We start from the raw sequence: 105,017 nt of genomic DNA, 5'->3' as shown, positions 1-105,017 counted from the left end.
AAATATCACTTAGTCTCACAGTGCCTCTAGGCATGAGAACTAGAGAAATCTGTAGCTGTTCAGTCATGAAGCTGGACTCTCAGGACCAGAAGAGCTAATGGTGGGTCTCAGCTCATAAAGGCCAGGGGTTTGGTGGGGGTCAGGCCTGGAGAATAGATGACTCTGACTAGTGTTAAAGGGCTGACATATTTGGAGTCTGAAGTCCAGGTGTGATGGGGACAGCATTAAAAACAATTTACCGACTTCAAGTCCAGTTTAGATGGCTGTGTGAAAGCTTCCTCTTTCTTTTGCTCTTTGTTGCCCCTGGGCCCCTAGCTATAAAGACAGGATCTTATGTAGGCCAGGGAGGCCTCAAAGTTTATATGTATCTGAGGATGGCCTTGATTTGACTCAGGAGTTTTAAGACCCCTGGCACCCTGTATGCTCTCCTGGCATGCTGAGGCTGTTAGTAACTTTCATACATGGAGTGGGTGACACACATGTATAAGAGTGGCAGGTATGTTGAGAGAAAGTTATTCAGGTTCCAAGTGGTTGTGGAAATATGAACATTCAATAGCATTTTACCTGGGGCCCCAAATACACCTGCAAGCTAGGAAAGTGTTTCTGTGCTGTCTGTGCCTAAAGGATTTACCAGTCTATGGAATGAACTGTTGAGTAAAGCAAAATGCAAAATTATTTTTTTATATTTCCAGTTGTGAACCTAGCCTTTTAACAACTGAGTTATCTTTCCAGCCTCGAAGTTATCTCTTGATGTTTCAAAACTTGATTTTAAAGCCTCAGTTTTCAACTTGTTCTATCCTGAAGCAGAAAATGTGAGCTGTATTTGTAAGTGTCTCCTCTGAACTGCCATGGATTTCTCTCCTCAAAAACCCTGCAGACTGACAAGACAGAAATGCCTGGGTTGGGTGGATACCTCACAGAGCACCCCAGGTAAACAGAACAGTAAGCTGAGCAGACCTCTTGCCTCTCAGCTCCACTTTCTATTGGAGTGGAGAAAAAGAGGCTCCCATAGAGCCCAACCTCACTGGTCAATCAAAGCACTCCTGACCTACCAGCATCTTTCCTCATCTCTTTCCTCCAAACTACTCATGAGAAAAGATATTTTCCTTCAACACTGGATGTCAACTTAGTACAACTAGATTATAAACACTCCTAAAATTAGTTCCTCATGGGGTAGTACAGGCAGCCAATCAAGATCTCTCATTATACCTTCCTCAAAGTCAATGTGGAAGTGTTATCTTTTGTGTCCAAAAATTATATTTACAATACGTAAGTCATACAAACCTAAACCACAGTTCATTTGGTGCCTTACAAAAACATCATAAGAGAACCAACTATAGTCTTATAGTTTAAATAGGCTCATACATTTTAGTTAGAGAAAGTGTCTTTCTAAGTCATGCAAAAAGCAAAGTAAATACAAATTACCCTTTCCTGCTGTAGCTACAATGGCTGTGCTCTGAGTGGCCACATTTTAATAAGTGCCTCTGTCACTCTCAGGTAAAAGTATGACAGAATGACCATCCAGCCACATAGGAACAAGAGTGTGATGCCAGAGATGAATGGACACAGAGGGGACCACTTCTATCTCCTGTCTCCTATGCCTGCTACTTGGTCATACCAGTTATGAAATTCTACAAGAGACTTCAACCAACTCACATTCTTTGAGAGGTATCAAGGCTATACTCTGAGGTTTCCGTCACCACAAAATCCCAATCCTGTTCTGTCTATCCCAATAGATGTCCTGAAGTATATAAGAATTCTATTCATCAACTTAAAGCCAACTTTCTGTAGCAGATAGTTCTGGTGATGAGAAAATGCAAAGGCACTCAATGAGTAAGTGATTACCTGGGCACTGGACTCAATCTTATCTCCTTTTTTTCCAACATCAAGGTCAGCAAACGCAGGGGGGATTATATCTAATAGCCAGAAACAGCCAGGAGCAGCCTGCTCTAAAAGCATTGTCTCCACCAGCCCTGAGCCAAGAGGTAATGGCTCGGAGAGGAAGATGGTTCTAAGAATAACAGAGGGTGAGTCCTGGGCCAGGGCTGGGGATGGAGACACTGTTCCAGCCATGGAATGTAAACATCTACTGGAATGGAAGATACACTAAGACGCTTAGGCTCCAACTGGTGTTAGGTGGGGAATCCAGTTCCACAGAGGATTGGAAGACAGGATGAGAAGTTAAGTCCCTGCTAGAAGACAGGCATAAATCACTGAACTTCCAGGTGACAACTGAGATGCCGAGACGTGAGCTACAGTCAGGGGTCTTTCACCAGCTATTTCTCTGCTCCAGACCAGGGACACTGTATTCATCTCCTCCTATACCCGCCTTACTGTGATTTCTAACATTCCCATAGACACAAGATTGTTTCCATATTGCTCTCCATGGGACAATACAGACTATTCTAAGCCCTGTGAGGCTTTGCTGCCCAACACCACCCATGTCACCACACGTGGCTGAGACGTGAGTAAAGCATTCTCTTCAGATGAAAGAGAAAATCTTCTTTAACTTACATCTAAGTGAATCTTCCCAGTACAGAGGAATCTACATTTCATTTTTCTAGAACCATGTGTTTCTCTAAAAGTTTCATCACTTAATATTTAATTCATTATCATCATCCCACTTAGCATTATTGATGACTTACACTTAGCTTTCCAGACCCAGTATCAATCAATATTGACCCTGTCTCTTAGAGAAGCAATAAAATAGCTAGCTGTGGTGACAGAGCAGCATCAAGATAATGAAGAGGGAAAAGCAGAAAAGACAGTGGGTAAGTAATGAATTTTAAAAATCAATTAGAGCATCAATGTCATGCTCATTTTATCACAAAAACCCTGAGTCAGAAACAATGGTGGATCAGAAAAGGACACTGGACTTATTGGCACTGTTGGTAGTGTCAATTAAATGAGATTCCTCTGCTGACTGACTAAGTGTACAAGAGTAGATCACTGTTAGGGATTTGTGCACATATTTATTTACTCCAGTAAGAGATGACTAAGTGATTATTTGTAACAGTAGCTGCTCGTGGATCGGCAGGATTAATATAGTTAAAATGGCCATCTTGCCAAAAACAATCTACAGATTCAATGCAATCCCCATCAAAATCCCAACTCAGTTCTTCTTACAGTTAGAAAAAGCAATTCTCAAATTCATCTGGAATAACAAAAAACCCAGGATAGCTAAAACTATTCTCCACAGTAAAAGAGCTTCTGGGGGAATCAATATCCCAGACCTCAAGCAATACTACAGAGCAATAGTGTTAAAAACTGCATGGAATTGGCACAGCAACAGACAAGTGGACCAATGGAATAGAATTGAAGACCCAGAAATGAATCCACACACCTATGGTCACTTGATCTTCGACAAAGGAGCTGAAAACATCCAGTGGAAAAAAAGATAGCCTGTTCAACAAATGGTGCTGGTTCAACTGGAGGTCAGCATGCAGAAGATTTCGAATTGATCCATTCTTATCTCCTTGTATTAAGCTCAACTCCAAGTGGATCAAGGACCTCCACGTAAAACCAGACACACTGAAACTAATAGAAAAGAAACTGGGGAAAACCCTTGAGTACATGGGCACAGGGGGAAAGTTCCTGAACAGAACACCAATAGCTTATGCTTTAAGATCAAGAATTGACAAATGGGACCTCATAAAATTACAAAGTTTCTGTAAGGCAAAAGACACTTTCAAAAGGACAAAATGGCAATCAACAAACTGGGAAAAGATCTTCACCAATCCTACATCCAATAAAGGGCTAATATCCAATATATACAAAGAACTCAAGAAGTTAGACCCCAGGGAACCAAATAACCCTATTAAAAATGGGGTGCAGATCTACACAAAGAATTTTCACCTGAAGAAATTCGGATGGCTGAGAAGCACCTTAAGAAATGCTCAACATCATTAGTCATTAGGGAAATGCAAATCAAAACAACCCTGAGATTTCACCTCACACCAGTCAGAATGGCTAAAGTTAAAAACTCAGGAGACAGCAGGTGTTGGCAAGGATGTGGAGAAAGGGGAACACTCCTCCACTGCTGGTGGAATTGCAAGATGGTACAACCACTCTGGAAATCAGTCTGGCGGTTCCTCAGAAAACTGAACGTGACACTTCCAGAGGACCATGCTATACCACTCCTGGGCATATACCCAGAGGATTCCCCGGCTTGCAATAAGGACACATGCTCCACTATGTTCATAGCAGACTTATTTATAATAGCCAGAAGCTGGAAAGAACCCATATGTCCCTCAATGAAGGAATAGATACAGAAAATGTGGTATATTTACACAATGGAATACTACTCAGCAATTAAAAACAATGAATTCATGAAATTTGTAGGCAAATGGTTGGAACTGGAATATCCTAAGTGAGGTAACCCAATCACAAAAGAATATACATGGAATGCAATCACTGATAAGTGGATATTAACTAGCCCAGAAGCTCTGAATACTCAAGACACAATTAGCATAGCAAATGACTCCCATGAAGTAGTAAGGAGAGGGCCCTGATTCTAGAAAGGCTTGATCTAGCATTGTAGGGGAGTAGCAGGGCAGAGAAAAAGGAGGGAGGTGATTGGAGTATGGGTGTAGAGAAGGCTTATGGGACATATGGGGAGGGGGGAACTGGGAAAGGGGAAAGTGTTTGAAATGTAAATAAAGAATTTAGAAAATAATAATAAAAAAAAAAGACAAAAAAGTGGGGTACAGAGCTAAACAAAATTCTCAACCGAGGAATCTCAAATGGCTGAGAAGCACTTAATGAAATGTTCAACATCCTTAGTCATCAGGGAAATACAAATAAAAACAACCCAGAGATTTCACCTCATACCAGTCAGAATAGCTAAGATCAAAAACTCAGGTGACAACAGATGCTAGTGAGGATTTGGAGAAAGGGAACACTCCTCCATTGCGTGTGGGATTGCAAGCTGGTGCAGTCACTCTGGAAATCAGTCTGGCAATCCCTCAGAAAATTGGAAATAGTTCTACCTGAGGATCCAGCTATACTACTTCTGGGCATATACCCAAAAAATAATGCTCCAACACATAACAAGCACACTTATATATCTCTGAAAGGAGTTAATGTGGATGCTAATAATCTCATGCTAGGTACTCTTTGTCAGCTAGCAAAACTTACTTTAATCATGATTATTTATAATAGATTTTAAAACCTCTTAAAAACATGCACGATTATCTTTCCATCTTTGTTCTTTGTACCTGAACTTGTCACTATGGCAACATGGATGCTAAGCCATCAGAAAGGATCCAGTAGTCACATTGTACGATTAAAACAAGAACCTCTATGGCCAGGGCCCTCTTGGCGGTGTGATCTACAGTTTTATCGGACAAATACAGGACAGGCTAGCAGTAGAAGGATCTAACATCTAGACTGATGATATAGGATGTCATCTCCTCTTTTCAAGTCTGTTTCCTTTTTTCTTTTATAGGTTTCTCTCTTGATTTTCATTGTAACTACAAAAATATACCACATAATAAATCAAATTGAGTGCTTGTTCGGTACAAAAACTGAAACTGCCCCCTTTTAATCCTCATCTAAAACGTCAAAAACCAATGACACCACAGAATGACACTTGTAAGGCCCCTGGGGGAGCTCAGCAGGCACAAGACCCAATGTGAGTCTGTCACAGATGCTGACATTTGTGATAAGAACTGAGCCTCGCTCAGGTTAGCAAGCCTAAACCCATCTCAAAGCCAGTAAGAACATTCCAAAGTATATCAGGAACGAAATTTTAAACACTAAAAATTACCTCAATATTAATTCACAGAATCAATATTAAGAGTTACATCTTGTTTGAATTATGTAGTAATTACATAATTAGGGAGTGATATCTTCTTTGGTTTCTCAATATTTTGGGGGGGTAGGGTTGTTTTGTTCTGTTTGTTGGTCTGGGTTTTTTGTTGTTGTTATTGTTGTTACTGTAGAAGTATCTTCACTATGCAGCCCAGTCTGGCATGGAAGTAAAAAAATGTCCCTGCCTCAGCCTTCCAAGTACTAGGATTAAAGGCATGTACTTCCAAGTCCAGCCCATATTTGTTAAAATAGTTTTGGGGAATCTTTTTTAAAACACCACATTAAAAATCGGAAGAAGGATGGGGGGAAGAAAGGCAAACAACGGATACCAATCTTAAAGCACATGTAGACGCAAAAACAGCTTCTAGTGGAAGAAAACAGGCTATGGGCAGAAGGAACAGGTGCTAGACGCTTGACACCTCACTTTCTTGCTCTGTGTTCCTCCTGCCAGTCCTGTGGCAAGCATCGATGACTCATAGTTTGCCACTGGTAAGAAGTAGGCACTGGCTCCATTATTTGAGAGTTGTCCCACTTTCTTAGACAGGGGAACTAAAGCTCAAAATGACACAACTACCTACTACCACACTCAATGCTGTTGCAAATTGAAAACTATTTCGTTGTTTTGTTTTGTTTTGTTTTGTTTTGTTTTGCTTTGCTTTGCTTTGCTTTGCTTTGCTTTGCTTTGCTTTGCTTTGCTTTGCTTTGCTTTGCTTTGCTTTGCTTTGCTTTGCTTTGCTTTGCTTTGTTTTGTTTTGCTTTGCTTTGTTTTCGAGTCAGAGTCTCATATACCTCTGATTTCCCTGGAACTCACCACGTAGATCAATCTGTCCTTGAACTCACAGCGTTCCATCTGCCTCTGCCTCCTGAGTGCTGAATCCTTTTATTCCATAACTTTTGGCATTTTTTTTTCAGAATAAAAGAGCAAATAACAGCTGGGCAGTGGTGGCACACACCTTTAATCCCAGCCCTCAGGGGGCAGAGGCAGGCAGATGTATTTGAGCTCAAGGCCAACCTACCTGGTGTACAGAGTGAGTTCCAGATACCCAGGACTACACAGAGAAACTCTGTCTTGGCTTGGGGTGAAATTAACACATGTGCTAGACAAGTAATGAATTTTCCAAAGGCTTGCTTGACACTTGAACCATTTACACAGCTGAGGAATTGCTGTATGCACACTTGTCTCTCCAGCCCTGTTGGAAAGACTAACCACTGCTCCCCAGATGGGTTAACAGACAGCAGAGCTGAAGCCCTGCTTTATAACTCAGGGTTTAATGACAAGCAGAGAGGTACCCAAACATTCATTGTGCGGCTTAACAGTACCCGTAAGTACAATCACACCATCACTCTCTTACACAGAGAGGTCATGTTTTATAGGACTTTCAGGTCCATGTCTCACTGACCCTCATGCCTGCAAACATGGAAAACGATGGTTAATGTACAAAGTACACATAGGGCAAATCACTTCACAGTGACACCTAGAGAAGAACTGCCCAATACACCAGTGCTCCCTAGCAGGGTCGTCCACACGTTATAGTCTAAGGAGCCTGAAGCTCACAGTGCCACCCATCTCCTGTTAATACAAAGACAACAGAGATCAGTTAAATCAAAGAAAACAGCAACCCTGAGCAGGTCTTATGAACACTCTAGAGTTGGACTTTGTTATGATTAAGCAATGAAACTTTAACAGAGGAGGAAGTACAGCCTGAGGTTTTAAGGTGAGTTACCATCTCCTGGTAACTGTGAACCCAACATATGGCTTTAGGCTGAGCCACCCACGACAGCTTTGATTACATAACTGACCTTCACATTCCCACGCATGTCCCATGTTCTTGATGAAACAATAAATTGCCCAAATAAATGGAAGGGTAAGAGGAATAAATTAAACTTACTCAACCAAAAGTCATTATCAACATTCACATAGAAACCATGATAATTTAATCCTACTTAATGCAGGGTTGATGCAGACCTGAAGGTGAGGCAGGCACTGTCTGGGGCTTCCACACACACCCAGGGGAGGTAGCATGCCCCTCATAGCACACGGCTGCAACGAAAACATGAAATTGTTACCACTGCCTAGGGAAGGATACCTCCTCAGGAAGAGCTCCTTAGAAGTGCTGCTAAGACTGTCTTCTGTCAGACAGAGCATCTGCCTGTCTGAAATGCTATGAGAGTGTTTCTTTACCTCTGACTTTGTTTTCTAACCCCAAGAACTAGGCTAGGATTTCTAACAGGTAAGGAACTTGCATTTCTACGAGGCACCTGATAGATTTGAGGGTCCCGGGAGCGCCCTGTCTTCCGCATGAGAAACACAAAGCTACAGTTTGTTGATACAAACCTTTCTGTCAATATCTTCATAAAGCCTTTCCATTTCCTTTTCCTATTATTAAAAAAAATATATATGGTCATCAAGTATCTGCAAGAAAGGTGACATACTTAGCCTCCCCCTTCTTTTCTCCCCTCCTCAGTTAGCGCAAATTCTTCCTCATCAAAAATACCACAGGCTTTCATGCTAAGTCCTGATCCGGCTCCAAGCAGGACGCCCTGTTTCTCCTGATTCCTCCTCCCTTTTCTCTTTCTGAACACATTTGGTGTTCAGCTAGTTAAATGTTTATGGGGTTTGAGTGTGAAATGTCTCCACAGGCTCATGTTCTGAAGGCGTGCTCCCCAGCAGGTGCAGCTGCCTAGAGAGGCCATGGTAGCTTTAGCAGATTAGACGTAGACGGAACTGGACCATTTGAGAAGGGTCTTGGAAGGTTATGCACTCCCCTGGTTCCAGTTTTGTCTCTTCCTCCTGATATCCCATGTGCTCCCACCACCAGGAACTATGCTATGCCTTCGTGGCCATAATGGGCGGAGAGTCTCCGAAAGGATCCACCAACATCTTCCTTCCATATGTTGTTCTACTAGCATGTGGTCATGGCCACAAGAAGGTAATAGCCTCCTATTCTGTTGCACTTTGGTTTGTTTTTGCTTAATCAACCTCTGAGAACTTCCACCCTTCCATACATCCAGATCCACCCACAGTTTTCACTGTCAACTGCTCTCCCTCTCACTCTATGGTAGAATTACAAATTAGCCAACTCCCACGGGTGAATGTCACATGTCACTACCACTTATTATCAATTAGTATACTTGTGGGCAATTCCTAGTTATCATTTTGATGGTTGGGAAAGATGGTTGGGAAAGATTTAATTCTAATAAAAAGCAAAATTCCACTTCTGAAAGGCTGCACCAAAGGGCTGAAGAGTTGTCTCTGGGTTTAAGAGTGCTTGCTGCTCTTGTAAACGACCGGAATTTGGTTCCCAGCACCCATGTTTGGATACTCACAACTGTGTGCAATTCCAGCTCTAGAAGATCTAATGGTCTCTTCTGCTCTTTGTGAGCACTGTATTCATGTGTACAAACCCATATACAGATACGCACATATACTCAACTTAACTTTTAAAACATAATCTTTAAGAGACTGTACCAATTCATAAGCCAACCTAAGAAGTACTACAGCTTTTCTGTATCTATATTTACATAAATATTGTCAGCTATCTGCAAGGACACTCTATAAGAAATTGTTAATTAAATTTATTAAACGCTGGGCATTATCGACCTGAGTTAAGTGGCAAACACCACATTGCTTATTCTCTATTCCTTAAATAGGACTGAGACATGGGGATTAGAACTTAGGGAGCTGTCATTTCAGTGAGTTTTTCCATCTGCCTTCTATTATTGGGCTATAACTGTATTCAAGACACTAGGAGCTCTTTCAAATTAAGAAACATTGACTTGCATTGCAAGTATTTTCTTCTTTGCTTTGGTTGACTTTTAATCTCACTAATATTTTTCAAAGACAAAAGCCTGGTTTTCCATTTAGAAAACTGTTATGTCTTTGGGGGTGACCTGATTCTAGCACTCTGTGCCTTGAACTGGCCCCGTGCTGCTTTTCTGGTTGCTCAAAGTTTACTAGGTGTCTGCCAAGTTCTCCATCAGATTCGAGATCAGTTCTGTGTGCCTAGGAATGGGAGGAATGCTAAAGATAAGAAGGGCACAAATGGAAACCCAGGCTTAGGTACACAGATAACTCTAGTAAGGACTGGACTGACCAGGTGGCAGGGGAAGAGTAGATGGCTGGACAGCCATGGAGAAGACACACAGGGAATCTAGAGAGCTGAGAAAAGAAGGCAGACTCTTCAGTGAGCTATGGAGGGTATGAGGGCTGGACTGGCAGAGGATAACCTTCATAGGGGAACCTAGAGAACTGAGAAAGAAGGCAGCATCTGCAGGGACAGACAGCTTGTGCCACCTACCAGGAGCAAGAAGTTACAAAGTCTTGGGAAGGAAAAAAAAATATCTCATCACCTAAAATGTAAAGTCAGTTCCTCCTGTGCCCTCTCTCAGAGGTGTGTGTGTGTGTGTGTGTGTGTGTGTGTGTGTGTGTTGTAATGTATGCATGTTTGTGTGGGTAAGTACAGGCATGTATACTTGCATAGGTGCTCATGCATGTAAATACAGGGTCAATAGGTCAACGTGAGGTGTCTTCCTGAATTTCTCTCAACCTTATTTTCTAAGACAGGATCTCACCAAACTGGGGCTCATCAGGGAGCCTCAGGACTCTGCCTGGCTCCACCCCTCACCTCACACACTCACTACACTCGCTGAGGACAGGTGCACACTACCATCCTCTGTGTGTGTGTGGGGGGGGGGGTGCTGGGGTTCTAAACTCAAGCCTTTGTGCTTTCAGAGAAGGCACTTTACGTCATCCACCTGCCCCTGAAGCTTTTATATAGGATCTCCAGGGTAGGGAAAACTTTAAAAAAATAATTTAAACGATTGACAACCCAATGTCAGGAAACCCTTGGAGTCCCATGAAATTTGTCATTCCAAGTAGAAGGCTTCTCTATGGCACCCTACAGAGCTGGCTTGCAGACCCCACTGGAGAGGTGTGGGAAATGCAGGCTATCTATACTGAGTCCTAATCATGTTGTCTGGGCATACACTGACCAATCAGACTTTTCTTCTATATTCTGAAAAGGAAATTCATGTTTCCAAAATCTTTACATCTGGTTTCACAAAATGTAGGTAGTATAGATTTGTAAAGCATTGCTTCTCTACAAATCATTTACAACTAGTGGTACCACACAGATCAGACCATTAGGAACTGAAGTACAGGGCTAGTGAGGTGGTGCAGCTGTTAGAGCTGCCTCCACCAACCTGAAGGTCTGAGTTCTATCCCCAGGTTCTACACAGTGGGAGGAGAAAACTGACTCATGCATTCTGTTCCAGGACCAACACATGTACATCATAGTACCCGCACAACAAATAAGGAAATAGAAGCAGAAATAAATGGAATTTTTAAAGCTGGAGAATATTCCTTTAAAAAATCACCTTCAATGAAGACAAGTTGGAGGTGTGAAAGGACAAAGCACACATTTCATTTTCACTTCACAGAAGGGCTTCTCCCATTCGTTAATGTTACTAACTTTCTACTTTGATGATAGGGACAGAATTGAATATAGTTGTTGTCAGGGCTGTTGTGACTGCCCACACTACACCTATTTCCAGGGTCCTCAGGAGGAAGAACTCTCACACGGACGCATGGCTCTATTTTTTTTTAATTTTTATTTTACACATTTATAAAACAAAATGAACACACTTGTCCACAACTCCTGGGCCTAAGGAGAGTCTCAATCCTAACAAATTCATCTGAAAAGCTCCTTCGGGCTGAGGCTGTCAAGGGTTTAGCGCTGATCCTCGGAACTGGAGGAGTCAGAGAAGAGGGAGTCTGCTTCCAGGACGGACTGTGTGGTGGATGATACTGTCTTAGGAATAGATTGTGTGCAGAGCATGAATGTAAGTGATGTCGCTGGATTCGGTGCTTAAAAACTATCAAGACAGCAAAGTTTATATGTTTTTACCACCAAAAAAAATTAGACAGTCTGTGATCAAATATCAGAAATATATTTTTAGATACTGCTCGTACTAACAATGTCTCTTACAGCTTCACAGGGCAACTTGCATTTTATTTTTTTATTATATATTTAAATTTGAATGGCTCTGTCACAAGTAACTCAAAGTGTTTAAAGAACTCTGGAAGACATGTAAAATGACAAAACCATTTCGGCTGTTTAGGGATGTCACAGTCCATATTCACAGTGGCCAGCCAGCACTAACATGTCTGAGAAACTTAATACGGTCAGTCTCAAATGCCCTAAAAATAGACTTACCAATGAATGTAAATTACTCACTAAGAGTGGGCATACAGCACAGTGGCCTGCTGGCCAGGAAACCCAGTGGGGTGTGGCTTCTCTCGGGGCCAGTGCTTGCTGTGCTAATGCACACAAATGCTGGATCACTCAGGACCTCCCAAGACATGGTTTGGAAGATTTTAGGGTCAAACAATTTCAAATTCATGGTGTGTTTCACACCAGTAGAGAGATAAAGAGCACAGCAGAGATGCCTGTGCAGGGCGAGCCAGAAAGCAAGGAGAGGGCACAGAGTTGGAAGAACCAAACACTCTCAGACAGAACACCAGGCAATTGGTTCTCCCCTGTCTGTGAGAAATGGACTGGGAAAACTGACAGCAAATATCTATTGAGAAGAAAACCAGTAACTGGCTTGGCTCACTGCTGGAAATACTCAGACTTTGGTGTGGTTCAAATCCAAGTTGAAATCCGAAGTCCCATCCATTGACTTCAGACAGAAATGTTAACAAGTTGTTTTCCATTGAATTTTTCCTCTTTTTCATTTTTTTACATCTATGTTAAAGAGCTGGACCCGCACTAGTGTGTGCCCGTGGGGCACTCAGTACTCAGAGTGTCCCAGCATGTTCCCCCTGCCCTGCCCTGCCCTGCCCTGCCCTGCCCTGCCCTGCCCTGCCCTGCCCTGTCCTGATCTGCTCTGACTTGCCCACATAACCTTCCTAGTGCTTGTCAACAGAAGGAAGATACCTGCTCTCTGCCACCTTACACTCCATATCTTAGCCCTTGGCCCCTTCCCTTAAGATGGGGTTCTAATAGCTGCAGCTATTCCTGCAATGCCGTTCTCATTGAGAGGGAGATTTTGAATCATTCTATAAAATTAAATCTGTCATAGGCTAGTACCAGTGATAGGGCAGACTTGGTGCAAATATCCTGTAAAAAGAAGTTTGAAATGCACGTGCATCCCTGCCATGAACCCATGAGCATCATCTCCTCTCTTCCCATGACCCCTGTGAGGACAAGTAGCCCTTTCAGCCTCTAACCCTTGGTCCTCTGAGGCAATCTCCTTCATCATTATTCCTGTTCCCAGAACAGCCCTAACTCATGACACCGGAAAAAATAAAATTAACCCTTGTTCTTCATTAGAAAGTGCTCTCCATTCCATTAGACATACCCAGTCCTTTCACTAAAAACCACCCCTAAACCCAAGCCCTTCAGGCGTGTACACAGAAGAAGGATGATCTCTGTGAGGGTGTCATTTTCTCTGACTCCCAAGATTCCCAAGCTCCTCTAGTGTGCCTATAAAAACCTAACAAATGTCCTGTGGTTCCTTTGCCTTCTTTCAAAGGCCACTTGCCAAACTAGGGGGAAAAAAAAGAAGGAAAAAACAGGCACCCTTTCCATCATCTTTGAAGCCCATGTTTGTTGCAACTGTGGAGAGCACCCCTGGTCAACCTGGCCAAATGTCTGAAACATTGAAGAACACCTGGAGATAGAATGTTGAAAAGAAACCAGGACAATCCATTCCTTAGTGACATAATCACGATTGCATATGTAAAGTATATTTTGTTTTCCCAGTGTGTACATATTATGTAGACTCGTCACCACCTGGACTCAAGAGACCCCGGAACACCTGCCTCCCCAGATGACGTTTCCAAGACACCTGGACAGGAAGAACAAGCAGAAAGCTACAGCCCTGTGTCCCACACCAATTGGAGCTACCATTTACAGGTAGACACACACAGCCTGACCTCCCAGACAGTGGCTGTGGACACAGCACTTGCTGGTAAGTGTGGATGGCTGCCTCATTACAGAAAACTACCATCACAGAGGTTGCTGTAGGTTACCACCCCAACCTGCCTATACACTAAAACCTGTTGGAGGAAAGCTTACACCATTGTGATGGGAAGTAAAGTGAAATAATGGTTAAGACAGGTACAGAGGTGATTAGAATCACTCCTATGCCTTCGCGAAATACACTGTGCTTCCACTCAGATACACATTTGTGATCTGGGACCAGCCTGTGTTCCCAGATCCTTGACCATCAACCATGAGCTCTGCCCAGCCTATCACAAAAAGATGGGTTGGAACACTATCAAAATTAAAATGAAATTTACTCACCATGCCGCTTTCCAGGCCAGGGCTGCTATCACCTATCTCATCAATTTCTTTAACAATTTCAGCTGGTGCCTGGGGAGAAAATGCATGGTCAAGCTGAGCCATGGTCGGTGCCAAACTCTGTTGTGAACCGTTGTGCCAGAGCAGTTCTACAGACAGAACTGGAAGCAGGGAGCGCAGCTTTTCCAAATACTGGATTGCTTGCTCCATTTTTACCAGTAGTTCCACCAAGGAAATGGAGAAATCTTTAGAGAGAGGCTCTGTAACATCTTTTCATGTAAATAGGAAGACCAGGAGATGGGTAATGCCATACCTGTAATCCCAGAGTTTAAGAGGGCGGGGCAGGAAAATCATGCATTTGAGTACAGTCAGGGCTTTGGAGAAAGTTCAAGGCCAGCCTGGACTACATAGCAAGTCCCTGTCTCAGAAATAAATAAATATCCAGGTAGATGGCCCAGTGGGTAAATAAACATTTCCTGCATAAGTCTGAAGACCGGAGTCTAGATCCCCATAACCCATGTAAAAACTAGACCCCAATGTACATGTCTATACTCCAATGTACTCCTATTGTGAGTCAGGAAACAGAGGTAGGAGACTCCCCCATCAGTTCCTGAGTCAACTAGCCTGGGGTACAGAAGGGATGCTCTGTGAACAATGGGAAAGATGACAACTGACTCCCAAAGTCGTTCATAACTCTGCACTCATGCTGTGGAAAGCACACACCCTCATGTGTAAATACAAATATGTCAACAAGTATTTGTAATTGATTGATTCATTAATTTAAAATGCTATGGGGCCTCTGGTTAGCAAATAGTAGTTCCTTCTTAATTCTTGGTGTACTCACAGGACACCAGCCAAAGGGCTGTTCCCCATTCTGTAGGTACCCTCTGTACCCTGGTTGCTCTCAGCCCCTGGAGAAATCCTTCCCAGGTCTTAGGGATGTGTGAGAAAGAGGAAGTGAGCCAACTAAATCAGCGTCCAGTACTCTCTCCCCTCCCCACTCTCATCTGAGCAGTTCTGTGGTGAGCTACTTGCATTTCAGTGCCCATCTGCTGAGACAGGCTAACTTGACAGCAGCAAGCCACAGGTGTGTACCACATGACCTCAGAGGGGCTAACCAGAGCCCGCTCCTTCATCACATCTCCCAAGACACCCAACAGGAAAGATCCTCTCTACTGCCCTGATCCCAAAGGACACTGGGCCAAGGCAAGGGGGTGGGGCTGCACCAACTGGCAGGGGAAGGTGAGACACACAGCACGCCTGAACTAAAAAACGGTGAAGAACTGACAACAGGCAAAGAGCTACCCTGAGCAAAGAAACCTGCTGCCAGCTGTCCTAGGCCATGTTAGAGTAGAGGTGCGTGACTGTACAGACAGGGCTAATCGCCAATGTCCCAATCTCATTACTTCACCATCAATCAGACTAGGGTGGCATCGATGCTACATTCCTATAGTCTTATAGACACGAAACCCTAATCCTATGTGCAAGGACTGTGCAAACTACATAAAAACAGATTTTTCAAAACTCTTCAAAGAGAATCTGATGTGACAGCCAATGCTATGTCGCTCATTCATCCAATAAATAGAGAAAGGACACCCACTGCTTTGAATCCCACTCTGTTAGAGATGTCAGAGATCGTGAATGCAAACAAATACATCCTCAAGAAGCTGAAGTCATCTGGAGAAATGAACACTCGTTAAACGGTCAGCACTTGAATATGTAGAGCTACAAATGTCAGGGATGTGATGGCTCCCTGATGTGGAGAAGAGCACGTGAGTGCAGATAAACACTCATGACCTGAAGTGACACTCCCAATCTCTGAGCCATCCTTTATCTTGTTATTTGTTTACAAACTAAGTTGCAACTAGTTTTCAAGGACCAGTCATAAACTTCAGGGGAGCCAGACCCCAGAAGTGAACCTGACTGACCATCGGGGCTCAGACGGCTCTGCCTGTCTATGAGGGGGATCAGATACAGACTAAAGACTAGAAAGGTCTTTCACAGGCCCCTCGGGAAATGTGTCTCTACTGAAATGAGGCAGCCTCTGACCTCCTCAACAGCACTCTCTCCTCATACATGACATAGAAGTAAGGCAGCCCCCTGAGCTAGCATGCCTGAGACCAAAGTCAGCATGCAGAGGAAGGCAGGAGGGGTGATGGGAGAATGGGAATAGTCATCACACTTGACGAGCTGAACCTGCTGCCTCTAGAACCTTCCATATCACCGAGACCTCTGCATGTATCACAGGTGCTCTGTGACAGATACATGCTCCATGCTTCATCTGCTCTGTGCAGTTTCCATCCTTTGCAGACAGTGTGCCTGGATGCAGAAGCTAATTGTGTTTTTAATCTATCCATTAAAGCAAATACCCACAAGGCCTTCCTTGGCTTCCTCTGAGCCACCCTCAATACCTAGAGACCCCAAAGCTCTAAGGCTCATTACTCCACACAAGTCTACTAATTAGGCAATCCATAGAGGGCAGGCGCCTGTGCTGACCTCCTGATGAGACCATCATCTCAGCTTAGCCAGCGACTTGTTCTTGATTCTATGGGGAGAAACTCGATAAGCCCAGGAGGTACAGTCAGAATATGCTGTGTCAGTATCAAAGCAAAGACTCAACTTTTTGCTGTGACTCTGAACTCCAGAGGCGTCAGCACCATGGCTTGAGTGCTTGTCCCTCCCCACCTTCCTAACGGGCAGTCACCCTCATAGCAGTAGTGGGAGGTGCTGAGTGTCCCAGCACAAGCTGCTGTTGTGTGGAAGCAGTTTGACCATCTCACCATGTGATGGCATAGTAGGAAGTCACCTACTAAATGAGGAGCTAACAAGTCTCTGCTCATTACAAATGGCCTAGGCCCAGAGATGCAGATCAGATATCAGATTCAGTCCCTCGCAGTTTCCATCAGTCCACCCTCTCCAGGTCTCACCTGGAGGACTGATCACCTAGGAATGGCACAAATTCCTGTCTATTTAAATAGAACCATGTGCAGATTAAATTTAAAACCATTTCTGCACAGAGGGAAGCAAAGGGTCATGTCTTGGGCAAACCTGAGCCTGCAACTATGGAAACCTGTCTATCCTTTAAACAAATATAATAGTATCCATGAAAGAAGTCATTACTTATCACTTGAGAGCTGTGTTGGCTAATTTTATATCAACTTGACACAGACTAGAGTTATCTGAAAGAAAGGAACCTCAATTGAGAAAATGTGTAGCTGTAGGGCATTTTCCTAATGAGTGATTGATGGGAGAGGGTCCAGCTCATTGTGGGTGATGCCCCGCCCCCCTGGGCTGGTAGTCCTGGGTTCTGTAAGAAAGCAGGCTGAGCAAGCCACAGGGAGCAAGCCAGTAAGCAGCACCCCTCCATCATCTCTGCATCAACTCTTGTCAGGTTCCAGCCCTGTGTGAGCTCCTGTCCTGACTTCCTTCAGTGATGGACTACAATGTGGAAGTGTAGAAGGCCAAATAAACCCTTTCCTCCCCAAGTTGATTTGGCCATAATGTTTCATCACAGCAATAGAAAAGTTCATTAAGACAACATCTTTAGATGAGACAACATTTCAACCTTGGTGTTTATAAGTGAGTGCCAAAGCATTCATCTCCTGGGTGCAGATAAAATGTGACTGCCTCCTCACTATCCACCATCACACTTCCCAGCCAAGATTGTTTGATTAAATTGGTTCTTGTTGCCACTCACTGCCTCACAACACTGAGAAAAATAATTAATGCAGACAACTACCAAGGAGCCAAGCTATGGCTGTGGTAAATGCGACCATGGGGGGGGGTCATAGTTTTCTGCAACTGATTTGTGGGAGGAATAAGGAAGAACTGAAGAAGCTACATGCTAGAGACGCCATAGAATGCAGTAAGCACAGCTTAGTGGAACACTCTAGTAGGAGTTTGGAAAAACAAAACTCCAAGAGAACTCAGCCAATGGAAACCTTGCTAATGAGGTTTTAAAGTGGATCAAAGACCCTATGGGCAATAGGACTAAAAGCCACTCACATTATTTCCTGGCACATCATCTGGCTAGTATGACTGTGTGTTAAAATTTTGAGTATGAGCTGGATGGTCGTAGTGTACACCTTTAATACCAGCACTTGGGGGATCCACACAGGCAGATCTCTGAGTTTGAGGCCAGCTTTGTCTACAGAGTGAGTTCTAGGACAACCAAAGTTATACTCACACATGCGCATGCACATACACAAACACACACACACACACAAAGGAAAAAGGAAAAAAACTCTTGTCTTGAAAAACAAATTGAGTGTGGCTGAATTCAAAAATAATAAACTAAGATATTTGGTGATCTCAAACCAGGAGAACATCCAGGCTATGGCAAGGTTACTGCTCGATGCTCTGAGCACTGTAGTAAAAGAGCAGGAAGCTATGAAAATGCATAGCTTGGAAGGGGGAGGGGAGGAAAGAAGAGAGGAGGGAGGAAAAAGCAACAGGAGTTAGACTGGTGCCATCATGAGCCCCAGATGGCAGGGCTACATTTTCTCTTGCAGAGGACCTGAGTTGGATCCCAGGACCCTAGTTAGGTGGTTAACATCTGCCTGTAACTGCAGCTCCAGGGAGTTCCAGCATCTCTCCCACTGTGAGCACACACACCTAAAGTTAAAACAAATAAATCTAAAAATGAGTTTCTGAGTTGAAAGCTGGGATATAATATGAACTCTATAAAGTATGCTAATAGATTAAGAATATCCAGAAATCAACTGTACATATGTTTGTTGGCAGAAGCCAAGTGACAGAAGTTGCAGGACCAAAAAAAAAGAGGGCTGCATGATAAAAAATATATAGATCTAGTCATAAAGGTTTATCTATATATGAGGACACAACCTAAAAAAGGGATTTTTATAAAGGCAAGACATAAGAACATTGTAGAAATCTGAGTCCAAATGCACAATCAGAGGCCAGTGGGAGGGTGCAGTGGGTGACGGTGCTTGCCACCAAGCATGATGGCCTAAGTTCAGTCCCCAGGACTGGAATAGAAAACAAATAGACTCCTACAAGCTGTCCTCTGATTTACCCACACACTGTGGCACATAGACTCCCATACACATACACACAAACTAAATAAATAAGGTAAAATGTGGAATAAGGGGTCAGGTTTGGTCACATATGCCTTCCATTCCAGCAGAAGCAGGAAGATCTCTCTGAGTAGCAGGCCAGCAAGGACTACAAGAGAGACCTTGTCTAAAATGTTTTAAATACACAATGAACTTGAACACAGAGGACTGACAGTCAGCCTCTATAGTCATATAGAGTTGCCTGTCCCTCTGCCTGCAGCCAATCAGCTGCCCTCCTCCTTGGCCTCGGTGCAGATTTAAGTGTCCCAAAAATGACAGAAAAGTACCGGGTTCTGGAGGAAGTTTCTAGACTCTGGACAAAGAAAAGACAAGAATTCAGTGGCCCTGGGGACCAAGGTGTTTTCATTATCAGAGAGAGAGAGAGAGAGAGAGAGAGAGAGAGAGAGGAGGGGGAGGAGAAGAGAAGAGAGAGGGGAGGGGGAGGAAAAGAGAAGAAAGAGAAGAGAGAGAAAAGAGAGAGGGGAGGGAGAGAGAGAGGAGGGGGAGAAGAAGAGAAGAGAGAGAGGAGGGGGAGGAAAAGAGAAGAAAGAGAAGAGAGAGAAAAGAGAGAGGGGAGGGAGGGAGGGAGAGAGAGAGAGAAAGAGAGAGAGAGAGAGAGAGAGAGAGAGAGAGAGAGAGAGAGAGAGAGAGAGAGAGATCAGGTGTATACTGCTTCCTAGCAGGCAAAGAGGAACCCATGCCCTTTACCAATCCAGATAGAGAACCCAGGGTGGAGGGAGCTAGTCTGTCTGTGTGTCCTGCGTGTCCCTCTGCCTGACTGCACTTTCTGTCTACTGACTACATCACACAGGGTTTCTTGTGCCCATTTCAGCTGCGTGTCACAAACACTGGAAGAATAAGGTCATGGTGCTGGTGGTGATGGTGGTGGAGTGCGCAGAGTCAACTGAACCAGTGTGGTCTGCAGGAAACAAGCTTCCCACACCCGCTCTCTCCAACACTCCGCCTGGACAACAAGCCCTGATGCCCCGCCTCTTCCTTCAGTTCCCCAGGTTACTCAGGTAAGCACAGATGAAGGTCAGCTCACCAGCTCACCCTTAGGAGGTCTCCTTGCCACACCTGCTCACTGCTGCAAAGCCAGCACTCACATTGTCACCTAACCACTAGAAAGTCTGGGTTCGCTGCAGCACCCCCACTCCTTCCCAGAAGAGAGAAGAACCAGTAGATAACCCTGCTTCCAAGCGTCTCTTACCATGGTCTGATGCTGTTCACGGAGGGTACCGGCAGAGGCCACCTCCGTCACCTGCCTGACTCTTCTTTCTCCAAAGTAGTTCATTCCAGAAGAAACCCTGAGCTACCACCTGGCCCATTCCTTCCTCTCAGACTACACTATACTACAGTAAGAAAAACCACACCACAGTGTCAAACACAATGGACATCAAATGCACAGTTAACTGAAGGGCACATATCCACTGTATATAAATTACAGTGAGGTTGGCCAGGCATGGCAGTAGACGCCTTCATTCCCAGCACTTGGGAGGCAGAGGTAGATGGATCTCTGTGAGTTCACAGCCATCTGGTCTACATAACCAATTCCAAGCTAGCCAGAGCTACACAGTGAAACCCTGTATCAAAAAAGAAATAAAAATGGCATAAATAGTAAAATTCATGCTGGAAATATTGATTTATAACACAGAACACACAAAATAATGCATCAGTAACAAGGACCAACATCACATAAAAGTGATTATAGAGAGAGCAATAATTTTCTTTGTTACAATGACACTCTAAAAAGCACAGAAATATTTACATTGTTAGAGGTTTTAAGAAAAATGGCTTTCTGTCCAACATCCTAGTGAGATTGCAGTGACTGACACTGCTCTCTGAGCTTGATTCTGACACCCAAGGATGACAAGAAGGCAGACAATGAGCCGATAGATCAGTGGAGGAGCAAGGCCTAAAAATAGTCCAAAGGCAAAGCTGAGGACAAGTTCGGCCACTTCTTCACCTTGTGTGGAAGTCCCCAGCTCTAGTCTTGCCACCCAGCTGCAGTCTCTGAGAGACTAAAGATTTGGGGTTCCCTGGCCTGCACAGCCCTTCAGAAGAAGCTTCCTGGAAATGCACTTTTAAAGCTGGTTTCAGAGCACAGAGCCCAAGTAATTTACACCAGGAACACAAGGGACAGAAGCCCCAGATGCTGGTGAAATTATATGAATAGTTCAAGTGACTGTACGTTTGTAAATAAATAAATAATGAATAAGACTGTTGAATAAAAAGGAGAGAGAAAAACAAGCCTGCTCATTTTTTGTCATGTCAAAGAGAAGAGTAAATAACATCACTGTGACTTGGAAACTGCAGCCAGACACACAGGGAAAAGACTGATCGATACCCGAGAAAGGGAAGCTGATAAATGGCTGGAATGTGCTAAAACCGTGCTATAGGAAAGGAATCGCAGAGCAAGAAGCAAAGTTCAAGTGCTGGGTTACCCAAAGAGGGGTGGGAGGACTCAGTGGTTTCCTGGGCGGTGCCCCTGATTCCAAGAGCTCTACACCTGTCTGGCTCAGAGCAGTGTAAGTGGGACCCACATGCTAACACCCACCTTTCCCAGATTATAAATTTTCTCCACCAAGGCTAACAGCTGGAGGTGGTGTTTACAGCCTTGTGGTGGGCAGGAGAAGGAGGCGAGCCCAGGTGTGGGCGATTGAAATAAACAGGGTGGGGGTGGGGGGTGAGGGGAGGAGCGGCGCTCTGATGGAGCAAGTGAGGCTCTTATGGAGCCAGTGAGGCCAGAGCTCACCAGCCAGCGCACAGCCTTTTCATGCCCACTCCTCCCTGCTCCTGCCAGCTCCCTGAAGGTCGCACCTGCAGCCCACCTGGCTCCCTTTCACACTGGTTTTCCCCCTGTCCAGTCACCAGCTTAGAGGCCCCGATGTCACCCTCCCTTCCCTTCTCCGTGCTCCCCTCCTCTTCCCTGAGACTATCTTGAGACTCTCTATTCATTGCCCCTCCTGCAGAGGAGACAGGAACTAGATGGTAGCAGACCTAGGGCACTACACCAGGTACCCAATGTGTGGCCCTTCCTTGGTCATCCTCACAAGTCACCTCCATTAGTAGATAACCCTTCTCCCACAGATAAATCTGAAGGATTGTGTGCATGCCAGGAACCTTGATAGGCACTGGGATATCAATCTTGAGCAAAGCAGATGGCTACCCCTACTCTGTGGCATCCACAACTTAGACAGGGGCAGAGACACTAACAGGTGACAGTTGTCCATGGCCCTTTCAACACAAGCGCTTGAGGAGGGAAGAACAGATGAAAAAAAGTGTCTGACATGGAGACTCGAAGGATGGGTAAGTAGCTAACTGGTCAGACATGGAACCTTCTAGAGGCCAGGGAGAACTTGGGGGGTGAGGCTGAAGTAGGAATAGGAGAAGTCGAGGATGACACAACTGAGTCAAAATGGTCCCAGCCCTTGCTACCCACCTGATCAACTGGCACTTCCACCTTCACCTCCGGGTCCTCCTTGACTTCCAGTGCTTCTTGGGTCTCCTTAGCAGGAGTCTGTGCTTTATATACATCGCCTTCTGAGGGAAAGTAACAGACGATCCTTTCAAACCAATAGAGAAACTGATCCCCAATTTATATTTTCTGACCCAAATCAAAGTTTCAATTCAGCAGCTCCTGAGCTTCTTATACCATCAGACAGAAGTCAAGATGGGATAAGTCCCCAACTCCAAATGCCCCCTGCCACACCTATCTGCCCTCTCTGTCCCCCTCTGTGTCTTTGCTTCTGTAGAGGCCTCAGCTCAGTGGGCCCAATTGTTGCAGCTCCCACAAAGGTATCAGATCTTGAAACTTGAGCATCTCTATGTCCAGAGGCTTCCCAAACCACCCAGTCTCTCACCTGCTTCCTGCCTATAGAGCAATGTGGGAGGGACATCTCCTACCTGTTTCCTGTCTGTAGAACAGTGTGGGAGGGTCTTCTCCCACCTGCTTTCGTTGGTAGAGCTGTGTAGGAGGGACATTCCCACACTTCTCACCTGCTTCCTGTCTGCGTCATAACCAAACACTAAGAAGTCCATCCCCTCACCCCCCACCCCATCTGTCAGACTGGAAATGGAGACATACCTCAGGAAGGGCCTCATTAGACCTAAGCACCCCAAAGGGTGCAGCAGAGAGGACAGTACAGCAATAAGAATAAAAGTAGGCGTGATGAGAGCTATCGTAATTATTTCGTTTTACAGTGAGATCTGGATCCCTCTTCTAAAGGTACACAGGAACAAGCTAAATGGCGTCTATGCTCAAGCTTCCTTCAAAAGATGGGCTCAGTTGACACAGCAAGAGTATCTATGGTCCTCATGTGGATGTAAATGTGGAATTTATTTTATATATGACATTTTTAAGGCTTCCTAATTAAACTCCCATTGCCCTCAGCTTTGGAATGTTACTGATCTTGTCAGCAGCCTACTGTTTCTCCTCAAGCTGAGATTATCAAGCTTGATAATCAAGTAATTCTAAAAAGAGAGGTTACAAAATAAGCTTTGTCTAAAGTGCATACCATACATATACACTCTATGCATATATATATACCACATACACCATAAATATATACACTATAATATACATACATGCCATTCATATACACACTATATATACATGTATACATACATACATACAGTGTACCTCATACATATACATACTACACACACATAGATCACACACATCAAACATATATACATACATATACCATGCACACCATACATATAAAAACAATACACGTTTACTATATACATCATACATATATACACAATACGCATTGGATACCACAAACCCCTCACATATACACACTATATATACACCATACATATACACACACACACACGCATACACCTTACATGCCATACATATGTATATACCACCTATCCCATACACATACACACATATACACTACACACAACAAACATATGCACACTATACACACATATATATCACACGTGAAACATATACACACAATACACACATGTACAACATACACAACATGCATCTCGCATATGCACATACAGAGAAGACACTTTTTGTAGCCTGCAGGAGATGAAATATCCCATTACCTGCACCACTTGGAATGAAAGGTTGTGTGTCCATCTGCTTTTTCTCTTTGGCATAATAAACAGAATCCTGACTTTTAGGTGGTACACTCTCATTTTGAAGAGGTTCTTTTACTTTGAACTCCACCTAATATGCAGATTAAGAACAAAAGGTGTCAGGAGTAGAGGCCATGTAGACTCCTTGGTCCTTAAGGTAGACAAGGACAACAAACCCAGGAACCCGAGAAGCCTCTCTGGGTCTCACCACTCTCCTCCATTCCCCTTCTGAAGGAGACAAACAAATAGTTTTGCCTCCTTCCCAAGTCCACAGCTGGAGGTCATTTGGCTTCCAAGCTTAGGGTGGGCTTGGATACTGCACCAGAGGTGACACAAAATGGACTCCTCCAGTCTTTTGAGGACATACTTTGAAGCCTACCAAAAGCTACTGCTCAGAAGCACTCCAAATCTGTACCAGTAAACACTGTATACACAAAACAAGGCTCAAATATTAACCCTGCCACAGCACAGTAAGGGAAACCTGAAATTTTTTTTACAACTTTTATACTATCTGTAAACAATAACAATAAAATGCATAGTCATCACAAAATTAAAGGTTCTTAATACCCCACCAATCTTTGTGCTACAAATAATTTCTTCTCCTTTTTCTTTTCCTCCCTCCCCCATCCCCCGTCTTAATTCGAGTATTTGGAAGCAAATTCAGCCAAATACATAAATGTTCACCTCACCTAAGAGACAAAGTTAAATGCCCCTGATGGTTTTAAAGGATGTTGCAGTAATCCAGAGTTGTGTTGTAAGTACAGAAAGCCAGATCTCATTTTAGTAGCAGCATTTCAACATGCTGCAGTGTACCCCATTTAAAACTGATAGTACGTGTGTCTAAAGCTCTGTACTGTTCTTGTGAAAAGCTCGCTGAGTGCCCAATAATCTCTGCTTTATAGTATAAAAACATTTTAAAGGACAAATATTTCAAATTTAAAGGATGATCTATGCCCAATCCCCGGTGTGCTGATCTGACTGCCTAAGCTCTGAGAGCAGAATGCAGTGCCATCTCTGTGTGTCTCCCTAGGATCCAAGCTCCAAAGAAAACTCCACTGAAGTGGAAATTTCTAGTTTCTTTGGTGACTCAGTTGTCATGGGTTGTTTTTCTGGAAAGTCTCTTATAGAAGGATGTTTTTGCCAAAGCAGACACATGGGAAGGTGCTTTGCTAAGAACAAATACATAGGGTTTTTCTGGGAGCTACCTGGAAAAGGGGCATGTGATGTTTTGCTAGAGCAGACACTTGAGAGAACATGTGATATTTGGAAAGGGTATAAATATAACTCAACAGACAGTGGAGGATTGGTTCGCCTTGCCACACTGTGCTGGTCTTCCTTGGGCTTTACTGATACTGGCCTTCACTGATGATGCTGTGGCATTGGTACACCTTGCCTTCTTTGCTGATCAGCATTTGTCCTGACTTCATAGAGAGAGAGAGACACACACACCAAAGAACTGCTGGTGGTATTCTAGAAGCTTCTAGCTGCTTCTGAAGATCTGGGCCAATTGGCAGAGCCTCATGATTTCTTCTGGATAGAACTGCTATTTCTGATTCCTGAATAGTGTTTGAGTGGATGGAATGGATTCATGAAAACTAAAGTGCTGCTATCCTGACAATGAAGATTAGAGTAGGCTCAAAGAACTGTTTCTAAACAGGTCCACATCCTCCTTTGCCCTATTAACCTTTCCTTTCCACTACCTCTTGTGGATAGTGGACTAGAAGGGATGTTAAAGTGTTTAAAATCCTTATTAAAGTACATAGAAAAATCTAAGCCAACACACTATCCTCCTCCTCTCTCTCACATGGATAGGTCTAGCTCTTCCCAGTTCCCTAGAAGTTATTTGCCGCCCCAGGTTCTCAGAAGACCAGGAAACAACAGAATCAATAACAGTGGTCATTCTCCTTTCAGAACTTACTCTTTTCTTTGTTTGTGTGTATTTATCATTGCTCCCAAACCTCCTAAAAGGCAAAAGATAGACAGTTAGTACATTCAAGCTCAGTTCAGATGCCCCTTGTCTTTATAAACTCCAGGAGCATCCTTGACTGAGAAAGGAGACCTGCTCTCTACCAAAGACCTAGCCAATGAGAGCCGCCATCTCCTGGCTTGGGAGAAAAGGACATCATCTTTGAAAATCAGATAGCCACTGGTTTACTAGGATAGAGTAGTACCTGGTCTAGTGTGTCACAAGAACAGCTTCTGTTAATGCTAGAGGAAGCCTGACATTTTAATGGTTTGGATGCTTTCCAAAGCATTGATTATGCACATAGCACATATGCACATTGATTATGCACATAGCTATCACTTGCTTGTGCAGCTTTCACCATTACCTAGTGAAGCAAAAACTGGATGAATACTCTGCAAGGAACCAAGACCTAAGAGATGCAAGTCCACCCCATACCTCAGAGCTGATTAGTGGCATAACTGAGATCCAAAGCTGTCTGTCCCCTAAACACCACCAGACACCCTGGTCTGAGTGACCATTTTACATGTTTCTATTACCCCCCTCCCTATGTCATGGGCACTGGAGGCCTGCACCAGCAGCTCACACATACACACACACACACACACACACACACATCAGTGGGTTATGCCTTTCCAACACTGTTCTCAGAGAACCACTGACCTGGCCTGGCTGTGTCCACAGTGTAGACTCTGGAATATCAAAGACTGTGCAGTCCATCATTCCATGACTGATTTTAGAAATGCAAGGCTCAAAATGTCTATCTATATACATACATATGTAAACACATATAGAGAGAGAATGTGCAAGTATAAATAGATAAATAAATAATTGATTTTTTGGTATAGAATAGAGTTTATTCAGAGCATAGGGAGGGGAGTTAAGAGGGTAGTAGAGGCAGAGAAAGGCAGAGAGAGAGTAGAGTAGAGGCTGGCCATGGCCATGAGCATATGGAGAGAAAGGGGGAAGGGAAGGGAATGGGGAGGGGGAGAGCAAGAGAGAAGCAAGAGAGCTAGAGAGCAAGAACAAAAAATTGATTGATAGATTGAAAGATGGCAGATAATACAAGATAGACAGACAGACAGACAGACAGACAGACATCACATCAAGTTTCAGTTACTACTGAAAAGTAACCAGTATCTGAACTTAATATATTTTAGAAAGAACATAGAAAAAGAGGTAAATGTCAACAACACTCAAAATAAAAAGGCACAGAGGCCAGGAAGATGGATCAGTGGGTAAAGGCACTTGACACTGAGTCTGACAACCTGAATTAGATCCCCAGGACACACAATGAAGAAGGAGAGAACCAACACCCACAAGTTATCCACTGATCTCCCCATGTATAACATGGCATTTGCCCCCTAGGTAGATCAATATATGAATAGGGAGAGGGAAAGACGGAGGGAGGGAGGGACGGAGGGAGGAAGGGAGGGAAGGAGGGACAGGCAGACAGATGGACAGGCAAACAGACAGACAGACAAACAGACAGTTTTTTTTTTATTTAAAAGAAAGGTACAAGTTATACTCACTGCTGGACCTCACTGGGGACCCGTGAGGACCGCCAGTAAGGAATGGATTTGAAAGTCTCCAGTCCTGCAGCAACATAAAAATGATTGTCTTGCAAATTCTTTGAATCATCCAAAAGATGTCCATCCATCGTAAACAACCTGTGAACAAAGAAGAGAGAATGGTGTGGGTTTGGGGACATGGGAGTATAGGATGCAGGGGTACTGCTTCACCTTTAATAAGAACCAGCATGTAAAATACCTGAGAAACTACACTCCCCAGCAAGCATACAGAACACGGCAGGAAGCCTTTGGGAGCTATTCTTCCTGGACTGAATGCTTTCTGCTTAGGGCTTTTTAATTAAAGTGTATCTTTCATTATGCACAAATCCTCAGAGGATTTCAAGAACATGATCAGTTCTTAGTTGGTATTCAATTAATTTTAAACTAGTAGCAGCTAAAATTAATACAAATTGGCTTACATTGTTGTAACAATACTTTGGAAAGAAATCAGCATTTGTTAGCAAATAATGGGCCTTTTTATCATGACCAAATGACTACACTCGGTACTCTTTGGCAACTCATCACTGTCTGGTTAATTTAAGGAAAGACTCAATTCATTCGATTATCGGTCTATTACACATAAGACAATAAGGAAGTACAACATAAATGGAGATGACTACTCCTCAAAGTCAAGGGTCCGAGCAACCTATGAAGTGCTCAGTCTGCTGTCTCCTGATAACATAGCTCCCAGTCCATTGTACTACTGGGAGGTGATGGGGACTTTAAGAGGTTGAGCTGGCATAAAGAAGCTTGGCTAATGGAATCAGGCCCTTGATGGAAGTAGGACCCTAGCCCCTCCTCTGCTGCTTCATGAGGCTAACAGCTTCCTTAGATGTGTACTTCCACCATGATGCAGTGTACCTCACCACAGAGCAAACGCAGTGGGCAAGACAACTCTTAGGTGAAATCAATGAACTGCAGCAAACCCTTTCCCATAGAGAGGTGATTATCTCGGGTGTTTCTGTCATGGCAATAGAGAGTTGAACATATCTCAGCTCTCTGTTTCAAGAGGAGGAAGATGTAATTCAACCACGAGTTTCACAAAACAAAACAATCCATTTGTCTTGAAGAGTGGTAGCAGGCGGTAACCCATCATGTAGCAATGAGTGAAGCATTCTGGAGTAGCCAGACAGACCTATACAGAAGCCCAAAGCCCAGGTGTCTACCTATCACTAAGGTCAAAATGCCAACAAGACACAACAAGACATGTAACCGAAGAGCAGTTTACTTAAAGAGCTTGCATTCTGGGAGGGGATTCCATCATTAACTTATACAAAGGACTGAAGATTTTCAAGGAGTAGAGAATAGGCTGTGGGCAAGCTAAGACAGAAAGAAATGGCCCACTCCATCTGCACAAGTCTAGAAGAGTGAAAGGAAGGTGACTGTGGAACCCTTGAAGCAGATAGGACCCCAAACTAGCCTTCTCTCCAGGGTAAACTCGATCCCTGGGTGGCCAGCTGACGCTCAAGTTAACTCTTAAGTCTGACTTAAGGCCTGGGAATTTCATACTGGGCATTTCACTTCTATCCAGTGCAGGATGCTGTTGGTACTGTTCCTGGGGCCTCTCCTGAGAGCCACCTTTCTTGGCTCAACTCGAGAAGAAAACACAGGAGAGCACAGTGGAGGAGAACACAGTGGAGAACCACAGGGCCAGAACAGGTTCTGTGACACGACAGAGGCTTTTGGCGGGAAACTCAAGCCTAGGAGTCTGCTCTTGTCCTGCCATGGCCTTGCAACAGTACAGGTTCATCCAGATATTGCTGAAACAGGTATATAGGGGTTAGACAGGGAAGAGAGAGGCCTCTGCAGTGAAGACGGAGGGGCCACTTCTCCAGGTGTTTAAGAGGGCATAATGAAACATCCCTGACCTAACAAGGCCCAGAAGAGGCAGCACAGCCCAATACCACAGCAAGGAAAAGGCTTGATTAAGAAGTGACGAGCGCAGGAAACCCAGAGCAAGCTTGGAAGGAAGGCCATGGGCCCCTGGCAGAGGTGGTATTGCACAGGCTAAGACCAGAGAAACAGCTTTGTGGTAGTGATGTTCACTGCTGAGACCTGAGAAGAGGGTTCACCCAAAGCCATCTTCAGTCTTGTGGAGCAGACAGCAGAGTGGAAAAGAAGATGTCGTCCCACCTGAACCAGAAGTGTTGGAGTGGCCAGGCAATGTGATGGGGAGAGATTGCCAATGGTCAACAGATGGAGAAAAACAAAGAGGAGGAGACCAGATTTGAAATAGAGCGTGAGAACGGAATTGTGAGGTGGGTGATAGAAGGGATACAGGGGCAAACCTCTCTGTGTGGAAGACTCGGGAACTTTCTTCAAGGAAAATATGGGAATAAATAAGATATATAAGAAAAGCTAAGACATGGGGGTGAGGAGACTTACTGATATCCAGATTAAAAGTATTTTAAAGCCGGGCAGTGGTGGCATACACCTGTAATCCCAGCACTTGGGAGGCAGAGGCCGGCGGATTTCTGAGTTCGAGGCCAACCTAGTCTACAGAGTGAGTTCCAGGACAGCCAGGGCTACACAGGGTTCACAGGCTCTGAACCCTGTTTCAGAGGGGAAAAAAAGCATTTTGAAACTCAGTAAAATAAGACAGGAATGGAGGAAATGTATGACAATAAAAGACTAAATTTCAGAATTAAAGAGGGAAGCTTGGGGTTGAAGGAATAGAGAGATGCTCAAGCGAGAGAGGAGAACGCTCACCTCAGCATGGTGCCGACTGTGCGCCCTGCACAGAATGAGTGTTCAATACACAGAGCAGCTCAATTAGTTCTGGAGTAAGAATTTCGCAAATGAAAACTACATGAGCAAGTAAGGTCGTGTAACTAAATAACGTAGCTTATATCACAAAATACCAGCTCAGCATGAGGCACGGCAGTGGGAAGCATCCTTCATACATTATTGCTAATGAAGCTTACTAATTGGGGGATAGAGAGTCTGGGAAGATGGCTCAGTTGGTAACGTGTTTGCCTTGCAAACATGAGGACCTGAGGTCAGTCCTCAGGGCCACGGGAGAAAGCCAGGCATGACTATGCAGTTATAATTCCTGTGGTGGAGACGTAGAGATAGGCAGAGACGGGAGGATCCCAGAGGTATGATGGACAGGCAGCCCTGCTTACTTAGGGCTGGTGAAAGACCCTACCTAAGAAAACAAAGTGATAGGTCCCAAGAATAAAACCTGAGGGGGTCCTTTGGCTTACACCCACATGCACACACACACACACACACACACACACACACACATACACACACACACACACACAGAGAGAGAGAGAGAGAGAGAGAGAGAGAGAGAGAGAGAGAGAGAGGAAGAGAGAGAATGATAAATATCTCTAGATGTCTCCAATCTTTTGCTTTAACAATAAACAACCAATTCAACTACTTTCCCAAAATGAACTCCATAGGGACTCAGACTCTTGGTGATGAAGTCAGGACCCACCTAGTTCATTCCCATGGCCCCCTTCAGCCTGTCCTCCGAGCCCATCTCCAATCCTTTGTGGGTCCACTGACCCATACAACTTCTTTCTAGCAGGTACACACAGCTACCACACTAGGCTGGGACTCAAGTAGGAGATCTTCATCCTCCTTCCTGCCTCCATTCCAGTATCTCCAGACTTACCCCTAGTCCTGCTGCAGCCTGCCTGTAGGAGCCACTATTCCAAGTCTACCTCCATTCCCTAGTCCTTTCCCATCTCCCCTCTCAGTCTTTCCTTCTAGCCCATCTCCATTTCTTTGTGACTCTCCTGCCCCAGTGTACAGAACAGCTCTCTGCCAGAACCCCATACCCACCACACTTGGCTGGGACCCCACAGCCACCATAATTGGCTACAATCCAGATTGGGCAACACAAAAAAAAGGAACATCTACATAGCAAAGGTGAGATTGGATAGATACACCAAGAATTCCCTCAAAGGTCATAATTCCGGATGCCTAGATCCCAGCCCCAAAACACAACCATGAACAAACATGAACATGGACAATATGGCTCCTACACTGACAGCTGAGGTCCTTCAGCTCATACCAATCCAGACTTTACCAACCACCACCACTGCTCCTCTGCTAGCACATCCAGCATGCCACAAACTGGATGAAGAACTTAGGTTGACTTTTACAAATAGCTAACATCTCCACTTTCCAAGTGAGGAATGGGGTATCAAAAAGTGGGTGTTCTGGGGCTGAAGAGATGGCTCAGAGGTTAGGAGCACTGACTGCTCTTCCAGAGGTCCTGAGTTCAATTCCCAGCAACCACATGGTAGCTCACAACCATCTGTAATGGGATCTGATGCCCTCTTCTAGTGTGACTGAAGAGAGCAAAAGTGTACTCGTGCATAAAATAAAAAAAAAAAAGTGGGTGGTGTTCCTATGGTCACAAAGTTCAGATGGTAGAAAACAGATTTGACCCTAAAGCCCTGGTTAGAGGCTGTGGTGCTGAGCTGACTCCTTTAAACTCTTTAGCCCTGTATAAGTGGAACTTCCTCATTCATCATCAGTGTCTTGTCTTGAAGACTGAATCCTCAAATGGTCCCCCAACTTCTGCAGACTACCACCAACTACAGCACCTCCTCTAGCTACTACTCACCTAAGAAGAGGTTGTGGGAAGCAAGGTTCCTAGCTATTGTCGTTGGTGTCGTTGTTGTTGTTGATGTTGTTGTTGTATGTACAATGAAGAGCGCATGTGTGCTATGGGGCAAGTGTGAAGGCAGAGGAGAACTTTGTGGGGTCAGATCTCTCCTTCCACTCTCACAAGGGATTCAGGGATCAAACTCAGATCATCAAGCATGTATGACAAGCACTCTGACCACTGAGCCATCTTACCTGGGGCCCTTCCTTGTGATGCCAGGCCTTCTGAGCAGCTCAATGTTTGTTGAAGAGACTGATTAATGAAACCAGCTTAAAATAAAGGAAAAACACCCAGTTCTCCCCCTCTAATCCCTAGCTCCCACATGAGAGCACCTTACTTTCGAACTCCTCCTAGAGGGAAGACTTTTTCTCCGATCATGGCCAGCACGCTATTCCAATCTGACAGGCTGAATTTGGGTATAATAATTTTTATAGGAGGGATAAATAATCTTCCATTTGTGAAAACACTGTAAGGGCAAGAAGAAAAAGTATCATTACTGCCTTAAAAATTGAGGGTAACACCATTTCAAAAAAACAGATGTACTTACAGAAATATAAAAACATTGTGATATACGGATTAACCCTTAGCAGTACACAGAGTCCTACAGAACAATCTTCATGTCCATTGGCACAACAATGATTTTCAGATACTACTGTTCTGTTTTGCACTGCATTGGGATGGGGTCTCATATAGCCCAGACTGGTCTCAAGCTCACTGTGCAGCCAAGAATGACCTTGAACCTCGGGCCCTCCTGTCTTCACCTCCAAGCACTGATATTACAGGCATATGTCACCACTTCTGGCTTATAAATCACTAGGGATGGAGCCTAGGGCTTCCTGCATGTGAGGCCACATGGTTAACAACTGAGTTCTGTGCACAGCTTGGAAAGCATCTTTTTATATAGCTAAAGGTGCCAAAATGAATGTGACATAATTATACTTCCCCAAAATACATTTCCTATGGTGGGTAAATTAGAAAAAAATCATATCAAGATAGAAAATGAAAAAGAGATTATGTGCACAAGATGCAGTCATGTCCCTTGTTATAGGGCATAGACAGACACCCGATAGAGATGCTGTATGATCCTCTGAACAGTCGGCAAAACACCTGGCCTCACTCCCAGTCTTCAGCAATAAGATTCCAATGAGCTTCATTTATGATTGCTGTGGGGAGAGGGGTACTGAGAAGCTCTTCAAAGCTCAACCAATGTTCCTATTTCATTTGCTTTATCCAGCAATCACCACTCCTTGGGAATAGTTTCAAAATCTCATAATTTGCCCTAAAATAAGATATCACATAGACCAAGTGTGGTGGTATACTCTTGTAATTCCAGCACAGGGGAAGCTGAGGCAGGGAGATCCTAGATTTTAGGCTAACCTGGACCACATAGAACCTGTTTTGTTTTTTTGTTTCATTTTTTAAAAAAAAGATGTAATGTACAAGGTTTATTTCTTTTAGCCTATTCTTTAACAGTGTGTGAGCTCAACTTTACAACTCAGAGTTCGAAACTTCTGGGAGTTTCTTTAGGTTATTTGCTGTTGCTGTTTTTTATTGGGTTTTTTTTTCTCTTTAGCTTATTTGTTTGCTTGTTAGGGGAGGTTTTTTTTTTTTTCTTAAACATGAATAACTTTTAGACTATGATAAAGCAACCCAAACACTTTCACTCAAGAACCAATTCAAGTTGCAAGCTGAGTTGAATTGGAAAGTTCTCAATACTAAAGTCAAAGCCATGGTCTCTAGAGCTGATTCAAGAACGATATAACTCCATCTCTCACCACCCATCCCTGCTGGACAGCGAGCTCTTCAGTACAAGTCTCTTGGTCTTCTCTGACCTGGCACATATAGCAAATTCCCCAGCAAAGTACAGGGCCCAGATGAAGCACAGAAGGACAACTGAAATTCCTGCTCCCTTTGGGTCTCAGCTTCCCCACTTCCAAAACTGGAAAACTAGTACATCCTGAAGAATTCACAACAGCAGAGGATAAGCCAGCCACACATGGATCCCCTTTGTGGAAGCTCTGCTATTGTCCCAGAGCTTTAATTGGTGTAATTAAAAGGGGAGAGGGGCCCTCAGTGAACAAAGCCAGGCTGAGCGAATGTGAGAGCCAAGGTCAGGTCCCTGGTGTCTGCATGAAAGCTGAGAAGACATAGCAGCTTGTATGTAACTGTTTGTAACCGCAACACTTGGGAAGAGGAGACGGGGATAAGAATCAGCATGCTCGGGCTGGGTGGTGGCGCACGCCTTTAATCCCAGCACTTGGGAGGCAGAGGCAGGCAGATTTCTGAGTTCAAGGCCAGCCTGGTCTACAGAGTGAGTTCCAGGATATCCAGGGCTACACAGAGAAACCCTGTCTCAAAAACAAAACAAAACAAAAAAACAAGAATCAGCGTGCTCAAAGCTCAGTGAGTGACCCTGCTTCCATGTGCCTAAGGAAGATACCCAACCAGTGCCAGTCTCATCATATGTGAACATGTATGAACATACCAAACATACAAAAAAAGGTAGGAAAAGAAGGACTAGGAAGATGGTTTCTGTCACCAAGTGCTTGGCTTGGAAGCAGCAGAATCTCAGTTTGGACCCCAGAACATACATATACATATACACATACACATACACATACACATGTGTGTATGTGTATATGTGTATATACATATATATATATATGAAAGGGATGAGCTAGCCATGATGACTAGCACTGCGGAAAAGGAAAGGAAGAGTCCCAGGCTAGCCTACTTGGCAAGTTCCATGCTCGAGAGAGACTATCTCACGAACAAAGGAGGATGACATCTGAAAGACAACAGAAGCTGTCCTTTGTCCTCCACATGTAGGTGCACGTCCATGCACATGCATACACACACACAGTAGGACACATAGTACCAAGAACTCAAGAGACACTCATAAATGAACTGACTGATTGATAGGTCAAACCCAACTCAGGAGGACTCCAAGTGGCTTCCAAACACAGGACTAACCCCCGGGCCTCGCTTCAAGCCCCAGGCATGATGAAACTCCTGTGATCCCCTTTATTGTGCTTCCCAAGATGAAAAAGCACACAACCTCACACTTGAAAGGAATTGGGCAGAGAAAAATCAGAGGTTAGTCTAGTCAGGTGACCACTGTGTAGTCCCCAAGCCTATCACAAGAGTCATTTACAAATCTCATTTACACAATATGACAAATACTGTAGACTAGTGGTGGTTTGGGACTCCAACCATCTTTTATCTTGACCAGCAGTTATCCTCACTTCTTCTACCACAAATACAGTCTCAAAAAACCCTGTGATGTGGTGCAGGCAAAGGGGAGCTGTTCTCTGTCCTCCTCCTCTACAGGAACAGATAGATTTTATTCTGTGACCAACAGCAAAGACCACTTTGTTCTCACTCTGACATGTGCAACTTCTAAGTGTTTCCCAAACACTTCTGCCAAAATCTCTCCAAGACCAAGTCATCAAAGTTGTCCAGTTGTGTAAACCACCACCACCATTCCTGGAGTGGAGATGCACATTGACCAAGCAACTCAGCTCACATGGGATTCCACATGCTTCCACTCTGTCTTAGTTGTGGTTTTACTGCTGGGAACAGACACTGTGACCAAGGCAATGCTTATAAGGACAACATTGAGACTGGCTTACAGGTTCAGAGGTTCAGTCCATTATCATCAAGGTAGGAGCATGGCAGCACCCAGGCAGTCATGGCATAGGAAGAGCTGAAAGATCAACATTTTCTTCTGAAGGCAACCAGAAGCAGACTGACTTCCAGGGAGCTAGAATAAGGGTCTTAAAGACCACACCCACAATGACACACTTCTTGCAACAAGGCCACACCTCCTAATTAGTGCCACTCCCTGGTCAAAGCATATTCAAACCATCAAATACTCATTGCATACAGTGATGTTAAACTTCAGATCCATGCCTCACAACTAAAAATTGAAGGACTGCTGGGATGGGCAGAGCATCCAGGTGGGTCTTTCAGCCTGAAGCTCTACCAAGAGCCTTGGGCAGCTAGCAATGGGCCAGGCAGATGGCTGCCCTGAGAGCTTGCAGCAGACATGATGCTGACAGTCAGCTTCTACTCACAATCAGGAACATGGTCTTAACTGCCACTTTTGTCCCTGCCTTACTCTGCTCACCAACAGACCAAATATCTGTGTGCTATCCCCCAGTTCTAATGACCTCACCTCCTTGGCCTAAAACACTCTCCTATGGGGAATAAAGAGTCCCTGGGAAACCACTCAAAGGATTTAGAAACTTTTTGGCCAGCTTACTCCTAAGAAACTTTTTTTTACTTCTCCACATAACGTCAACTGAGAGTGATGGCCCACCACAGAGCAGCAGAGGTGGGAGATGTCCTTACAGAGTGGTGATCTCAAAGACCAGGAAGAGGTCCCATGACTCTGAACCTCAACCTTCAACTTCAACATAAAAGACTTTACACTTCTATGATCACAACTGTCTATGTGGTGTCCCTGTGTCCCACCAAGGAGTTCCAAGCTTTCTTTCTACAAAACAAAAGTCATACTCCACAAGTCATGCCTGCCACATTCATTCCATTGCAAGGAAAGGTCAGAGTCCTTCCTATCCTGGATGGCTGACACAGAATCCCTAACTTTCGCACACATAGTTCTCCAAGTCAACATGTTCGGCTTTTCTGTGATGGAAGAACACTGCATTTAGATGGTTATTTGGGTCCATCTAGTGGAACTTCACAGCACTCCAATCAAGAAGTGAAATACATCTTCTGCAAGAATTACTGATATACTGGGCCATGACCCCAAAGCTGTAGCTACAGAAATGTGCATCTTCATCAACCACGACTCACAAGCAAGTTATGTTTCCTAAAGGTGTGATGTGATCTACAAAGATGGTGTCTGCGAAACTTAGAACCATGGAACTTCTATTGTTTTAGAGAAGCCTGGATACTTTTCGAGTATTTTAGGGACGGGGGTTGGATTTGGTATTTTCAAGACAGGGTTTCTCTGTATAGCTCTGGCTATCCTGGAATTCACTCTGTAGACCAGGCTGGCCTCGAATTCAGAAATCTGCCTGCCTCTGCCTCCCAGAGTGCTGGGATTACAGGTGTGTACCACCACCACACAGCCTTTTCGAGTATTTTTAAATTGTATTTAGTGTATATGCATGTGTGTGTGCATGCACATATGTGTGCACCTGAACCTGTATATACATGTGTCCGCTTGCACATGCCACAGAATTTGTGTGGAGATCAGAAAGCAACATGCAGGAGTCAATTCTCTCCTTCCACCATATGAGTTCAAAGGATTGGATGGAAGTTATCAAGTTCAGTAGCAAGCTCTCACCCACTGAAGCCTTGCCCCAAAACGTTTTTTAATTTATTTTGCATTTGTACACGCGCATATGAATGTGTTAGCATAAAAACAATGTGGAGATCAGGGAACAACCTCTCAGAAGTCAATTCTTTCCTGGCACCTTTTAGTACGCAGGAGTTGAACTCAGGTTGTCAGACCTGTGGTCAAGTGTCTCTATCCACTGAACTATCTTGCCAGGCTCTTAGTGTTTGTGTTTTAAACAAACTGTGTACTTAATCTTTCTCTGCACATTTCTGCTCCCAGAAAGGCTCCCAGTGCTGAGATCCTGGTTGTCTGGTGGCTTGTGCCTTTCAAAGGGCACTATGGGAACCCCTGGCCTGTGCTTCCAAATGACCCCTTCTAGAAACTGAAAGTGAGGGACTTACAGTCTTTGAGACTTTGAAGATAGGATAGAGTAGCAAAGCTTGTCTAGCTCTGTGTTTTCACCTCAGGGAAGCTACTGCAGATGACTGGACAGCATCCTCAGAGAAGGCTACTTGAGGGCTGACCACAGAGAAGGTGGCATGTAGTCAGAGAGACAGGGGATGAGAGGAAGCAGAAGAGGATGTGGGGAATGAGCGGAGAACAGGTAGCCCAGCTGGAGAGCACTGCCCCAAAGAAGACAAGGCATGCTGCAGTTTTGCAGTCGCGACACTGAACTCACTTTATGTATCGGGATGTCCTGCTCTGTGTTTGCCACCTGGAAGGCACGTTGATATCACAATGTACCACCGGCTTGATCTGCAAAACAAAACCACAGGGTTCAGAATTCAGTTCAGATGCACAAACGCTAGTCAGTACCAACAGGAAGGACAACCCCCCAAACCACCAAGGTTGTAGACCACCAAGGACCGGTCCCCAGGGTCTCAGAGAGGTGGGTGTGTACCAGGGGTCCAACATCATTCCATTAGGAGCCATTAGATGCCGTGTGGGAGTGATGGAGGCTGAAGGTCATGTACTCCAAGTGCTGGGGAACTGGAGGAAGACACCAAAGTGTCAGGGGAAAGGGTTACATAGTTGAGGCAGGTACGTGGCTCATCCTAGGGACAGACCCAATGATGCACCCAATAAATGCATACTGGTAGCCAAGGTGTCCCCATGATCTGCGGGACAAATTACAGGATGAGAAGTGGCAAAGATGGCTTCCATTTTCAGACTACAGAGTGGCGTATGGTCACCAGGTGGGACATTACCCAAGCCTGCAGAGCTCCATCCTAAGAATGAACATGCAGAGGCAAGTGGAGGACCTTCTCAAGACTTCACCTCGGGATGTTCAAATAGGAAGCAATTTTGGGGGCCCTAACACAAGGAAAAAATGCTCTCTTCTTCCAGTCCTCTGGCCAGGAGTATGCAGAGAAGCAAAGGAGAGGATGTGGGGAGTCGAAGCTGCCTCTGTGCTGGGCAGCAGACTGGCCAGAGACCCCGTGGACCACTCCATGCTATCATGAGTTGCCAGAATCACTGGTCTGATCCTCAGTCCACCGTGTGAACAGCGTAGAGCCCTTCCTCACATCTCACCCCCTGCCCCTGTGCCCTCTCACCTGGGTCACACCTTCTGCCTCTCTTGCCACCTCACAACTGTTCTGTGGCCTGGTACAAGCCTTCCACCTCCTTCACTTGGCAATAGGGTCAATCCTGCCTGAGTCCCACTTCCCTGTACCTGCTACCATTGGCCAGCATCCAGCATGGTAGGCCCATCTATAGTGTAAGGCCTCTAACATTGCACCTCCCTGAAACACCTCACAAGGCTGCAGGCTTGGCAAGAGCATAATCCAGGCTCTCCTCTTCCTCATACTTACTATCCTCCAAAGTTCAAAGTTATCTCTAGGGTGACACTGAGGGACCATCCCTCATGAACACCTCATGAAGCCTGGTGGACTTCCTGTGTCACACTACACACTGCATGAGGTGCTGTCTCTGCAGGACTGTCCTGTGTACCTCATACCTCACACCTCACACAGTACCACATGGTTTCTTTTCCACTCCTTAATCTGCTAAGCCCCCTACTTCTCGGGCTGCTAAACCCTCCACTTTCGGATCTACATCTACCTAGAGGCACCAAAGAACTTTGGTCTGGCCAACACCCCCTCCCACACTTTCTATATGGGTCTTGAGACCGGGCTGGAGGCTTTGCCTCTACTAAAACCTTCAATCTACCAGTTCCCAAGCCCCTCTTTGCTCTGCCTGTCCAGCAAGGGAACTCATTGGCTTGCCACACCCTCACATGTCTCCCTCCCAAACTGTCCCCACCTCAGCACTAGACAGCACAGTCTGCTAAATCAGAAGCTTGTGTGAACATCTCAAGAGGAATAAAAAGCCACTAATAAATTTACTTCAAACAGTGACAGACAGACTTGGAAGTAAGGGACAGCCCATCACACAACACAGATGCAGGAATGTACTGACCCTGAACACTGAGAACCGCATTTAGAAGAAGGGTAGAAGTGTGGCATGCTGGGCCTGGAAGAGCACACAGGCTTTGACATCTACTGTACCCACTGGCTACCACTGGCCAGAACAGAGACATGATCAGGAGGAAGAAATGGGACAAATCTCACAGAGTCACAGGTAAGAAAATCGCAAGCTGAGAGTTGGATGACCCCGTTCTCAGCTCCAGCAGGCAGAGCTGAGGAACCTCTCCAATTAGCAGTTCACTAATTCTTACAGTGGAGATGACAGACCTTACAGAACTCTTATAATTGAGTGTTTTATAAAAGGCATTATGTAGAAATGTATTACCTATTGTAATAATTACTTCAGATTAACATGTGAGTCCCTAATACACACAGGGGAGGAGAGGTGAATCCATTTAGACATCTCAGTCTCATTTTTGTCCTAGGAGAATTACTGACCACCCCCACACATGTCCAATCTATACCTCATCACAGATGACAACTGCAGGATCCATGGTGCAACGTTGAAGGTGAGGGGCGTTTGACCTCTTCCCATGCCTGGCTCCTCCTGCTAAACCGCCAGCGCCTCTGTCAGCTCTCAAAGCCTATCTGGGCTTCTGGACCCTTGTCCCACAGCCATTCCTAGCTACTCTGTTCACATCTAGCTCTCCCTAACTCATCTCCTGCTGCCCCAACCTTGTGTGTATGTGTGTGTGTGTGTGTGTGTGTGTGTGTACATGCACATGTGTTCTGCTCAAGTATACAGGTGTGTATGTGCATACATGTGGAAGCAGGTCAACCTCAGGTGTCATCCCCAGGACTACTACCTATCGTTGGATTTTTAAGGTAGGGTTCTCTTGCTGGGACCTGGAACTCATCAACCTGAGTCATAGACTGCCTAGTCAGCATCATGTGCCCCGGTCCTGCTCTTCTCCCCAGGCCATCATATCTGCCCTTTGACTTTGTAGCCCCCCCCCCAATGAAAAACACACAAACAGAAAGCACAGAAGACACCCCATCCTGGAAGCTGGGGCATGTCACAGGATATCCCTCTGCCCATACATCTTCACTTCTAAGTGTTCATGGCAATGAGTCATTGGTCTGGTTCAAGATCTCTGGCTGGATCCTCATCTAGACTCCTCCCAATCATCCTGTTGTTGCTCTGTGTCATGGAGATCCTGCAGCTTTAGATCAGCAAGACTGGCCCTTTCACACATCCCAACTGTTTGTAGGTGATATAGGTCATCTCAGAGCCCTGGATCTGAGCCTGGGTAGCAGCTGAGCTGGTCAGCCCACTGGCTCTCCTTTTGGCTCACTAAGGTGAGCTCTCCAACACTGATCATGCTAGGCTACCAATGCCAGCATGACCAGGAGGGTAGGTTAGCTAGCTCTCCTGCTCTCATGCCCTCACCACCACACCCATGCCTCCAGAGCCAGCTATACCCTGCTACCCAGTCCAGGTATGGGGCCCCACTCTCCCAAGGGCATCAGTGCTCCGAGTGCTGCAGCCAGTGAAGGCCAGGGTCAGCTCATTGCTCTCATGACCCTAGGACCAGCTCTCCCAACTGCCACAGGTGGTGATGGGCAAGTGAGAGGAGGCATCACCCTGTACCCACACCACCTCCATAGAGATGAGTGGCAGGGCTGGCTCTCCAACACTGCTCAGGGCTGGTTCACCTGATCCCCTGTGAGACCACAAGAGTTGGCTCTATTGTACTGTCCAGACAAGGCTCGGGGCCTGCTAGCGGAGGGGTAGGGCTAATTCTCCTGAGCTCACAACCCTGTAGGCAACTTTCCCAATCGTCAGGGTGGTGGGGGTCAGGGAGCATCATCTCTGTACCCATGCCATCCCATGGCAGACAAGTGACTGGCTCAGCTCACCCACACCCCTACCATCAGAGCCAGCTCCACTGTGCTGCCTGGGCAAAGCAGAGGGCCTGCTCTCTTTAGAGCTACCAGCAATGACAAATGGAGCCAGCTTTCCAGAGCTCTGCAACCAGTGGGGGGCAGGGCCAGCTATGCATAACCCCTGGCATCCAGGTGGTCCCCAGAGGCCACCCAGACCAGGGACATCCCCATGTTGTCTAGTGGTAATATAAGTCACAGATATCGACACCAACCCCTGCCACTGGGTAGCCACAGAGCCAGATATGGCCCTCAGTGACAGCTCTAGCTATGACCTCATCATGGCCCTGGGTGGCAGGGCTGCTCACTCACAACAGGCTACTCCTCTCTACCCCTGAGTATCTAGTTCCATCTCTCTTCATAATGCTCAATCTGCTCCACTTCTCCTTCCCATCTGTCCTCCACATACTCGCAGTGTGGTGGCTCCTGCTGTAGGCTGGCCATATAACTGACTGGCCCCTGGGTGACCTCCTCCATCCATGCTGTATAGTATGTCAGTAAGCAGGTGTCTATGGCCTGCCTGTGCCATGCACTGGAGGCTAGGTCTGTGGGTGGCATGGCAATATACAGACCTATATCTGTCTCCCTCCTCCTGCACTGTGCTGAATGGATTGGATTGGATTGGATTGGATTGGATTGGATTGGATTGGATTGGATTGGATTGGATTGGATTGGATTTGGTTTGATTTGATTTGATAGGATTTGATTTTTACAAGTCCTACACATAAAACACCATTGGCCACCAAGCCAGGCATCAAGCAAGATAAACAAAGGATTATCATCTGCTCTGCCCCTGATTGATATAAGACCATCACCACCAATAAGGCATCTCTTTGCCCATTGCCAAGGGATGTTGTTTGTTTCTTAAGACAGAATCTCACTCTGTAGCCCTGGCTGACTTGGAACTCTCAGATATCCACCTGCCTCTATTTCTAGGGTCTGGGGTTTGAGGTATGTGCCATCAGACCCACTGAGCCCCAAAAACTCAGAGACGCTGTCAGCAGTCACCAAGCCAGCACAGAGGTAGATTCCTGGGTAAGAGATAGTATATTCTTCATGGAAAGAAAAGGGGTATAAAAGAGGTTCTCCCAAAGAGACACCTCCTTATTCAGCAGGGGGGGGGGAATGTAAATTAGAACAGATATAACAAAAGAGGAAACAGGAAATGGGAAAACCAGTACAGCCAAATGGCGGTTCATGAAAAACTTAAAAGAGTTGATAAAAACTGTTCCCAAAGTGGCCTAATTCAGTTCGTCTTATTAGTCTCACTTACTTCCTTCAACTTTCTCATCTTTGAAGGTTTTCTAGGAACTATATGAATATAGCTGCAAAAAAGAAAAAGAAATCATAGTTAGAAAGACAATATTCATGCTGACCCATGTACCCTCCACCCAATGGAGCCAATATCAGTAATGAGGCAGACAACCCCCAAGTCAGAAATGAATCCACCATAGCATTCGATGGCATCATGATGTGGGACACCTCCAGTTGTGTTAACTGGCCTCGCCCTGTGGAACTCTTTCCAATGATATGACCCTTCCTTCATATGAATGTATTCCTTAGAATGTATTTCTAAGTTAATGTATAACTTAGAAATAATGTTCTAAGGATGGAGCGATGTCTTGGTGGTTAAGAGCACTGACAGTCCTCCCAGAGGAACCAGGTTCAGTTTTCAGCACGCACATGGTAGCTCACAACCATCTGTAACTCCAGTTCCACAGGATCCAAGAACTCTATTCTGGTCTTTGCAGGCACCTGGCATGCACATGGTACACAGATAAAATGCAGGCAAAACACGCATATACATTTTTTAAAGAGTAAATAAATTCCTTTTTAATATTTTAAAGAAAAGTAATTACCTAATTCATTAGCCTTCTGATTTTCTAGTGAAGGGAATAAAGCTTAGTTGGTTGGGTGGGTGGTTAGCTGGTTGGTTGGTTTGGTTTTCGATTATTTTGAGAGAGTCTTGACTCTGTAGTTCAGGATGTGCTAGAACTTGTCACATCCATAGCACTGGCCCCCAAGGACTGGGATTGCCAGCACACATGCACTGCAGCCATCTCTACTCATCAAGGAGCAGGGAGCAAGCTCAGAGCAGGAAACAAGACTGTCCTGCTGAGAGGACATCCTCACATACCAGCCTCCCTTAAATGCAGCCCTGAAGCCAGAAACCTGTCTCTGGTCCTAACATGTGACTGTTGAAGGTAATCATTTCAAACAGGTCACTAAAGGAGCAGGATCCTGGGCTCCTTAATGTTCCTGTCTTAGTTAGGGTTACCATTGCTGTGATGAAACACCATGACAAAAAAAGAAAAATGAAGTTGAGAAAGGGCTGATTTCCCTCATAGTTTCATATAGCATTCATCATCAAAAGCAGTGAGGGCAGGAACTCAAGCAGAGCAGGAACCTTGAGGCAGGTACTGATGCAGAGGCCACAGAGGGGTGCTGCTTACTGGCTTGCTCAGTCTGCTTTCTTGTAGAACCCAGGACCAACAGTCCAGGGATGGTACCATCCACAATGGGCTGAACCCTCCACCCTCAGTCACTAAGAAAAGGCCCTACAAGTTTGCCTGCAGCCTGATTTCACAGAGGAAGCATTTTTCTCAGTTGAGGCTCCCTCCTCTCTGATGACTCTAGTTTGTGTCAAGTAGACATAAAACTAGCCAGCACAATCGACCCCTTGTCAACTTGACACACAAACACATCCCTTTGTAATTAGGGATTCTTTCTCATTTATCTGTAAGTTAATATTAATATCACAACGTAAGACATAAAGAACTTTAAAAGTCCCACAGTCTTTACAACTTCAATCACATTAAAAGTTCAATCTCTTTAAAATATTCAATGTATTTAAAAAAACAAAATATGTCTTAAAAATTCAGTCTCTCAAATTGTGGGCTCCTGTAAAACTCAAAATTAAGCTCAACACTTTCTTGCTTCAAGAGGGAAGAACAAGGGCACAGTCACAATCAGATCAAAGCAAACCAAACTTCAACAGTGTAAATTGGTCACTCAGTGACCAATGTCTAGGATTCACTCTTGGTCTTCTGACTCCTCCAAAGGGCCTGGGTCACATCTCAGGCTCTGTCCTCTGTAATACCCACAGCCTGTCTTTTAGGCTCAGGCGGGCTCCAGTCCACCACAGCTGCTGCTGTTCTTGGCAATCATCTGATGATAGCATTTCTAAAACTGTTGGGGTCTAAACAGCATCAATCATCCCAATAAAGCAAAGATTTTACTTCAGTGCTTCTGGTCTAAGCAAAACCACCAATTCTCAATTCAAAATAGCAAGCATTCCCTTTCAAGTCTTTAAGAGACTCTCAAACGTCCCTCTGGAATGTCACAGGGCAGGCCTCCATCATCTGCACTGCTCTCAACGTTATCTTCCAAGCTCCCACAGAACAGTTCATCAAGCTTTGTATATTCAATGCCTTTTCTTGCCCCAAGTTCCAAAATCCTCCCACAGTCCTTCCAAAAACACATGGTGTGGTCTGCCCCAGCAATACCCTATGATCCCGTTACCAGTCTATGTTAGTCTAAGTCAGTCTCTGAAATGAGAACCCCGCACTCATTCGCAGGGCTTCAGAGATGTTCTCATTTTCCCAGAACTGTTAACCCTTAGGACTTTCATAGTGCCTATGTTCCCACAGAATAAAGTACATTTTAAATGGTAATACAGAGTAGCTGAAGATTCATATCTTAAGTCTCCTTTGTTTTAAATAATAAAACATGCTATGCATTTTTATTGTTGCCAATCTTTATAGTTTTAACCACATGAAGAGAGGGATTAACTTAGAGTTGAAAGAAAAAGAAATATGTGTTTCCCACAGAGTCAGGTCACAAAGCCTGACCCCTACAGGCAAGGCAGAGAAAAGATGGATCTCCACAAGGAAGCAATTGGGGAACCACAGATATAGTCACCAACCGAATGGTATATCCTTGTCTAGGGTGGCTAGGACCTCAGTCCTTCTGGTGGCTATTGTAATTTATATTTATCTTATGTGTACACATGAGTGCTTGTATGCATGTATATATGTGTGCCACATGCATGTCCTGTGTCCTCAGAGACCAGAATTGAAATTATAGGTAGTTGTGAGCCACCATTTAAGTTCTGGAAAATGAACCAGCATCCTCTGCAAAAGCAAGTATTCTTAACCTCTCAACCAGCTCTCTCTTGGCATGGTGATCTACACCTTTAATCCCAGGATTCAGGAAGCAGAGGCAGGCAGATCTCTTATGAGTTCAAGGCCAGCCTGGTCTACAAAGCGAGTTCCCGGACAGCTAGCTGTTACACAGAGAAACTCTGACTCAAAAAAACCTAATTAATTAATTATACTTAAATAATCAAAAATGTAATTAATTTAGTTAATTTAATTTTAATCGAATCAAATAGTTTGATTAATTTTTAAAAGAAAAAAAAGGTAAAGGTCATACTCCCCTCTTTGAAACTTGTGTGGACCAGGCAACGCTCAGCCTGTGGCTCTTCCCATCCTAAGATTCTGCCCTCACTGCATCCATCCACAGGCCTGTCAATCAACCTTCCTAAGAGTCTCATACACTCCATTTTTCCAAGGTAGTGTTGTTAGTCAGTTCTAAGATCTTTGTGGAAGTTTGAATATGCTGGGCCCAGGGAGGTGTGGCCTTGCTGAAGGAAGTGCGTCACTCTGGGGGTGGGCTTTGAGACCCTAGCTACCTGGAAGTCAGTCTTCCTCTGGCTGCCTTCTGAATAAGATGTAGAACTCTCAGCTCCTCCAGCTCCATACCTGCTAGGACACTGCCATGCTTCCTGCCATGACGATAATGGACTGAATCTCTGAACCTGTAACCAAGCCCCAGTTAAATGTTCTCCTTTATATAAGAGTTGCCCTGGTCATGGTGTCTGTTCACAGCAATGGAAACCCTAACTAAGATAATCCTGGTTTTCATACTTTCTCATAAACAGTAGCCCCCCTAAAGGAGACAACCAATTAATTACCATTATATTTTCCAACAATGCAAAAATTATAATTCAAAAAATTAAGGCACAAAAACACAAAGTGCTATGTGTTCTTCAGTGTTACAGTCCCAAGAACACACGGACCAGAGAAAGCATAGTCCCTCAAGATCCGGCAAGCCGGGGGGTGGAGTTCGAGAAGCCTGCTGGGGCTGGGTGGTCACTGAGAATGCCCTTGGGGTTTCCAGAGGGAGAGGAAGACGTAAAGTGATCCTGGGCACAGGCACTTTGAAGGAGGACATTGTCTTAGCCCCTCTGTGCTGCTCTAAGGTGGACTCTCACCAGCCTTATTTACTTACGAGAACACGAACTCTGAGCGCAGACCTTGTTTGCCCCAAGTTCCTCAGGAGGGGATGCCTGGATTCAGTCCCACTCAGAGGGGGCCTGACCTTAACTGCATCTCTCCCATCTCTTGCCAAGGCCTCACACCCTCTCCTCACCACCACCACCCCCAGACGTTGGCACGAATGACAAGACTGGAGAGAAGGATGGATGCTGTGAAAGCCCCAGAAGATTTGATGTAAACAGCGTATTCAGGACTGTATCTCTTTGCAAGCTGCTCTGTGAAAACAGACCTTTCATCCACGGGGAGAAACTCCAGGACAGCTAGAATTACTTACAGTTGTTTGCTAGTCACACAATTCGAATCTTGCTCTCTGGGGAATATTAATTTTAACTGCTCGGTGGCTCAGCAGTTACAGAACCTAATGCACCTTACCCGTGCCAGTGGAGAAGCGTTTCTTGTTTTATTCAGCAGACAGGAGCCCAATTTCACATGTCATTAACTAAGAGGTGAAGAAAATGACGCCCAGATGCTTCTCTGTGTTGAACTCACCCGCAAATACCATGCATCTGTGTCACAGTCATGAAAGTGCCTGGATAGTGCAAAAGCATCTGTACCCCCTTGCCACCCCGTTGGATTCTCTGAAGCCCGCGTTCTGTGTGTGGCCTAGAGACAATGGCTCCTGCTGCCAGGCCCCAAGTGGGGTTTGCTGGCCCCTGAGACAGGGTGAGCCTTGCTGTGTGCAGAGGGCTAGGTGGGGTGTTACTGCTGCATTGGCCTGAGTAGGAAGAGATCTCAGAGACTACACTTACTCCAGCTTCTTGAAGCGCTCCCGGCCCGCAGCGACGTACTTGCCACCGGCCTGCAGCGAGTCCAGTCCGAGCACCGGGTGGCCGAAGGTGGGCGTGTAGAGCCGTCGCACACCGAAGGGCACCTCCACCTGCTCGGTCAGCTGCTCCAGCAGGGCCTCGAAGTTGGCTACGCGACGCCGGGAGAACACAAACTTGCGACCCACATAGAACTGGTCCCCGTTGCGGTACACCAAGATGGTCTTAGCCGGTGTGGTGTCCACCAGCGCATAGGGCCCGCGCGTGCCCATGGCCACTGCTCGCTCGCCTCGGGACACGCAGAACTGTGCAAGGAGGCGCCCAGCACACCCACGGGCTCCCTCGGGCTGCGGGCCACAGGCGGGACTGGGCTGCCTGGCTAATGGGCCCTGAGCCTGCAGCACACGCTGACGTCCAGGGGCGATTGTGACTGGGCGGGCAGGAGACGGGTGGCAGAGTCAGGCAGGACAGGGGTGACTGACCAAGGACATGAAGGATGCAGACAGGGTTTAGAATGCAGACAGAGAAATAGGTTGGGAGCAGCAGCAAAGTCGGAGAGGGGAGTTGCCTGAACCGGAGAACCCCCACAAGTGAGGACATAGATCGTGGAAGGGGTGTGAAACAGAGAACCAGGGCTGGGAGGGTTCGCGAAGAGCTCAGTCAGGTGAGGGGCCACAAAGAAAGCCTGGTGAGGTGGTGCTTGCCACTAATTCCAGTACTGGGGAGGCAGAGGCAGGATCTCTGAGAGTTCGAGGCCAGAATGGTCTATAAAGGGAGTTCCAGACCAACCAGGAGTGCATAGTAGGAACGAGAAAGACAGAGAGACAGACAGATAGACAGACAGACAGACAGACAGACAGACAGAGACAGAGAGACAGAGAAAGACAGAGACAGAGACAGAGAGAAACAGACAGAGGCAGAGACAGAGAGAGACAAAGAGAGAGACAGACAGAGACAGAGAGACAGAGACAGAGAGAGAGAGAGAGAGAGAAAGAGAAGCAAATACCAGACAGGTGTAGTGATAGAGCAGCTCAGGGAAGAGGAGAAAGGGATATGGAGGTTAGGAGGGGCCGGGCCTCGGGTACCCCTCCTGACCCAGCATGCTACTGCCTCCCACTATAGGGAAAGGGAGCAGGGCCACCTGACCACCAACACTGGGGCTTGCTGGAAGCGAGCGTATCACCTTCTGAGCCTCTGTGTCTTCCCTTCATCCCACATTGGGATAAGACTCCAGCTCAGCACCACGTACAGCTATGTAAGGAACTGTTTGCTATGGCCACGAGTACCCAGCACTTCGGTAAAGTCATCCCAATTCAGGATAAAGACAAGCCAATTGTTTCTTGAATGGATAATTCCAGACATACTTCCCCCAAAAGTTTGAATTGCTTAAACAAGACCTCAAAGCCTTAGGTTAAGTATTTATTATCTGTTGACTCTTCAAATGGTGCAGAAAACTGATACTATCCACATTTTGAAGTATGTTTCCAAAAAAGTGCTTCTTCGGGAGGCTATCCCACCATTTACAGCCATGGCCAATTTTTAAGATACCAACCAGGTGGCAACAGGGAGACCAAAACCAGTTTGTGGGGTGATCGTTTTATTGGAACCACCAGGTGTTCAGAACACTGACGACAGTGGGTGTGTGCTACAGTGGATGAGCTCCTTAAAGATTCGCCCTGAAGCCCGCCTTGAGGGAGAACCTCAGCATGGGCTTCTCACGGAGCGGCCGCAGTAAGCAGATGGAACTAGGGAAGCCCTTGAGCCGAAGGCGGCTCACACCGCCGTCGGGGGCAATGGTAATCCTGGCATGAGTGATGACATCCTGAAGCTCCAGGGTCAGGCTGTCCAACAAGTGATTTTGGTTGGGAATTAGCTGAGGAAGGAAAGGCAGATGCAAGGTCCTTGTGGGAGGGTTTCGTGGGCCTCCCCCAGGGCAGTCAGTCAGACGTGGTCTTAGGGGGCTTTAAGAAATGCTTCTCAGGAATAATCTGGCCTAACGGAAATCAGCTAGCGGGGAAAGGAAAGGGTACCCACATGGCAATGACATGCATGAAATTCGAGTGTATTTCTAGCAAGCAGATGAATTAATCAAGTGGAAGAGGAGGTGAGCTGCTGTCTTCATGGTTACATAGACCCTCACCCCACCACAGTGACCACTTGGCTGATCCAAGACACTCAACACATATGAGGGTATACATGGGCACAGAATGATAACTGTTGTGTGTGCCAGGCACCCTTCTAATAAGTTAAATAGACTATATAGAAACACGTGTCTGTGTATGTATCCTTAGCACATTCTTAGTGTGATGGATTTTTGTTTTGTGTTAGCGAAATTTGATTGTAAGGCATGCAGAAGCCACAGAGTCCACTGCCTCCTGTGCAAAGCACAGCTGTGGCTTTTTACAGTATGTGAATTTTACTATTTGACTGAGCTTATGGGAAAGTGGATCTCAAGAGCTATAATCCCAGCTCCTCGAGAGGTAGAGGCAGGAGGATTACAAGTTCAAGGCTGGCCTGTGAAACTCATCAAGACCCTGTCTCTAAAAGTAAAAAAGAGGGCTAGGAGTGGAGCTCAGTGGTAGGGAGATGTGCAGGGGTGGAGCTAAGTGATAGGTGTGTAGGGGTAGAGCTCATTGGTAGGGAGATGCGCAGGGGAGGAGCTCATTGGTAGGGAGATGCGCAGGGGAGGAGCTCATTGGTAGGGAGATGCGCAGGGGAGGAGCTCATTGGTAGGGAGATGCGCAGGGGTGAAGCTCATTGGTAGGGAGATGCGCAGGGGAGGAGCTCATTGGTAGAAAGATGCGCAGGGGAGGAGCTCATTGGTAGGGAGATGCGCAGGGGTGAAGCTCATTGGTAGGGAGATGCGCAGGGGAGGAGCTCATTGGTAGAAAGATGCGCAGGGGAGGAGCTCATTGGTAGGGAGATGTGCAGGGGTGGGGCTCATTGGGTAGGGAGATGCCCACGGGAAGAGCTCATTGGTAGGGAGATGCGCACGGGAGGAGCTCATTGGTAGGGAGATGCGCACGGGAGGAGCTCATTGGTAGGGAGATGCGCAGGGGAGGAGCTCATTGGTAGGGAGATGTGCAGGGGTAGAGCCCATTGGTAGGGAGATGTACAGGGGTGGAGCTCATTGGTAGGGAGATGCGCAGGGGAGGAGCTCATTGGTAGGGAGATGCGCAGGGGTGGAGCTCATTGGTAGGGAGATGTGCAGGGGTGGAGCTCATTGGTAGGGAGATGCGCAGGGGAGGAGCTCATTGGTAGGGAGATTTGCAGGGGAGGAGCTCATAGGTAGGGAGCTACGCAGGGGAGGAGCTCATTGGTAGGGAGATGCACAGGGGAGGAGCTCATTGGTAGGGAGATACGCAGGGGTGGAGCTCATTGGTAGGGATATGAGCAGGGGTGGAGCTCATTGGTAGAGAGATGCACAGGGGTGGAGCTCATTTGGTAGGGAGATGCGCAGGGGAGGAGCTCATTGGTAGGGAGATGCGCAGGGGTGGAGCTCATTGGTAGGGAGATGCGCAGGGGAGGAGCTCATTGGTAGGGAGATGTGCAGGGGAAGAGCTCATTGGTAGGGAGATGCACAGGGGTGGGGCTCATTGGTAGGGAGATGCACAGGGGAAGAGCTCATTGGTAGGGAGATGCGCAGGGGAAGAGCTCATTGGTAGGGAGATGCGCAGGGGAAGAGCTCATTGGTAGGGAGATGCGCAGGGGAGGAGCTCATTGGTAGGGAGATGCGCAGGGGAGAAGCTCATTGGTAGGGAGATGCGCAGGGGTGGAGCTCATTGGTAGGGAGATGTACAGGGGTGGAGCTCATTGGTAGGGAGATGCGCAGGGGAAGAGCTCATTGGTAGGGAGATTTGCAGGGGTGGAGCTCATTGGTAGGGAGATGCGCAGGGGAGGAGCTCATTGGTAGGGAGATGCGAAGGGGTGGAGCTCATTGGTAGGGAGATTTGCAGGGGTGGAGCTCATTGGTAGGAAGATGCGCAGGGGTGGAGCTCATTGGTAGGTAGGGAGGTGTGTAGGGGTAGAGCTCAGTGGTAGGGAGATGCATAACATGTCCAAATCCCAGGCTCCTCCACAGACTGAGGGTCAGTCCTCAAACTGCACCCCACAAACCTTGGTGACTGGAAGCAATGACTTCCACTTATGGGCAGGAAGATTCCACTTCTGCCTGATCATGTCTTCCTCTTCCAGTGTGGTCAGGATGCACCCATCCACTTTGCAGCTGTCAGGAGAATTGCCTGTTGGAGGAAATTGAAACGTGGACACTGTTTCCCTCAGCACACCTCAGTATCTCAGGATATGAGTAATTCAATCAGATCAAACCCCAGACATGGGCTGGCAAGATAGCTCAGTGGTAGAACACTTGCCTGGTGTGGATGAGGCCCTAGCTAGGTTCAAGTCCCAGAACCGCAAAACAGGAACAGCAACTAAAATCAAGAACAAGCCAGAATTCTTTCTAAAGAAAAAAGTATAGTGCAGGAGAAAGGAAGGAATGGGGTGGGGCTTAGATTGCCGTGTGGAGCACAGGAATGTGTGCAGTTCAGATGAATGAGAAGCAGCCAGACATGCGTTAGCTGGAAGTACTCATACTTTGAAAGTTGGACTACTTGATAAGCATCAAAACCACAAAGGAAATCTCTTACTTATTGCTACATAGTATCTGAAGTCATAATGGACCTGGGCACAATGCCATTTTGTAATGTGACAATAAAAAGAAATTCTGGAGCTAGAGAGGTGGCCCCGCAGTTAAGAGTGCTTCATGCTCTTCCATAGCAACTAAATGAAGCTTCCAGAACATACATCACATGGCTCACAACTGCCTTTAGCTCCAGATCGAGGGGATGTGACCCCCATTTAGCCCCCACGGTTACCTGCACAGTCACACCTCCTATGCATAATAAAATAAAATAAAATAAAAATGTTTAAGATATATTGAGTACATTCTCACTATCTTCAGACACACTAGAAGAGGGCAGTGCTTAACTGGTGAGCCATCTCTCCAACCCAAAAAATAAATAAATTTTTAATGTGAGGAAAAAGACAAAGAAGCTACACTAGTGGGTGCTGAGCCCAAATCAAACACTCTGTGCCTCAAGATTGCTAAGGTGTGTCTCTAGGTGAAAAGAATACAGCTTTGAGTCTCTCTTCTCTCTGGAACTTCATTCTATCGTGTGCAAGGGTCCGAGACCCCAGGAGAAGGGTCACATGCTCCTTTGGGGAGCATCTAAGATGGAGATTCTGAACCCTGGCAGAAACCCCTCACTACCTGCACTTGTGGTTCATCTCTTGGGAGAGGAGCCTTGCGTGTGGGTCCTTTGTGAACCCTGAATGCAAAGCTGCCCTATCTGTCTCTGATATGTGAATATGCGTGTTCACTAAACTATGTCTCCTTGATCCAACTGAATATAACTTATTGTATTATTGATACCAAGGATACTGTCATGTTCCCTCCTTCTTGAGTCCTACAAGAGATCCCAAGGGTCCGGCAGCTTATATTCATGATTTATTTGGAGCACAAGTTACTAGGATTTACTGCTGTTGCCTTTGATTAAACACACACACACACACACACACACCACAGGTTATCCTATTACTACTGCCATCAGCCTCTCTGCTTTTCTCACAAGGTCTTTGTACCTTCCAAGGGGAACCTTCCTCACATCAACCTGTAATCACATGTGGGTCATGGCTTGTCTGTCTCTAGCTCACAGCTGGAAAGTCAGGACAAGCTCTGCCCTAGAGCTGCAGCCTTCTTCCTTTCATAGCTTTCTAACAAAATGACCCTCAGAGCCATGCAGGCAATGAGGGCCTCTCAAGAGATAACAGATTAAAGGGACCCTCCTCAAAGCCACACAACTGAATGGGAACTCCCGCCGACTCCCACAGCACCCGTTACCTGTCCAGGGATCCTGCTGCCCGCCATGCGAAGAGCTTACCTTTAAAGAACTTCGTATCAATTTCAATTTGAGTGATGACTCCAGGATGTGCCAATCGGAACACTGCCCACTCACAACCCGGGACCGGGAGAAGGCCGTTCTCACTACCCTGGAATTCAATAAATCAAAAGCCAACTTGGACTTGAGAAAGCCAATCTAAGCACTGGCAGGAGAAGCTCACATATCATATCGAGTTTACTGCAAACAAGCCATATATGGTGGCATGGTGTGCATCTGTAACCTCAGCACTTAGGAAAAAGAAACAGGAGGGTCGAGTTCAAGGCCAGCCTGTTTAACTGTTAACCAATCAACACACATTTACACACACACATATATGCATGCATACACTCACACACACACATGCTATAATTCGTGTGAATTGTCCCCTTGCCTCTTTAACAGTTATATCACCTCTTAAGTTCATTGTACTCAGCAAATTTTTATAAGTTTCTGATACAATTTCTATATCAATGTCAAGTTCAACAAGACTGTTTCAAGCACAGAGATGCTGATCTACTTCAGCCTGTCAGTTCTCTAAATTCTTTGACCGTCCAAGTCAAGTCAGCATCTATCATCATGGCCATTGGCCTCCAAACTTTGCTTCTCAAGGAGAGATTCATTTGTATCTGGAAGGACTAGGTGATTGAAAATCAGACCCCAGAGAGAGGAGTGGCTATAAGTATTTAATGAGATTTGCAAATGGAATGGGGTTTGGGTTTGGTTTGGTGCCGGTTTCATTAAACTGTTGAATTGGCTCTAACACCCTCTACAGTGTTTGGTGAGTCACAGCTTCACCAAAGCCATCTCACCCTAGGGCACAAGGACCTTAAAAGGGCATCTAATCCAGCCCTTCCAACAAAACTTACTCATCTCTTTTTTGGATCATTAACCTTTAAATTTTGAGGGGCTCAGCTGATAAGAGGCACTGAGTTAATACCCTAGATCCACATAGTAGAGGGAAGAAACCAAGGCTGACAATTAACTAATTAAGATAATTTAGATTCTTTTCTTTCTCTTTTTTTTATTTTTTTTATCTTTATTTAATGTATTTAATGTTCTGCTGCACATACACCTGCCTGCCTGAAGAGGGCATCATATCCCCCTTATAGATGGTTGCAAGCTACCATGTGGTTGCTGGGAATTGAACTCATGACCTCTGGAAGAGCAGCCTGTGCTCTTAACCACTGAGCCTTCTTGCCAGCTCTGATTCTTTTCTCTCTTTAGTAAATAAATAGCGTATTCAAAAAATTTGACTAGAGCAGCCAACAAGGAGGGTTTAGTCTTCTGGTAGAATTTAGTTTAATACTGTACCAGATAGACTAATGGAAACACAAAAGGAAATTTGAAAAAATGCAGAGAATAATTCAGGTCTGTGGGTCTTTGGTTTGGTTTGGTTTCAGGGATGCTATTGGCTTGTGTTTTGAGGCATGGTGTCATGTAGCACAGGCTAGCCTTTAGCTCCCTATGGCTTCCCTGGTTTCATCCCTGTTGCTAGGACGTTCTGACAGAGAGCAGCCCAAGGAAGACAGGGCTTATCAACTCTGACGATTCCCTGTCAGCAGCAGTACCTCAGGAAGTCAAGTCAGGAGCACAAGCAGCTGGCCACATCACGTCAATATCACACCGCCAGTTTGATCAGATGGCCTCTCCTCTAATTCAGCCCAGGGCCCTAAACCAAGGAATGGTGCTATGCACATGATCTGGATCCTACATCAATTAACGGTCAAAGCATTCTCTCCCTCAGACATGCTCAGAGGCCAGACTCTTCTAGATAATTCCTAAGGTTCTCTTATCAAGTGATTTCTAGGTTGTGTCAAGTTAACAGTTAAAACGTATGCATGAAGTAACGGAGGATGGCTTCGAACTCCTGATCCTCCTGCCTCTGTCTCCCCAGGGAGCCAAGACGCCCAGCTCAAGCAGATCTCTCATGAAGTGCACTTCTCTATGATGTAACGTGAAAGAAGCATTTTTTAAATGTTTTCTATAAAAAAACACTACAGATGTTGCTGGTCTTACTTCTAACACCGGGGGTCTGTCCAATCTTCTCGCAGTTTCCCAACCATCTGCTATGGACTTGGGCTCACCAACACCTACAGGAAATAGTTGGGGTTAATGGACTGACCTTTGATTTAATTTGAATATGGGTATGGATGGGTTTGCTGTCATTAAATTTCACATCCCACAATCCCAAGTATCACTACATAAACTAATTTTAGTAGAGTTGGTATTTCTATGAATTCACAGCACAAGACTGACTGATTTAATTAATTTTTCCCTTATAGCAGCTATTTGGGCTGAAATTAAGAAGGACTGTAACTTTTTTTTTTTTTTGATATTCAAGGACAGGGTTTTTCTGTGTAACAGGCCTGGCTATTCTGGATCTTGCTCTGCAGACCAGGCTGGCCTCCAACTCACAGAAATCCACCTGCTGCTGCCTCCCAAGTGCTGGGATTAAAGGCATGCACCACTACTGCCCAACAGGGCCATGACCCTTGCTGACCCACTCCATATCACAAAGGCATTGAGTTACCCTCATTCTCTGAAAAAGCCCCACCCCCACCCGGCCTGGGGCATCATTCTGGTCACGCCCAGCTTGCAATGCTGGAGTCCACACTTCTACATGAAGTCTGGCTCCTGGGATTCCCACTCACCTATCATATTATTTGGATGTCCAAAGTGTGCATTACTAAATCCTACACAGACGCCCCCAAACGCAATGGCCACCAGGTCTACAGGTTCCGTGGAATCCAAGGCAGCCCAGTCCCTCTGTCCAGTACCGTACACTCGAAGGCGTGCAACACCACCATCTGCGAAGGGAAAGTGCCTGTGTTACTGTTGGAAAAGCTGCTATTGCTGTGTCATGGGCCCTGGGGGCATGTCGGCCTTCCCCCATCTCCTTTCCCTCTAGGCATACAGCACAGCAAGCCCACTGCCTGGGCCCCTGCCATGTACACACTCCAGACTCCTGCAGCACACACTGCCCTGTACCTGAGTGAATTTCTCAGGTCTCCCACACTACTTGTCATTCTTGGCCCCCAAGTATCATGGTTCCAAAAATACCTTCACTTTGCCTTCAGCACCCCTCTTCTACCCATTCCCTAGTCCCTGTCTCTCTAACTCACCAGGCTACCGTTAGCATGTCTCCCCTGTTCCTTCACTCCATAGCTCTAATCGTAGCCTGACTTTACTTGTTTGGTTTTCGTTTCTGTAATTCTCTGCTAATGCTGATGCCGCAGACATAGGAATATAAAATCCCTCCAGGGCAGTCAAGTTACAGGCTGTGTCATATCTGTGCAGTTTCCTGCACGTGGTAGAGCACCAGCTTCCTTATGAAACTGCTCCAGTAAAGTCAACTTAAAACTGTCTGTCCATAGTGTGTTTAGGGGCAGGAGAGGTAGTTCAGCACTTAGGAGCACTCAATCTTATAGCAGAAGACAGGAGTCCAGGACTCAGCACCCACCCTGTGTGGGTCAAGCCCACTTGTAACTCGAGCGCCAGGGGCTCCAACACCCTCTTCTGGCCCCCATAGGCACTTGCATACATGTGTGCACACACGAGTGGGGCACTATTTCAAACATGTTTGGTGTCAGAAGCAGATACTGGTGGCCCTAAGCATCCCATGGTGCTGCTCTGAATTGCATGTGACACAGAAGATGATCCTCAGAAAAGCTGCTCACTGATGAGCATCTCTGTCTGTCACAAGGCAAGTATAGATGCAAACGGCTGCCCAGATCTACTCAGAACCCCTGATCCTCACAGGCAAGCCTCCTCCTCGGTCAGGATATGGCTTTCCAGGAGGCAGAAGCCGAGCAGTTTTTGCAAAGCTATTCATGTCATTTAACTAAATGCAGAATCTGAGCCCTATGTCTTTAAACACTGAAAAAAGAATTGGTGCCTGGCATAGTGGCACAGGCCTTCAGTGTCAGCTCTCCAGAGGCAGAGTAATGAGAGCAACTCAAGGCCTTTGTGATATGAAGTGGGTCAGCAAGGGTCATGGTCCTGTTGGACAGTAGTGGTGCATGCCTTGGGACAAGCCTGGTCTACCAGAGTAAGTTCCAGGACAGCCAGGGCTACACAGAGAAACCCTGTCTTGACCACCACCAAAAAAAGAAAAGAAAAAGAATGTAAAATTGAGTGCTCTAAAAATACTCTGATAGTGAGTAGATATCTTTGTTTTCAATCTATAAAACCAGACTTCGCTGGCATAAAATCTTAGAACAGGTGCGAACAATCAAGAGGGAGTTAAGAGGGAGACACCGCTGCTCTGGTACCCAGGCACAGTGCTCCATTTCAGCACTAAGATATTTATCTCTCAGGTATAAAGCCAAATGTATCCCTTAAGGGTAAGGTTTTTCTTTATGGAGTTAATATATCCAGTCACACCTTCAAAATGATGAAGGAATCTCAAAAATGCCCTCTATCCTCTACCACTCAGTGACAGCATCCTAGTAGACAACAGTACCTGTCCCTTCTAAAACTGTATCTCAGGTAGAGTCATCACAGAACCGCAGGGATTCAGCAAAGAGACAGGAGAAATCTCGCAGAAGGTGTCCACCCCTCACCTTCAACCAGGGCAGAAGACAATAGCCAACATAGCCAGGTACTCTCTGGATCCAGTCCAGCAAGGCAAGGCTTGCCCTGGGAAATGTCTGAGGTATTCTTTCAGCTCTTAAGCTTCAAGAAAGTTGGGTTGAACACATGAAGTTACATTTGCCATACCAAAAACTAGAAATTTCTTAGGGCTGGTAAAATAGTTCAGCAGGTAAAGTTGCCAGCTGTCAAGCAAAAGGGGGACCAGAGTTCAATCCCTGGAACCCCCATGATAGAGAAAAGTAATTCAAGCTGTCTTCTGGCCACCACACTCATGCCAGACACATGCATGCACATACAGCACACCTAATATAAAGTATATGTTTTAAATGGCAACTTCTTATGGCTTTACCTAAATACTTCAGCTGTTTTTCCAGTTGTCTTCATTGCTTCATACAAGCAAAGACCATGTCAACTGACTGACAGTACACATTCCCTGAACCTCCACTCTAAGCCTGTGTAGGGTGGTAAGGTATCCATGTGCTGACCACTGACAGTCACCAGCCCTGCCTTCATGACAACTACTGTCACATTAGCACTGCCCCACATGACTTCTGGACACACTCAGTCCCTTTGTCAAAGTAGATGCCCCCCAGAGTTTGCAGAACTACCAAATAAAGAAAGTCCTCCCTCTCCAGCCTCTGCCCACTGCCCACTTCCTCTGTTTTCAGAATGGGTGGTATTAGCAAACTGATACTTAAAACACCTGTCAGGTCTTGGCCATAAGGGTATCTTCCTCCACACCATGACCTGGAAGTAAATTTGGTTATAACCACTTCATTTTTGATAAAAAAAAAAATTTTCAAGAACAGACAATGTAAAAATCCTCTTCAATAAAGAGAGCTGGAAACACTCGATATCCACATGTAGAAAAATGAGGGCAGTGATGACACACACCTTTGATCCCAGCACTTGGAAAACAAGAGGGAGGCAGATCTCTGTGAGTTCAAGGCCTGGTCTACAAAATAAATCCTGGACAGCCATAACTCTTGTACAGAGAGATCCTACCTTACTGAAAGGAAAAAGAGAAGAAACATAAATTTATCTCTATATCTCTCATCTTGAACAAAAACCAAATCTAAGTGGATAAAAGACATCAATAGAAGACTTAAAACTGTTAGAAAATATTTCACAACATGGAGATAGGGATAAATTTCTAAAAAGAACTCCATTAGTAAAAAAATTAACCTAGACCTGATGGAATCACATGAAATTAAAAAGCTGCTGCTCCCCAAAAGACACCCTCGCCAGCATGCCAACATGATCTATATATAGATGTGGGGACACATCAACTGTACATCAGATGAGAGATAAATGTCTAGAATATACAAAGAAAAATGAACAAATAAAACCAAAGCAATGGGCTGAACTAAATAACTTCCTGAAGAAGAAACACAAATGGCCAATATTTGATGTGTTCCTCATCCTCATTCTTGCATTCAGAGGAATGCAAATTAAGACTGCGTTGAGACTCCATCTTACAGGTGAGATTCTCTATCATCAAGAAAACAAATCACTGCAAAGACAGCTTTCAAAAGAAAACACATCTACGACCAGTAAACACACAACAAGTTACCATAGATAGTCACCAAGGAAATGGAAATCAAAACAACAGCAAAACATCATCTCACACCCACCATGTAACAAGACACTGGGAGGGAACTGAAGAATCCAAACACCTTATAAATGGCTGCCATTTTGGAAATTTCTCAAATCCTCAAGCACAGAGTTATTACATGATCCAGAAATGTTAATCTTAATCCCACTAAAATCAGGGACTAGATAAGGCTGCCCACTCTCTCCCTACCTATTCAATATAGTAATCAAAGTCCTAGTGAGAGCAATTAGACAACAAAAGGAGGTCAAAGGGATACAAAGTGGAAAGGAAGAAGTCAAAATATCACTATTTGCAGATGATATGCTAGTATACTTAAGTGACCCCAAAAATTCCACCAGAGAACTCCTAAACCTGATTAAAAAAAAACTTCAGCAAAGTGGCTGGATATAAAATAAACCCAAACAAATCAATGGCCTTCCTCTACTCAAAGGATAAACAAGTTGAGAAAGAAATTAGGGAAGCAACACCCTTCACAATAGTCACAGATAATATAAAATACCTTGGTGTGACTCTACCTAAGCAAGTGAAAGATCTGTATGACAAGAACTTCAAATCTCTGAAGAAAGAAATCGAAGATCTCAGAAACTGTAAAGATCTCCCATGCTCATGGATTGGCAGGATTAATATTGTAAAACATGGCCATCTGCCAAAAGCAATCTACAGATTCAATGCACTCCCCATCAAAATTCCAAATCAATTCTTCATAGAGTTAGAAAATGCAATTTGCAAATTTATCTGGAATAACAAAAAACCCAGGATAGCTAAAACTATTCTCAACAGTAAAAGAACTTCTGGGGGAATTACCATCCCTGACCTCAAGCTATATTATAGAGCAATCATGATAAAAACTGCATGGTATTGGTGTAGTGGCAGGCAGGTAGATCAATGGAATAGAATTGAAAACACAGAAATGAACTCACACACCTGTGGTCACTTGACCTTAACAAAAGAGCTAAAATCAACCAGTGGAATAAAGACAGCATTTTCAACAAATGGTGCTGGTTCAACTGGCAGTCAACATGTAGAAGAATGCAAATCAATCCATTCTTATCTCATTGTACAAAGCTTAAGTCCAAGTGGATCAAGGACCTCCACATAAAGCCAGAGACACTGAAACTAATAGAAAAGAAACAGGGTAAGAGTCTTGAGCACATAGGCACAGGGGAGAAATTTTCCTGAACAGAACACCAATGGCTTCTGCTCTAAGATCAAGAATTGACAAATGGGACCTCATAAAATTGCAAAGCTGTAAACTGGGAAAAGATCTTTACCAACCCTACATCCAATAGAGGGCTAATGTCCAATATATACAAAGAACTCAAGAAGTTAGACTCCAGAGAACCAAATAACCCTTTTAAAAAAGGGTACAGAGCTAAACAAAGATTCTCAACTGAGGAATATAGAATGGCTGAGAAGCACCTAAAGAAATGTTCAACATCCTTAGTCATCAGGGAAATGCAAATCAAAACAACCCTGAGATTTCACCTCACACCAGTCAGAATAGCTAACATCAAAAACTCAGGTGACAGAAGATGATGGCGAGGATGTGGAGAAAGGAACACTCTTCCACTGCTGATGGGATTGCAAGGTGGTACAACCACTCTGGAAATCAGTTTGGCAGTTCCTCAGAAAATTGCACATAGTACTTCCTGAGGACTCAGCTATACCTCCTGGGCATATACCTAGAAGATGCTCCAACATGTAATAAGGTCACATGTTCCACTATGTTCACAGCAACCTTATTTATAATAGCCAGAAGCTGGAAAAAATCCAGATGTCCCTCAAGAGAGAAATGGATACAGAAAACGTGGTACATTTATACAATGGAGTATACTCAGCTATTAAAAACAATGAATTCATGAAATTCTTAAGCAAATGGATGGAACTAAAAATATCATCTGAGTGAGGTAATCCAATCACAAAATAACACACATGGTATACACTCACTGATAAGTGGGTATTATCCCAGAAGCTCAGAATACCCAAGATATAATTCACAGACCACATGAAGCTCAAGAAGAAGGAAGACCAAAGTGTGAATCCTTTTGTCCTTCTTAGAAGGGGAAACAAAATACCCATGGGAGGAGATACAGAGACAAAGTTTGGAGCAGAATGTGAAGGAAAAGCCATCCAGAGACTGCCCAACCTGAGGATCCATCCCATATATAGTTACTAAATCCAGACACTATTGTGGATGCCAACAAGTGCTTGCTGACAGGAGTCTGATATAACTCTCTCCTGAGGGGCTCTGCCAGCACCTGACAAATACAGAAGTGGATGCTCTCAGCCAACCATTGGACTGAGCACAGGGTCCCCAATGGAGGAGCTAGAGAAAGGACCCAAGGAGCTGAAGGGGTTTGCAATAGGAGGACCAGCAATGTGAACCAACCAGTACCCACAGAGTTCTCAGAGACTAAACCATCAACCAAAGAGTACACAGAGTACACATGGAGGAACCCATGGATGGCCCTTGTCAGACATCAGTGAGAGGAGTGGCCCTTGGTCCTGTGAAGGCTTGATGCCCCAATATAGGGGAATGCCAGGACAAGGAAGCGGGAGTGGGTGGGTTGGTGAGCAGGGGGGAGGGGTAATTGGATAGGGGATTTTTGAAGGGAAAACGAGGAAAGAAGCTAACATTTGAAATGTAAATAAAGAAAATATCTAATAAAAAACATTTTCTTTAAAAAAAATCAATCTTAGTTATAAGCTAATGACAGATATATCCACACAGAGAGAGAAACAAGTATGTATAAGCTGGTGCTGGAGAGATAACTCAGTGGTCCCGAACACTGGCTACTCGTCCAGGGGACCTAAATTTGACTCTCACCAATCACATAGTGGCTCACAACCATCTGTAACTCCAGTTCTAGATCTGATGCCTTTGTCTGGCCTCCATAGGCAAACAAGACATACAAGTAGGCAAAACACTCTTATATATAAAATTAAATATTCTTAAATTCTTATTATAAGTGAACATAATAGTATAATTCATTATACCCAACAGGTAAAAATAAATACCAGTGAATGAACAGATATATAAATGGCTCTAACCAAACAATAGAATGTCATTTACCCATACATGGCACAACCAGGATGATTCTTGAAAGCATCGTGCTAAAGGAAGCCAGAGGCAAAAGGCCAATAAGACATGGCTCTGTTCCTTTGATGTGTAAAGTAGTCAAATCTCTGAAAACAGAGTATATTGATGGCCTGGGCTAGGGGAGGTGAAGGGCAGTCTCTAGAGCAACAGAACCTGGACCCTGGTATGTACTAGCCGAGTTCTGCCACTGGGCTGCAGGTGCAGCCTCAAGGCACTGCACTTCTTTCAGAGTTAATGCCCTAACATTAACAATGTTGCCTTTATCTGTACCTATGCCTTAGTCATACATATCAAATGGGCGAGTCCTATGCTATTGTAATATATTACACTAAAGCTCCTACATAAGAAAAAATAAAATAGGAACTGGAGAGATGGGCTAGGGAGTGGTTAGAGCGCTTGCTGCTCTTTGAGAGGACCACAGGTCAGTTCCCAGCACTCACATGGAAGTTCACAACTGCCTGTACCTCCAGCCCCAAGAGACCTGACCCCTTCTCTTCTGAACTCAACAAGCACCTGTACTCATACATACACATACATGCTCAGATACACACACATAGACAGAAAAGAATTAAAGTAGAATCATGTGTATACTACCTCCACTCTTAGCATACTTTTGAAATGAAAGTCAGTAGGTACCTGAAGTAGTCTGAAGTAGTTGAGAGAGCTGGCCCTGAGGGCATGAGAGAAAGAGAGCTATCCCTGCTCCCTCACTGACTGAAGCATTCAGGGGAGAGGGCCCTGTGCCTTGCCCAAGAAGAACAGTAGAGCTGGCCCTGGAGACAAGGGTGTGGATAGCCCCAGAGGATGTGAGAGCAAGAGAGCCCATCCCTGTTACACTGTGTAGCCCGCTCAGAGTGGTGCTGGAGAGCTTGCCCTGGTTTTCCAGACAAGAGAGAGCTGTCACCCTGACCAGCTCAGCTACCACCCAACCCCAGATCCAAGGCTCTGAGTTGGCCCAACCCCAAATCTCTATCATCTACAAACAGTTGGAACATGTAGAAGGGCCCGTCCTGCTGATGCAAAGCTGCAGCATCTCCATGATACAGGGAAACAAGATAACCAGGAGGCGGCCATGGAGGAGCCAATATTGAGGGTATCAGAGAAGCCAGAGATCTTGAACCAGGCCAATGACTCATTGCAATGAACATTTGTAAGCGAAGATGCGTGGACAGAGGAACATACTGTGGGACACAGTGTGACACGCTACAGCTCCCACGATGAGATGTGTCTATGCTTTGGTTTTGGTTGTCTTTTTTTTTAAGGGGTTGCAAGGTTGAAGGGCAGATATGAGGGGATGGGGAGATGAGCAGGACTGGGGTGCATGATGTGAAAGTCACAAAGAATTAATTAAAAGGATCTTTTTTATTCCCCCCACAAAAAATGGGGGGGAAAGTCAGTAGGAGACTTGGAATCCCAGCACAGCTCAGTTTCAACACATATTAAATTGACACTTTTTTTCCCTTGGTTTTCCAGACAAGGTTTCTCTGTAGCTCTGGCTGTATGAGAACTCACTCTATAGACCATTCTCTATAGGCCTCAAACTCAGAAGTCTGCCTATTTCTGCCCCCTCAACGGTGGGATTAAATGCACCAGCCACCACCACCTAGATTGTACCTAAATTGATACATTTTCATTAGCTACCCATTGGTGAGTAGAGTATCCCTTTCTTAAAGCACATGAGAAATCATAATCCTAAAATACTCCAAACTCAAGCTGCCAGGGAAAGGTGGTTTATTTTGTATTTCATGTAAATGTGACGATGTAAGATGCAAAGTCCCGCACAGCTGTTGAAGGTCCCTGTCACACGTACCTGGGAAGATGTTGAGTCTTATATGAGTCCATCTTTGCTGGGAATTAACAAAAAAATAGTTGTGGCTGGAGTCAGGGTCCCCTGGCTTAAGCTCTGACATGGGAACCAGGTAATCCCAGGAGTGCGATTTCAGCTAGTAATAAATACAGAAATGTCAGCACTGGCTTTTGAGAACGGCACCCTCTTATCCTGTGCAAGCATTAAGGAAGGAGATTGCAATGGTTTTCAGAATGACACAATTCAGGCACAATGATACAATCTAATAATAGACAAAGTAAACTTCCCTTTGGGAATTTTCCCCCTATACTAATAACATAGGTGATGAAGCTTGTATGTAAACTTACAAGCTTTCAAATGATTCTTAAAAGAAACTAGCACAGTAACGTGGACATTCAGCTAAAACCCAGGGCTTCAAGGCCCAAGGAGACAGTTGGCTGAAAGCTAGCTTCTCAGAAAGCATTCTCTGTTCCCAATCAGCCATAGATCGACACATTTGCAACCGCACAAACTAATTACCAGACAAACTTAATACAAGAAGAAGGTGCCACTCCCCACTGTTTATCTTAAGTTCATGAGACACAAAGTTACTTCATCAAGTCACTGTGGGAGGTAAACGGGAAGGGTTCTGACTGAGTAGGGCCAGCAGCAGTGTACAGCCACAGGGGCCACCCAATGACCCTTCAAGGGTGCTTCCCCTACACAGGGGGTGAGGACCCACTGAGAAAACCTCTGTGCTGTCACACTGTGTAGATACAAGAGATAGAGCATGCCAGGTGGTGCATCCCGCCTCACATACCCAGGCCTGCAGCAGTCTCTTTGCAGTCCTGGCACAAAGAAGCAGTGTCTTACCTCAGTAACGGCTTCAAATTCCTCAGGTGTTGCTGCAGCTCCCATCTTAACTCCCCTGGGTGTGATGTTTGTCATTGTATCTGAAGGCAAAACAGTCACTCAGGATCAGGGTTTAGAAGCAGAGAACAAACTCTCTCTCAGGAGGTGTGTGGCAATTGTCATCTATACAACAGCCAATGACATCTTGCTTTAGTCACAGAATTACTGATTAGACTTTAGCATGCCAAGGGGGCCCCTCACTGTGTAATTTGCTAACTTCTTAGAGGGCAGCAGACTACATTGATACCACATTTGCTCATCATTGCAAAGTAGGCCAAATTCCACAGATGGATCATTCCGGGTTCAAAGCATCCGAAGGTTAGTTCCACAAGCTCTTCCTCCCTGAGTATCTGTCTCAGGCTCAGAGTTCACCAGCTCAGACACAGCAGCAGCCACAGTCAAAGCAGTTCTGACTTGTCTCCCACATGTCACTCGCTGTCTCAAGTGTGGAGTCTCATCTCTTAGACCATCATTAACTTCCCCAGGAGCCTAACCATCTAAGCATAATAGGGCCAGCTCACCTGTGCAGAGCCTGTCATGGTACTGTGCACACAGCACTTTGTCAGTATCAATGTGCACGCAAATTTATACTCCCTAAAAATGTGTGTGTACTCGTATGACCATGTAGTAACTAATTCAAATGTCAACAACAGATGATGCAAATAAATTATGAAACCTGAATGATTTACAATATCCAGTGTTCCCAGGGGTATAAAGGGTCCCTGCTTAAGAACCCTGGAGCTGCTTTACAATGGTGACCCCTAGGTAGCCAGAGGTGGCCTGGAGCCCCAGAGCTGACACACTGTGGAGCTGCCTAGGTAGGGAAGTGGGCTGGAGCTTCTAGCCTGTAGTTACCTTAGCTCTGGTTCCTCTGAGGTACAGTCCACTGAAACCACCTTCCCCAGAAACGAGCTCAGCAAATGCCCCCAACACAGAGAGAGAGCACAAGGATGCACCTCTGAGATGCGAGCATTGTGGGGATGGTGGCCACTCTCTTGGGCCAGCAGACATTGCTAAGCTGAACGCCACCTCAGGACAGCCCACCAGAACCCTAGTTCTAAGACTCCATTGCAGCCCGGCAACCTCAGAGCATTGGCACATTTGCTTCTTAGAGAAAGATGAGCATCAGGCTGGGTCAGAGGAGCCTCCCATCCCACAGTCCTCTCAGAGGTCAGTGGCTCCCACATACCTTCACTCAAGTTTGCAGCTTGAATTGACATGCGAGGAGCATAGTTTCCTGAGAAGTAAGAAATGTCCACGTCGATACCACGGATAATGCCCTGTATTCCCAGTTGGATGACACACCAGTCATGACCTGTACAACAGGACCACAAAAATACCCATAATGTGCAGTAAAGGACAAGAGTGCCCGTGAGGTCCCACAGAGAGAACAAGAGCACCTGTGAGGTCCCATGGGGGATGACCAGAGCACCTACGGGGGCTCATGGGGATGACAGGAACAGCAATGAGGGCCCGTAGGGGATGAGGAGAGCATCCTTGACATCCCATGGGAGATGAGACCACCCATGAAGACCCACTGGGGGATGACAGCAGCTATGACACCCCATCTTCCACCATGGAAGCACAAGTTCAGGTTAATTATCATAATGTGACCACCAAGGACCACCATGACCCACAGGGTCCTCAAGTCTAATTTAAAATAAAAAAAGGATTCAGAGAAACCAACTCAATTTCCAAGCCTCTCCTTTCCCATTACTGTGCTAGGCAAATCACGGATCTCTGTAAGGTCCGTTTCTCTAACTCTAAGCCAGGGAAGACATTCGCTTCTGAAAGCTTCAGAGTGGCCATTGTAGTGTAGAATTCTGCCAACCCGGTTCTTCTACAAATATATTCTCTATTTTCCTACAGCCTCCATTCCAGCTAGGCCCCTGTATGCCTACTGTGATGGTTTATGTGTGCTTGGCCCAGGGGTGGCACTATTAGGAGGTATGGCCCTGATGGAGTAGGTATGTCCCTGTGCGTGTGGGCTTTAAGACCCTCATCCTAGCTGCCTGGAAGCCAGTATTCTGCTAGCAACCTTCAGGTGAAGATGTAGAACTCTCAGCTCCTCCTGCACCATGCCTGCCTGGATGTTGCTATGTTCGTGCCTTGTTGATAATGGACTGATCCTCTGAACCTCTAAGCCAGCCCCAATTAAAAGTTGTCCTTGTAAGAGTTGTCTTGGTCATGGAATCTGTTCACCGTGGTAAAACCCTAACTAAAACAGCTGCCTGCCTACCAAGCCTTCAAGACACTGGCTTCATAGCAAAACCTATCACCACCACTACTCCAGAGTCTCACATACTCCAGGCTCAAACTAGCAAGTTTTACACCTATTGAGGTCATCCAAGGATTACCTTGAGCTCCTGATCTTCCTGCCTCCACCTCCAGGACTGGGATTATAGGTGTGCCCCACCACACATGATTTATATGGTGCTAAGGATCAAACCCAAGGCTTCCTGAATGCTAGGTCTGGTGGTTTGAGTGGAAAGTGTCTCCTATAGGCTCATGCATTTGAAGACTTGGTTCCCAATTAGCAGTGATGTTTGGAGAGACATAAGAGGTTGGACCTTGCTAGGGGAATATGTCCCTGGAAACAGGCTTTGAGGGTTTGAAGCTACTTCCAGTTTCCCTCTCTGCTTTGTGTGTGCTGTTACAGATGTGGCCTTTCCTGCTCCTGCCACCTGCTGCCTCTTGCTGACATGCCTTCCCACCATGACAGACTCTAGCCCCCTGAAACTAAGCACAAAATTAACTTTTTTCTGTGAGTTTCCTTGGTCATATTATTTTATGATAGCAATTTCAAAATGACTGATACACTAGACAAGCTCTCTACCAACTGGGCCTCAGCCCAAGCAGCCACCAAGTGCAGTGCAGGACAGAACCCCCTCCTTACCTGGAATTCGTTTACGCCTGGTCTCCCATCCGTCCACCCATTTCCCAAACTCAGTGTATTCATTTTCCTTAAAACTCGGACTGCTGCTCTAAGAAGATGGACAAGGATGTTAGCATTCATGAAGAGCTTAGGTTGCCAGCTTGTCAGGCTATGTCCCAAACAGATACACTGAGAAGGCAAAGGAGGACTCACCGGGACTGTCTGCCCACCTTCATGCCCATATTTACCACCAGACCAGAGGGTGTCTCCACATTTTGTATCATCTGCAAACAGAACTCTTCTTGTCTCTGAACCTCGGTCCACAGAATGAACCACTACCAGCAACGAGAGAGACCACACGCAGGCCCCACGAATGCTGCCTGTCTGCTGTGCATAGGTGGGCACTGAGTAAAATGGAACACTTTAAAGGCCATGAAAGGGATCATGGGACAGGTCACCAGGCCCAGGTCATGGGAGAGGCCGCTGGAAGCTTGGAGTCAGGATAGACAGTGGTGGCCTTGTGTTGTAGGTACTGTGCCACCATGGTGGGAAAGCAAGGACTCCTGGTGACAATGATGCCAGCTCAGACTCTTAGAATGAACCATCCTCGAAAACCAGGATGACTACACAGCCTCAGAGGAGTATGGTGACGTCGAAATGATACGTGGACAACCTCTCACAGAGCATTCCATGAGCTCTCAGCCAAGGGCCTGTGGGGCAGGCCCACCCCCTGTATACCTCCATTTCCTTCATTGGTCAAAGGCAGGTGGTATTAGTGCTGTCTTCCAACAAAGGCCGCCACTGAAACATGCCAGGCTGTATAAGAAGTCCCCATGTTTACTTAGAGTTGGAAGCCGACAACGGTTTTGCTTTTATTACGGATCATCCTCAATCTAATCATCTAAAATATTCCAAAGTCCTCACACTCCAGGTTGGGTGACAGGAAGGAAAAGGACTCTGTGGAAAGGGTGACAATCACATATTTGAATAAAGAAGCTAAGCTGGCCCTGGGGCTCCTTCACAGCCCAGAGCCTGCTTTGCCGTTAAGGACACGTAGTTAAATGTGATCCACTCAAATGCACATGGACAGAGAGAGGGGACAGTGACAGCCACTCAGCAGTGAAGAAGGCAGCCTGAGTCTGCAAGGAGCATGGTGGATGCTCAGTCAGTGAAGAGAACATGGTTCCAGAATGCCAGGTACTTAAGACGTGAGAACATTAGGAACTACAAAGCATATTATATATATACTTACAGATACAATTACTCTAAAGTATAAGATACATGAACTGGATGTTTATGTCCCCAGATTCTGATTCCTGTGTCCAAGCCCCCTGCCCATGAACTGATGCAACTATATGGGGCCTTGGGAGTGGTTTGGACACAAAGGTAGAACATTTTATAGTTTAGATGTTAAACACTCCAAAAGGCCCAGGTATCAAACAAAGGCTTAATCCTCAGTTTTGCACATTATGAGGTGGTGTCTAAAGCGAGGTCCTTCTGGAGGCCATAGTGGGGATGCTAAAGCCCAGGCCCTTCCTCTTTTGTCCCTTGGTTGCCTTCAGATGAGCAGGCCTCCACCTCACACTCAGATCATGATGTTCTGTGCCGCCACAGGCACAAAGCAACAGGGCAAGAAGCCATGGGTGAGAACTCTGAAATCATAGGGCAGAAATCACCTTCCCTCTTTCAAAGCTGACTCCTCCTCCCCGATTCTCTGCCTACCCTCGGGGTTGGAAGCTGACTGGCCGAATCCCTCATGGTGGAGCTGGGTCCCATAAGAAGAAGTGAGCATCCTTCCTCTGCCCTGCACATAAGGACACAGGGAAGTGACTGCCAGCCTTGATCTTAGATGTCCAGACTCCAAGCTGTAGGAGCGTGTGTTTGCTGTGTATGTCTTTTGTGTGTGGTGCTCTGACACCAAACACTGACAAAAACTACGGCTGGGTAGCGTCCATTCTGCCAAGGGGAGGGTAAGGAGTGGGCTATGGCCAATAAGAGAAAGGCCTTAGCTTGACGACTTGCCCCCCTCCCTCCTCACTCTCTCCCCTCTTTCTCTCCCCCCCCTATTTCCCTCCCTCCCTCCAAAAGGAGAAAAACCCACCAAGCATGATAGGGCACACCTATATCCTCAGCCCTCAAGAGGCTGAGGTAGGTGGACTGCCACAGACTTAAATCTATTTTTTTTCTTTTTTTTTGGTTTTATTCGAGACAGGGTTTCTCTGTGTAGCCCTGGCTGTCCTGGAACTCGCTCTGTAGACCAGGCTGGCCTCGAACTCAGAAATCCACCTGTCTCTGCCTCCCAAGTGCTGGGATTAAAGGCGTGCGCCACCACCGCCCGGCAGCACAGACTTAAATCTAACCTAGGCTATATAAAATCAATTACCAGCCTGAGCTACAAGGGAGATTTTCTGATTTAAAGTTAATTAATTAATTAATTAATTAATTAATAATGGTAATAATAACAATAATGATAATAATTAAGGGAAATGCAAAACCCATGCCTAATGTTTTAAATGTGACTAGAAATGCTCCTGTGTGTTGGTGCGAGGTATTCTATGCATGCTCACGGACACACTAAAATGTAAAATAGAAGAAATAAGGGTCTGTTCTCACCCTCCTACCTGAGTCCACTGCTTGGGCTTCTCAGTGTGGCATATGGCCTTCAGGCCCTGGGAGCTCCTAACGCCTGCATGAGCCCAGCCATTCTCAAGGATGCTCCTGGAGTGTGTGTCTGGAAGAGCCGCACACTCTCCCCCAACTCCCTGGTGCCTTCATTCTATGCTCATCTTATTTCATCCTCTACTGAGTAAAAAATTAAGTGCCTTCAGAGTTATGTGAGAAACTTGCTCTGAGCTCATCCAGGTTCTGCTCTGATAGAGCAGCAATCTCTAGGGCCTCTAACCGAGGCTGATGGCCAATGCAGTCACACTCACGGACCTAGTCCTGGGTTTCCCTCCCCACACCCAAGAGCCCTCATGCCTACATGGGTGATGACACAGTAGGGCTGTCTCAGTATTTATCTACTTTGGGGGCTGCCTGTGTGTATGTGAGAGAGACAGAGTATGTGTCTATACACACAGGCTTACATGTGTAAAGACCAGAGATAGACATTCATGTCTTCTTTACCCATCTCCTCCTATTTTTTAGCACAGGTTCTCTTATGCAACCTGGAGCTCACCAATTAAATTACAGTGGCTGGTCAGCCCCGGTGGCCTAATGGATAAGGCATTGGCCTCCTAAGCCAGGGATTGTGGGTTCGAGTCCCACCCGGGGTAGTGAGGTTGTATTTAATCATTTGAAATGTAAATAAATATATCAATAAATTTAAAAAAAAATTACAGTGGCTGGCCAACAAGTCACAAGGACACTCCTCTCTCCATGTTTCCGGTGCTGGGATTACAGGTGCAGCACCCCTGTGACTGGTTTCTTTGTGCACTCTGGGGATCCAAACTCTGCAAATACCTTATCCTCCACTGAGCCACCTCCCCAGCCCCCCCAGTTTAATTTTTATTTTTATTATTATTGGTGTGTTGTGTGAATGCGGTAGAGGTGTGCCGCGGCATGTGTGCAGAGTCAGGAAACAGCTCTCAGGCATCAGTTCTCTGGTTCTATTGTGGGTTGCAGGTTTCGAACGCAGCTCCTCAGGCCTGTGAAGCAAGTCAGCCCACTCACCTGCTTTTTAACTAAGAGTGTCCTACCCATTGTGATCAGGCAGAGGTTCCCAAATTTCAAGATGTGTCTGTCTTCTTCCCACCCCGGGGTCTGGAATCCACATGAATCAAAGGGCACTCGCAGGAGAGTTTTTTCTCCTCTGGCATCCTGGCCCCTCCCTTCCTCTCCCGGCTCCACTAGACAGACCCTGCGTGCTCCCTGGGACCTGGTGCAGATATCCTTCCTGCCTGGTACACGACTCAAGCTTCTGTCCCAGGCAGGCCGGTCAGTGGGAGTCAGTCTACACGACTGCAGAGCTTCGGCTAAGTCAATCATCCGCCACATAGAACGCCTGGAGCCATACCTTTATGAGATTTTCTGCAGGACCAAAAAAGTCATCCGTCGCAAACAAAACCTGAACAAAGAAAAAGGAATGAAGATGAAATTACCATAAATTAAAACACCCTCTAGTGGCACATTAGAGGATGCAGCTTAAAAAAAAAAAAAAAAAAAAAAAAAAAAAAGCGTGTGGAATTGCCTAAGGGAAGAGGCAATGGGTTTCCCTGCAGTGCTTTGTAAAGCATCTGGGTCTCAAGCCTGCTGCATCCTGAAATCATTTCTTCCCATCCTTTCCTTCTGAATCCCTTTTATAGTCTGGACAGAAATGCTAATATCTCACACCCAGAGTGTAAATAAACCAGCTTCTTTCTTTCTGGCTCATGACTCTTATAAAGCTCTTGGAGAATTTTGCACAAGCTTATTCTGATCATATTCCCTCCCTCTCTCTACTCTTCCCAGATCCATCCTCCTTACCTACCCACCAAACCTGTGTGCCCTTTTTCAGCCTTGAATTTCTTTTATAAAAAGATTAATGGGTGGAGCTGGGAGTTAGGGCATGGCTTGGTAGTTAAGAGCAAGGGAGAACAAGCATGAGGACCTGAGTTTAGATCCCCTGCACATAAGCAAAGCCAGGCTGACCACACACATACACCTGCCTCCCCAGCGCTGGAAGCAGACAGGAGGATCCCTGGGGTCCCCGGCCACCAGCCTAGCAAAAGAAAAAACAGCAAGCTCTAGGTCCAATAAGAGATCGGTTTCAAGGAAAATGAAGCAGAGAAAGCTAAAGGGAGAAATCCAATTTCCTCCTCTGGCCTCTGTGCACACTGGAGGGCACACACTGTTGCACACAGACTCATGTCCATACATACATACAACACACGTGAAACAGACACATGTCCATACATACATACAACACACATAAACACAGACACATGTCCATACATACTACAACACACATAAACACAGACACATGTCCACACATACAAACACACATAAACACAGACACATGTCCATACATACATACAACACACATGAAACAGACACATGTCCATACATACATACAACACACGTGAAACAGACACATGTCCATACATACATACAACACACGTGAAACAGACACATGTCCATACATACATACAACACACATAAACACAGACACATGTCCATACATACAAATACACATAAAAGAGAGAAAGAGAAAAGAGAGAGAGAGAGAAAGAAAGAAAGGAAGGAAGGAAGGAAGGAAGGAAGGAAGGAAGGAAGGAAGGAAGGAAGGAAGGAAGGAGAGAAGAGAGAGGGAAAGAAAAAGGGGAGGGAGGGTCAGACAGAGGGAGGGAGGGGGAGGGAGGGAGGGAAGGAGGGAGAGAGGGAGGGAGGGAAGAAAACAATGCTCACTGGGTCACACCTCAGCTTTGAGGCCACAATTCTCCCTACAAATGGCTCCAGGAAGGTGGTGCTGTAGCACAGTGTCCTGGTGACGTCCCCACTAAAGCAGCCCACTCCTGAGTGAGGTCAAGAGCTGCTCCCTTGCCCACCAGTGAAGCACTTTCTCCCTGAGTAAAACAAGCAGTGGACCACTGGGTGAAAATGAAGCAGCTCGCTGGGCACCTGCTCTGCTCCGTCTGCACCGTAAGTGCAATGGGAAGAGCTTCCTCCCTCTCCTACTGCCCTCCCTACCCTGCTGTAGCGGACTACATCCCCCAAAGTCCTCCCTGACATCATGGACAAACCACTCCCCCCCCAGGACTACATCCTCCGAAGTCCTCCCTGACATCATAGACAAACCATCACACACCCCACATTGCTTCTTGTCAGGATTTTTTATCATAGCAATTTGAAAAGTAACTAATAAAAAACATCAATACACAGAAGTAAGGCTGCTGCTATGACAATCCTGACCTTGTGGTTCACAGGCCTTTAGAACCTGTTTGTAGTAGGAATGTGGGACTTTGGAAACTGTGTTCCACTCTAAAATTAAGAACACCACAGAGGAACAGTGAACTTTGCACAAGTGCAAAGCAAAAATATTAAAAAAAAAAAAAAAGTAGGGGGACGGAGGAAATGACTCGGTGAGTAAGAGCCCTCACTACGGACATAAAGGCTTGGTTCAAACCCTCAGCAATGTAAAAAGCCAGGTGTGACCCATGTGGGCCTGCAACCCAGTGCAGGGGGATGTGAAGAGGCAGGAGGGTTTCTGTGACTCACTGGCTGCCAGAATATCTGCCAATGGCAAAATGGCAATCTCTAGGTTCAGTGGGAGATCCTGTCTCAAAGGACTAAGGTGGAATGTGACAAGACACCTGGCACCATCCTCTGGCCTCTGTATATGTACATTATCAACACACATGCATGCAAGCACATGTGTTATATACACACAACACACATGCACACATACATTATATCTATATGTATGTGCACATGTGCACATACATGTACGCGTGCATGCACACACATGTACATACATACACACGCTCACACACATGCACATATCCATATCACACATATAAGCACTTCTGCCTTCGCCCAGAATTGCCGGAGATTCAGTTCATCTCTTCAGAATTCTGGCAGTGCTGGGCCTTCTCCACAGCTGCTTACTTCAGCCTGATAATAACTCTGGGTCACAGTAACCTGAGTGGGTCCCTCAGTGTTTGAACCTAACATTGACTTCCTGCGCTTGAGAGCCCTGCTTACCTTTCCTCCCACGCACTCAGAGGCCAAATCAATCAGCTGGGTAAAGTCCAGAAATCTGGTCAGTTTTCCCTCCTTTGGAGTATCAGCCATGCTTCCTAGAGTTGAGAAGGGCAGGACCAATCAGAAAGCTTCAAGAGTGGGAAGGTCTCAGAAACCATGCCTGGAGGCCCTCAGAGGTGAGGCAGTGAAGGGCTGGACTGGTCTTCACCTTGGCGAGAGTTAAGCAACCAAAACAGACAGGAAGTCAGAGATAAGTAAGAATAAACACCACTTAACATGCAGATTCCGATCAAGGCCACACAAGGCCCTGTTGTGTCTTCATTACTGTCATGGTCACCTTTCAACTGCTGTGAAGAGACACTAAGACCAAAGTAACTCCTGTAAAATAAAATGCTTGATTAGGGCTTCTTTACGGTTTCAGAGGTTCTGTCCATGATCATGATGCGGGGCATGGCAGCGTGCAGGCAGGCATGGAGCTGGAGAAACCGGTGAGAACCCACATCCAGGTCCACAGGCAGCAGGGGGAGAAATGTAGTGCACCTGGCTTGGGCTTTGGAAATCTCAAACCTACCCACAGTGACATGCTTCCTTCAACAAGGCCACACCTACTCCTAAAAGGCCACACCTCCTAATCCTTCTCAAGCAGTGCAGCTCCCTGATGAGTCAGCAGTCAGACACAGGAGCCTATGGGTCAGAGTGGGGGGAGGGGAAGGGGGAGGGGGGAAGGGGGAAGGGGCCTATGGGTCAGAGTGGGGGGAGGGGAAGGGGGAGGGGGGGAAGGGGGAAGGGGCCTATGGGTCAGAGTGGGGGGAGGGGAAGGGGGAGGGGGGAAGGGGGAAGGGGCCTATGGGTCAGAGTGGGGGGAGGGGAAGGGGGAGGGGGGAAGGGGGAAGGGGCCTATGGGTCAGAGTGGGGGGAGGGGAAGGGGGAGGGGGGAGGGGGAAGGGGCCTATGGGTCAGAGTGGGGGGAGGGGAAGGGGGAGGGGGGAAGGGGGGAAGGGGCCTATGGGTCAGAGTGGGGGGAGGGGAAGGGGGAGGGGGGGAAGGGGGAAGGGGCCTATGGGTCAGAGTGGGGGGAGGGGAAGGGGGAGGGGGGAAGGGGGAAGGGGCCTATGGGTCAGAGTGGGGGGAGGGGAAGGGGGAGGGGGGAAGGGGGAAGGGGCCTATGGGTCAGAGTGGGGGGAGGGGAAGGGGGAGGGGGGAAGGGGGAAGGGGCCTATGGGTCAGAGTGGGGGGAGGGGAAGGGGGAGGGGGGAAGGGGGAAGGGGCCTATGGGTCAGAGTGGGGGGAGGGGAAGGGAGAAGGGGGAGGGGAGGGGAAAGGAGAAGGGGAGCATTCTTATCCAAACCACCACAATTACCTAAAAGAGAAACATTAATTTTAAAAAAGAACAGCTTGGGGTTGGAGGGTACTGACTGCTCTTCCAGAGGTCCTGAGTTCAATTCCCAGCAACCACATGGTGGCTCACAACTATCTGTAATGGGATCTGATGCCCTCTTCTGGTGTGACAGAGTGTACTCATTTACATAAAATAAATAAATCTGAAAAAAAAAAAGATTAGCTTGCTTTTAATTGCCTTTGAGGGCATCCTAATAATACCCTAGAGCAGCCAGGCAGCAGATGCAGTGTGAGGCATGTCTACTGTGGGAGGCCTGCACAGTTGGGCAGATCCTGCCTCAGCCAGAGGCCAGGCCACAGGCCTGGAGGACTCATGTCACCAGGAAAGCAAGGAGCCTAACTCATCTCTTATTTTGAAGTTGAGAAATCATGGTAAAATGGAGAGAGGGTCCAAAGGCACCCAAGGGCCTCCATAGCCCTAAACTAATGGGTGGCCTTTGTAATCCGGCTTTTCTACTCCTGGTAAGGACAGAGAAAACTATATAAAAAATTAACACAGTGACTTTGTACCACTGCAGCAACAATGTAACACCTGACAGAAACAGTTTAAGATTTGGTTTGGCTCCAGGTTTCACTCAGACCAAGGCACAGGAACACATGACCAAAGTTTATGTCATGATGGCTCAAGACGCACAAAACTGTGACAGGACGTAGGAGTAACAATCCCCTGAGGCTCCTCCTCCAGTACCCTCCTGCCTCTAGCTGGGCCCCATACCCCAAAGTCTCCAGAACCTCACAAAGTCACACCATAGCTGGGGACCAAGTGGCCAAAGTATGAGGCTTGGAGGGGCCCTTCACCTTCAAACCACACCTAAGGCCTTGGTATGAAATCAGTCACAGAAGTGCATTAAATGGGTGAGCGGCCAACCCTGCCTCAAAGTTACAAAAACAACTGATATCAAGCAGCACTTTTTCCAGTGAAACGTACATATTTAAGAAAAAGGCACTTCCTGGAGTCTACATTGGAAAGCTGGAGAGATGACTCTGTTATTAACGTACTTACTGTGCATGCAGGAGGGCCTGAGTTCAATTCCTAGAGCCCAAGGTTGGAAAGAGAGAGGGGGAGAAAGAAAGAGAGAGAGAGAGAGAGAGAGAGAGAGAGAATGGTACATGAAGATTGACACCCAAGGTAGGCATACATACACACACATATATACATACACACACACACACACACACACACATATACACACACACATGTGCTCAGAATCTGCAGTCAGAGAGAAAGCAGGACTAACCAGTGAGCGAGCACCTCGCCTGAGAAGGCCGTTCCTATGATCTTCCAAGGCTCGCTCTTTCCTCGCTCTGCATGCAGAGCAACTCATCTATCCCCAAGAGTGTCTGTCAGGTGAGGTCCTATCCCCCTTGTTCCCTGGCAACCCTACCCAGGCTTGGGGCTTATGATCAGCCACATCCACCCATCTCCATGCCACCGCTCTCCTAAGCTCAAAATATCTTCCCCTTATCTGCAATCCAGAGCCTGTGCATCCTAAACCACCCAACACCAACCCTGGGCTTTCTCATCCGGATCAGTTCAGTGCCATGCTGTCCTCCCAGTGACGTCAGCAGAACCCAAAATGCCTCCATCCTCTTTCTCGTCCCTTAAGTCAAATCCAGCCTGAGGAAGAAGTGAGGAAGCTTGAGGTGGACCTGCAAAGTGGATCCTGACTCTGGGGGGTGCGGGGAGCAGTGAGGTGGGAACTTAACCTAGAACTGCCTCCAACATAAGAGGGAAGGAAATAAGAAATGAGCAGGAGTGGGTGAGACTTATCAACCATGGGCGGATACAGATGGAAGATGTGTGGATGGTTCATGTAGAGAGACTTATTGGGGTGCCATGCCACCTGGCAGGAACTTGACATCGACCAATAGGAAGTTCCTCTCCCAGACTTTGAGCAGGAACTCCTGTGTTAGCCATAATCCCCTCCACCTAAGATGGAGCACTCAGATCAAGGCTCAAAGTTTAATGGGGGTCTCCAAATATATAGGCAGGATGGGGGGACCCTCCCCAAAGGCTGGAAACTGGTCTGCAGAGTCAGTCCTTGCTCAGCAGGTGCCTGGTGCCTCTCAGGAAACTGCAGGTCCTTGAAGAACCTTGGTCTGAGCCCTCCACCCTAGGTACATGGCACCCCAATTCGACTCTCTATGGGTCCATACTGCAGTGTGTTTCCCCACTTTTGTGGGTGCTAGAATGCTCTCAGATACACCCAAAGTTGTACAGATTGTTACATCACACAGAGACATGGAGAGAGACAGAGAAGCCAGGGTCACATATCTGCCCTGGTGATGTTCTCCACCCATGGGTGTGGTGCCTCAAGCCATTATCCCTAGCGGTCAAGAGACGGAGGTAGAAAGATGGCTGCAAGATCAAGCACAGCTTAGGCTATGTAGGTCCAATGCTCACCTAGGCTGCAACATGACATCCTAAAGACAAACAACTACCACCAGAAATAGAGAAACCGTCCAGCAAGCGTTACTGAGCAAAGCACTGCCCTGCACTCTGCAGATAGTACCCTCAGCACACCATACCCTTCCCAGCCCTGTGTGTGTGCACATACATGTGTGCATTTGTGTTTATGTGCAGGTATGTGCAAGTGTATGTGTGCATACACAGAAAAAAAAACACCCCAAAAGCCACTGCAGAAATTCTCAAAGCTATAATAGAAATATGTTTTAAAGGGGCAGAAGTAAATTAAACAGAGGGAGGGATTTCGCCTCTCCGAGAGTTGCCGTCTGCCCGCTTACTCCAGCCTACGTGCTTCACTAGAGATGAGAAGCTATAAAGAGACCCTTATGGTCACTTCTGGGAAATACTCAACTCTCCATCATTCCCCTGGCAACGCTCCATTTGCAGCAGAAGTCCTGCTACGTGTGCATGGTTAAAATGTGTCACGTGGAGAAAAACAACGCACAGGAGGAGCTAGGATGGTGCTGTTAGTAGAATGCTCACCTGAGGCTCACAAAGCCCCGGGTTTGATCCCAGCACCATATAAACCAAGCAGACCCCTGCTATCCCAGCAGAGGCAGGAGGATCAGTAGTTAGGACTATCCTCTACTACATAGTATCCTTTAAAGTGTAATCCTATGCCCAAAAAAAAAAAAAAAAAAAAAAAAAAAAAAAAAAAGGAGAAGAAAAAAAACTAACAGGCCTTTGTAAAAATTCACCAATGGCTCCCTGTGTGGGTAAGTTTCAAAAGAATGTTCAACTCCAGAAGCAAGTCGCCAGTCACAGCAGTGGGGGCAAGTGGTAAGAAGGGCAAAACTTATCTTTCCCCTGCGGTCACTCACACTGTCTTCACTGCTCTGTCTTTAAGCCAAAATACCCATTAGACAGAGGAGGCCTCCTGGATTAGGTACCCAGCATGATGTCACATGTCCCAGTGGGAACCAGATGACTCACGTAGCATTGAAATTCAAATCCAGCATCATTTAAATTCAGCTTCTTCACTGTATTAATGTCACATGTCTAGAACACACAGGTGACTGGTAACTACTGTTCTGGGTATCAAGGTAAGTCTGCACACCACAGAGGTTTCTACCACAAGCATAGGTGTTTATCATTTCCATGTGTGTTGTAGGAGAGCAACCATTATAATGGTTCCCTGTCATTAATGACCTCAGCAAGTATCAGACTTTACTAATGGATTTTTGAAGCCTTTAAAAGCCTTTCCAACACCAGACACCCTTTACCAAGCCAAGGATGGGGCGGCACATCCCAGACATGAGCAGAAAGTGAACTTGAGTCTGAGGTAGCAGAGGTGAACGCTGGGGACCTGTTTATGTTTCCACAGTCAAGCATCATTAGATGCTTTTTAGCTGAGGAAAAACAGCCAGATGTGCACTGACTGGTCACTGGCCAGGGAGGGGAACCTGGACTAGATGTAGTCAGAAGTTTCAGAATTCTATAGGAATTCAGGCAAGAAATGCTTGGGGCTGGAGTTGATAGAGGACTTGGCAGTGTGTGCATGAAGCCCTGGGTTTGGACAACAGCACCTCCAAAAAGGAACGGTGGTGCATGACTGCAGTCCTAACACTTGACATAAAAACTTCATGATTATCCTTGGTTACATAGTAAGTATGAAGCCAGCCTGGGCTACATATGATCCTGGAAAGGGGGGGTAAAGGAAGTGGTGGGGGGGGGAGTCTTGGCAAAGGGTACCCTGCTCACAGGATTTAGGAGCTAAGTGAAGAGGGGGCAGTGAAGTATCCTTCAGCTGGTGACTCTGCAGGGACTGCTGGGAAGGAGGAGAGGTGAGAGCCATTGTGCTTATCAGAAAGGAGGTGTCCTACACTGAGAGGCGTGGGTGAACGCATCCAGAGAGATGGTTGCAAACATAAGACCAGACCCAAGATCTGGCAACCCTGGTCTATTCAGAGGGAAAAGGAGGGTTCCCAGGAGACACGACCTGATCCCTGAGCTCTGAATGCCCAGACTAAAGGTGGGCTCACAAGGAAAGGCCATGACGGATTTCCACAAAAAAAGAGGAGGAGAAAGAGGAAGAAGTTGTCCCAGGCCACACCATGAGAGGCATTTATACAATTTCTAGAGTAAGATGGCAGCTTGAAACAGGTTAAGAAATGACACTCACACCACAGCTCATGCCAGAAGCTGGGGACGTGCACTGTGGCAATTTTCCCAGATAATACAAGGAACAAGCCAGCATGCCTGCCACACTTTGGTGTCAGGGCGATCCCTCTTTGCAGCCCCACGTGAGTGGGTTCCGTCTGGGATGACTGAGAAGCTGTGTGTCTGTGTTTATGATGCGCTTTGAATATTTTCAAGTTTATCTGTTGGCGCAAATGAATCCTTTATCAGCTTGTGCTTCCTGGTGCTCTGGCAGATGGTAGCTGTTAACGTGGGTAAGGTGTACAGTCACTCTTTGCTGGCACTTATATTCAAAATGGAGTCGCCCAGGTTAACGCTATTGCTCATTAAATGGCGTCTCTGTAGGCGAGGCTCAACCTGATATTCTATATAATACAGAGTAAGCCACAGCAGTCCCTGCCTGTCCTCAACACCCCAGGCTGGCATCAGGGTGAGGTGAACTTGTGTGTCACCTGACGCTGTTGGATTCCCCACCTGATGTGTCTCTTCAGATCACCTCTGGGTTTTTTAAACCTCAGATCCCAAGCTCCCCTCACACACACACACACACACACACACACACAGAATCCACGGGGTAGCCCACTCATGCAAATGTGGCCTGAGTGTTACAGGGACATCATCTGCTTTTCTATTGTGTTTGGTGCTCACAGGACAGAACTGGTGTCTGGTATTCTAAACCTGTCAAAATCCCAAGGCTGGGGAGGCCCCAGGCCCTGGAGGAAAGCTGTAGTTCTTTCACTAATAATTAAGATGTGTCCATCAAATTGCCTTCATTCTGTCTACAGATCAACACTTTGGCCAAAGAAACTTCTTCTGCAGCGAGTGATGGTTAGTGCAGGCTCATAACTGGTCTGAGACAAGTGACTACTGAGCGCACAGCCATAAATGCCACCACCTCTGAGGCTCAGGGTACATCATGAAAGAGGAAGGACGAATTTAAGAACCAGAGAAAGGGGGGATATGGGGCTGCTTCTGGCGTAGCCCTTGCACTTACGAACTCACAGCAGCTGAGTAGGAATGGGATTATCGATGTTCTGCCGTGGAATGGGGGGACTGTGAGACCCCATCCTTCTTCTTCGGGGTTCTATTAGGTAGTTAATCGGTTCTGGGGTGGTAAGAGACATTTTCTTCGGTTGTGTATTAGTCACTGGTACCGTGGCCATGCTCTGTAAATAAACACTAACAAAATTCCCTGGAAACACACACACATACACACACACACACACACTCACACACACACACACACACACACACACGGTAAGGCTGATTGGTGGGCATTGGGATTGATTGGTGGGCTGAGAATCAATATCCTTCCCCATCTCGGTCATTGTACAGGTAGGAAAACTGAAGCCCGAAAAGGTGAGATGCCCACTGCATGCTTTCTCAGGTGGCAGAACCTGGTGTCTTACACCAGAGAACAAGGGCAGCTGCTGAGGTGCTGGTGTTAGACTGCCACGAATGTCCCTGGCCTGGGGGAACTCAAGGCATCGTCTGAAAAGCATTTGCCAGGAGTCCTCTCCCGGCCAGACCACCAGGTGGCGCTGCTCGCCGCAGCATTCCTGGATCTTCCAGGGACCCTGAGCTCAAGGTGAACCCAGTCTTCTGAGCCCTGGGGATTGATTCATCCGGCTCTCTATGAGAATGAAGAATGCAGTCTACCTTGAATCTTGCATGTGCCTATTCATTTTTTTTTCTTTCAAAGAGTAACGTGTTACCCAGAACTAGAAGAGAAAATGCACCATAGAGTTGTGAGCCCCCTTCACCCAAACCATGGCCACAGATGGCATGTTATTGCCACCAAATAAAGGCGGCACATGCCTTTAATCCCAGCACTCAAGAGGCAGAGGCAGGCAGATCTCTGAGTTCAAAGCCAGCCTGGTCTAAAAGAGAGTTCTAGGACAGCCAGGGCTACACAGAGAAACCCTGTCTTGGGGTGGGGGGAGGTATAGGTGTTATTACATTACAGATGGATCTTTAAGACTTTTTACATTTATGTTTCATTTTCTTTTACCTCTGTCTATATAGAATGCTAAAAGGAAAATAAACAAAAAATATTTAAAAGACACTGGGATTTTTAAAAATCACCCTCAAAAAATTAACACTCACTCAGACTTCCCAAGCAAGGAAAATTGTTGCCAAAATAAAGATCTGCAAACAAGAAGAGCTTCAAGATGCAGGGAAAGTTTCCAAGCCTTGTCAGCTCCCCAGCCAAGTAGTCCTATCTTCCATGTTTGTCTTAGGAGCACTGAAGACCTTCTGGGCCTGGACCCCACCCACTGAGGGCTGGGCTGTCCAAGGCTTTCCCTGAGGCCCTGATGAATAGAGAAGAAATACAGCCAGAAGTAGGAGCCTGGGGCCAGGGCCTTGGGGAAGGGCTGGCCTCAGACCCTGAGAACCCAACTCTTCTAATTGTACAGGGCTATGATGTCAGTCCCAAGGCCTCTGGCCACTGTGTTCTCTCTGTAATGTTCTAGAGATAAACCATGTTTCCCCAGGTCACCCACCCATGTCCCAAGGAGGAATTAGTCGTGTTATAATGGTTGACAGAGGAGAGGGAGTCATATTCCTCAGTGTAGTCACTGATTTTCCCTTGCTCAAGAAGATAATGCATACACATTCACACACACTCACACACACATACACACACTTACACAGAGGCATACATACATAATTGTGTATTCACACACATACACATACATGCACAAACACATTCTCACGCACATACACACACATACACATGCTCACTCAAACATATACACATACAAATACACATTCACACAAAGACACACACTCATACACATATACATGGACACACACACATTTTTACACATACACAAGCTCACTCACACACATTCTCACACAGACACATATTCACAGAGAGATACACACTCATACACATGTACATGCACACACACACATATTCACAGAGAGAGATACACACTCATACACATGTACATGCACACACACACATTTTTACACATACACATGCTCACTCACACACATTCTCACACACACATATTCACAGAGAGATACACACTCATACACATGTACATACACACACACATTTTCACACATACACATACTCACATACACACTCTTTCAGACATACACACACACATATACATGTTCTCCCACATTCATACACACATATACACACTCACATGTACATATTCACACACATACATGCACATACAAATACTCATGTCAACAATCTTAATTAAATGCATTAGCCATTTTTAAATCATGAAAACAGGAGGGAGACTTGTGGAGAAGTTGTTCAGTGAGAAGGAGGAGACAAGGAAGGAGACTGTGGGAAGGAATATAACCAAAGAATAACTAGGGGCTCAGCTAAGTTCTGAGAGGGAGGGTGAGACATCTGTAGTTCCTCTAGCCCTTCCAGATTCCCACCCTCCTCCCTTCTCCCTCTTGCAGGAAAGCCCAAATGGCAGTCTCCCGTGACCCTCCATGACATCTGTTTAAATACCATGCTGCTACTAAAACTGGGCAGCAGCCAACCCTAAGCCCAGCGGCATGCTGAAGTTGGTCCTGGTTGCTGCCCACGTACACTTGATGACAGCCATCCAGAGGAAGGTACAGGCCAGTGACTACGGTAGTTCCTCTGCTGAGGGAAATGTCACAGGCAGAGCATGCTACACGTGAGTCTGGGAAGCTGGGGAGGGACTGTCCCCACAAGGAGAGGAGGCGATCCTGGCCTTAGAGTCAGCCCACGTTAAAAAAGACATCCTGTTACTCTTAGGTTCTAGAGAAGCTTTGCCAGAAGAATGAGCTTTGGGGTGATCTGAAGAAGAGCATTACTCACTTGAGACAAAGCTTGAGAGACCTGAGACAGAGTCCAAGGAGCCACAGGCAACAGAGGAGAGTCCTGGCCATAGGCCAGCAGGGCTGCATAGGTGTGATCGTGTGCATCTGGGACCCCAACACTCAGCAGGCTCAGGCAAGAGCATCGTGAGTTCAAGGCCAGTCTGCACTACATAGTGAGTGATTGATTGCCTCTGCTGTATCTCTGAATTCATTACAACCCTGCATTCACCTAGACCCCAAGGTTATACAACCTCCTAAAATAGTATGGTCAGCTGGACAAGGATTCAGATTCAGGACTGCATAGGGGTGTGAGAGGGCGGGGTATTTCTGTTCAAACCATAGCATTAGGCTTGCTTCACTCTGTGCTTAGTGTTGAGGTGGTGGTGGTGGTGGTGGTGATGGTGGTGGTGGTGGTGATGGTGGTAATGGTGGTGATGATGGTGGTAGTGGTGGTGGTGGTGGTGGTGGTGGTGGTGGTGGTGGTGGTGGTGGTTTGCCTTGACTGACTGGGAACTTACTTTGGAGATAGGCTGGCCGTGAGCTCACAGAAATCTGCCTGCCTCTGCCCCCTGAGTGCTGGAATTAAAGGTGTGTACCACCAGGCCTGGCCCATGTTTAGATGTTTTAAAGACAAAAGTCATATGACTTGAACTCCAATAGAACAAAGAACAGAACCAGAATATGAAGCCTCAGTCCTTCTCAGCTGGGCCCTAGAACTCCATACTGATAATATTACCTAGGGCTAAACTCTGGTATTCTTAAGAGCCCGGACTTCATTCTCCCTCCTCCCACCTCATCCCCTTGGCAACACCAACATCAGATATAATGAATTATTCAACACGATAAACAGATCTCCAGCCTCACCCAAGAGTCCAGATCCCAGGGTTCAGGATTGAACTTGTCAGTCCCCACAGTCCGGTGCTTTGAACTGTTAACACCAGCAACATTAGAACTTAGAGAGGACAGAGAGAATCTTCCTTTGTGATGTCACAAGACCTATAGGAAACAGAGCTGGCTGAGGGAACAGCTTGTCCCTGGAGAGACAAGGACTAATGGCTGGAGCAGGCCTGCTCCCTTCTGCATATATAATCCTTCTGATCCCAGGGCCTTAAGCCAACCCCACCCTACTCTTCTGCTGGCTGGAACCCTCAGCATCCCGCCCAGCTGTGGCCTTGAATTCGAGTTGTATCTCTTCAAAGCATCTGTTTATTTATTCAGCAATACAGAGAGACCCTGCAATGGTCTCTGACATCGTAGAAAGCACAAGGGCTGTTGAGGGAATTTGTTATAAACCAAGGACCCAATGCTCAAACAAATGCCTGTGTACACAAAAGTTACTGCAATGTGAAGAACTGCAGGGACCTTTGAAAAGAGCTTGCATCCATGTAATGTTCTGTGTTGCTCCACAGCCCAGCTCAGTGCACCCCACCACCACCCAGAGCCCCACCCAGAGAGGAAGGTACCTGGTGGCTGCTCAGAGACACAGCAGACAGGTGGAACGCCCTGGGAGCAGATGCCTCCCCCAATCCCCACTCCCTGCAGCTGAGAAACCCAGACCCCGAGGCACAAGAACTTCTGAAGTCTCAAGAGCCCGCTGTGTCCCAGAACATTCCATCCCACACCGCTCAATTCCTTCCTTGACTCCCTTTCCAGGGGTCACCCTGCCCTTTCCCGCCTATGCACCAAACCTATATTTGTCAAGGTTCCTTAGTGGAACAGAGCCAATGAAATTAATGTAAATTAAATTAGATCGGCTGGCACAATATGGTCTGGCTAGTTCAACAATGGCTGTCTCACACCAGAGAGGCTGAGAATCTCGTAATTACTCAGTTCATGGTAGGGACTCAGCAGTCCCTACCTGGCATCAACAGCCTGGAGAGTTCCTGGAAAGTTGGATGCCAGAAGAAGTTGGTTCAGCTCTCAGTGACAACAACAGCAGCAGCAGCGCCACCACCACCACCAAAAAAGGGCAGATGAATTTACCAATAGGAGTGAAGGCTGAGCCAGGGGGGAACTAGGCCTTCCTTTCTCCAAGTCCTTATCTGGGCAGCTATCAGCAGGTGCTTCCCACACTTAGCGTAGGTTTGCCCACAACAATTAAAGAAAAACAATCCCCCCCACAGACTTGTGGGGGGGTGGGGGGGGCATTCTGTTGTAAAACATTCCTTCAGTGAAAATCACTACCCCCGCCCCCGGGTGATTGTAGACTGTCAAGTTGTCATCGAAAGCAAAAGCATCCCTATTCCCATTTGAAGAGACAAAAGCTCATATGAAAGTCTGGCCCACTGTCCCTGTGGAACCTGCGAGCACAGCCCATTCCTCCCGCACTCAGTTCTTCCAATGGCCCGAAGGCTCCATGTGCTTCTCCTCGGTCTCCCTTCCCATGAAGAACACAAGCCACAGCATCGAGCTATAATAAACTATCTAATGTGACTTTATTCTCAGGATAACTGTTCTAGGGCCTCCCCCGCCCCAACCCTGCACCGTGTTAGCTAGCTTCACGTTGCTGTGGCCAAATATTGGGATCAACAAGAGAGAGCTTCAGATGTGAGTTCTTCATGGGGGAAGACACAGTAGAGCGGAGCAGAGAGAGCATGCCTGTACCTTTTCCCTTTCATTCCATTTAGGACCTCATCCCAAGAGACGGTGTCCCCCACATTCAGGATGGGTCTCCCCCTTGGTTAGCCCTCCCCGGCAATGCCTTCACAAACATACTCATAAGGTTCTTTTTATTTTTGTCTGTGTTGACCACTGCACCCAGCGAGCAGCTAGCTTCACAAAGCCGGAGCTCTGGCATGCAGAAAGCCACAGAAGAATGCTCAGCGCTACACAAGGCCACCAGGGCTCCACAGTGCACAGCAGAGCTGGTCCTACCAGCCATGTGCATTCAGTTGATGGGTTCGTAGACACGACAGCAGCTGCTGGCTGGAGACCACACTTTGGAACAGATTCTAGAAGCCACTTATGGGGTACCCACTGGGCATTTAAAATTGATTATCTATCTAAAATTAAACACAGTTCAATTACAGTTAAAGTTAATCCAAGTCCTCTGTCTGCTGAGCTGAGTCCCGTGTTAGTGACCACATGTAGCCAATAGCCATGTGCTCAACCGCAGTTTCCATCCTCCTCCATCTGTAGGGAGGAAAGGAGAAAACAGTAGGTGAAGTGGTGGTCCCAGAGGAGTGACCCCAGATGGACAGGCTGCTCCTGGAGCCCCGTAACATACACTCTCAGTTCCATCCCATCAAGATACAAGAATGTCTGGAGGCAGACTACAGCAGCCGAGGAGCAGTCAAGGTGTCCCTCCATGCCATGATGTCCCACATGCCAGGTTCAGCTGCCCGCATGGGGAAAACAGGAATCCTTGGGTAGGCTCTACCCAATAGCTGTACAGCCCTGTCTGGAGGATGTGACCCTCTCTCATAGGTGGGTCCAGTGCTGGCAAAGCTCTACTTTTCAAATGAACAACCTGCCACCTGCCCCACTGTGAAGGAACCTGCTAGAAGACGATTCTCTTCTGGCAGAATGCAGACTTCATTGTCCCTAGAGAGAGCGTGGACTCAGTGCTTAGGCAATATCCACCACCATCTTCTGGGGCTCGTGTGAGAAGCTAGGGACATCCTGGATCCTGTTCCTATGGCTAAGCAATTCTGGGAACCTCCTCTTCCTCTGATTGTCTTATTAGCCTTCCATTCTGCCTGTGTTACCTACCTCATCCAGCCTGACTGAAATGCAAAGCCAAGGAAAGCAGGCAGACCCTAAGAGGACCCAGTGCTGTATAGCATTTCCTGGGAAGATGGGAACAAAAGTCTGGTACTAATGACAGACAAAAGAAACAGCTTCACTCAAGTCTTAGGATCCAGTGAGTTTATTGGGGTTATTTACAGAGCATGAATGAAGGGCTCCTCACAGGAACACAGGGGACTCAAATGCAGTTACATCACTAGACGCTTACCCCAGCGTGGAAACGACCTATGGGAGCTGCCTTCCTGGACACCGCTGTATGACTTGGAGACAGCTCCATCCAGTGGCAAAGTCTCCAGTCCCCAGGAGTTATTCCTGCTTGGTGTGTGTTGGGGGTGGGGTGGGTGATTCTAAATCCTGCAAGCTTCAGGAGCGTCCTGAGAATTGTGAGTGGGTTTTGTTTCTTTTTCTTTTTCAGTTTTTTTGAGGCATTTTCTCTGTGTAGCCTTGGCTGTCCTGGAACTCACTCTGTAGACCAGGCTGGCCTCCAACTCAGAAATCCACCTGCCTCTGCTTCCCAAGTGCTGGGATTAAAGGCGTGCACCACCACTGCCCCACTTTTTTTTTCAATTTCAATTTATGTGTACAAGTGTTTTGCCTGGATTATATAAATATACTATACACACACACACACACACACACACACACACACACATGCACACACACATGTACATAAAGAATAAAGGAAGGAAGGAAAGGTTTGGGAGTGATGTTACACAGTAAAAGCTCATCTATACATGACTATTGGGTGTATAGATGCCACCATCCCTCTCGGGACTTTCCTTCCAAAGCAGAAACTGGATAGAAAGTGCGTGCTTTTCCAGGACCCCTGTCTCCAGAGCACAGATGCATTGAAGGTTGATGGGTTTTTTTCTTTTTTCTTTTTCTTTTTTTCCAGACTTGTGTGGTGCACAATCTGTGCATCAAACATGGCCCTGACCCCAGGTACCCAGACACACAGGTTTGCCTGCAGGCTCTGTGTGGGAAGGCAGTGATGCACAGGCACATCAGTAAGCCAGCTTCCATGGCAACAGCCTCAGCAGCCTGGCAACAGCATCCGGAGCCACAGCAGCCGAGGGACCCACACAGATCCATGTGCAATGTGATTCATGGGTTTTGTTTCTTCCAAAGTGGTGCTTCTGGTTGTTCCTGAGGCTTCCCAACAATTTATTTCTGTGCGAATTTACCAAGCTGATTTTTCTACTTACAGCTTAAGTAGCGTTCGCTTTGGACTAGATCTATTGAAGTGAGTTTGGTTGAACCTGTTAACTAGATCAGTGGTTAGTTGTCTGCTTGTGTTTTTAATGTGACACTAGCTAGAATTCTCTGAGATCTCAATTGAGGAGTTACCCCTATTACATTTGCACATAGGCAAGTCTGTGGGGTATTTTTTCTTTTGTTCATTAATTAATTAATTTTTACACTCCATATTTTATTCCCCCATATACCCTCTGATTGTTCCACATCCCATACCTCCTCCCCAACCCCCTGTCTCCATATGGATGTCCCCACTCCACCACCCCCACCTCACCCCCACCCCTGACCTCTAAACTCCCTGGGGCCTCCAGACTCTTGAAGGTTAGGTGCATCATCTCTGAATGAACACAGACCCTGCAGTCCTCTACTGTATGTGTGTTGGGAGCCTCCTATCAGCTGGTGTATGCTGCCTGTTTGGTGGTCCAGTGTTTCAGAGATCTCGGGGGACCAGATCAAATGAGATTGCTGGTCCTCCTCAGGGCGGCCCTTCCTTCAGGTATTTTCTTGATGTGGAAGGGATGGTGCCGCCCCAGAGCAGGTGGTCTTGCATTATGTAAGGAAGCAGGCTGAGCAAGCCACGGGGGCAATCCAGGAAGCAGCATCCCTCCATGGCTTCGGTTCCGGCCTCCAGGTTCTTCTTTGAGCCCTGACCTCCCTTCATGATGAACTGTGACCTATAAGCCAAATAAACCCTTTCTTCCTCAAGCTGATTCCTGTGGTGGTGTTATCACCGCAACACAGAAGGAAACTAGGAGAGTGTGGGGCTGGGCTCCCTCCTGGGCACAGTCCCCTGTGGGCACACAAAAGAATTTGCTAACAGGGTTCCCAGACAGCCTTAGGTCACTGTGTGACGTGTAGGCAGAAAGGACAGTGACTGCCCAAGCCTGGAGAGGCTGGAACAGTCAGGCGAATGGCTGCCCAGGAAAGAACTGATGGAGCTTAACCTGACAGAGCACAAATACCCTACATCCATCTCCCCCAGGATTTCAGCCTGGGTCGATGTTTGCACTGGAACTTCAAGGTGCTGGCCATGGAATCTAGACATGCCACACCCGTCTACCTTCAGCCATGACCAGTGCTTTCCTAACTAGCTTTAAGTTTGCTCTGCCTAAATGGTCACTAGGCTAGAGTTCTCCTTCCCATGGCTCTGCAACTCTTTGTTTGCCTCTCCCTCCTTTTCTCCCTGTCGCTCTTCCTTTCTATTGCACACATGCACAAAAGAGAAAGAGAGACAGGCAGGCAGGCAAGCAAGCAGGCAGGCCAACCGATCGACCGACCGACCGACCGACAGACCGACTGACAGACGAACAGACCGACAGACTGACAGACCGACAGACCAGAGAATATTTGCTAGTGCCCCAGCACTCCTCCAGCTCTGCAAACCTCTCTGGCTTTCTCCATCTTTCCCACTGGGTGGCAGTGTGGCACCGTGGATTGACACCCCTGACCCACGGCCCGAGGCTGTCTCTTTGCTCGTCTCTCTCAGCCTGTGCTCCTCAGAGGATTCTAAAGAGGACACCCACGCCAGCTTTCCGGTCACGCCTCACTGCGGCACCTAATGAATCTCAGCTCTCGCCGGAGCCGCCGCGGCCCTGCTGCGCAGCCAGCCCCGCCCCCACCCGCCCCCGGACTGAACCGAGGTTCCCTCCTGAACCTCGGGAAGGGAATTCAGGACAGAGGTCTGGCTCCGTGCCCAGGTGTCTGTACCCAACCTGATCTGCTTCAAAACAGTCACCGTAATGTAAACGTCCGTTACTGGGTACAAATAATGGCTAGAACGCCGTTGCTATGTTTTATATTAGCACAAATTTGCCTAAATGGAGCTTAACGGAGGAAATACAAGGCACCTGGTACTTCTAATCTCCCATAAGGTAGGAGGCAGTGTGCAGAGCAGAGCTCTGGTCCTCCTTCCGTTCCAGTTAGATATTTATGCCGCTTCAAGCCTAGAGACATAAGAAAAAGCTAGTAAGACATCCTAGAGCAATGGTTCTCAGCCTCCCTACTGCTGCAGCCCTTTGATACAGTTCCTCGTGTTGTGGTGACTTCCAATCATAAAAACTATTTTGTTGTGCCTTCATAATTGTAATTTTGCTACTGTTATGAATTATAATGTAAAACATGATGTACACCCCCTCAGGGGTCGCGACCCACAGGTTGAGAACCATTGGCCTAGATGCTGCTGCATATCCATTGCAAGACAAGACTGCACTGTCACCACTGCCTCTCAATGGGCACTCCACATGTCCATGGTGTTAAGTATTCAGTACTCAGTCACCTCCACCTGCACTGTCCTGTGGAGTCCTCACAAGGCCCTCAAATGAGGAATCCAGGACCTAAAGAGTTCAAGTAACTCAAGTTCCTACCATGTGTATGTAAATGTCTCATCCCTGCTTGGGGTGAGGCTGGGCCATTTGCTGTAAACACGCAGCTGCTTGCTCAAGTTGACTTCAAGAGGACAAGGCGTTCGTGTTGGAGAAGGGAAGGGTAGGGGGGAGGGAGATCCCACTGCACAGGAAGATAAAGAGTCTCCAGGCAGCCCCCCCCCCAGCACTGAGAATGAGGCTAGAGGGCTTCCCTGGTGACTCTCCGTGGTTCTGTGGCAGCACTCTTGCTTTGAGGACTCCAAGGCTCACCCTCACCTCCAGGATAGGTGGACATGAGACAAGGGAGAGAGTTCATGGGCAGCAGATGCCACAGATGATCAGGGAGATGTAGACACCTCCTTAGCACTCTCTAGAGTCATCTGGGTCAGAAGACATCCCCAGCCGTGAGCAGAGCAGGCTCGCACACTGTGGATGCTTAACTAAACTTGGTTCAAGTCTCTTTCCCATTTGACTGGCAAGAAGTTACTCGGCACGTTGAAGGCAGCACAGCCATTAGACGGCCAACTCTGCCCCTAAGAGGGAAGATGGAGAAGGATGTTTTACTCCCCACTGACAGCCGAGAGGCAGACTTATAAGGGATGAGGCTAGACCATCCATGAATGCTGGAACCCTTCCCCTGAGCTCCTATCTTACCGCTTCTTCTTCGTAGCGCCCTCCCTCTCTCGCCTCTCCCACAGAAAGCTACCAGGCTTGAATGAAGAGTTGTCCATCAAAATCATAACTGTGGAGTTCAACTTCCTGGTTTCTCCTTCAGATGATGTCCACCATGTCCACATGATGAGGAGCCTGGTACGCTGTGCAAACAGCTCACTGGGAGAAGCCCAGGGCGTCCCCAAGGCCCAGTCTAGGATGTCAACCCTCAGAGAAGCCAAAACAGGGCAGGGCCACCACGCATAGAACAGGGTAGATTCAGAGACGGGGGGGGGGGGGGGGTGTTCCTCCCTTCCTACCAATATATAATCAAAATGTGCACACCCATTCTCAGAGGTGCTCACACAAGCTGCACTCCACCCAGCCTATCTTTGTCTTTTCTGAAGGGCACTCCAATGACAGAACATGGCGGAGTAGGGAGCCGTGCTTCCTTTGGGAAAATGGATACAGGCTCAGCTATGCCAGACCAAGACTGAAATCTCTGAGGATGTGCCTACAGCGTCGTCCATCACCCAGGCATGCACGGCGGCTCTGAAAGAATGGAGCTGTGATGCTGAACAGCCAGGTCCACCAGAGCCAGAACGTGCGTGGAAGAAATGCCAAGTTAACAAACCCACAGGCCAACAGAACTGGTGGGGGGTGGCACTGAAGGGGAGGGCCACCAGGGAGAAAGGCAGGCCTCTCCAGGTCAAAAGCTAGACAGAAGCAGCAGCAGCCCGGTGACCTCCTGTCACAGGAGGCCAGCCGGAGCTCAGATAAGCATCTCTGTGCACCTTTTGCTTTATTCTGCTTTCTCGCTTACAAAGACAAGAAGCTCCTCTCCCAAACAAACCAGGAACCTCTCAGCTCATATGTTATGAGAATTTTCTCCCTGTTGTGAAAGGGGAAGCTGGGAAATATCTAAGCCCTGTCCCCCACCCCCAGCCCCCCATCCCCATCTAAGATCCCAATGGCAAAGTTCTGCGCCCCCCAAGCTCACTCTGGGGGAACTAATGAATTTAATGGGCAAAGGGTTATGTGCAAAAGTGTAGGTGACACCAGGCAGTGGTGGCACATGCCTTTAATCTCGGCATTCTGGGAGGCAGAGGCAGACAGATTTCTGAGTTCGAGGCCAGCCTGGTCTACAGAGTGAGTTCCAGGACAGCCAGGGCTATATAGAGAAACCCTGTCTCAAAAAAAACCAAATCCAAAAAACAAAACAACAACAACAAAAAAGAGTGTAGTTGACCTAAAACAGCCAAACTGGACGGTGTGTACCCAAGATGGATGATGGAGCCCCCTTTTCCTAGTCCTTCCTCAGACCATACAGTCTAACTCTTCCCAGAGACCCTAAGATATTTGCAGTTAGGACAGAATTGCATATAAATGGCCAGACAGGAGCCGCTGGATACTCAGGCCATTGGCCAGTCTACTGTGATGTGCTTTTGCAGTCAGACACTAGATTTATGAAGATTTAGTTCTTCTACTTAGAAGACAACGCTGCATATAACATCACAGTGCCCAGAGAAGCTTTCAAAGAAGTTTCAAAAAACGTATGTCAATAACTCTTCAACAGAATCAACTAACCTGGGCTCGTAGGGGCTCGTAGGTGGCTCACAGAGTCTGAGCCACCAACCAGGGAGCATGCATGGGTCTGAGCTAGGCCTTCTGCACAGATGTTACAGTTATATAGTTGGTCTTCTGATGGAACTCCTAACAGTGGGAGGAGGGGATGTCTCTAACCCTTCTCCCTGCTTCTGGGATGCTCTCCTCCTGCTGGGTTGCCTTGTCCAGCCTTAATAGAAAAGGAGGTTTCTATTAAGCTAGCTTTACTGCAACCTGATATGCCATGAGTGTTTGATATCCTTGGGAGACCTGCCCTTTTCTGAAGAGAAAGGAGGAATAGATGGGGTGGGAAGGAGAAGGGAGGTGACAGGAAGGGACTGGGAGGAGAGGAGTGACAGGAAAGTGAAGTGGGGATGTAACAGATGATAGATGGATGGGTAGATAGATAGATAGATGATAGATAGATGATAGATAGATAGATGATAGATAGATAGATAGATAGATAGATAGATAATAGAAACTATGATAGTCTGAGGTGCCCCCTTCCAAGCCACCATGTCAGCCTTCTCAGCATCATGGATGCCGACAGGAAACACAAGACTCCTGGAAACAAAGGACTTCATTGTTCACAGCCACACTCTGTCTCTATGGGACTCAAGTAAACCAGCACTCACAGCAGCTAACCCACAGGGGGTGACTCTAGGGGCCTGGATCCACTGTAATGAGCAACAACACACCTACACTTTCCTCTAGAGGCAGGTACCTCCTTTGAGATGCTACAGCAGGAACACGTTCACCGGCTCCCGGCATCACTCCATCTTTCTTCTGCACCTGTAAGGCGAGATACAAGGGAGACAAACTTCATCTTCCAAGTTAGCTCGCTATTCAAACATCTTTCATGGAGCGGTCAAAGCCCGTATAAGGCCCTGGGTTCAACATTTGGGAAGTTCCCCCACCCCCACCTGCCCACACACGCCAATAGAAGAAAATTATCCAGCCTGGCTGTGGCGGTGTACGGTTTTAATCCCGGCACTCGAAAGACAGAGGCAGGGGGGTCTCTGAGAGTTGGAGGGCAGCCTGGGTCTACAGAGCAAGTTCCAGGACAGCCAGGGCTACACCAGGAAATCCTGTCTTGAGAAATCCTTTCATGAAAAAAAAAAAAAAACAGAGAGACAGAGAGAGAGGAAAAGGAGAAGGAGGAGAAGGAGGAGGAAGAGGAGGAAAAAATTATACAGAGTATAGAGCAGCAAGAACCTCCCTAGAAGATGCACAGAAAGACCAGCTGCCCTAGGAGGCCGTCACCATAATTCACTCTTCGTCATCCCAAGTTGGGTTGCATGTGATTATATATTTTCTTTGGGAAGTAGGGTTCTTTTTTTTTTTAACTAAATATTCTGACATATAAAAGGGGAGAAAGTGAAGATTATTACTCACGCTCCCCAGAGCTCCAGTCCATAGTGTTTCCATAGGTGGGCTGGAGCCTATTATAAACACAACACTACAAAGACGGAAGGCTGCGGCCTTGTCAGGATGGGTGTGGCTTTGGTCTCCAGGGCTCCCCTCCAGCCCCCGCCCGACTGCTCTGATCACTGGACTGCAGTGTTAAGCTGTGCCTTAGAGGGATCTGCACCTGGCAAAGACTGGTGGCCTCTGCTCCCCATCGGCCGGCGAGAAACCGAGGCTCTCTGCTCTATAGCCTCAGAGGACCGGAACCCTACCAAATCACGGTGTGCCCCGCCTCTCACTGGGACAGACCAGCTGAGCCTCACATGACTCCCTGGCCTACAGACACCTCGTGGTAATAAGTATTCTGGGTCACGGTATTTCAGAGTGATTCGCTTTATCCACATCAATAGATAACATAGCTAATGAAGGAGATAGAACAAAAAAACACCACACACTCCATAGCAGAAAACAGAGGGTTTATTTGTTTTCCTGAAATGTGGATTTGAAGCAGAGCCACAGTATTCCTACCTGGATAATAGTGAAAGGAAACTATGTGATAGCATTGCCTATAGAAGCATGGGTCACCACCTGGGCGCTTTTTGTGTAGTTAATAGGGTGGGTGGCAACTCCTGCTCCTATAGCCACTGTTTATTGGATGCTGCAACATTTACTATGTTATGTGGCTGGACCAAAATAAGAGCTTCACAGCATCCTTCCGAGTGGTTAACCATAATGAACGTCTGACAAAGGTGATAATACGCCACCTCTTCAGAACAGCACCCGGAAACAAGGTTTCTCCTCTCCTATGGTTCAAACGGCCTTGCAACTGCCAATGACGCTCCTCACTTCCAGGCAAAAAGGAAGCGGCAGACATGGTGCCCGGTGTTCAGGGGTAGCTTGTGGCCCCTGGCGTCTATAAAAGGTGGGATTCAGATAGGCGTCTCCCCTGTCGGCACTCACAAGTTCTCTTTGTCAAACTCGCACATGAAGTACATGGTAATGTGGCAGGCCACATCGTTCCAGCCACCCGAGGCCACCATCTCCACACAGTCCTCCTCATCATAGGCGTTGTTGGGCTCTCCGCTGCGCCACTTGTTGAAGGTCTGCATGGGGGAGCGGTCCGAGTACACGAAAGCACCTTCTCTCTCCAGGTCATTGATGCCGATGAAGACACGGGCCAGGCCGGCCTGTGCCAGGTATGAAGCCATCAGGCCATTGGCTGCCTCGTCTTTGGGCATGCTCAGTGTGCCTCCTCGGCCTTGGCAGGACAGCTGGGCATCTGCGTACCGCTTCTCCTCCTTCACCAGCAGGTAGATCTTGCTCTCAGTCTCGCGCACACCAGCAACAGCTGCAGGGGAGGGCAGTGCTGAAAGGCCAGCACTTGCATTTCTATAAACAAACTCAACGCACTCCACCACACCACAGCCACGGGCACAGCAGCGCATGGAAGCCGCTGCTGTCCGGCTTCGGGGGACAAGGGGGGGGGACGGAGTAGGGGCGGGAAAGGCCTCAATCCAACGTACCATTTTTTATGAATTTTAGCTCAGTTGTCAGTTGAGTGACCTGGTTGTCCATCTCCCCAATAGCCTTCCTCAGCTGACTGCACTCACATGGAATACCTGAGAGGAACAATCTGTTATGCACGAGACTGGTTTTGGTTGTATACACACACACACACACACACACACACACACCAGATGCATATTATACTGAAAGAAGGATCAGGAGATGAGTGTACCAACCTTTAGGGCAGGTATACGTGAGCCTACCACACAAAGTATGATGCCTTACAGATAAATTACAACCCTGAGAAGGTGTGTCTGTGTTTGGGTTTTTTGCCTGCATTATGTCTGTGCACTACATGTGTGTACAGTGACCCAGAGGCCAAAAGAGGGCATCTGATCCCCCCTGGAACTGGAGTTACAAAGTGCTGGGGCAGCTAGAAATTGAAGTTGGGTACTCTGGGAAAGCAGCCAGTGCTCTTAATCTCTGAACCATCACCCCAGCCCCACACTTTATGTTTTTAAAGTATAAACTTATTAGATTTTAAGTTTCTGGTCCTTTATGTCATACCAGGTTCTCCACTGGGACCAGGGGGTCCGATGTCACCAGAATCTCCTTTTTCACCTAGAGGCAAAAAGAAAAATTAAAGTTAGCATGGTGGGGTGGGAGGTGGGAGCTGAGGATGTGGCTCATTGTACATTCATACAGCATGTCTGAGGTGCTGGGTTCAATCCCCATTGCTCCCTATCCCCATGCTCTGTAGACAACTCTTCTGGCTGTTTATAAATATGGACATTTGCATTTTGTGGGATTTGGGGGAGCAGCCAATGACATACTAGAAGTCAACTCTGACTCCTCCCCTCGGGAGTGTTTTACAGGCAAAACTGTGTGGTCGATTAACACCATGAGCAGATGAAAGTCGGCCAGCTCTGTGTCTCTCAGTACAAGAGGAAAATCTAGATTAACATAAAATGGGAGGTGGGGTAAGCTTGTGGATAGCCAGAGCCAGGAAGTTCTCTTTAACAAACTCACACACTGATAATCCCAGGATGTAACCCAAGTTCTTCTGGATCCACTCCAGATAGTGTAGTATACCAGAAGGGCCTAAACACCAGGACTCCTGCCTAACCTCCTGGTAGGTAGGTGAAGCCTCTCTTAACCCTTGCCATCAATCTCAAAACACACACACACACACACACACACACACACCCATATCAGTCATTTAGAACCCCTAACATATAGAACTGTCTCTGTGAAGGACTCTACATCTTCAGATTCACAGTCCATCTGCATAAGGAAGGAAGTATTTAGGCAGCCCCTGCCCACCTCACTCCTCTGTGTTCTGTCAGGGTCCTGAAGACCATCAGAATCTCAGCCTGACCAGGACCCAAGAGGACAGCTCTACCCAGAGACAAAGCCCAATCAAATAATCAAAGTCAAATAAAAGTGTTCCCGGTCTCCATATGAGACTTGGAGATGTGCCCAGCACACATGCTGTGTAGAAAAGAATACGTATTCTTCAGTCTTCCCCTTGCTCATTACAGCACTGTCCACAGCAGCCAATGGGAACAGATGGCCTGAAAGTCCACAGCCTGAGAGACTGTAGCTCAGGAACACAGTCTTCTGAGCAAATCACCCACCATCTTCATCATACCAGTTGTGCCTACTTGCAAGATGCTATCAGATCATATCTGATGGGGGAACAGGGAGGGTCATTGGACCTTGCCAGTCATTTACATGTCGTTCTTCCCTGACTTCGTGTGACCGTGGAGTCTTGGGATCTCGGGATCACCAGAGAAAGTAGGCTAGAAAAGGTTAACTTTCAATAGAAGGGGGAGAAACCATCATTGTGACTCTATTGTCACTGTTTTGGGGTTCCCCACAGTTCTGCGAATAACCCCTATTCTTTTTTTTCTTTTTTCTTTTTTTTATTCGATATATTTTTTATTTACATTTCAAATGATTTCCCCTTTTCTAGACCCCCACTCCCCGAAAGTCCCATCAGCCCCCTTCCCTCGCCCTGTTTTCCCACCCACCCCTTCCCACTTCCCTGTTCTGGTTTTGTCTTATACTGCTTCACTGAGTCTTTCCAGAACAAGGGGCCACTCCTCCTTTCTTCTTGTACCTCATTTGATGTGTGGATTATGTTTTGGGTATTCCAGTTTTCTAGGTTAATATCCACTTATTAGTGAGTGCATACCATGATTCACCTTTTGAGTCTGGGTTACCTCACTTAGTATGATGTTCTCCAGCTCCATCCATTTGCCTAAGAATTTCATGAATTCATTGTTTCTAATGGCTGAATAGTACTCCATTGTGTAGATATACCACATTTTTTGCATCCACTCTTCTGTTGAGGGATACCTGGGTTCTTTCCAGCTTCTGGCAATTATATATAGGACTGCTATAAACATAGTGGAACATATATCCTTATTACATGGTGGGGAATTTTCTGGGTATATGCCCAGGAGTTAACCCCTCTTCTTTAAGCACACTAAATCTGTGTGTTCTCTAGGTTGACCTTTATTACACTGGTCTGTTGTTGGGACCTTAGGAGGAAGGTATAGATATCATTTTTGTCTTCCCAAGGAAGGAATTCTCAGAATACTTAGAAAAACAGAAACATGGTTTATCTATGAAGTAGGTGTTATTCAGTGTTAAAATAAGGGAATTTTGACAACTGCTACATGATGAATTAGGAGAGCATTGTACTAAGAGAAACAAGATGACCACAAAGGGCAAACCCCAATTGTATAACACGTAGGATGGGTAAATTCACAGAGACAAAAAGCAAACTCTGGGCTGTCAGAGCTGGGGAGAAGGGAGGGAGGTACTGCTTAATGGTGCAGGTCTCTGTGGGGCAACAAAAGGCTTTTGGAAGCAATGGGCACTGTTGCGTCACATTGCGAATGTGTTGGCACCGCTGAACTGTGCAGCTGGAACAGTTGAAATGGCAGGTTTTATGAGACTGATACTTTATCTCGATTCTATAAAGGTTCCGTAGCCTGCAAGTCCCTCAATACTCCATGCTCGTTGGGAAGATCTCCCTCAGCACTCAGAGCCTATCCCGATGATGTCTGATGGCAGGTCCTTCTCAGAGAAGAGACAGCTGAGTGCCCACCTCCCGACACTCTGGGTCAGTGGTCTCTTTCTGAAAAGACAGCGCAGGGCTGCAGCAGATCCATGGTGTGGATCAGAATAAACCACCCAACCCAACTCACAGCTCAGACTTCAAACCAAGATTTCTGAGGACCAAGAGTCAATCTGCTCCAGTACAAGAACCCAGGAGACAGAACTGGGAAGACCACAGCCAAACTCATTTATTGTCTCTGATTGCCAGCAGAGCTCTTTACCAGTCATTGGCCACCAAAGTTCAGTCTTCTCATGGCCAACCCACAACAGGACCCCAGGCCGACCTCAGTGAGCTCACACAGGAAGCTATGTGGCCATCTGTTCCCTAGGTCCAAGTCAGAACATGTCTGTTGACAGAATGCAGACCAGAGGACATAAAACAGGACAGTAGAGCATTCAGCTATCTGTTATCTCCTTTGGACCTGATGTCCTGGCCACAGGGAGGGAGTCCTGAGCTGCCAAAGTTACACAAGTCACATGCAGCATCAGGGGCTGCCTGGCACTGGAGTTTCCGATCTCAGACTTGCTGGTGCCACCCTATGCCCTGTTCAGGCTGAGAATCATTCCACAGTCCCAAAAGACTGGGAAATGAACCTAGGGGGTGGGGTGAATTCATGACACAACCCATCCTGACCATGTGAGTGTCTCATCATTTCATCATGCTTGCTAGGGAAGGTGTAGCTGAAGATTTGGGATCTGGGTCCAGCATCCCGGAGGTTAAATAGTGCTGCAGGCTGCTGTGACTCCGCCCACCCTGATGCTCACAGAGCCAGCAATCCCTTTGGTTTCCCTGGAGTGAGAATACTGCAACAGCGTTTATCAGGGTGACACATGAAAATGAGAGCTCCAGGCAAAGTGGCACAGTCAGTGGCTGTTCTCAAATACCCGGAGCCTATCGGGGATATAGGGAGAGACGTGTGTCACAAATACCTTTTGCGCCAATGGGACCAATTTTTCCATGGCGGCCCACAGTGCCTTTCTGTCCTTTGTCCCCCATGTCTCCTGTAGAAGAGAATAAGGTCAGAGTTGATTGATGCACTATTGATCTTACATGCCCTTTATCCCCATCACACACACACACACACACACAGGTGATTAAACACCCCTCCCCTTCACCATCACAAATGCACAGGCAATCTGACACACCTCCTCTTCTTTATCATATAGTGCACAGGTGATCTGGCATGCCCCCTCCTCCACATCATATATGCACAGATGACCTAATGTGCTTCTTCCCCATCATCACACATGTGCACACAAGAAGAGACTTCACAAAGTACAGGCTCTTCAAGGGCACATATGCCTGTCACAGGATGACTCCTCACAGGTAGTCCGCTGGTTTTGTTTCCAAAAGAGGAGATAAGTCACTCAGACGGCAGAAAGGAGGTGGACAGATCAACACCGCTGAGTCACTCAGTCAAAGCCAGCTCTCTTCTGAGCCTGGATCAGGAAGGGCAGGTCCATGGCCTGCATCCTAGCTCAATTATGTCTCCCAAGCTTATCCTCACACCCAAACTAAAAGCATCCCAGTTGGCTGCTTTGGGGAACAACAAAGCCCTGGGCACCTCTGGTTGCATTTGAAGGTGGCTCTGCAGGAGACAGATGCCATGGGGAGATGCGACCAGAATGCTCTCTACATGCCTTAAGACTGCTTCCTGTCAGCAAGGATTCGTTCTCGTTCCCCAAGGCCTCCAGCCCTTCTGCTGTCCCCCATCCATTGATGGAGCAGTGGCTGGCCTTATCTGACCCCACAGAACACAAATCACTGGAATAAAGCTACACAGCTAAGACTGAAGTTTCCTAACTGACAAATGTCTGGAAGTTGACCCATCAGCAGACCCATTAGCACCTCAGTGTTGGGATATGAGGTGAGATCAAGGCTTCCACTCTGGGTACCCAGGTGCAAAATGGGTCATCCTAAAACCAGGAAAGCCAGAAGGGGCACTGGGCTCTCTCTTGTATCCTGGAGACAAACAGGAAGAAAGGCAGTGAGGGCAAATAGGGCTTGATGCTGGTAAGGACAGAATCTAGAGGGAACCAGAAAAGTTGAGGGGTTGGCTCAGCACAACTCCATGAAGCCCTACGGGGGGCGGGGGGTGTTCAGAAGGGAGGAAGAGCAGGGCAGGCAGCAGACCCATCAGGACATCAGTCAGTGCCTTAATCCATGAGTTAAGGAACAGGAAAAGAAGAGAAAACTTTAGCAACTGTGCAGCTGCGCCCGATCTTTTGAAATCCCCTGGCATTAGCATAGTTCATGCAACTGAGTTTTTAAGGAAATCACAAAAATAGGTGATGTTTTAATGACGCTGTCTTTGGCTACCGGAAGCATGAATGCTACAGATTAGACATGTCAACATGACTCACTGCAGCCCCAGCGTGGAGGGGGGAACAGAGCATCTCCCCACATGCAGGAGTCCAGTACCACGGTTCCTGAAAACCAGCCAGCAAGCTGACCTGTCCTGCCCAAGTTCACATAGTGTATTTGGGAAATAGAAGGTTTGGCTTGTCCATCTGCCACCCGGGGAATCTCCAACCCACTGCACTGCTCTTGTGCATAAAGAACAGACAGGTTTGTCATTCCAATACCCAGGCTTGCCGCATTCCCAGACAGACGGGGGCTGGGTAGATGGATCCAAGAAAATGAAAACCAAAGATCTTACGCTGGAAAGACCATTCCCCGACTACATGTCCAAAACCTTGGGAGATCTGCTGCCTGCTACCACAAGGCTTCTGAGTGTGGATGTACAATCTGTTGTGTGCTGTGTAGGAGAAGACAGGAAGGGATCCAGAGGTCTCTGGTCCACCCTGGAACTGCTTCCCTTTGAACCGTCTAACTGTGGGGCTGTCAGGGCTGTGGTAGAGGAAAAGTCACACCACCACTCTGCCTTCTCAGGCTTCCAGTCACATAAGGTAGAAGAAGGTTGGGTCCCTGAGGTGACAGACAGACAGAATAAAGAGGTTCAAAAATCCCTGGAGGAAAAACACCTGCATCTTAAATGCCCCAGGGTGATTTTGCCTTTCCTGCAAAAATCCCACCTTAACATAACAATTAGCACTCTGTTGCCCAACTCAGTTCACTGACTGAGTGTGTGTAATGAAAGTCCAGTGTGAGTCTGGCGATCATAAATCAGTCACAGCCTGAGGCTGATTGGAGACCGCTTGGCTTCAGCCCATCCCCAACCCTCGCAGCCCAACAGGAGGAGCAGGGATTCAAAGCTGTTGCTGACACTTGGCTCCTGGTACCAGCTGGCACCACACTCAGCTCCTGTCCTTGGAGAAGCGTAGGTGCCAAGCCCTACCATCAGGGAACATGGGAGCTAAGAGCGAGTGTGGAGAACAGGGCACAGTGGAGACAGCAGCAACTCAGCCCAGAGGATGTGAAGGACACAGGGAGGCGGAGTCTGGAGCCCTAGAAAGCAAACCCTGCCAGCTGGCCTGTGTAGGCAGCAGCTTGCAGCCTTTCGGGGGGCCTCTGGGGTCCCTGAGTGCTGGACAATGCACCTAACTTTGGTGCCATTAATTTAAGATGTGCCAAAGTCTGGGGGGGACAAGGCATGAGACAGCACTAAGTCTCTCTGACCTTACGCGCAGCTAAGCAACCCTGGATAAGTTGTTTAATCTCTCTGGGCCTTTGTTTTCACCTCTGTGAACCTGGAATCTGGAGCTGGGGAATAGCTTAGTCGGAGAGAGCGCTGGCTAACGTGCACAACACTCCAGATTCAATCCCCAGCGTGGCATAACCTGGCACAGCAGCACACGCTTGTACCCCTAGCATTCGGGAGATACGCGTAAGACCAGAAGACCAGGGTCATCCTTGACTACCTAATTTCAGAACTGGCCGGGACTACATG

The 105,017-nt window shown here is 46.7% G+C and overlaps 3 protein-coding genes and 2 non-coding genes across 10 annotated transcripts in view; 1 reads left to right on the top strand and 4 right to left on the bottom strand.

Moving 5' to 3' along the window:
- Positions 1 to 11,540: 11,540 nt before the first annotated feature.
- On the bottom strand, positions 11,541 to 48,449 carry Dcdc2c (doublecortin domain containing 2C). Of its 3 annotated transcripts, none has more exons than XM_052184752.1 (10): positions 48,163 to 48,449; positions 43,348 to 43,399; positions 38,441 to 38,517; positions 32,791 to 32,919; positions 27,788 to 27,925; positions 26,211 to 26,253; positions 24,260 to 24,383; positions 22,635 to 22,735; positions 14,121 to 14,189; positions 11,541 to 11,633 (listed from the first exon to the last, which is right to left on the bottom strand). In XM_052184752.1, the coding sequence occupies exons 1-10, from the start codon at positions 48,447 to 48,449 to the stop codon at positions 11,541 to 11,543; spliced, it is 1,113 nt and encodes a 370-aa protein (XP_052040712.1). The 3 variants fall into 3 exon arrangements, with proteins under 3 accessions (XP_052040712.1, XP_052040713.1, XP_052040714.1); XM_052184753.1 differs by lacking the exon at positions 11,541 to 11,633 and adding an exon at positions 13,588 to 13,662; XM_052184754.1 differs by lacking the exon at positions 11,541 to 11,633 and adding an exon at positions 13,808 to 13,873.
- On the bottom strand, positions 42,784 to 42,926 carry LOC127688213 (small nucleolar RNA SNORA48). Its single transcript, XR_007978624.1, has one exon. It is a non-coding gene; the product is annotated as a small nucleolar RNA SNORA48 (small nucleolar RNA).
- Positions 48,450 to 49,840: 1,391 nt separating the features above from the next.
- Allc (allantoicase) lies at positions 49,841 to 75,768 on the bottom strand. The gene is made up of 11 exons (XM_052184751.1): positions 75,679 to 75,768; positions 73,013 to 73,063; positions 69,019 to 69,106; positions 67,312 to 67,437; positions 66,084 to 66,163; positions 65,235 to 65,367; positions 56,768 to 56,923; positions 56,133 to 56,206; positions 54,117 to 54,225; positions 52,294 to 52,418; positions 49,841 to 50,050 (listed from the first exon to the last, which is right to left on the bottom strand). The coding sequence occupies exons 1-11, from the start codon at positions 75,766 to 75,768 to the stop codon at positions 49,841 to 49,843; spliced, it is 1,242 nt and encodes a 413-aa protein (XP_052040711.1).
- On the top strand, positions 72,200 to 72,272 carry Trnar-ccu (transfer RNA arginine (anticodon CCU)). The gene has a single exon. It is a non-coding gene; the product is annotated as a tRNA-Arg (tRNA).
- A 21,719-nt stretch (positions 75,769 to 97,487) lies between the features above and the next one.
- Positions 97,488 to 105,017, bottom strand: part of Colec11 (collectin subfamily member 11) — a 22,610-nt gene continuing 15,080 nt past the window's right edge. For 2 of the 4 annotated variants that reach the window (XM_052184748.1, XM_052184745.1), the window contains 4 exons: positions 102,097 to 102,168; positions 98,605 to 98,658; positions 98,055 to 98,150; positions 97,488 to 97,879 (listed from right to left, as the gene is read on the bottom strand). In XM_052184748.1, coding sequence (XP_052040708.1) covers positions 97,488 to 97,879; positions 98,055 to 98,150; positions 98,605 to 98,658; positions 102,097 to 102,168 — 614 coding nt within the window. The remainder of the gene's footprint in view (positions 97,880 to 98,054; positions 98,151 to 98,604; positions 98,659 to 102,096; positions 102,169 to 105,017) is intronic. The other 2 variants (XM_052184746.1, XM_052184747.1) reach the window with 1 other exon arrangement.

The sequence above is a fragment of the Apodemus sylvaticus genome, chromosome 6, assembly GCF_947179515.1.
Source record: "Apodemus sylvaticus chromosome 6, mApoSyl1.1, whole genome shotgun sequence".
Taxonomy (NCBI): domain Eukaryota; kingdom Metazoa; phylum Chordata; class Mammalia; order Rodentia; family Muridae; genus Apodemus; species Apodemus sylvaticus.
The sequence above is the reverse complement of the archived record's forward strand: the minus strand, read 5'-3'. Positions and strand labels throughout refer to the sequence as shown.

Coding starts and splice junctions, on each gene's coding strand:
- Dcdc2c (XM_052184752.1), bottom strand. CDS start 48,449: ATGGGCACGCGCGGGCCCTATGCGCTGGTGGACACCACACCGGCTAAG. Junction 38,518..43,347: donor AGATGAGAAAGTTGAAGGAA/GTAAGTGAGACT, acceptor TTTGTTTTGCAG/ATCAAGCCGGTGGTACATTG. Junction 22,736..24,259: donor TTTCATTCCAAGTGGTGCAG/GTAATGGGATAT, acceptor ACTTTCCCTCAG/AAGGCGATGTATATAAAGCA.
- Allc (XM_052184751.1), bottom strand. CDS start 75,768: ATGGCTGATACTCCAAAGGAGGGAAAACTGACCAGATTTCTGGACTTT. Junction 56,924..65,234: donor AAGACTCAACATCTTCCCAG/GTACGTGTGACA, acceptor TTCCCTTCGCAG/ATGGTGGTGTTGCACGCCTT. Junction 56,207..56,767: donor ACATCCAAATAATATGATAG/GTGAGTGGGAAT, acceptor TATTTCCTGTAG/GTGTTGGTGAGCCCAAGTCC.